Source organism: Myxocyprinus asiaticus, chromosome 5 (genome assembly GCF_019703515.2).
Source record: "Myxocyprinus asiaticus isolate MX2 ecotype Aquarium Trade chromosome 5, UBuf_Myxa_2, whole genome shotgun sequence".
Classification (NCBI taxonomy): domain Eukaryota; kingdom Metazoa; phylum Chordata; class Actinopteri; order Cypriniformes; family Catostomidae; genus Myxocyprinus; species Myxocyprinus asiaticus.
Window position 1 is genome coordinate 47,381,036 of NC_059348.1, and position 144,179 is coordinate 47,525,214.

Here is a 144,179-nt window from a genome sequence, read left to right on the forward strand (position 1 = left end):
GTGTTCCATGAACAACATGACAGTGCTAACATTCTTAGGGCGAGTGAAGGATAACAAAATGTTCTTTTTTGGGTGAACTATACCTTTAAGTTGTAACATTTCTGAAAAAAGTTCTGTATTGATTCTGTGTCAACAAAGCTGTACGATTAATGGTTTGAGAGCAGTAATACAGCAATTTTACTGCAATTAAAGGGGTTTCATGTGTGAAAGTGGCTAATGACTGTTTTATGCTTACTGTAGATCAGAGCACCACGATTCTTCAGTATAAGACTTCAGTCATTGACAAATGTGAGTTTGTGACAGAGCTTCCATCTGATGAACATGTGCGATTCACCACCCGTTATATTGAGCCAGTGATTTTTCAGACGAGTCTGACAAAAAAAAACAGTTGTGAACATGTGATGTTTGAGAACTTCTCTGGAACAAAAACATCAACTCAACTTTTATCAGATGATAATCACACAATCAGAATAGATGAGTTGTTCAGTCCTGACACTGATGGGAAAATACCAAAAACTGTGATTCTCAGTGGTGACTCTGGAAGTGGTAAATCCTTCGCATCACAGAAGATCATGTTGGACTGGGCATCTGGAAAATTTTACTCTGAACACTTTGATGTAGTTTTCCTTCTGAAATGTGAAGAGCTGATGTGTATTTCTGAGGAGGTGAGCTTGATTGAGCTCTTGAGCTGGAGTTGCAGTTTAACATCAGATCAGATCACACAGACACTACAGGAGTCACCAGAGAAAGTGCTCTTCCTCATTGATGGCTTTGAGCATGTATCTCATCCACCCATTAAATTAATGTTACTGCACTCTAATCCATCCAAGAGAGCCCCAATTATGGACACACTTAAGTGCCTGCTGAGGGGATTCATGTTGACTGAGTCATTTCTACTGGTCACCACCAGATCTACACCTGCTGATACAATGAAGAATCTCCTTAAGGTACCACAGCGTTCCACTGAGATCATGGGCTTCTCTGAAAGGGGGGTGGAGGAATACTTCCAGAAGTTCTTTCAGGATGAGCAAGTCTTCAGGAAAGCATATGAGAGTGTGACTGTCAACAAACCCCTCCTGGCTGCCTGCTCTGTCCCTTTGGTTTGTTGGATTGTCTGTCTTTGTCTAAAAAAGCACTTAAAAAACAATGTGATGAAAAATCTACTGACAACTACATCCATATATTTGCGCTTTGCGTTCACTGTACTGGAACATCACTGTACTGGAGCATCACAGAGTCAATCTGTCTTCACCCTGCTGAAGAGTCTGGGCCAGCTGGCTGAGGAAGGGATGGAGAAGCAGCAACTCCTGTTTGATGAGAGGACTGTGTTTGAGACAGGCTTAGATGCTGCTACTAGTGTGTTCTTGTGTAAAGGTAGTTTGAAAGGAAAAGATGAACCAGTGTACAAGTTTATCCATTTCAGCTTTCAGGAGTTCTTCACTGCTCTTTATTATGTCTTACTGGATGAAGGAGAGTCATGGAGGAAAGTCTGTGATTTGTTGACATGGGAAAGCAGAATAGCCACATTTGTCTGGCCATCTTCAATTTTGAAAGGCAGAAGATCAAATCCCAACCCTCCAATTTTGTTGTTCCTCTGTGGTCTCTTTCATAACGAGTTGAGAAGGCCACTCTTTAAAAAGTACAAGTGGACTGTTCCTCAAATCATAAAACGGAAGAAGAGAACAATGAAGAGAAATCTGAAGAAAAGAATCCTTGCAATGGCACAAGAATGTAAAATTGAGTGGATTGTTTTACACTGTCTATATGAGCTCCATGATGAAATGTTTGTGAAGAGGGCTCTGGAAGCAAAGAGGAACATGGATTTCTCTTCTGTTTCCCTGAGGAGCACAGACTGTTGGGTGCTGCTGTACTGCCTTCAATGCTGTCCACACATCAGAGAAGTGAACCTCATATACTGTGATTTAACAGCTGATAAACTGAGAATTCTTCAGCCAGCACTCTGTATGTGTGAGAGTCTGAGGTCTGTATGTTTGCTTTGAGAGAAGCTTGTCCATTAATTCAATACTTAATTAAGCTTTTCTTAAAATACAATGATTCTTTATCTCCCCATTTTACTCTCTCTGTACTTTTACTTGCAAGTGGTTATTATATTTATCATGTTGTGTTTATAGACTGTATGATTTCTCATGATTAGAATTAATAGAACAATTTGTTTATTAATGATTTCTATTTTTGACTTGAGGTTGATGGTGGACCACCTGTCAGAAGTTGGAGATTTGATCGAGGCACTTGGTGAATCAAAAACCTTTAGACAACTGAAGTAATTTTCTCAGCCAATATTATACCTCCATAGATTTAAGAAATATATAACCAGTTATGGCCATTTTTAAGTGATTTAATACTGGTTGATGTATTTTGCCATAAATGTTATAGCTAAGCGGTAGTATTCTGTAGCACTCAGTCAGTATTCTGACTTCTGAGGTTTAGAGTAGTGAAAGTGTGTGTTGGGAGAGATTATGTTTTGTCTTTGTTCTTATTGGTAGAGTTCAGGAGGTTGATTACAGTGATGAGAGTCCCAGATGGTCACTCGATCTGTCAGTCACGCAGGAAGAATTCCTGTAAGAAATTATTACACACACACTGTAATCTGTCTTCTCAAGGTGGCATAATTTGTCACCAAACACAACAGATGCCATTAAATTTGAAGAGCTGGTAGCTCATGTTCCTCTGTGTCTCTGGCTGTTTCAGGTTGTCTGTGAGCCACTCAGGGAAGAATCCATTATTTCCATCGCTCTTAAAAATCAGTCTTGCCTGTCCACACTCAGAGATGTCCAGCATTGACTGGACACTCTTCTTACAGAGACTCGAGGAAGATGAAAAATTTACAGAAGAGTAAGAGAATGAGTTGATATATTTAGTGTTGGGTAGAGTACTTGTACTGAATACAGATGACACGAATACAATTGTACTCAGAAATGTACTCTTAAGATTACACTTTTAGGTAATATAATCTGATTACTTTTGGGTGGGGATGTCCAGATACTGGTATCCTGTGCTCATGTACTGGTACCTGTAAAAATGCTCTGATTCCAAAAAACTATACCATCTGGCATACAAATATCATTACGTAAACATTCAGCCCACAAATTAAAATCACGTTATGTCCTAGTGAGATTATTTAACCACAAAAGCTGTGATTTAATGAGATGAATATAATTTGCATGTAATTCAAATGTGAGCATTTGTGAATGTGTGGAGATGCCGGCTGCTCACACCTTTTAAGGCTTCTCCAAGGCTCATACAGGGAAAACACCGTCATGAGCATTGTGCACTCTGTTTGTAGCAGATGACAGAAACAGAGTGCAAATTCACATTGTAGCACGAGACTCATACTGATTACATACAGGTGCATCTCAATAAATTAGAATGTCGTGGAAAAGTTCATTTATTTCAGTAATTCAACTCAAATTGTGAAACTCGTGTATTAAATAAATTCAGTGCACACAGACTGAAGTAGTTTAAGTCTTTGGTTCTTTTAATTGTGATGATTTTGGCTCACATTTAACAAAAACCCACCAATTCATTATCTCAACAAATTAGAATATGGTGACATGCCAATCAGCTAATCAACTCAAAACACCTGCAAAGGTTTCCTGAGCTTTCAAAATGGTCTCTCAGTTTGGTTCACTAGGCTACACAATCATGGGGAAGACTGCTGATCTGACAGTTGTCCAGAAGACAATCATTGACACCCTTCACAAGGAGGGTAAGCCACAAACATTCATTGCCAAAGAAGCTGGCTGTTCACAGAGTGCTGTATCCAAGCATGTTAACAGAAAGTTGAGTGGAAGGAAAAAGTGTGGAAGAAAAAGATGCACAACCAACCGAGAGAACCGCAGCCTTATGAGGATTGTCAAGCAAAATCGATTCAAGAATCTGGGTGAACTTCACAAGGAATAGATTGAGGCTGGGGTCAAGGCATCAAGAGCCACCACACACAGACGTGTCAAGGAATTTGGCTACAGTTGTCGTATTCCTCTTGTTAAGCCACTCCTGAACCACAGACAACGTCAGAGGCGTCTTACCTGGGCTAAGGAGAAGAAGAACTGGACTGTTGCCCAGTGTTCCAAAGTCCTCTTTTCAGATGAGAGCAAGTTTTGTATTTCATTTGGAAACCAAGGTCCTAGAGTCTGGAGGAAGGGTGGAGAAGCTCATAGCCCAAGTTGCTTGAAGTCCAGTGTTAAGTTTCCACAGTCTGTGATGATTTGGGGTGCAATGTCATCTGCTGGTGTTGGTCCATTGTGTTTTTTGAAAACCAAAGTCACTGCACCCGTTTACCAAGAAATTTTGGAGCACTTCATGCTTCCTTCTGCTGACCAGCTTTTTAAAGATGCTGATTTCATTTTCCAGCAGGATTTGGCACCTGCCCACACTGCCAAAAGCACCAAAAGTTGGTTAAATGACCATGGTGTTGGTGTGCTTGACTGGCCAGCAAACTCACCAGACCTGAACCCCATAGAGAATCTATGGGGTATTGTCAAGAGGAAAATGAGAAACAAGAGACCAAAAAATGCAGATGAGCTGAAGGCCACTGTCAAAGAAACCTGGGCTTCCATACCACCTCAGCAGTGCCACAAACTGATCACCTCCATGCCATGCCGAATTGAGGCAGTAATTAAAGCAAAAGGAGCCCCTACCAAGTATTGAGTGCATATACAGTAAATGAACATACTTTCCAGAAGGCCAACAATTCACTAAAAATGTTTTTTTTATTGGTCTTATGATGTATTCTAATTTTTTGAGATGGTGAATTGGTGGGTTTTTGTTAAATGTGAGCCAAAATCATCACAATTAAAAGAACCAAAGACTTAAACTACTTCAGTCTGTGTGCATTGAATTTATTTAATACACAAGTTTCACAATTTGAGTTGAATTACTGAAATAAATGAACTTTTCCACGACATTCTAATTTATTGAGATGCACCTGTACTTAAATAGCAGCCTTTTGCGGTTTAATAATCACTTTGAGTCACGTACTGACCAGGTTTTCCAGAGTGGGAAGCTGCCGTCAAACGTCAGAGCTCCTTGGTCAAAACAACAGCTTCAAAATAAAAGCTCAGTCAAAATTAAAGGTAATTGTATAGGAAAAAAGTATGATAGAAATATATCACCACTGTAAAGTTATGTAATATTCACTGTAATACTACTACTAATATAATAATAATAAATCAGTAGTAATTGTATTATACTTAAGAAGTATCTATTATCTGTGATACTCTGTTATGCAGCACTTTATTTTACAAAATATAACTCGTGTTGTATTTTAGATTGTGTTGTGAGGTTCTGTATATAAGCACTTAAATTGATCAAAATAATACAATATTATGTTGAAAATGTATTGTTATATTTTCATTTGATTAAAGTTTTAATGAATTCACTTATTTAAACACCATTTTGATGATAAAATTGAAATAAACTGTTGATATGGAGTAAAAAAAAAAAAACATATACCAGACACTGTATGGGCGAGTACCAAAAATTAAGTATAGGCACTCCTTAGTGATCAACCGATAAGGGTTTTTTAATGGCCGATGCCGATATCCAGAAAGCGTGGTGGCCGATAGTCTGATACAATGCTGAGATTCACACAATTCAATAAATAACATCAATATAAAATTGCTATAAAATGAATAAACTCTTACTTAGCACTATATTACCTCAATTTCACACTAAACTTTAACTTATAATACTAAATATAAAATAATATTGTATTTAAAATGGTAGGTAGCAGTTTCTTCTGATTTCTGTTTAGTCATCAAATTTTAGTAATTTATTTGCACATGAAGAAATATATTAGGAAGAAGGAAATAACAGTACACACAGTAGTCCAGCAACCATGGATGACATGTGCGCATTAATAATCGCATTTTCTCAAAACATTCAGAATCAAACCAATTGCACATATAGTGCATAGTGAATATGACATTTACTTATAGCACACGTGAAGCGCTTTTACTTTGAAGTTGCACTCAGGCGCTTGTGCAGATCCAGCGCGAGCAGCAATCTCCTGACCGTTCAAATGGCCTGGATTGCCTGCTTGGATTGTCACGGACTGACCGTCGTGATTTATGAATCAGAGTAACTTTTGATCCTGGTCCTGATGTTTTGATTTTGGCTGATAGAATATGTGCTTCAGAGGAAGATATTAGATGAGCGCTCAACGGGAAGAAAATGCTGGATTTTCATGAGGTTCGTGAATTACATCTGTTTAAATGAGATATCCACATATTTGCAGATGGTATATAATAGAAGTTTTATTGATATTTGCCTTTTTATAATTAGACAAGACAGTTAAAATTTACAGGGAACTGTTGAGGAGAGAGAGGGAGAATGAAACAGACGAGCACTTTAACATTATGAGCTCAAACGCGTCTGCCACGGCTCTAATATGCAGACCCAACATGGACCGTGACTGGTAGTTTGCATGTCTCAGTCACTTCACGTGCTGGCGATTCTCAGCGCACTCAAGAAACAAATTGGCCAAACCGGAAAATGTATCATCCGATACCGATAATTATAAAATTCCAAATATCTGCCAAGTTATCGGCCTCAGCGATATGTTGGTTGACCACTAGTACTCATACTCGTTCTAAAAAAATGGTGTCGGGACATTCCTACTTTTGGGCCTTTGTAAACGAATGTAATCTAATTACAATTACTTGATTTTTTAAATATGATCATGTAATACAGATTACATGTACAGTAGTTATAGTGTCTATAGTGTTACTATTAGTTTTATTTTCTTTTTTTATCGCTGTATTTACAGTGTCTCAGTAGCCCTACAGTTATCCATTGTTTACATGTAACAGTCATATCAACTCTATATCAACTACTTTTTTTTTTTTTTTTTGCAGCTCTTCAGAGTGTGCTGAGCATGTCAGTTTGCTGCTGTCATCCTTTTACCCGGTCAGTCTTAAGTTGAGGCTGAATGTGGTGACTCTGTCTGAGAGCTGGGCTTCTGGGATCATTTCCCTCATTCAAACCTGCACCCGTCTACAGAAACTCCAGTGAGAGGATTTTATTTTATTCATGAAATGTAATTCTCTCATTGTCCTCTGTCATTACAGTATATACAGGATATCAAATGCACGTGAGATAAACAGAACAGATCCAATCTAGCGCAGGCTGACTCGAGTGTGTTTCTGACACCCTTTTTAGGATTAATCATTTGTTTACACTGATTTTGAGTTGGATGCAGTCTGTTGATCAACACTGGCATTTGACATTATCTCTTATCCTTGTTTACTCTCTTTTCCAGCATTGAAGAAGAAAATGGCAGTCATAAAAGTCTCTTCTCATCTCTCAGTGTAGTAGTTTGTGATGGAGACATCAGGTACATTATGCAGCCTTATTTTAATGTTTACATGTGTTGCACATCCACTCAACTCAGCTACATCCACTGTACTCGATACATAAATATTGGAATATTTTACAAATATTATTGGTAAAAATGTATTGGCTAATAAATAGTTGCAGAAATAAATGCTGTGGTTGCTATAATGCTTACATGTAACTTGCATATTTTGTAGGCTGGATTTGAAGCAGAGACAGAATTTTGAGTCACTCTCAAAATTCTCAGTCAATTTTCCACACTCAGCGTTAAGCAGCATTGACTGGAAAGTCCTCCTACAGAGATTCCATAAAGCGACTAGATACAAACAAGAGTAATTAGAATTTCCAGTACAAAAATGTTTAAAAAAAAATGAATGAATGGTCAATTTCTTCTTTTTGGTGATTAGATGTGGTCTGTGTACAGTTGTATTTGTGTGATTCTTACAGTTCCCCAGAGTGTAATGAGCATGTGGATGCTCTGTTTTCATTCTTGCACACTCTGTGTGGTTCAAAGAGAGTGGAACTGATGATCTTTAGTCTGAATAAGAGCTGGGCTGTCAGGATTCTCTCTCTCATCCAGGCCTGGTGTAGTCTACAAGAAATCTGGTGAGACTGATGAATGAAACTCACTGTTTCATTGACTGATAATTCAGCCAATGCTGTTGTTTTGGATCTCTTAGACCCCGTTTACACCTGGTTTTGAGAAGCGCCTCGGGTAATTCGATCACATGTGGTCAAACGTCGCTGTTTACAGCTGATTGTGTAAATGCGTCTCCTGTGACCACTTGTGTTTGGATTTCAACGGGAGGATCTCTATTTTAAGACGACATACAGTACATCAGTCACTATGTCAGTGTGTTACTGCATGACATTAAAGAGCAACAACGTCATAAAAGACAAAGAAAGCATTGAAGAAACCACATGCTGTTTCTCCCAGATGCAGCTGAAATGTAATCTAAGCAGAAATGCAACATTTTGAGCAGAATTCTCAGTTATTTTAGTGGATTACCTGTATATAAGGAGCTTCAGATGTTCATGCTTCTCATCTGAGTTGATATAAACTTAAAAACTCTTGTTTTAGCACAGGGGTTGATTGACAGGTGAGGGGTGGTGCTTCACTGCTGTCCGGGATGCATACAGGATGTTTTGCGTTTACACCTCAAATGCGATGTGGTCGTGTTTTTGACAACATCTGTATGTGGTTTTTGTAATCACCCAAAATACATCTTAATACCAGGTGTAAACAGGGTCTTAGTGACCTGTAATTGGAGAGTATTTTAATGAAAGGGATTTCTCCCAAAAATGAAAATTCTGTTATTATTTACTCGCCCTCAGTGAATGACACTAATCTGTCGTTCCAGACTCATGACTTTCTCCTTTTGTAACACAAAAGAAGTTTTGAAGGATAGTTATTCTGCTCTTTTCCATACAATAAAAGTGTAATAATTTGTGCTGAATGTTTTGTTATAGAAAAAGTGTCTTTGTACAAACCACATTTTGATAGTATGTTGTTTTAATGACTGTACTTGTTGGCATCAATCTAACAGTAATTACACTGTTCGTATTGCAGTGTCTGTGTCATTGGTTTGCTCCTGGAGGAGGGACTCATGTTACTGCAAGAATCACTGACCGATCCACTTTGCACTGTGGTCATTAAAGGGTGTGTTTGTGTGTGTGTGCTCGATAGCTGTACATGTTTCTTTTTTGTCTAATGATAGTTTTAGCAAGCTAATTTCATTTTAACTAGATTTAAACCACAAAATAAATGATTTGCCCGTACAATGGGGATAGAAATTCTGGTGGATAAAAGTTTACCATTTCTGAAAATATATTTTCTATCTTGCCTCTAAATTAGTCAAGTGAATTAGTAAATTAGTCAAATTAGTCAAATCATCAAGTGAATATCATCAAATGGGTATTTGTTAATTTAGTGCCTATATTTTTATTTGTTGTAACAAAAATCTGAATTTTCCTCATATTTTAGGTTAAAGATTAGGTTCCACAAACCAGCTATTTAATAATTATTAAGTAAGGCTATTAGAGTCCCCCATTTTAGTCTCTAACTGACCATTCACAGTCAACATATTAATAATAATAATATGTTTTATTTATATAGCACCTCTCTGAATCTAAAGATTGCTATACAGAGCTTGGAAATATGAACACAAATAACAAGCTAAAATTATATTATAAAAATAATAGAAAGTAAAAGCAGTAAAACAACAAACAGGATAAACATGAAGGAAGAACATAATTTATATAGAGATAAACAGAGTCATAAGGCAAATATGGCAAGATTGCAAAACAGTTAAAACATAAACAGAATAACAAAGAAATACTAATAATAAAAAAAACATGGTTTCCTAATAGAATTATTTCATTTTTGGTGGGTGACAGTATGGACTACACCTACAAAATATTCAGAATTGGATTGGTTATGTATTTTGCATGCATGTTTAATTATTTTGTTTTCTCCATCTTATATAAAGGAGGAGGTGCAGTAAAGCCACTGACCAGTGCACAGAGGAGCACTGGATATGCAGCTGTAATGAGAAAGTGGAGATTTACTTCAAACCGAAAGTTTTGGAAGAGCTGGAAAAGTGAGAATTTTATAATTGTATCCGTTTCTCTTTCATACAGTAATACCTAGATAATACCCATCTACCTTTTTCACTCATATATTTGCATAGAATGCATATCACAAGTGTGTGAACAAACCTGTCATACAGTAATTGAGGGGTCCTGTTCGTGCCTGATTCCCCCACAATAATGGACACAATAACCAATAATATTGCAATAGCCTGTTTCCAATATTTCTTCTTTTTCTGGGACACTTCAAAATTGTTAAGTTTAAGCAATAAAGGGATCCTTGGCTTGACTTAGGCAGTGCAGGACCCCTATAATTTGCACCTTGATTGATATGTGCCTTAACACCTTTAAATACAAGCACCTCAGTTTTTTTCTTTATATCTTTATTCTAGGTTGAACATGTCTGAACCCGAACCTTCTGGAATGAATCTTCACCCGCTCCCAGACTGTCAGTGTTGTGTTCACATAGTTGATTCTGATCAGTGGATCCAGGTTGAGCCGTCAGTCTATAAAGATGGAGTGTCAAAGTTCAGGATCAGCACTCTGCCCGGTCGTTACGAGTGCACCAGGACAAGACTGCGATGGGTTTGTGATTGTGATGTCACCCTTCAGTACCATCCCGTGGACGGATGTGTCGTCACTGCAGATCTTGAGAGGCTGCAGTGTGAGAGAATTGGTCCAGTGATTGATCTCACAGTGATCTCAGGAACACTGGAGGAGGCCCATCTGCCTCATTACGCCTGTTTAGCAAAGTCTGACTTCTCTCTCAGAGATGCTGTGAAGGTCCTCAGCAAAAAAGATGTGGGAGTATCTTTACAATCTGTAGAGCTGACCCGTTTTCATGCCAAAATAGTACAACCATCCTTCTCTCTCACAACTTTAATAATAAATTGGATAATGCAATGGGAAGAACACTGCAATCTTCTTCTTTATATGCGGTGTCAACACCCACTCATTCTGCACGTCTACTTTTTTCCATTGGGTGATACTTGTGCAAAAGAAAAAGTTGAGCTGAATGAACAATCAAGCCTTCAGATCATACATCCCAGACCAGGCAGGCCATTTCGGATGAAAACACCCCACCTTCTTGAGGTTCCTGGTGCATCTGTCCAGCCCACAGAGGGTGTTACATTCAGAAGGGAGATCATCCCTAACTTCTTTAAGGTCTATAAACCTTTGGATGGTGATGTACATATGAATCTTATCAGAGAAGAGGACCAAAAGTCTGTGTGGACTGCAATCATTTATAAAGATGAACTTGCCCAGATAAATCCACGGCAAATCCAAAATGAGCCTCAACTGAACTGCGAAACTGATGAAGCAATGTTTTTTGATAAACACTGGTCAGCTCTCATTGAGAGGGTTAAAAATGTGAAGAGCATTGCAGATAAACTGTTCGAGCAGCGATTAATTCATAATGAACTATACTTTGAACTCATACTTACTAATATAACCAGTCAGGATAGCATGAGAAAGATCTGTTGTGCAGTGCATTCGAGTGGTAAAACTGCAAAAGCTAAATTAATCTCGATTCTTCAGGAAAAAGAGCCCTACCTTTTACAAGAACTGGTGCACTCCAATTCTTCACCATGATCTCAAGGTTATGGCATTGCTATGAAACAGCAGCAGCAGACAAGCCCAAGGATTAGGAGTGCCACTTAAAAATAAATTAATTACTTATTCCTAAATATAATTGTAAATAATCAATTTACAAATGGACCAATAAGTTAATTCTTACACAAAATGTAGTTAAATACTGTATATTAATAAAATAACTTAAGTGCAGCTTTTAAATTGCATTTTAAAAGAGAACTTACAAATTGCTTTTCTTTGTCCATTTGCCAGTTGTGTTAACAATTAAACATTTGAACTTGAGGATTCAACATACATTAAATGGTTACTTTCACTGATTCATTCACTAAATTTTCAACTGAATTTTAAGATGTGCCCCCTTTATGCAATGATTTTATTGTTACCTTTGGATATTTTTATTTTTTTTAAATAATGCAAATTAAATTAATTTAAATAGCCTATAAGTAGTTTTTATTTTCCAGTTAATTAATTGTTACATATGTTCTTCTAGGTATCCATACTGTGCAAGCAATGATACCTTTCAAAAGGTTAATTAAATATATTACAAAGAAATCAAATAGATTATCTTCGAAAAATGGCAAAAGCTGGTGCTTAGTGTTAGAATGAAAAAAAAAATAGGTGTGTGGAATAATTTGGTATTTTACATAATTGTTAAAATAACTTGAACACTACAGGTGATTTGAAGATCAGTTTGATTCACAGTTGATTCTCATCATTTCAGGTTTGACTCTGAAATCTCAATTTTCCATATGGACATCGAAATCCACCCAGTCTGACTTTTTAATGCCATAACCATGCGTTCAGACCAGAGGAGGCGAGAGCATCAATATTCGCTCTGGCTGCCCTGCCATCAATGCTATCAAAGATTCGTGGACACTCTGACGTAGTTGAAATGTTCGTTCGGAATGCTTGGTTTTGTGAACTATATTTAAAGGGGCCGCAAAACATCCAGACATGTCGACCGGTATCTTTTTGCTGACCTATCACAAGTAGCGTATATCCTCATGAAATCTTTTAAATGTGAAAGTAAGAAATTGATCGATGGCAGAAAGTAATTAAATATAAATATAAATAAATATAAATGTTTCCTATAAATAGTGTTGCGCTTATTACCAAATTCTTGTCACTATGGATCATCGAGAGGTTGTTGCATTTGCTGCTGCTCTGGTTTACCTGTGGAGAAGACATCGGAGAACGCTCTGGGTTCACGAGATTCTCCAAGGCCGTCAGCAACTCGGGGAATATCACCGACTGGTGCAGGAGTTGCGGCTGGATGATGGCAGGTTTCAGAGATATTTCAGGCTGGACAGGGAACAGTTTGACAGCCTTCTGTCAAAAGTTGGGCCGCGTATTGCGAGGCAGGACACCAACTATCGCCGCACTATTTGTCCGGCTGAGCGCCTCGTAAGTTGTTAATGGAGAGTTCATTTTTAATGTTTATTTACCGTTTGGTAACATTCTAATGCTGTATTTTTGCTCGTTCTTTTTGCCTAACTAAATTATTAATTATTATTACTACTACCTTTTTGCAGATTCTTGGCCACTGGTGATTCTTACCACACCATAGCTTTCAGTGGCAGCATGGCAGGAATAGTTGGTGAGATCGCCCGGGCCATATGGGACGCCTTGGTGAAGGAGTTCATGCCAGTCCCAACCACTGAGGACTGGCAACACATCGCCAATGACTTCCTCCATTGGTGAAACTTCCCCAACTGCCTTGGGTCCATCAATGGAAAACATGTCATGATCAGGGCCCATGACAACACAGGGTCCCTGTTCTATAACTACAAGGGGACCCACTCCGTTGTGCTGCCGGCAGTGGTAGATGCCCAGTACTGCTTCCAGGTGGTGGATGTGGGCAGCGACGGGAGGACAAGTGATGGCGGTGTGCTGGCTAACTCCACCTTCGAGCCAGGCACTCCGCAACAGGACCCTTGGCCTGCCACAGGATGCTCTGCTGTCAGGTGCAGAGCATTTGGGACCACAGCCACACGTTTTTGTGGCCGATGAGGCCTTTCCGCTCCGTCGAGACCTCATGCAGCCTTTTCCAGGACACAATCTCTCTGGCAGGCACAGAGTTTCAACTACAGGCTGTCACGGCCAAGGCTGATTGTTGAGAATACCTTTGGCATTCTCACAGCTCAGTGGCGTATGAGTCCAGAGGAGTCACTGGGATCAGCCCTGCCAATGTAGACGCCTGTGTGAAGGCTACCTGTGTCCTGCACAACTTCCTGAGGAGGACCGTAAGCACCACCAGAACACCCACACCATCGGCTGGAGACGGAGAAGCTGCTGGCCTACTGGAGGTCACTCAAGTGGGCAGCAACAACTCCACATGGGAGGCCATCCGTGTCCGGAAGACATTTGTTTCCTATTTCTCTGCAGAGGGAGCTGTCCCCTGGCAACCTGTGGCATAAGCCATGGCTTTAAACGGCTAATGAATATGTGACTAAGATTAAAATTTTTCATTTAGTATACAATTTTTAACATCAATGTATTCTTTGCAGTCATTTAAAATAGAATATAATGTATTTGCAAATATTTTATTATATTAATAAAAAAAAATAAGAAAATATAAAATTTTTTGAACATGAGCACAAGGTGCAGCTGACAAGACTGCGAGGGGAAATAACACCCCTCATAGCCTTGTCAGCTGCATCCCGTGACAAAATATTTAGCATTGTGTCTTTGACACACAAACAAATAAATTCTGAACATAAATTATACATCTTTATCACAAAAACTTGAACAGATTTCTTTAAGGAACTTCAATGAACAGTTAGTGTACAAATGTCTGAATGTGTGTGTGTGTGTGTGTGAGAGAGAGAGAGAGAGCGCACAAGGTGCAGATGACAAGACTGCGAGGGAAATACCACTTCTCACAACCTTGTCAGCTGCACCCCGTTACTGTTGTGTGTGTGTCCAGTCTCCTGACATTTTGCCTCATACACTAATCTGTGCATCTGTAATTTTAAGTCCTGCCTTGAGCCAAATGAAAGTGTCCTAAGTCCTCCAGGAGGCTTTTAAAAAATAAACTGTCACTGTCCTCAGGAGGAGCGCTGGGAGGGCTAGCTCTTCTGCTGACAGCCTCCAAAGATGTTAGCAGCCTCTCTTCAAAATGTGTGCTGTGTTGTCTCTTTCATCTGGGCTCTGCCTGTCCCTCAAGTCTCGACTGGCTTGGTGGGCTCGGGCTCTGAATCTGACTCTGACTGACTGACTGTGCATCATCTTCTATTTCCCCTGGGGTCAGAGCTTCCCCAACCCCCGCCACCATATTACTGGAAATTGTTCTGTCTTCCAGAAAGGGGTTGAGGAAGCCCATGACCCCACTGTAGCGCCATGGACGGGCACTGCTTGCCACTGTGCCACTTCTCTTCCTATCGGTCTCCTTCCACTCTTTTCTGTAAGTGTCCCTAAGTGACTTCCACCTTTTTCTGCATTCATCCGCTAGTGAAAACACAATAGAAAACACATATAAACACATCATTTCCACATTTCAAAATAGCTTCTTTACAGGCTATGTCGAAACTAAGCAACATCTGTAAGCTCTTGGCTATGTGTGATGTGCAGCTGTTAAAAAAATTGTGTTGTTAAGACAAACGCTGACGGTATAAATGTGTTCTCGATTGATCAGACAGCACGGTTTTACATGCTATGGCGCCAAAATTAGCATGCAATATATTATATATATAATATTATATAAACCATAATATCCACTTCATCAACTCACCTGGCACACCAACAATTTCAGACACCTTTGTCCACGCATTGTTTTTTATTTATATCCCTGTAAGCAAACAGGGACAGATCGTATATTACGGGAGAACCCGCCACGGCGATAATTAGTTTCTCCTCCATTTTGTCTTCGGAACTATTGTTTGGTGGGAACCAAAGTTTACACTGGTGTGTTCTCTAGACTTCGTTAGAGCGGAGCACTTCTATGTTCCAATAGGTTGCCGCCGAACTTCCTCAAAGCTCTTTACCATAATGTTGCCCGCACTTGAACTTTCCTCTGACGCCCACAACGCTCAAGACGCGCCGGCCACGGACGCGCCGCTTCTCGCCGCCGAGAGACGCTGGCTGCCATAGAAAATGAATGATTTCCTGTCGATTTGACGCTCTCGACGCCTCTGGTCTGAACGCACCATAACTGTAGCTCTGGGGCCGTTTGGCTTCCCCCCTGCTTAAGCTGAAAACATGGGCTATTAATGCTCACATTGTATTTTCTTTGAATTTACATTATGCAACTGTCTGTATCTTCCATAGAAAAAGGAGTCATTTAAAATGAAAGGCAGAACAACTTTTCATTGCAATTTAAGTAAAAAAGTAAATTATTATATTAAGTTATTGGGTTAAATGAGATGGTTGCTTATAAATTAAAGTGACTTTTCATGTTGATCAAGTACACCAGTTTTTATTTTTTTTTTATGTGCTGAAATCTCGTTAAAATTGTTAAAATGAAAACTATTGCAGATTAACTGCTTAAGCAGCAAATAATTTTAAAGGAAACATATTCAGAAATCTCACATCCAAATTCAACCAGTGAGGACAGCATGAGAAACATCTGTATTATATCATAGTGTGTAGAAGTAGTAACTTAATCTCTTTTCTGCAGATTCTTCATATCTCATCTTCATATGCATTCATCTGACTCTAAGTCTTGATCTTTCGATGAATTAATATACTTCCAAATTCAGAGAAATTATGCCAAAAACTGGTGCTCAGGGTTAAAATGTAAGAACTTTTTGTTGTTGTCTTTGGAGACAGATTGCCTCTGTTACAATATAGAAAACTTGGGGGCAGTCATTTTATAAAGCTGACCTGGTCAATAGTTCCTGTACATTAAAAAATGTAAATGGTCAAGACTGGGGAAAGCTCTCACCCCTCACCCCTCAATCCTGGAACCTTTCCACCATTTTTGTTATGTGACCTTATAATACAAAAGGGCCCATTATTAGGCCTACATACAGCTGCCTGTGACTGAGAGTTGTAGAAAATGTAAAACACTGGTCAAAGTACATTTTCTCCATGGCAGGATAAATGAGTTTTGCAGTATGTCATAGCACACATATCCCATTCTAAAAATATACAATACAATATACAATTAGAAATTAGCCATGGATTACTAAATTAAGAATTCATCCCAAAATGGTGATTATGTGAGAGATGTGCCAGTGGCTCAACTAATACATGAGCGTTGCATCCTAATGTAAGAAATACTCTTACTGGCCTTAAGAAAGTTTAGGGCAAGAAAGTGGGAGCAAATTTTTTTCTAAGAATTTGAGGGAGCACTGGGAATAGAGATCCACACTGAAAAGAAAGCTGGCATGAAGAAGCTAATTTAGCCTCACAAAGGTTCCATATTATATAGTACGGAAGTAGACATATTCAGAGTCTCAGCACAGGGTTTCACTTTCGTTTCCTCAGACAGAGAACAACCTCTAACCAAATATGTGGGTAGATGAGCATATAAGGAAATGCTGAAATGGACTAAATTCTGACACGGCAGACTGAATAGTTAAATAAGTCAAATTAAATGGCTGAATAGTCTATCATCGATTTTGTGGGTTTGGCAGGTCTGACATCTACAATAATGAGTGAGCCCAACCTAGAAGAAAAAGAGGAGTGGGAGCCTGGCAAAGGTACATCTAATACAAATTGTTTTACACCGTACCTACAACTGAAATTCAAACTTTACAGGCTGGGCCAATCACGCAGATTTGAAAATCAAATGGAATATAAACTTTTACAGCATTCCGTAAACATAGGGTGACCAGATTTTTAAAATCTCTAACTGGGACACTTGGCTGGGAGGTGAGGGAGGCATTAACGTTTAAAAAAAAAAGAGAGATCATTGCATTTAGTTTTTTATTTAGTAACTGAATTTACACAAATGGTTCTGTTCAAAAGTTTACATTGCCTTGGTTCTTTTGCCTTGCGTTACCCGAACTGGTCAGCGTCATCGCCATGTAGGGTAAAACGGGGCTAAAAGCTCCCCAGGTTAAAGGCTCCTTTGATTTGATTTTCTCCCAAAACACTAAATAGCAATATAAACTACCACAGGACTTTCCTAAACACTTGTTTGTCACTATGAACTGCAAAAATGTTCCTGATCCATGAGATTATTGCATGTAATGTCTAAAGGTTGATTTTGAGACAATTTGATATATTTCATATATTTTTTTAAATATTGCATCTTTATGTAGCTAAAGAATATCCTTTAAATTATAACATTTATTTTGAGACAAAATACTTATTTGTCATTTTAAATTTTGTTCAAGGTGGTTATATATACAGGAATGTTTCACATTTTTTATGTGCATTTTTAAAAATTCCACTTAAGAAAATATTAATTGTTGTGTGTTTCTATTCACTACGTCATGCGTATCATCTTGAGGGAGCCTGCCTTGTCATGATGGAGCAGCTGAATGACCTCCTTGCTTCGGGGAGTTTTATTTGCAGGATTGGAGCTTGTTTTATTTAATACTGCTAGGAGACGCTGCAGAATAAGTGTAATATCTGATATAATGAGGGCTGAAATGGCAGCCTCCACATACCTGGGAGCGCCTGCGTTCAAAACTGTTAACCTAACCATCACCTTAATGCAAAACTCTTGAAAATCCACCTCCTCCTAGCACATTCAATTTTAAGCAAATTTCCATGCAGGATTTCTTATACACAATTTCAATATGTGCACAAAAATAGTTTGATGGAAACCAAGCTAGTGTGTACGACCAGGGTTTGAAATTAACTTTTTGCCTCACCAGTCACCGTAGGCTTGTAGTTTCCAAGGTCAAGCCACTCAGTATTTTTACTAGCCAAAATCCCCGCCTCACAAAAATTGATAAAGGTACTGTACCTGGAACCTGGAACTGCATGCATTTTTTGGACATTATTTTAACAAGAATGATATTAGATTAGCAAGACACAAGCCTAATGAATTAAGTCACCTTTAGAATGTCTGAAGGCAAACATGAACAGGAGTTGGATAGAACAGATCAAATTCTGTTAAAATGAATGGAAGAAATTGGAACGGCGAACAGTCACCAAAAAATACAGCCTCATCACTGCTGCCTTTAAACACAGAGCGCTCCTTTCCTCGGGAGACCGGTCTCTACCAGCTGGCGTCTTCACGGGTCCAGGGGCCGGTTATGCTACACATAAGTTACAACTTAGCCTAGTTGTGGCATAAATGGGCACTAAGTCACAATTTACGCACTATTAAATATTTGAGCGTTGCACCATTAAACTTAGGTAGAACGCAACCCTACTTATAAACTAAATATTTACAGAAGCCTCCGACCAGGAGTAACAGTTGGAATAAAAAAGCAGACTGATATGGAGTGAAGTCGGCGCCACTCGTGCCTCAGACCAATAAAATTGTACTGCTTATTTGAAATAGGTTCTTTTATCGTAAGCTTGACCAACCGTTTTGGAGATTTCAGTCTTTCCCCATTTAAGTAGGTAGGAGCTACACTGTCATGACGCTTGTTTACATAAAAAAAATAAGTACCCAAGAGTGATCCAAAAATGGCCGCCGAGTGGACTGACTTACCTTGAAAAAGAGACTTTGTTGAAAGGATCCAGAAATAAGTTTGGACCATTCTAATTCTTTTATTTTTGATAACATTCTTGAAATGGTCTATATAGATTTTACTAAAAGGTTCTTTGTAGAATTTAAATGGGTCACATGAGTTTTTTGTTCTCCGCCGGTGTCCTGAAAATATATGCTACCTATCAGGATGTGCTACCAACTCTATTTTTGCATAGTTTTAGGGTTTAGAGGGGTAGGGTTAGGGCTTAGGACAGCCCCACACCATATCACACTATCTGATCGTTATGCTGGTAGCACATCCTGATAGGCATTATCTGCCTGACAAGATGTGCTACCTAGGTTTTTAACACATTTCATGCTGTTGTAGTACATACCGACAGGTTCTCCCGTGCCTCCAGACATGTGCTACCCATGTTTTAACTTTACATATGACAGTTTTTACTGCTGGTAGCACATTCTGAGCATGTAGCACTGATTGTCAGAACACCAGACGCCTCGATATCAAGTGAAGCCTGAATTAATCACAAGTTTCACTCTGCACTGTCCCAGAGCTCTGGCGATATTATCTCTGGAGCATGCAGATGTGTGCAGCGGTGATCATTTAAAAAAGGCATAAATACCATTACATTTGCTTCAGCAGCGGTTCCGAGTCGCCCGACATTCATAGAATTTTCTATGCAGAAAAAACCCTGAAAACATCACCCGCCAAAGTGGCTAGTAAGTGTGATGGATTTGATGGATGGGGTGTTAATTTCAAACTCTGAGTACAACCAATAGAAGACTGGGGATCTATCTGGAATCTCTTTAAAAACAGTGATTATTTTTGCCATTACATTTGGTGGTGATAGTGGTGCAGATGGTACACACACCCCTTTATATGAACACTGTTTTTTATATTAGCCACGAAAGTCAGTGACTGTTGTAAGTTTACTGTAGGTCTGAGCACCATGATTGTTCAATATAAGACTTCTGTCATTGACAAATATGAGTGTGTGATGGAGTATACTCTTCCTTCTGATGAACGTGTACCAATGGATGCCCGTTACATTGAACCAGTGATCTTTCAGAGAAGTAAAGAGCAGAATGAGACTTACTTTGATGAACGTTTGAGGTCTTTGCACTTTTATGGAATGAAAATACCACAGCAACTGTTATCAAATCATAAGAATCACACTATCAGAACTGACCAACTGTTCAGTCCTGATTGTCATGGAAATATACCAAAAACTGTGATTCTCTATGGTAACTCTGGATGTGGTAAATCCTTCACATTACAGAAGATCATGTTGGACTGGGCTTCTGGAAAACTTTACTCAGAACACTTTGACATAGTTTTCCTTCTGAAGTATGAAGAGCTGATGTGTATTTCTGAGGAGATGAGCTTGAATGAGCTCTTGAGTTGGAGTAGCAGTTTAACAGCAGATCAGATCTCAGTGCTACTACAGTACTCACCAGAGAAAGTGCTCTTCCTCATTGATGGCTATAATGAGCTTATATCGTATTTCAGTTTAGATGAGTTTACACCTTATTCAGGCATATGTCACATGTCATCACACCAGAGAGCCTCATCTATGGACATTCTAAGGAGCCTGCTGAGGGGACACATGGTGCCTGATTCATTTGTGCTGGTCACCACCAGATCGCCAGATGCTGATGAAAAGAGCAATAGGTCTGAAAGACTGCAGCGTTTCACTGAGATTATGGGTTTCTCTGATAAGGGGGTGGAGGAGTACTTCCAGAAGTTCTTTCAGGATGAGCAAGTATTCAGGAAAGCATATGAGAGTGTGAAACCAAATGAAAGTCTCATGATTTCCTGCTCTGTTCCTTTGCTGTGTTGGATTGTCTGTTTTTGTCTGAAGCACTTAAAAGATGAAGATGATGTGAGAGAGCTGAAGACGACCACCTCCATATATTTGCACTTTGTATCCACTGTACTGGAGCATCACTGCCAGAGTCAGTCTGCCCTCACCCTGCTGAAGAATCTGGGCCAGCTGGCTGAGGAAGGGATGCTGGAACAGAGAGTGCTGTTTAATGAAAGGACTGTGTTTAAGAAAGGCTTAGATGCTGGCTGTAGATTTTTCCTGTGTAAAGAATTTTTGAACAGAAAGGGCTGCAAAGAACAAGTGTTCAAGTTTGTGCATCCCAGCATTCAAGAGTTCTTCATTGCTCTGTATTATGTCTTGCTGGATGATGAAGAAGAGTCCTGCTGGAAAGTCAGTGCATTGATTTACTGGGAAGCCATGGTAGGAACAGTTTACTGGCCATCTCAGATTTTGAGTGGTAAGAGATCACTCGCTCCAGTTCTGCTGTTCTGCTGTGGTTTATCTAATGAGGAGGTGAGCAGCAGCTCACTGTTTAAAAAACACAACTTGGCTGTTCCTCACACTATAAGAAAAAAGCTTGAGTTCAAGATCCTTAAGCTTCTGTATGAAGATAAGCTGTTTGTTCTTCACTGTCTGTATGAGCTTCATAATGAAGGATTTGTGAGGAGAACTCTGGAAGATTGGAGGTCTATGCATTTTTCCTGTATTTCTCTGAGGAGCACAGACTGTTGGGTGCTGCTTTACTGTCTTCAATGCTGTCCACACATCAGAGAAGTGAACCTCATATACTGTGATTTAACAGCTGATAAACTGAGGATTCTTCAGACAGCACTCTGTATGTGTGAGATTCTGAGGTCAGTATGTTTGCTTCGAGAGAAGCTTGTCCATTAATTCAGTACTGAATGAAGCTTTTTTTGCAACACAATTATTCTTCATCTACCAATCTGACTCTCTCTGTACATTTAGTTGTGTTTATCCTATACATAATTTTATGTTCATATTCTGCATGACTTTACATGATCAGCATAAGTATAACAATTTGTTTATTAATCTTTTTTCTTCTTCTTTTATTTTACTTGAGGTTGACGGTGGACCACCTGTCAGAAGTTGTAGGTTTGATCAAGGCGCTTGGTGAATCAAAAACCTTTAGAGAACTAAAGTAATTTTCTTACACAATGTTCTACCGCCATAGAGTTAGGAAATATCTAACCAGCCATTTTTAAAGTGATTGAACACTGGTTGACATATTTTGCCGTAAATGTTACAGCTAAGCAGTAGTATTCTGTAGCACTCAGTATTCTGACTTCAGAGGTTCAGAGTAAAGTGTGTGTTGGGAGAGATTATGTTTTGTGTCTTTGTTCTGATTGGTAGAGTTCAGGAGGATGAATTCAGTGATGAGAGTCCCAGATGGTCACTCGATCTGTCAGTAATAGAGGACAATTTCCTGTAAGAAAGTATTACATACGCACTGTAATATTTCTTATTAAGGTTGCATTTTTATTTTATTTTTTTTTACAGAACACAACAGATGATATACATAGAAAATGTAAAGAGTTTTTGTATGTTCCTCTGTGTGTCTGGCTGTTTCAGGTTGTCTGTGAACCACTCAGGGAAGAATCCATCATTTCCATCGCTCTTAAAAATCAGTCTTACCTGTCCACACTCAGAGATGTCCAGCACTGACTGGACCCTCATCTTACAGAGACTGGGGAAAACAAGAAAATTAACAAAAGAGTAAGAAAATGTGTCATTTATAGTGTTATTCATTATTTTTTTTATGCGTATTAATTTTATTATTGCTGGATGTCACAGTAACCCTACATCTGTCCAGTTGTTACATGGAACAGTTATATATAATGATGCTTTAAACAGCTCTTCAGAGTGTGATGAGCATGTCACTTTGCTGCTGTCATCCTTTCACTCTGTGGGTCTGAAAAAGATTGATCTGAATGTGGTCAGTCTGACTGAGAGCTGGGCTTCTGGGATAATTTCTCTCATCCAAACCTGCTACAGTCTACAAGAACTCAGGTAAGAGTTTTTCCCCCCCCATGAAAATGATTTCTCATTTTTTGTGTCATACCAAATATAGTGATACTGGGGATGTCAAATATGACATATAGAATACAGAACATGATTATATTCTTATTAAAGGCAGACATCCTTGAGCATGTACATTTCTCATACTAGTTACTGCGTTTGCATTTGTCATTTGTTTGCACAAGGGGTGTCATGCACCTGTTTTTTTATGGCACCAGTGGCAGTTCTGGCTCACTTGGTGCTCAAGGTGAAATAAGACAGTAGGGTTGGGAGTCTATTCCCAAAAAAATCGATTCTTTGATTCTGAGGTGTTGGCTTGGAGGCATGGAATCGACTCTGCTCAGGAGAACTGATTTAGCTCAGGGGCTTGACATGATGGGCTGTGTTTATTTCTTGAAATCTAAAAATTCCAGAGAATAATAATTAATAATTTAATGTATTTAGCACCTTTTAACGAATAAGCACAAAGTGCTTCACAAAACACACACATTAAAATCCAACATATTCACATAAAAAACAGACACAGATTCAGCAGATCTAATTTCCCAAGGCAGGCTGATCCAAAATCATGAGGCCTTCATAACAAACACTCTATCACCCTTTATTTGCGTCTGGATCTTGGCACATCCAACAGTTTATGACATGAAGATTTTAGAGGTCTAACTGTTTCTTAAGGTCTAAAAAGTTCCGCTAAATACTTTGGGGCCAACCAATCTAATGCCTTATATGTAATTAATAAAATCTTAAAATCACCATAAAATGAATTGGTAACCAATGCAAAGAAGCTAAAACTGGAGTAATATGATTAAAAGACCTGGTTCATGTCAAAAGTCCAGCTACAGCATTTTGCACTGATTGTAGCTGTGCTAAAGTGCGTTGATTTAATACTGCAAAAAGAGCAGTACAAGACTAAATAAAAGCATGTTTAAGCTTCTCTGTATCCTTGAAACTCAAGACATGTCTCACCTTGGAAATGTTTCACTGATAAAAACAGATTGAACTAACTTCCTGATATGGTATTAAAAATATTAATTAGTATCAATATAGACTCCCAAATTTTTCACCACCTGCTGGATACTTGGGATCACCTGATTAAGTGCCGACTCAAACCGAATTTTCTTTTTTTTAGAATCATGGATGATTATAACAACCTCTGTTTTATCAGTACGATACTGAAGGGAATAACATGCCATCCAGTGTTTTATATCTCCTCACACATTAAGAACATTTAAATTAGTCAGATCATTAGGATTCAACAACAGATACAATTAGCAAATATAGCTACAAGCAGCGATGAAGGGTCCATTTCCACCCGGTGGCTTTCATAAATAATGCAAGGTGGACACATGCATTTGCCATTATTCTAAACAATTTTGAAGCAATTTGGGTAAATATAAGAGGATTATTTTTAAGTCTGTTGTAAGAGCCACACTTCCTGCTGCCAGGTGGCGGCGCTATGACCGTGACTTAAAATAGTCACATCCATGTGAGTAGCCCCCAAGACTAAACATACATCTCAATTTTGATCTAAATCACACATTGCACACAGAAGATAGGAGACACTTCCTGTTTCCCATTTTTCGCCATTAATTTAATGCATCACCATGACAACACCTTTCGATATATCAAAAATCTGTTCACAATTTAGCATCTTCAATGTCTTGGCATTATGTTTTCTAAATATGGTGACAGTCTCATGAATCCCCTAGGAGGAGAATTTAAAAGTTCAGAGACTGCAATATTTAAAAAATCCAAAATGGCCGACTTCCTGTTGGGAACTAATAACTATAGTTATGAAAATTGTCCAGCTTGATGAGAACTATATATGTACCAACTTTGGTGACTGTAGGTGAAAATGGGGGTGCTACAGTGGTCATCTTTCATGCCCAAATTAAAGGGGGCGCACAGAGCATAAACATCATCGATAAATTAATGTTTTCTAAAGCGATACTATCACTTTTGGTGCGAAAAAAATATAAATATTTAAATACTTTTTAACGATAAACAATCGCTTCTGTTGGGCTTCAAGAGAGGGTGGAGTCCAAGTGGTCTCTCGTGTGACATATTCCGTTGTCATGATACAGAAGTAATCTGTCATTCTCCACTCGGTTGAGACATCCAGGACAAGCACACAAACTCTCCATTGTGAGTAAAGAAACAGATAAACACAGATCTAAACCAAAACCAAACAAGATACTGTACAGTGTTCCTTCTACTCACATGAAAACAGCACTGCTCTTCCAGCTGTGACGCACTTGCATCAGTTCTCGTTTGTTTCAAATGCGATTACGTCACACGCACATACCACTGCAGAATGGAAGCATGATATAGAGTTTAGAAAAGTCCTTAAATATTTATCTTTTTCACACCAAAAGTGATCATATCACTTTAGAAAACATTCATTTAACAACTGGTGTCATATCGATGACGTTTATGCTGACTGTCTGTGATTTTTGGAGCTTCAAAAGAGAAATCTCCATTCACTTGCATTTCAAGGACCTACTGAGTTAAGATATTTTTCTATTTTTCTTCAAATGTGTTCTTGTGAAGAAAGAAAGTCACCTGTATACTCACCTGAGCCGACTTTGCATGATGTTAATTGATAAATGAAAACAATTTATGGCATTATTTTTGAAGACATCCTCACTATGCAACATTTTTCCCAAGTGCCCAAAACTTTTGCACAGTACTGTATATACAGGTGCATCTCAATAAATTAGAATGTCGTGGAAAAGTTCATTTATTTCAGTGATTCAACTCAAATTGTGAAACTCGTGTATTAAATAAATTCAATGCACACAGACTGAAGTAGTTTAAGTCTTTGGTTCTTTTAATTGTGATGATTTTGGCTCACATTTAACAAAAACCCACCAATTCACTATCTCAAAAAATTAGAATATGGTGACATGCCAATCAGCTAATCAACTCAAAACACCTGCAAAAGTTTCCTGAGCCTTCAAAATGGTCTCTCAGTTTGGTTCACTAGGCTACACAATCATGGGGAAGACTGCTGATCTGACAGTTGTCCAGAAGACAATCATTGACACCCTTCACAAGGAGGGTAAGCCACAAACATTCATTGCCAAAGAAGCTGGCTGTTCACAGAGTGCTGTATCCAAGCATGTTAACAGAAAGTTGAGTGGAAGGAAGAAGTGTGGAAGAAAAAGATGCACAACCAACCGAGAGAACCGCAGCCTTATGAGGACTGTCAAGCAAAATCGATTCAAGAATTTGGGTGAACTTCACAAGGAATGGACTGAGGCTGGGGTCAAGGCATCAAGAGCCACCACACACAGACGTGTCAAGGAATTTGGCTACAGTTGTCGTATTCCTCTTGTTAAGCCACTCCTGAACCACAGACAACGTCAGAGGCGTCTTACCTGGGCTAAGGAGAAGAAGAACTGGACTGTTGCCCAGTGTTCCAAAGTCCTCTTTTCAGATGAGAGCAAGTTTTGTATTTCATTTGGAAACCAAGGTCCTAGAGTCTGGAGGAAGGGTGGAGAAGCTCATAGCCCAAGTTGCTTGAAGTCCAGTGTTAAGTTTCCACAGTCTGTGATGATTTGGGGTGCAATGTCATCTGCTGGTGTTGGTCCATTGTGTTTTTTGAAAACCAAAGTCACTGCACCCGTTTACCAAGAAATTTTGGAGCACTTCATGCTTCCTTCTGCTGACCAGCTTTTTAAAGATGCTGATTTCATTTTCCAGCAGGATTTGGCACCTGCCCACACTGCCAAAAGCACCAAAAGTTGGTTAAATGACCATGGTGTTGGTGTGCTTGACTGGCCAGCAAACTCACCAGACCTGAACCCCATAGAGAATCTATGGGGTATTGTCAAGAGGAAAATGAGAAACAAGAGACCAAAAAATGCAGATGAGCTGAAGGCCACTGTCAAAGAAACCTGGGCTTCCATACCACCTCAGCAGTGCCACAAACTGATCACCTCCATGCCACGCCGAATTGAGGCAGTAATTAAAGCAAAAAGGAGCCCCTACCAAGTATTGAGTACATATACAGTAAATGAACATACTTTCCAGAAGGCCAACAATTCACTAAAAATATTTTTTTTTTTATTGGTCTTATGATGTATTCTAATTTTTTGAGATAGTGAATTGGTGGGTTTTTGTTAAATGTGAGCCAAAATCATCACAATTAAAAGAACCAAAGACTTAAACTATTTCAGTCTGTGTGCATTGAATTTATTTAATACACGAGTTTCACAATTTTAGTTGAATTACTGAAATAAATGAACTTTTCCATGACATTCTAATTTATTGAGATGCACCTGTGTGTGTATATATATATATACACACACACACACACACTGGCAGCCAAAAGTTTGGAATAATGTACAGATTTCTATCTTATGGAAAGAAATTGGTACTTTTATTCACCAAAGTGGCATTCAGCTGATCACAATGTATAGTCAGGACATTAATAACGTGAAAAATTACTATTACAACTTGAATTATTTTTTCAGAACTTCTTAAACTACTTTAAAGAATCCATGTGCAGCAATGACAGCTTTGCAGATCCTTGGCATTCTAGCTGTCAATTTGTACAGATACTTAGGTCACATTTCACCCCATGCTTCCTGTAGCACTTGCCATAGATGTCGGGCACTTCTCACGCACCTTACAGTCTAGCTGATCCCACAAAATCTCAATGGGGTTGAGATCCGTAACACTCTTTTCCAATTATCTGTTGTCCAATGTCTGTGTTTCTTTGCCCACTCTAACCTTTTCTTTTTGTTTTTCTGTTTCAAAAGTGGCTTTTTCTTTGCAGTTCTTCCCATAAGGCCTGCACCCCTGAGTCTTCTCTTTACTGTTGTACATGAAACTGGTGTTGAGCAGGTAGAATTCAATGAAGCTGTCAGCTGAGGACATATGAGGCGTCTGTTTCTCAAACTAGAGACTCTGATGTACTCATTCTCTTGTTTAGTTGTACATCTGGCCTTCCACATCTCTTTCTGTCCTTGTTAGAGCCAGTTGTCCTTTGTCTTTGAAGACTGTAATTATAATAATTAATACATTTATTTATCACACATATACAGTGAAATTCTCTTTTTCACATATCTCAAATAATCTGGGGTCAGACATGATTCAGCACCCCTGGAGCAGATAGGGTAAAGGGCCTTGCTCAAGGGCTTAGCTGTGGCATCTTGGTGGTGCTGGGGCTTGAACCCCCAACCTTCTGATCAATAACCCAGAGCCTTAACCACTGAGCCATTTTTGACTTAATATTGACCTTAAGACATGCTTACAAAGAATACTGTGGGAACTCAAAAACAAACACAATGTTAAGCTTCAAATAGCTTTCAACTGTGTTTGATATAATGGCAAGTGATTTTCTAGTACCAAATTAGCAATTTAGCATGATTACTCAAGGATAAGGTGTTGGAGTGATGCCTGCTGGAAATGGGGCCTGTCTAGATTAGATCAAAAATGACTTTTTTCAAATAGTGATGGTGTTGTTTTTTACATCAGTAATGTCCTGACTATACTTTGTGATCAGCTGAATTCCACTTTGGTGAATTAAAGTACCAATTTCCTTCGGAAACAACAAAATCTGTATATTATTCCAAACTTTTGGCCACCAGTATATTTTGTCCATAAATTACAAACCTGAACCTGACTAGAACCCGAAGTTATACGAGAATAACTGATGCGAACCTGACCCGATTTGTAGCAGACCTAGCAGAACAGTAGACCTCTAGTTGGTTATAATATTAATAGAAAACATCAAGACGTTTTTTCATTCATACTATCAATCATAAATAACTTAAAGTATGCTTTTTATTGCACTGTTTATTATAAGATTTCACTTTGCCTCCTTTTTTTTCTTAAGAATCGAAAAATCGATTTAGAAACCTAAATTTGGAATAGGAGTTTATTCCAAAATTTGTGGAATTGAACAGCCCTGTTGGACAGGATCAAAAAAAAAAAAAAAAAAGACTTAGTAGTTTGGTGTTAAATGTACTAGTCTAGTGATATGTTTCAGTTGGCATTTGTGTTCAAAGTTGTAACTGACCTTGACTGTCAGTGATCATTCATTTTCGTTTTATGGAAAATAACAGATTTGACATTTTGATAATAACTTTTGTCATCCACAGGAGATAAATCACACAAGTTTGAAGTGACATGTTCTGAGTGGGATGCTGTCTACTAACTGTTTGACATTTTATTTATAATTATACTGTATCTTGTTTATTCTGTTTGCCAGTATCGAGCAGGAAATTGACAAATGTCTCTACTCATCTCTCAGTGTATCAGTTTGCAATGGAGATATCAGGTACATTAGGCCGCCTTACACACACATTTTAGTGTTTTACACATCTACTCTACTCACACAGTGTTTGGAATACATAAAAAATCTGTTTGATAAAGAATCCATCTGCTGATAAAACAACTGATGCATTACATCATTGAATATGTTACCTATATGTTTTTTTAGGCTGGATGTGAGACTCAAACAGATGTTTGAATCTATCTTAAAAATCACTTTCAGTTGTCCACAATCAGCATTAAGCAGCTCTGACTGGAAAATCTTCTTTCATATATTTCACAAAGTGTCTGGACAACATCCAAAGTAATTAAGAATTTCCAGTAACACCAAAACTAATATTTAATACCCAGTTCATTGTTTGGTCATTTTATTTATCTGTTTACTGTTGTGTTTGTGTGGTTCTCACAGTTCTCCAGCGTGTAATGAGCATGTGGACACTTTTTTCTCTTTTCTGCACTCTGTGTGTGGTTTGAAGAGTGTAGAACTGATGATCCTCAGTCTAAATAAGACTTGGGCTCTCAGGATTCTCTCCCTCATACAAGCCTCCAACAGTCTGGAAAAAATCTGGTAATAGAGCAAAAAGAATGGATCTTCACTCTATAAGTTTACCCAGTGAACCAGAAAGTGAGATGGTCAAATCAGATAAAAGAACACAATACTAATATTGAAATAAAGAGATAAAATCATATTAGATCAATAATTGATCAGTATTTCGAGAGCATTTTAATCGATATGCTGCAATTTGCTTGTCATCAGTGGATCAGTATCCCACCTTTCAAAGATGTCTTCTCTGTGCATCCTTGTATCTTTCACCTCTTGGTGTTGAAGTTGCTCAGATTCTCTTTTAAGTTTTCACATTTTGTTTTTTTCAAACCACATTATAGTTTGACAGTTTCTGCTATTCTATGTTTTGTCATAAGAGCAGTATCCTTATTCAAAACACATTTTGATAGTGTGTATTTTGACTATTTACTCATTGGCGTTTGTGTAACATTGCTAAAATTTTGTATTGTAGTGTCAGTGTTACTGGTTTTCTGCTGGAGGAGGGACTCAAGTTACTTCAGGAATCACTGACAGATCCACACTGCACTGTGATCATTGAAGGGTGTGTATAGCTCAGTTGCCGTGCATTTTATTTTATCTAATGATAAATCGTTTTATGAAGCCCCTTTTATTCTGAACTCACTTCAAACCATGAAACTACGGTGACCCAGGGGAGCACAACACAACAAAATTAGCAAAGCAAATAAAAGCTGAAAGCACAACGGAAATAAATCACAATACAACAAACTTAAACTACTGCACAACAAAAGTAAGTCACAGCACAATGGAAAAGCTACAACACAAAAAATGAACCACAACACAACAATATTAAGCCACAACACATCAAAATTAAGCCTTTTCTTTTCTAATAATTTTGTTGTGTTGCAGTTTACTTTCAGTGTTTTGTGGCTTATTTCCATTGTGTTGTGTCTTAATTTTGTTGTGTTTTAGTTTAATTTCATTGTGCTGTGGTTTAATTACATTGTGTTGTGGCTTTTCTGTTGTGTTTTCAGCTTTTATTTGCTTTGTCTATTTTGTTGTGTTGTGCACCTCTTGGCCACTGTAGTTTAGTGGTTTGAAGTCAGTTCAGAATATAAGGGGTTTCATAAAACTTTTTATCATTAGATAAAGTAAAATGCATACCATATAAAAATCATACCATTAGTCAAGCCAATACTGTAGCGGAATGTTCTGAGTCTGACTTACAAATGACTTACTGCATCTTAAGCAAGAAAGAATTTTAATAATTAAAAATTGCACACATCACCTTTTAACTGAAAAATATGCCAAACTTCCATTACTGAAAATATCTAATCACATTTCTGAAATGTTTGTTCATCAAGTGGTTATAGTTATATGATAAGAGCAGTTTGGCTTTGCAAAATTGGTATGAATTATCATTAATTTCCCTAATATGTAGAGCTGCTAGAAAGACCCCATTTATAGTCTCTAACTGACAAGAAGGCTGTCAAATTAAATTTCGAAATTTGAATATTTGTCGAATTGAACTGGTCTGATCTGACCACACTTACTATAGATGCCGTTTGTAAAGCCAAAATTGCTAGAGTAAGACCACATTTGGTAAACAGGTCCCGAATAACCTGTCCATTATTCTAGAAACTCTCCTCAGTCCCACCAGGATTTTGCTGCACTTTTTCCAGATTTTTGCAGCCCAAAATGGCTGAGTTTGCTTTTCTCAAATTTTGCAATGCAATTTGCTGCATCTTTTGGGGGTTGTTTTGCAGTACAAACTCACAAATCATCATTATACACCTCTGTAATTGTGTTAATTACATCGTAAATGGAATTACATGTAAATATTTTAGTACACAATAACTGAATTTGCAGTTAGCAAAGAAAAAAAGAAAAGAAAGAAAGAGAGAGAGAAAAAGAATTACACACAAAAATGCCATACATTTAGGTGAAACCTGTGGGTATTGGAGGACCCTTAATTATATTTGTATTGAAATCTAAGGTTAAAATAGACATGCAGTAAACTAAAAACACAAATGAGTATTCAGTAATTATGCCTGTTGCAATTATTACGTTGTCTGATATATGGCCATATACGAACAAATACATTTAGAGTTCATATATTTGAGCAGTATGTACAAATTTAAATTCCACAAGTGTTTCACAAAAACATGTCATATATGAAAATGGCAATTGTTGTCATATTTTGAAATTTACTGTGCTTATACTGTATGTATATATGTGACCTATTTATATCAGTAAAAAACATTTATTTTCAGCATACAAGAGTTCAGCATATATTGCCATTTTCAGATTCATAGCCTACTGTATTAAGCATTTTACTACACAACTAATGGGGATTTTAAGTGAATGTTAGGGATTCTTTGTATAAATGCGGGTTTTTGTGTTTCATTCGCAGCACTCGGTGAAGATTAAACGCTAGCTGTGATGTATGTGTGCTGTTTGTGGTCCCGCAAAAGTTTTGACAAGGATTTTGATAATGAAATCTAAACGTGGAGGAGACAAGGTGGAGATGCTTAAACTGTTACTATGGAGATTAAACAATGGCAGCTGTGCATTTGGATATGTTGCGACTGCTTCAGGATTTTCAAGCATTTGTTTTGGAGCTGTCAAACATGGAGGAAAGTGATGGGATTCTCTCAGATTTACGTTTTTTTCAGAAAATTTGCAGAAATTATACAAATTGCAAGCTACCACAAATAATGCGGAGATCGCAACAGTCTGGTTCCAGAAGTAAAAATCCCATTCATTTATCCCATAGGTGTAATGATTTTCAATTATTACTTATAAACCTTTAACGACAGACCTATCACGAGCTCTGAGGCTGTGCATCGTTGGTATATGCTTCCGTAGGAGCCATCCGTCTGCGTTATCTTAACTTCATTGTTTAAAAATCGTGTTTGATAGGGGAATTCATTGTAAACAACTACATTACCCATGGTACTGCAGAGAAAGATCCACCAATCAGAGAACCGCATCCAACGAAACCCGTGAAACGTGCCTCGAGCGACCGCATGCTCCCATGATGCACTGTGAATGACGTAATCGAGTCAGTCTCTCTCCACCCTTAAACTGCTTATATATTTGAACAAATAGGAATATTTTGCAATAAACTTAAAATATATGGCTTCTATACTTATAATCAACCATTGTTTTTTATTCATTGACACCATTCGCAATGCTTAATGGGATTGTATTCTGTGCCTCATGAAACACGCCAAGTACACAGCCTTGTACCCAGTGGCGGATTTAGGTATGGGCGACATGGGCAGTTGCCCAGGGTGGCACGAGGTGATGTTGTGATTCACCTCGGAGCTGGTTGGTTTGGTTCGTGGCTCACAACTCTTTTATGAAGGATTTTATTAAAAGTCCATGGAAGAAATGAATGGAGAAAATACTTCCGGAACCCAGACGGCTAAAAAAGTGGGCGGTCACTGTTGCGCTGTATTCCAGTCCTCAAGAACACAAGTACAGAGGATGCAGGAAATTACCCGGCTGTGTAATTGATTTCGAGGATGCAATGGATGGTGACTTGTGGGCAAGAACTCTGTACTATGGTGGCAGACAAAGGACATTTATCATTTTTTGTTTTTCCTCAATAGTTTCCCGCCGTAAGCTCGCGAAAGTCTGATGGCTTGTGCGAGTCGTCACACTCCGTCAACATTTGTTGTTTTTTGAGCATCATTTTACTATAGTAATAAACACATGGAGAGAACAGGTGTTTACAGACTTGATTCTTTTTATGTGTCACTAATCCTGCAAAACCTGGTGTGATAATATTAATGCTGTCACTGTTGTGATGATGCCAGTACTAGTTCTCTCACTGGATTCAAATGTGCTGTGACAGTTAACTGCACAACAAGAAGATCGCAGCACATCTAGCGCAGGTCCATTTTCTCTGTTCTTAGAATTTAGAAACATCCAGTAACTTTTAGTTCATATCATCTTGGACTTATATTGACACATGCGGCATCATTCAAAATCAATAGTTTTCGGTGACAGATGCCAATGTAGAAATTCACTATTCACAATCAGTCGTGATTCATTTAAATCCATGAGTGAAAGTGTCCAATAACTAGACGGTTACTGAGATTGAGCGAGTAGTACTCAGCTGGTCATGTGATTCTTAAATTGCAGACCCCATAAGGGAACAACTGCCCCATGCAGAATAAAACAGCTTTTATAAGGTTACTGATATGACTAGAATCCTCATCTCATGTGAGTGATCGTGATTTTATACATTTGTTTCAAATTACAATTCATTTCTTTAGGAGTTAAACTTTTTTAATGGGGAAAAAATTACTGAGTGCACCTTTAAGTTTTCTTAAATGCATTTAAGGAACAATATGTGAAAATGGTACAGGATTATCCTACTCAAATGCATGTGAAATCAAATAAACAAAAGTTAGATCAGAGGTAATCCAAAAGGAATCAGATTAGAGTACCTAAAAACGGTGATAAGAGATTATGTTACTAATTACAATTTTAGCCATGTTATTCGTAATCCATTACAGTTTCTAAGTAATCTACCCAGCACTGACGATTAATTTCATTTTAAATTGATGTAGCGTCTAAAAAAATGCATCGCTCCTGCATAAGACACCTAAAAATAGCGAGAAGCAGTGCACCGGTCAAAGACGTCCATCTGGTGCATGCTTAGAAAAAGAGGGAAGCATTAGGTAGAGATCTTTGGAGGTTGTCTTTATGTCTTTCCCTCTTGTCAGCATCTCGCTACATAAGCATTAGGTACGTACATACAGCTGTATTTAATGATAAACACTGTGGTCCCGCCAATATTTTGACACTAAGTTTACACAGAACCTTCTTTACATTTTTCCTTAAGATTTGAGGATATGAATTGGCTAATTCTTTTGTCTTTCTCATTTTACATCTTGTGTTTACAGCCAGATATGTTTGTTGTTGTTGTTGCAATAAAGAATAGCTAAAACATGGTGCTGCTTTGTTTATTTTGATATATTTAGTATAATATATATGTATTTCTCAGCCCTGTTGGCAGCCTTAATTCACAACTATATTGGTATATATCTTACAAAAGCATGGTTTACTTTAAGTATCATTACTGATTATTTATTTATTTTTTTTTGGTGGGTGAAAGCAAGAACAACACTATAATCTTGTGTTTTTATTTATTTTGATTTTTTTCCATCTCTATAAAGGAGGAGGTGCAGTAAAACCAATGACCAGTGCACAGAGGAGGACTGGATATGCAGCTGTAATAAGAAAGTTAAGATTGACTTCAAACCAAAAGTTTTGGAAGGGCTGGAAAAGTGAGAACATTTTATAATTTTGTCTGTTTCAATTTGATATATCTATCTACCTGTTTGTACATTAATTGAATACTTCACTGTAATATCCGTGCATGAATTTTAAATAGACCCATTCCACCTGTTCATGCCTATGTTTACTGCAATCACAGTAATTGGCACAGGTATTTTATTGCTATAACTTGCATTCAAAGTTTATTGTCAGGGGCCCACCAAAATTTCGAAGCATTCTGAGGGTCTGAAGGGTTAATAAGGGGTCTTGGGCCCCCATGGGGCCTTCTCTCCCCCATATTTCATACTCTGATTTAGATTTGTATAAAACTTTTTAATGCCGCACTACGGAACTCGAGGCTTTCTAGCGGAATCTGTGGTTGAAACCTAAAATTTTGCAAGGAACATTTTACTTGAGTTGTGTTCTAGCACTGTTCTTCTATGAGGATGAATCTAATAGTTTGAGGTTACCAGCTTTGCTTGTGATTACTCAGAGATATTCACCAGCAGAGCCAGAGTCATTACTTGCTACAGTATTTTCATGTTGGCATTATGCTATTCATTTAAATATTTCTAACCATGATATTACTTGCTTTGAGGAAGATAAACAACACTCGTATTTACATATTTTAATATGATTATTCAAGTGTTTTATCCTCTTAACATTAATGTTTGCATAGTACTACAGTATTAATTTAAGAGGAGAAACTTGTGATATGGCTGATATAAGTTCAGTTGAAGACTTAATTTTTTAAATTACAATCTACAGCCTCAGTGGACAGTGCAAGTGAGCAGTATTACTACAATAGTTGGTCTATGCACTGCACACAAAAGAAAAATAAAACTAAAAACACAATGAGAGAATTCAGTAATTATGGCGATGAAATATACTTTATTAAACATGAAATAGTATGCAGAAATATGCAATATAACAATTAAAAAAGAAACAGTTTCTTAATCATTTCTTTGGAAGTAAAGTTATAACAGAGAAATGGTAATGTAAAACAAAATAATACGTACATTGCTGTGCTGTGAAATTGGTACACTGCAAAACAATTTGAGATGAGCATCAGCATAAATTTAAGGGAAACTACCCATTTTAAATTGTCCACCCTGATTAAACACACTATCTGCTAAAAGGGCAATGGAAAGTGACAACAAATTGTGCATTTTTGTGACTGGGTTTAAAGAAATGAGAAAACAGCACACACACACACTTTGGGAATCTCGAAATTACAGCAATGTAAGAAAAACTCAGAAGTCATGAATATTGGTAAACATGTTCCAGTAACTTCACCAGAAAACGTAGCCTATTTTAAATACATATCGGTAAACAAAATATCCCCCGAGTAATGTTCGATTAATTAAAACATGACGGTCCTTCTTTTTAGAGCTTACGGACAATACTTAAACACTCAAGGACAAATGATGCAAGCCTGTGATTTTCGCCAAATCCGACCAAACAGCTAAAAATAAAAATCATTATTTTAGGCTTACCATAATGAATTGGGGTTAGACGAGGTTTTGAACACAGATTTTTTATGTACTCACTCAATAATGGATTTTTGGTCATTTGGAAATCCTACGTAATGCAGCATTAAACACAAAAATCTCACTTTCTCTTTGTATCTATCTCTGTTATATAGGCTGAAAATCTCTGACTTTGACCTTCCTAGAGTGAATCTTCAACTGCTCCCAGACTGTCAGTGTTGCATTCACATAGTTGATTCTGATCAGTGGGTTCAGGTTGAGCCGTTTGTTTGTAGAGATGAAGGAGTGTCAAAGTTCAGGATCAGCACTCAGCCCGGTCGTTACGAGTGCACCAGGACCAGAATCCGATGGGTTTGTGCTGGTGACGTCACCCTCCAGTACCATGAAGTGGATGGATGTGTCCTCAATACAGAACTGGAGAGGCTGCAGTGTGAGCGAATTGGTCCAGTGATGGATGTCACAGTGATTTCAGGAATACTGGAGGAGGCCCATCTGCCTCATTATGCCTGTTTAGCAGAGTCTGACCACTCTCTCAGAGATGCTGTTAAAGTCCTCAGCAAAAAAGATGAAGGAGTATCTTTACAATCTGTAGAGTTGACCCGTTTTCATGCTAAAATAGTCCAACCATCCTTCTCTCTCACAACTCTAATAATAAATTGGATAACACAATGGGAAGAACACTGCAATCTTCTTCTCTACATGTGTTGCAAAGACCCTCTCATCCTACATGTTTATTTTTTTCCACTGAATGATAATTGTTCAAAAGAAAAAGTTGAGCAGAATGAAAAATCAAGTCATAGGATCAGACATCCCAGACCAGACAAGCCATTTCGGATGAAAACACCTCACCTTCTTGAGGTTCCTGATGCCTCTGTCCATCCCATAGAGGGGATTACATTTAGAAGAGACACTGACCCAAACTTCTTCAAGGTCAAGCAGGATCGAGATGGTGATGTACAAATGACTCTTATTAGAGAGGAGGATCGAATGACTGTGTGGAAAGCGACCATTTGGAAAAATGAAATTGCCCAGATAAATCCAAGGCAAATCCAAAATGAGCCACAACTGAATTGTGAGATCACTGTGTCTACTTTTGTTAAAAAACACTGGTCATCTCTCATTGACAGAGTTAAAAACGTGAAGAGCATTGCAGATAAACTGCATGAGCAGGAAATAATTGATAAGGAGCTATATTTAGAAATCACACAAACTAATTTAACCAGTCGGGATAGCATGAGAGAGATCTGTTCCAAAGTGGATTCAAGTGGTATGGTTGCACAAGCCAAATTCATCTCAGTTCTTCGGGAAATGGAGCCCTATCTTTTAGAAGAACTGGTATGCTCTGATTCTTCACCTTGATCTCTAAGTTATGTTATTACCATAAAAGAGCAGCTGCAGATACGGCTAAAGCCCTGTTTACAGTGCCAGGCTTTCCGGGTCCACAAAAACACATACACACAATTTGCTGTCATATACAACATATGATCTTAGAAAGGATGTTCCATGCTTTATTTTTTAATATTGTCCCTGTACGTGGTCAGAGACATATAATTTGAAATTTGAATATTATTCACCGCAAGGATTAACTTCTCAGACTTGCAGACTATTGACCATATTATCTCACAGGAAACATTTCATGTAATCTCCACAGTCTTCTTCCCCATTGTTAGCCGGCTAGCCACACAAACATTTGTTGCTTGAAACAGGAGACTGAAAACAATGATTTAATAGAAATGTTGTTACTTTGCTATGGAGCACTGGGAGTCCCTCTTAAAAAGTTGAACAAATCAATTATCAATTTATTAATGAAAAAATGTAAATAAATCACTTTACAAATTTATCAATAAATAGGCATATTTAAGATGATTTAATTCATGTTTTCAAAGTAAATTCAACAATTATATTGTCAAATGCCATGAAAGAAGAAACACAATTTTTCACTGTTACAACTCTTTTTGGGCCATATTGTTTTTTTTGTGTGTGTATGTGCTTACACTGTGTTTTGCAAATTGACAATGGATGGAGTCATTTGGCTAGTTAACGCTGATGGAACAAATCTGTGCTTGTGATTGTGCATGGCATTTAAAATGAATAGTTCACCCAAAAATTAAAATTCTCTCATCATTTACTCACCCTTATGGCATTCCAGATGTGTATGACTTTCTTTCATCTGCTGAACTCAAATTAAGATTTTTAGAAGAATATCTCAGCTGTTTTGGTCCATACAATGCAAGTGAATGGGTGCCAACATTTTAAAGCTCCAAAAATCACATAAAAGCATTGTAAATGTAGGGTTTGTTGAACTTAAGTGGCTTACACTTAGGAACAAAAGAAAATCAGAGAGAGAGACATTTTTCCGTAACTGTTTCTTTACTTCACTACTGCACTCTCTTTTCTTCAATACAGTGCTGTGTTTAGTTTTTGTTGTTTTTCTCATCACACATCTCAGCCAGTGAGAACACAGAAAACAAACAATGAAGTAAATGCAGTTCTAAAACAAGAACACAGATTCCACATTTAACAAACTGACTCAAATTTGCAGCAAGTATGAAAGCTGGACTTCATATTAATTTATAGAAATGAACTTATAATAATGAATATATTTCTTTCTTTTTTTTTTACTTTAGTACCTTACATTTCTTCCCCCACCCACTTAAGAAATGTCCTTGTTTCTTTAAAGCTGCTATTAAAGAGTCAAACATTGAAATGTACATGGATTACTGAAAGATGCAAGCTAAACGAGAATCACCTACATCTAGATACCTTTACGTCACAACATAGTCCTTCAAATATATAGGAAGCTTAACTTGACTTCGACCCAGATGCTCAGCTGAACCAGAACTTGGAGCCTGGGTAGAAAGGGGAATAGCAGGCTGCTAGTCCACCTCTGAAGGTACAGGTAATGAAGCCACTGATGTGGGTGGGAGAGTGGAGTTGTCCTTTAACGTTTTTGGAATGGTGCACTTAACATTCTGTGGGGGCATGAAAGGCAGGGAACCTGATAGAGCTGTCATGAATGGGGATGGGTGAAGAAGAGGAGAGCTGGTATCCTGTTGCTTAAGCTCTTTTTTTTGGGGGGGGGGGGGATCTACATGGTATGGTCTCAGTCTATTGTAATGAACAATTTGACATTTGTCTGATTCATCCAACAGGTAATGTATCCTGTAGGTGACGCTCACATCATCCAATGACTCCAAACAGTCCACAATTTCAAATGGGCCTTTCCAGTGAGAAAACAAGGTCTCCACATTGATTTACTGAACTTTAGGCTCTTGTTGTAGTGTCGCTTTTGTTGATGATAAGCATACTCCCTGTTTTGGGTTGCAGTAACAAATACATTCTGAAGTTTATATATCAGCTCAGCAACATAATCTGCCAGTGAAGTTGATGGAGACTGCTGTATACAAAGAGGTAACAGTATGTTAGCTGGAAGTCTAGCTTCTCTACTATGAATAAGGAAAAAGGGAGTAAAGCCAGTTAAAGAGTGAGGGCTGGTATTGTACGCTAAAGCTACCTAGTTGTAATAGTCATCCCATTCCCCTGGTTGTTGCAGCAGGATCTTTGTCAATTGGTCAGTGAGGGTTCTACTGAAATGCTCAGTCATACCATCACATTTGTTTTTTTTAATACTCAGCATTTGACAGGGATGTTTAAAGGGTTACAAAATACTTCTCTTTCAGCTCAAGTCGGCCTCATTACCTTTTTGAAAAATGCAACTCAACTGGGCATGGACAGCTGTGAGAACAATGCCCCTCCCTCCCCTAGTTGGTGGGGCAGAGGAGAAAGAGGGGGATGAGCAATCCGTCATCTGTCAGTTGCCCAAGTCTGCTCTCACTAAATTTCAGGATAAAGTATGACGAATTGTAAGATTTGTATAGCTGGCAAATAAAAAGTCCAAATAAATATGTAGACCGCTGCCCGTTTTATTCCTTTTAAGGATCACAGCACCCTATTTCAGCACAGTTGAGTTCTCACCACATTTTCAAAAGATGCAGCGAGCGGACTGAGGGGAGAAGGAACACAACAACTGTCTGATCCAGTCACTTAGCTTTATTTCACTAATGCAGTTAACAGCATCAAAGATTCTTACAATTGCTCGTAACAGAATGCACAAATAAAGTGTACACTGTTTTGTAAGCTCACAATACAGTACACAGAATTACACTGGTCATCTAATTTAAAGTGCAAATAAATGCAAGGTTAACATTGGGGAAGTTGCAGTGTGAAGCATTTACATGTTTCCATGATCTTGGTATAAATATGGGGGGGGGGGGGGGGGGGTCTATGCCAAAAAAACACACCCCTCCATTCAGTGTTCTTTTGGAAGCTCTGCCCTCGACTTATCATAATCCTTCTTTTTTTAGTTTATATTCTTCTGACCTTTTTCTCTTGGTCTGTTTCTCAGCCATTTGTCCTCCTTGGAGTTTAGAAAGTTAGAATCAGCCAGATTTGCCGTCCCTCTTCTAATGAATTTCCCTCTTGATCTGCCCCCACCCCCCATCCTGTGCACGTGCAAGAACCACCCCCTGTTGCTGATTGGCTGGAGTAGTGTTGTGTAGATCGGTCTGATCCACTTTGTTTCTGTCCCATTTACAGAGGCAGGGCTGTGAACAAATACTAGATTTTTTTCAGCCCACCCACAGAACGGACAGCTAGCAGACTGTAAAGAGATATTTGCAGAATTTGACAAAATGTGTATTGGATTAGAATTACTGAGTGCACCTTTAAGGATGGATGGACGGATGGATCGATCAATAGCGTTTGTGTCTGGGACAATCAATGTAAAACGTGTCTCATACGAGCCCCAGTCAGAGACAGTCCACCTCACCGCATATCTTGCAACACTTACATTAATAAATGTGTGCTGCTGCACAAACATTTAAAAGGTTTTGGCAAAGATTGAAAGCCTGTCTTGTCCCTCTGTCAGCAGCACGGGGGCGGACTTGCGTTGCAGTACCATAAACTCTCCCAATTGACACAGGCGCTTGAGGGTTTGAAGCGCTGATCACTTGGTTTAATGAATAATCATGAGACAGACCGTTCTCATTGGATAAGACCACACAGTCTCATTAATAATGATAAGACACTGTTGATGCGACAATGCACTATAGTTCAGGAACACGTCACATCGTGTGACGTTTACTCAATTTAGATTTTAAACCCGGAAGACAAAAATAGCACAAAAAATCCCTACCATAACCACTTAATGGATACTTTGTCTTCTATCATGTGTAATACAGACATATCTGGTAACTTCTTAGAAAATGTAATTTAGTGTTTTATTACCCTTTAACAAGATCTCAAATTGCCACCTTGACCTGTATGCCTCTGGAAATCCATGTTCTCGAACAAAGTTCTCAAAAAGACACTTGGCCACTGTCAGAGACTTCTGATCCTAAATAGTGTAGAGATTGACATATTTGGAAAAATAGTCCTGGACAACATGAACATACTTGTTTCCTCAACTTGTAACAGGATGTTCAAGAATATCTGCAGCCACCTTTTGACATGGTGCAGCTTCTACATTACAATGAGGCTGTGAGGGATATACTTACCATCTCTTCAATGGCACGAACAGTATACAGTTGTATAAAGCTCCTAGATCATATTTGATTTTCCACAATTCGTGTTGTCTGGAGTTCGTTGTATACGGAATGTTGTTGGACAGATATTTAATCAATGTTTTGTCCGCGGAACAATCCAAAACCACTTTAAACTGCAGTACAGCCCACTGAAGAGAGTGTAAGTCTATCCCTCACAGCCTCATTGTCATTCCCATAAAAAATCAAAGATGGCACTAGCGTGAATAAGGTCTATAGTGGCGCATGGAGTGGTTAACCGAGTGTCAACTATCTGTGCACATCCCTAATTGCAACTGAAGAAATAATTCACTTACATTACACAGTACATGTAAAAGTACTAAGAAAAATAGTCCAACCATCCTTTTCTTCAAACATAGTGGTAAAGGGGGAAAAAAGAAAGAAAGATAATGAGCACTTACTTCTTCTTTGAGTAAATGATGAGAGAATTTTCAATTTTTGGGTGAATTATCCCTTTGAGAAATCATCCTAAAGTGCTCATTTGGTACTCAATAATTTTTTTTTATTAGAAGACACCACACATTCTTGAAGTTCCTAATGCTCCTGTCCATCCCATAGAGGGGATAACATTCAGAAGAAATACTGACCCAAACTTCTTCAAGGTTGTGCAACATCAGGATGCTGATCTACATAGGATTCTTATTAGAGAGAAGGATAATACAACTATGTGGAAAGTAACACTTTGGAAAAAAGAAATTGCCCATATTACTGCAGTGTAAAATTAGCCAACTAATTAGCTAACAACTAACAACCAACACAGATAAAGCTCTTTTTTTTATGAACATTGGTCAGCTTTTGTTAAAAGGGTTAAATTTGTAAACAGAAACATCTTAAGCAACACATAATTGATTAGAAGGAATATTCAAAAATTACAAATTATTTGACTAGTCAGGATAGCATGTGAGAGATCTGTACTATACAGTCCGTTCAGGTGGCATAACTGTGAAAGCTGTATTCATAGCAATCCTTCAAGAAGAGCAGCCCTACATTTTAGAGGATCTGGGTAGAATTGCCTCTTAGAATGGGAATTGGATCAAAAGAAATGGATTAATAATGATATATAAAACATCTACTAAAAAATCCTTGTGTTCCTTGAGCTACCAAAATGTTGCAGTGTGTGCAGTTTGCTTACCTGTCTCCAGTTGCTTTATAGATATAGCATTTTGTGTAAATGAAATGTTGCGATATAGGAACAAATGTTCTTAAACAGTTTTATAACTATATTTTTGCTGGTGGTACTCTGATTTTAAACCGTTCTCACAGTTTTCAGCATGGGACTGAAAATATAAAGAGATATAAGAAAATGTATGCTTGATAAGAGGATATAGTGAAATATCAATTATTTCCATTTACGGAGTGTCTATTTGCACCCCGGTGTAAATAGCATCTGCCACACAACAAACCAAACAATAAGTGTCGCTGTAGTGGCATGGGGTGTAAAGTCATGTGTTAATATGTACTGTTGACCTAGCGCCTGCAGTTTGAATCCGTGTTTTGCCCCACTCTTTTTCCCATCACTAATATATAATATAGAATGGGGTTGCTCATGACGTCATAACAGTGAAGCCACTGCGCCACCATATTGCTATGCCCAAACATTTCAATGCCCCATTGTCTTAATAGGAAATCATCTAATTTCAGCGAGTAAACACTAGTCATTCAATCACCAATTTTATATCTGAAATCTGCATGTACATCCCTACAATGCAAACGTCCTACACATGTAATTATTTATTTATTTAAAATCCGGAATTTTTCCTTTTTCTTGATAGCCCGAGCGAGTTATCTATATCAAACAGTATCCACCTCTAACAAACTTAATCAGCGAACAGATCAGCTGAATGGAAAAAAGTTCACTGAAACTCAAATACACACAGACATGTTCAGACTTATTTATTGTGAACATCAAAGTGTTTTTTCTGAGTTATTTGTTTTATTTGTCTTTTTCCCGCGGTCACTTGAATAAAAGCGTGCTCTCTCTCCCTCTATCACACATGCAGAGAGGGAGACATGCAAAGTAAAGTTGGTTAAAATTAAACTGATATGCTAGGTTTAAATTAGGGTGACCATATTCTGGTTTTCCAAAAAGAGGACACCTTTTATATATATATATATAAAATAGGGTTCAAAACAGTGTTACTATGAATGCAAACTTTAATACAGTGAAAAAGACACTCTATTAGCATAACATAAATATATATAAATAAATACAAATTTCCAACATTCTTTTGAATGTCCATGTACTAAAATAAAATATTTGATGCCATGCGTGTACCTTCATTTACTATTACTATTATTTTGAATAGCCATGGAAAATGAAGCAACGTGATAACAATTTTACCTGATCGCAAAAGTGGTCCGTTAATTTACCTGATGAACTTTCACCTTTTGCTGACCCTTTATGCTTCGCAGAGCTAATGTGTGCTTCTAAATCACTTGCACCTTTATTAGCAACTGACACATAAGTGCCAGATTTACATGTCATACATTCTGCTTCCCAAGGATCTCAACCTGGACTAAAACATGGGAATTTTTTGTGCAACTCTTCTTTAAATTTGCACTTTCGTTTGGGCATTGTTTCCACTCAGCTGTCATTTGCTGCTACTGTCAAGCAACTGTTTGATGCCGAACACAACAGCGCTTCACGCGTTCGCGGAGAGATTGACAGGCAGGAATTTGGCCAATAGTTGCTGCAAGCCTCTTATAATCGACCAATTGGTGTGCGAGAAGGCGGGACTTACAAAGAGGGGTTAAAGCAATGCAAATATGCACGCACACAATGAATTATTAGACCAGATGCACATCATAATGCAACTAAAGCCGAATCCCAGACATTTTAGCAAATTTAGAATTCCCGGCCGGACCCTTTTTTAAGGTCCGAAAAAGAGGACATGTCCGGGAAAAGAGGACGTATGGTCACCCTAGTTTAAATGGAAAACAATCATGTATTTATGTTATGTATCCATGTATGACTAGAGCGCTTCAATATAAAAACAATCAAATCCCGGGCATTTAAGGCGATTTAGAAATCCCGGTCTGACTATTTTAAAGTCCCTTTCGGGGGTAAGGACATATTTCCACCCTAAACAAGTAGATATTACAGCTTGTCCTACTTACATTACAACTTGTGGACAGTTTTCCCGCTTCCCTGATTGTTGTGCTGCACTGATAGACTGAACATGGGGCAGGTGAATGCTCTAACATCGCGATCCGCATATATCTTCTCCCCCATTACGAATATTATCCATAAAGAGCTAATTAAACATTAAACATGATTGTCACTAGAGGGCGACATGCAACTGTCATAATCGCAGGTCAGAGACGGTGAAACGGTGGTGTTTTTACCTGTCAGTCTTTGATGCTCTTTGAAAGTTTGGGCATACCAAGATGGCCGCTCGAACACTTCCGGTGGCTTCACCTCCTGCTGGCAATTTACCAGTGCATTAGCAGTTCTATATACACCAATCAGCCACAACATTAAAACCACCTGCCTAATATTGTGTAGGTCTCCCTCGTGCCGCCAAAACAGCGCCAACCCGCATCTCAGAATAGCATTCTAAAATGCTATTCTTCTCACCACAATTGTACAGAGTGGTTATCTGAGTTACCGTAGACCAGGGACATGCCGTCGCAGGGAAAGCAGTGTTTACCTAACAGAAGGGTGAAAAGAAAAATGACACTATGAAATGTTTAAATATAATTGTTAATATAAACTACTGTTTTTGTTCAAATTCATCATCTTTCATCACAACTGAGCAGCACAGACAGTTATTAATTTATTCACTTTGGTGCCACCCTCAGGTATAAGCACTTTATGTTATGCTTTCTCTGATTCCATTGTTTACCACCCTTTCATTCAACACTGTACATTCATTCAAACTGAATCACACCCGCTACTACAAATGGCCAAGGTAAGCATGCTTACCAAAATGAGTAAACCAATCAGAAGCTCCTTCCTTCAGTCAAGCTATCTTATAGGCTATATTTTAGTTTTTTCTCAACACGTTCAAGTTCACGTAACTATTGCGTTATTAAGCGCTAAAATGGATATCTGCAGTGTAAGTATCAACGACCTACGTGGATTTGGCAAAGTGTATTTAAATTAAAAATCGAGAAAGAGAGGGTTTCGAAACATCAACAAGCAGGCGACTTTTACAAAGTGACAGAGATGTTCATTCGCAAAGAAAGACACGTGGATTCTGTGTTCAAGTAAAGGTAAGTTAATATATTTATAAAAAATCTGTGTTATTGATACTAGATCATAGATACTAGGTCATTGTTTCTGGTTAGCCTGAGGCTATGAAGTGATGATCTGGAAATCATATCCTTCTTGTGTGTGATGAGGAGGAGGGCGTGGCCAGGCCGTGATGGAGCACAGCCGGCGCTAAATCAGCTGATCAGCAGGAGGGCGAGATAAAGGGCAGCCGGAGATGCCGGTTTGAGAGAGAGAGAGAGAGACGCACGCAGCCGCGTTACATATGTGTCTGTGTACATTTGTTTTAAGTTGAGTTTCTCATTAAAACTTTGTTTACTATTCAGCTGGTTCCACCTCCTTCTCCTCCTTCTCCGCTGTAACAGAGTCCTCACCGCTGCCATCCACCAGGGGAGAAGCCACGGCCATCAGCCTGGGGACTTGCTCCATTTTGGCACAAAATGTCTCATAATCTGTGATTGTTGCTGAGTTGTGATGTAGCACTCAGTAATTCTATTAACAAAGCCTCCGAAAAGGCCGGCTGGCTACATCAAATAGAGCGGCTTTTCCCACGTCATGCATTTCAGTGTGGGTCAGCCAGGTGTGACCATCCAAAAACACCAGGTTGCTCATTTACTTGCCAATGGCCTGTGCAGTGATTTTCGTGGCTCGCAGTGATAAATCCGTAGCGATGCGGAGCTCTGAGAACATCTCTGGATCGTAGCCTTGCTCATCCATTTGTTTGAGGAGCTTAGCTTGGAAAACTTGGAGCACCATCATCGAGTGGAGTGCTGAACCAGTTTGGCCTGCCGATGAGTATGCTCTTCCAGCCAGTACGGACTTTAGTCAACACGGTTTAGAAAGAAGAATGGGGCGTGAGTTCCACGCCCTGCTACTCGCTGGGCAGAAATATGCCACTACTCCCTCTTTCGGGGGGGGGGAAGTTGGGCATAATCATTTTCTTCCCCATAATCCACATTGGAGAGGATGTGATCACTGCGCGGGCAAGCTGAATAGGGCACGAACCAGGATTTTGACAGTTCGTTATGAACTTCAGGGAAGAACAGGGCAGATCTACGGGACGCAGTCGCTTGACACCGTCCGGACTGCAGGAACCATTCATCAAGGCAAGATTGTGTAGGTTCCTCTGAAGGAGACCACTCCATATCGAGCTCTTCGACCGCCCTTGAAAGGAAGCGAAGCATCTCCTTGTCAGTGGCGTGTACATGCTCCTCGCCCTCGGTGGGGGGAGAGGCGGTAGCATCATCCACTGACCACACGCCTGATGCAGCGAGAGACATGACATTGTCATCATTCCCAGCGTCAGAACTACCGAACGAGACAAGGCTGTGTGCTCCTGTGGAGGGCTGGAGCTTGTCACGCACATAATGCATCGGCATAGATGCATTGCAAGGAGATTGAGGGGCTCATGGGACATGTGCCGGCATGAGGTCCTCATCAAATTCATCCTGCTCGACCTCGTGATATATGTTCAATTATAATGAACTTTAATGGAAAAAGTTAATTCAATAATTAAGATACTGATGAGAGAAATATCAGTTAATAAGTCCTACTGTCGTAGCCTTATAGACAGTGCTGGGCAGTAATGGATTACATGTAATCTGGATTACGTAATCAGAGTACAAAAATCAAGTGCTTGTAATTGGATTAAATTACATTTTAAAATACTCGTAATCTGATTACAGTTACTTTTTTATAGATTACATGGTTACATATTGACAAGGCAATGGCAGTAAATTGTTAATAATTGATAATAATTATAATCATATTTATTTTTCACACATTATACATTTGCACATATACAGTGAAATTCTTTTTTAATAGCCTAATGTATTGATCGTCCAAATCATTCTTTTTATTCACTCATTTTATGATGGTTAATGTTGATTTTATGATCATTAATATTTATGATGTTACTAGTGTTTTATGCATTAAAAAAAATGTCTCTGTGTTTTGAGTTATAAACTTTGGCCATGCACTATCATTGCTGTTAGATTTAATGTTTATTTCGTTCAAGTAATTTTTAATGCATTTTCTTTAAATGTCATGAGCTCTTTTTGTGAGGCTTTTTTGTGTGTTAGTAAAAGAATGGAACACATTTTCTTCCTTTTTGTACTTTTATGTTAAAAGGATTATCCTCAAATGCATGTGACATAAAATAAAATTTGGTTGAAAGTAATCCAAAAGTAATCAGATTAGATTACCCCAAAAATGTAATCTACAAGATTACATTACTGCTTGCATTTTTTGTCATGTAATTTGTAATCAGTACCTGATTACAATTCACAAGTAATCCACCCAGCACTGCTTATAGATTACGGTTTACAGATTTTATTGTTGTTAATTTCAGTAAATGCACATCTACCTCCCAATCTGATTATGCAGTATTAATATTGATAACTGCATTTGCAATTCAATTCAATTAGAGGAATTGTTTACGTTTTTAAATTGTCGTACTGAAACTATTTTATTTGGAGATTTTAACATAAATTGGGTAGACAAATGTAGTAAGCAAAAATTTAAATCAATTACAGCCAAACATAAATTCAACCAGTTAATAAAAGTTCCAACAAGGATAACAAAAACAAGTAAAACTTTTATTGATCTTGCATTTACAAATTAACCTGAAAGTGTAATAAAAATATATAATCTGCTGACAGGTTTGTCCGATCATAACATGATCTTGGTTGTTAGAAAATTGACAAAGAAACGTTTGCAGAGTAATTTTCGTCAAACTTTTAAACGAGAGTAGTAGGCATCCCCAACAGTAAAATTACAACATTTGAAAATGATATAAAAAATATTAATTGGAATGATGCATTACAAATTGGTGACCCAGACAAAAACTGTGAAATTGTGATGAGAACCATTGAAAAAATTATTCAAAAGTATACACAACCATTAAAATGAAGACAAAATAGTGCATCCTTACTATGGCTAAATAGAGTAATGAAAAAGAGAGATCTTGCTTTGAAAAAGTCTTTGCTTACAAAAACACAGACAGGTATTCTAAGCTTTAAACTGTTAAGAAATAAAGTAGTTAGTGAAATGAGAAAGGCAAAAATTGCATATTTTGAGCAATTGATTGCAGAATCAGGAGGAAATAGCTCATCTCTTTGGAAGTGCATTAACAAACTTTCTAAACGAGAAGGTATACAAAGAAAACCATTGTTGGAGCTGCACATAAATGGAAGACTTAGTACTGATAGCACTGAAATTGCTAATTCATTTAATAGATATTTTATCCAGTCTGTGGAAGAACTTGCTATATGTTTTGAACCTGTACAATTACCTCAATATGCAATAAAAGACATACCCTCATCCTTTTATATCTCTGAGGTGGATGAAGATAAGATACTCCAAATTATTAATCAATTGAATCACTCAAGGGTTAAGGATCTATTTGGAATGGATAATGCATTTGTAAAAAAAACATTGTGCTTGTTTGATAAAGCCCTTGGTAAATTTGATAAATTTATCTATTAGAGAAAGTAAATTCCCCTCAAATTGGAAAACTTCTATTATAACCCCAATTTTTAAGGCAGGATCAGTTGATGAGGTTCAGAATTATAGACCAATTTCTATACTCCCTGCAGTTTCTAAAATTCTGGAAAAGTTGGTAGCTGAACAACTTATCAACTATCTAGAAAAAAAATGATCTACTTCACTCTAAACAGTTTGGTTTTAGGCCTAAGTATTCAACAGAAATGGCAAACTGCTTTCTCACAGAATTTATAAAAGGAGCTTTAGATAATGGTAATGTGGTAGACGCAGTATTTTTAGACCTCAAAAAGGCATTTGATACTGTGAATCATGAAATACTCCTGCATAAATTAAATCTGTTTAGTTTCTCACAGCAGGCAATAAATTGGTTTAGATCATATTTAGAACCTCGAGATCAGTGTGTTAAAATAAATAACTCAAGATCATCTTTACAAAACAATGAGATGGGTCTCCCTCAAGGGTCAATTTTAGGTCCACTGTTGTTTTCCTTATATGTCAATTATTTACCAAATTGTTGTACGGAAACTAAATGTCAGTTATATGCAGATGACACAGTCATTCATGTATCAGCACAGACTCCACGCTTAGCTGCAGATATATTAGCAAATGAAATGACTGGCGTGTCACAGTGGCTGCAAAACAACTCTTTGACCTTGAATTGTTCAAAAACTGTCTCAATGTGTTTTTCAATTAGAAGGAAGGAAATTAATGGTTTTATAATTAAGATCAATCAAAAGGCAATAGAGACAGTTAATGATTTTAAATATTTAGGTGTTATTTTAGATTCTCAATTTAAATTTGATATGCATGTAAAGAGGCTATGTTGAACAATCAGAACAAACCTTAACTGTTTTTATATGATTAGACCATATATATCCCTAAAAGCAGCTAAGTTATACATGCATGCAATAGTCTTCTCACATTTATCTTATTGTGTAACTGTCCGGAGTCAGGTTTCTCAACTGACCATCAAACCTGTTAGATCTCTATATAAACGAATACTAAAAAATTTGGACAAGAAACCAATTAGATGGCTTCATTGTAATATTTTACAAAAATATAGTTTGCTTAGTTTTGAAAATGCTATAAATTTGTCTCTCATTAAAATGGTTTTTAAATGTGGAACATCCTACCAGCTGAACTGAAAATGCAGAGTTGAACATTTTTCAAAGAAATCTAAAAAAGTGGTACAAACTAAAGCAGGTTTGTGAACACTGCTGGTCGTGCACAGTCTCAGCTTTCTTTTATTATTGTTATATTTCTTTAACTTTTTGCTTAGATTTTGAGTGATTATTGTTTTATTGTTGTTAAAAAAAAAGCCTAACCAGTGACTGGGTCTGTAAATTAGCCTTTGGCTAGAAGCCTGTATGTGGAGCATCAGCTGCTTGAAATTGTAGCAATGTTTCTGCATTGTCCCTGTTAAACTAATAAATAAATAAAAATATCACTATATACAACATCGTCAACCCCCACACCCCTCCGCTTTCTTTTAAAAATCTTCATTTGTATTCTGCAGAAGAAAGAGAGTCATAAACATCTGGGATGGTATGAGAGTAAATGATGAGACTCAAGAGAATTTAAATTTTTGGGTGAACTATCTTTTTAACGTCATCAGTATAGCTCTGATCTCAAGAAAAAACAACAGGTTCCCCACTCTTTGTCATGGCTGAAGATCTGGACTGCCTAAAAACCTGTATGTTTAAGCAGTGTTGTGGAGCTGGAGAATTAATGATGATATCACCCAATACATCAGCTTTGGAGAAAAACATTTTTGTAAAGGAGATTCTCATAAATGTTCATTACTAAAGTTAAATAGTCTGTTAAATTGTAAATATCTGAATCTCAAAATGCATTCAAAATATTTTCTTGTCTGATAAGAACATTGAATAAAGTAAGCATTGTCTCATAACTTTTTTCTATACAGGTTTTATTTCTATAGTCATGTCCTAAATTCATTTATGTTGTATTGTCTAGTTTGACAGTGTAGGTACATTTCTAGTTTAACCACTTCCTTGTAACCTTAATTCTGTTATTTTACAAAAATACAGTGCTGTCTCTTTAACTACACATCTCGTACTAAATGAACGGTAAAAAGTGATAATACAAATTTTAAATAAATACAAACAAACAAACCTGCAGTCTTGTATCAAAAGATACATTTGAGTGATTCATTGCAATAATCATACAAAAAGCTAAACATCCTCAACTAAAAAATCCTTAACTTCAAATGTACAAAGAGCTTAAATCTGATTAAAAAGTTAAAATGTTATTTACAGAAAATAGATTTTTTACCCCCTAGAATCACTCATTATTGCTGTACATGAAATGGCATTAAAGGATAATTGTCCATAATCATTGAGCACACAAAACACAGTTATGACTGATGCTATGACTTTACCATCTTTGTGTTTATATCAGCATGAGATTTGTAATGCTTGTGCACGTCATTGAGTTCAGAAGTGTATATATATATATATATATATATATATATATATATATATGAGTTCAACGGCAGGAGGGCAGTGTGACTCTCTGCTCGTCCATCCTCTTGGCCTGTGAACGCATGATGAGACTGAAGAAGTCTTCATCTGGGACGGTGGGACCACGGGAGGAGGGAAGAGGAGGGGCACACCTCTGATCATCCAGCCGAGACCCCTGACAGGACAAAACAACAGAACAAAACATCTTCATGTTTCATTCTGGCCCAGAAACTTCAAATAAATACAACCTATCCTACCATAAATGCTGTTTTTATGTAAAATAATAAATATTAGCGAGGAAACTGAAAGAGCAAATTCAAAATGCTTTTAAAGAAGTCAGTTCACTCGGTGCCAGCTATTTTCTATGTTTATGTTTAAAAATAGACAACAATGGTACAATCTCTTCAAGCTCAATTTAAACGAGGTCTTCCATTCATTTTTGTACAGGAAGCCAGTCTCCTTGTCCTGTCTCTGGTTAATTAGTGTCAACTTGTCTTTCACCTGACACTTGACGAGAATGTCGAAGAACTGGTCATCAGGCTCAGTGGCGTCCGTGCTGGCCATAATCTGACTTAAAATCATCTGTCTGCTGTTAGTGTTACTGTGTTCAGTCAGGGTGCACAGGCCGGGCAGACTGTTTCCTGTTCCTGCCCTCTGTTCATCCAGCCTCCTGCCCTGAGCACTTGCCAACAGTCTGAGAAATGGCTCCTGACCTGGAGTCGCAGCAGACTCTGAGAACGCTGGAAAGAGTGAAATGTTAAAGGGATAGTTCACTCAGAAATGTAAATTCTGTCATAATTTAATCACCCTCATGTTGTTATAAACCCATATGACTTTCTTCAAATGGAACACTTAAGGAGATGTTAGGCAGAATGACATCTTCAGTCACCATTCACTTTCATTGAATGAAAAAAAAAAAAAAAAAAAAAAAAGAGGCAATGAACGTGAATGGTACTGCCTTCTCTTTTTTTGTTCCATAAAAGAAAGTCATATGGGTTTGTACATATTCAATGAACAGAAGAATAGTGGCTAACATTTCCTGATAGATCTGGGCGGGGTGGTTGGTGGGGAGGAGGAGCTAGAATTGACAGACTGATGGCTCTTCCCATCCTGTATGGCACACCGCTGGTCATCCATCCTGTTGCTCTGGAAACGACTTAGCAGATCAAAAAAGCCCTCATCTCCTAACATGTCTGTATTCCCATGCTGCGAACACGAGGTTCAAAAGGTTAAAGGTTAATTATTACAAACACATTACACCCATTATAATGCTGAAAATATAAACAAAATAATAATAATAATAAAATATATACACACACAAGTCATATAATATCTGTTCCTTATTGAGGGTGAAAAAATTATATAAATATATAAAATTTGAAAATATAAATCTGAAAATTAACCATGCTGTTGTTTTGTGTTTGAGTTGTTGTTTCTGTGTGTGGATTACTTTGTTCTGAGGAGTTTCTCGTGTGTTGCTAGTATCCTGCAGGATTTTACTGGAGCTGCTCTGCAGTTTGTGTTTCTTTCCTCGGAAACGATTGACAAAGGAGAGTTTGGAGGATGATTTAGCCAGTGTGGATTTGGACTGCTTGAAGAGGATATCACTGTTCCACTTCTGACCCTGCAGGATAGGGATTAAATGACTCCTTATGAATCCCGATGCTCTGATTTAAGAACATGCACTTTTGCTTCATTGCCTCAAAAGGTGGTGATGATCTTTTAGAAATTCCAGTACTTTCCCCCCCAAGAATTTCCAGGCCTTTTTTATTATTGAAAACAGATTTTTACATATAAATTCCATCCAGGAACCATTTGATACATATTATTCTTTTTGACCCAAATGGTGATTCAAAACAAGAAAATTAAAAAGAGATAGTTCTATGACTTAAGAATTTAAATCAATTTCCATGACTTTAAGGACCGAAAAAAAAAACAAAACCAAAAAAAAAAAAAAAAAAAAAAAATCACAATTTTAAAATTCCCTGATATTTCCAAGTTTTCCATGACTGTGGAAACCCTGACTTTGCTTCGTTCCAAAAACCTAGCAAGCTACCTATTTAGGCAATATTTTGGGGTACATTCTTTTTTATAATAGACAGTAAACTGTGAGGCAGCTCACTAAGTTTTGGAACAGAGCTTTATAGGTGCTGTAATGGAAAGGTATGCAAAAAATGTACCTACTCCCTGAAAGATATTAATGAAATAAGTGTCCTGAGATATCTCACTGGTCTCTATGACAGCTCTACACTCTGTGAACAACAAACAAATATGTGTCCGTGGGCCTCTGATGCTTTCTGCCTGTCAATCATATTGCGTGTTCTCAGTGTTGTAGTTGAAGCGGATCAATGAGGATTAATGCCATTTTAAGATTTATAATATTTGTCTGTTGTGGGCGCTACTGTGCTACTGCTGTATTTGACAGCCATGGTACCACACAATGCTGCTCTACTGCCTGGTTTAGGTCTCAACCTTGTCTCTGGAAGGCGGGATTTTGGAAAGAAGGGGTGTGGTTAATTCAATGGCTCAGTTTCCTGAAAATTCCAGAACACTAAAATCGCTTACAGCACTTTAAAGAAAGTCCACCTAAAAATGAAAATGATCTCATCATTTACACACCCTCACACCATGCCAAGAAGATTTTATAAGAATATCCACTCTGTAGGTCCATACATTGAAAGAGAATGTTGACCAAAAATTTGAAGCTCCAAAAAGCACATAAGGGCAGCATAAAAGTAACCCAGAAGACTCCAGCGGTTTAATCCATGTCTTCTGAAGCAATCTAATCGGTTTTGGGTGATCACAGACCAAAATATAACTCCTTTTCACTCTACACCTTGCCACTGCAGTCTCCAGGAACAATCATGATTTCAAGCTCGATTACACTTCCTAGAGTTTGACTCATGCGCTGGATGGCGCTTAAAATCATGATTACCAAGTTATATTTTGATTGGAGTTATATTTTGGCCTGTTCTCATCCAAAATTGAATGGATTGCTTCAGAAGACATGGATTTAACCACTGGAATCATATTGATTACTTTTATGCAGCCTTCATATGCTTTTTGGAGCTTCAAAGTTTTGGACAACATTCACTTGCATTGTATGGACCAACAGAGCAGACATATTCTTCTAAAAATCTCTGTTTGTTTTCTGCAGAAGAAAGAAAGTCATACACATCTGGGATCGCATGAGGGTGAGTAAATGATAGAATTTTCATTTTTGGGTGAGCTATTCCTCAAAAAAATATAGCTTGTCAATCAGATAAATGCATGCACTCATTTGATAAAAAAGTAAATAAAACACAGGCAGGAGCTCAAAATCTGTGTTCACACTCACGTTGATCTTGTCTGGTGTAAGTTTTAGCAACTCCAGATTCTCCATACTGTGCCGTCGACTCATCCTGGGTCTGGCACCTGAAAATCAACAAACTCTAATTTGATACTGATACAACCAATCCATTGAAAAGCTTAACAAACAAAAAGAAAGGCCACACACAGTCCCCCAACACTTTATTCTTGTGATTAACTCTCTAGAAGAGCCTGAGATATCAAGGCATGATGGCTGAAAGGTGTTAGTGCTGTAAAACAGTGTGTCCTGTACCGTGCAGGTTGTAGTCAATCTCTTTGTTCTCAGATAGAACCGAATTGTTTGTGCTGTAACTGAGGCCGAGCACCATCTGAAGATCTGAGACGTTCATGCGAGCAGTTAGCTCACCGCTCCGATCTCCAGTCTGAATACAAGATGTTTCAAGGCAAATATTAGGACACTTAAGTTATTTTTACAAAGAATTTAGAGCAGGCTTAAAACAAAAATACTTAATTCACAAAGTAACAAAGGTACAAGGTGCTTCCAAGTGTCTAATGAATGTGTTAATCTGTCGGTGGTCATACCTCTTTTGAGATTTCCAAGTGTTTCTCAGCAAAGTGCATTGCCTGGTCATGATTCCCTAATGCTGTATGTGCGTTTCCTAAACTCCAACAGGCCCTGCCTTCACCAATCCTACAGTAAACATAAACTCCACAAATTGATTTGCAATTACTATGCCTAATTTTTTGTGTGTAGTCATACATAAAAGTACTACTAGTAGTAGTTGTGATAGACTGATATATAGGCCTGGCAGATTAATTAGACAATATCTGGCCATTTTGAGATTATCAACATCGACAACTGTGCCTGATTGGCCATTTCATATTATCTTATTTGATTTTATTAAATTGAATTTGATATACATCTGCAATATATTGGCCATCAGCCACCCTGCTCTCTAAATTTCTGTATCAGACATTAATAAAACCATATCGGTCAACCACTAACTACTACTACATGATTCCCTGTGACAGCACACCTGTCATTGAGATCCTGAGCGATAATGAGATGTTTGAGATGGTAGTCGATGGCCCTCTCATAGTCCTGCAGCAGTGTGTATGTGTTACCAAGACTGTAGCAGGCCTGAGCCTCCACCGCCAGATCCTTAAGCTGCCGTGCCAACTGCAGAGCTTTCCTGCACTCGTAATACAACACAACCATTGTCAAAGCTCTCCCTGAACCAGAACATAGTCACTGTCAGAGCTCTCCAAGAATCAGATAATAACAAATACTGGTTGATGAAGAAAAGACATTTAGATTTGAGTAAAATGTAAATAACTAGCATTTAAGTGCCCATTCGAGGTAGGTGCCCTGTTTTATGTCTGACAGGCTGACAAGGCTTTAACCCTCTGCTCCACTCACCTACACTTATGAGCCTATAAAGTGGATTTCTTTGGAATAACTGTGCTTCTGAATATAAGTGCAGTCAGAAGATTAATGGTTGCTAAATATTACTAATACAGTTGAACTTTGGTGTTGCCAATAATACTGTTGATTATTAACTAATTACTAACATTACTAAGAATGAGTTTCCAAGCACATAAACAGGTGGTCACCTGTAATGTTCCGCAGCCTTCTCGAACTCCCCAAGGAATATGCAGGTGTTTCCAAGATTGCAGTAGGCTCTCCTTTCTGCTGAGCGGTCACCGAACTCTTTAGCAATAAGCAGACGCTGGAAGTCAAATTGTTCACTGTCAGTGATCTATCAGGTTTAGCTGTGTTTTACAGCTTTACACCCTTATCTACACTGTTAACTACTGCATTTGTTTCATGATACAGAACACTCACCTGTTCGTGGGAGGCCGCTGCATCCCGGAAGTTTCCTAGCAGGTAGTATGTGTTGCCCAGGTTCCCATAGGTTCTTCCCTGTGCTGCTCTGTCTCCAAGCTCTTTCACAATATACAAGTTTGCCCTGAGCAATTGAAATTGCAATCATACATTGTAACCTCAATTATTCATTTGGGATCTCAGATATTATGACTCTGTAGGCAAAAGATATTTACACACAAGCCCACACATGTGTTGGTGACACACTCACTCATAGTATTCAGCAGCTTTTCTAAGTGCTGTCATAACTTCCTCAGGGAAGTCACCAGGCTCTGCTCCACTCCAGCAGATGCTCTTCCCTTTAGCGTGGTATACATTTCCAAAATTATAAAGTGCTCGGGCCTGCCCCACCTTTAGGTAAAAAAACAGTTAAACAACTTAAAAAGAAAAAAAAAAAAGAAGAAGAAGAAACAACAGAGAACACCACTTTCCACATTAACCCTAGAGTCCCTTACAATCTTCAAGATTCTTCATAATGACATATTGCACAACCATTAACACATTTACCATGTCTACATATCTCTTGTAGCTTGTTTTTTTTATAACTTCCGTCACCGTCTCATCAGGATGATTCGCTTATGTTGTAGTATTTCGCATTTGTAAATCGCTAAGGATTAGGGATGGGTACGAGTACTCGGGCACTCAGATGTGGCAGCAATGATCGATCGTGAAAACGATTATCGAAGGTGATCAAGCATGATGTGACTTTTCACTTAATTCAAAATTCAGTGACAATTACCTGACAACTGAACACAAACGTATCAAAGAGGGAGCTTTTTTTTAATTTTGAGATTGACCACGTTGTAATTTTGAGGGGTACACTGATTGTCAGAGGTGTCTCATAGCAACCAAACTGATATACGATGCTGCAATGCTATCATTACGATTATCAAAAGAGAGTGTAATCAACCGTGTTTTGAACACCTGTCTCTGCAAAACGTTTGCTAAACACATTTTATTATCATTTAATGTGAGATCTTTGACTCATTAATGGATATTATTTAATAAAAGTGAATGTTTGTCACTGATTGTAAACCTCCCTGTCCTGGGTGCCGAAAAGTTAGAAGTCCAACATAAAGTGTCATTCCGTTGCACTTTCCACAGCTGAAAGGTGGAAATTACAAATCTCCGAGTTGAATGGAACGCTTCATGAATCAAAACAGCAACAACAATATGGAGCATTGTGGCTTTCCCCACAGGAGAGAACACTTGGTCAAAACATGCACACACACACACACACACACCAGGCATATGGCAGTGGACCCAACTCATATACAGCAGGCGAATGTTTCAACGGCCAAACAGAACGCAGCTAAATGGAACAGAATACAGCATCTTCAAAACTTAACTTCAACTTAACACGCATATTAAAAACACGATGGTTATGGCGTCTCCTGTTAAGCCAACCACAATTTAAAAATAGACGGTTCAGACAATCACTAAAAAAACTGGTGCGTGCTTACTAAGATTACTACAGCAACCTGAAGGAAGAACAGACAGACATGCGTTGTGCACATTCTTTCATTGAGTTGGGCAGGGAATCTTCACATAATGACAAAATATGATGCAATATATTTTGATTATGCAATCTTTTGTACATTTTGAAACTGATTATTTGATAAAAGCCTATAATAATGAATAGAGGATACACTGGAACAACAAGACACAATGCAGCAACCAAATACGTTTGTCAGACATGTTATTATATATACAGTTATATACATGTCATTGCCCCTCGAGTACTCGACGAGTAATTAGTCAGAGTACTCGAGTAGACAAAATGGCCAAAATGCCCATCCCTACTAAGGATAAAAGCATCTGCTAAATGAATATATATACATTCGGTTTCAGAGGGCAGTTTCAAGACTGAAGCAACAACAGATTGATGGAAGAACCCAATCAGGATGAACAGGCCTTGGATGGGGAATGACTCCCAAACTGTGGTCAGCAGCCTCTAAAAAACAGAGCAAAGCGATGGCAGTGACAGAAGTTTCTAGGATGGAAGAGGAAGGGTTTATGATTAGCCAGCCAGCAGCAGCAAGGGTGCTGGACAGTATGGGAGGGTACATCTGATAAGAGTTTTAGGATGGGCTGACCTGTGGAAGATACCCCAGGCCAGGCTAAATTTTCTAATAAGATCCACCAATGATAATCTTCCAAGCCATGATAATTTGTCTCTGTGGTATGGCAAAGAGGAGACTTGTCCCCTCTGTGAGGCCCCAAGAGCAAATCTGCAGCATTTGTTGGCTGGGTGCAAGACTGCCTTGGCACAAGGATGGTACAAGTGACGGCATGATCAGGTCCTGAAAAAGCTGGCGGCGATCCTAAAGGTGTGTAGAGAAAAGGCAAACAAAGGCCACCATGCTCCTCAAAGGAAGGTCATTGAGTTTGTTAAAAAAGCGAGGCAAGGCACTGCACAAAGGGAAGCAAGATCAATCCTGGTGCCTGGAAGCGATTAGTCAATGGTCAACGACCTTGGCCAGCAGCTGAAATTTCCTTCTGAGGACACCACTACCTCCTTGAGGTGTTATGGTCGGTGTCAGCTAGAAAAGCCATAATGATTGAGCTTACTGTCCTATGTGAAGAGGGACTGGAGGGAGTCTATGAGAAGAAGAAGCTAAAATATGCTGATCTGGCTGCCGAGTGCAGGGAAAATGGATGTAGGGCTGCCACTTACCCTGTGGAGGTCAGGTTTCAAGGATTTATGGGAAGATCAATGCAGCATCTATTGAAAGATTTTTTTGAAGCCAGACTGATGTCTGTCGAGTAGGTTATTCTGTCACCGAAAAGCAGACAACTGGTAGAATAAGACCCTCTCAAGAGTTTTAGACAGGAAGGGCAAAACTTAGCATAGTGGCTGGCTCCTTGTCAGTGTCCTTGCTTGGTGGACTCACGGAGGTAGACTGGTAGGTCTTTACGATATACATAGGTCTTCACACAAAGAGGGCTGCACACAAGGGCTGCCGCTTCCGCTAAAGTTCTCTCACTACTAATTGCTGTACAACTGAATCCAGCCCACAAATTAGCAACTCAAAGTCAAAAAGTGTCAAAAGCCTGTAGGCCTACCCAAGATTTTGTTTTATTATTATTTATTCGGTCTCAGACATTTGGCTCATTGGACGCTTCCACCTGAAAGAGCCACTCCCTGGCTTTGTATTGAACAGGAAGTTCTTGCCCCTATTTTGCCATTGCAAAGCCTTTCTATCAATCTAACCGGAAAAGTTAAACTACTCCCTGTTATCTCGCATTTGCACTCGGTAAGGACAAAAGTGTCCAGAGTGTTTAATTCGGATATTTATTTAAATGTTGCCTCGAGCTTATGGCTGAACCCTAAACTACATTTCAATAAGTCCCTTTTCTGCTAGTCAGAGTGGATTGTGAGGGGTGTTAGTACACTCGGTGGCCTATATGAGAGTAGTGTGTTGAGATCCTTTGAAAATTTGGTTCAACATTTTGGGATCAACAGATCTCAGTTTTTTAGATATCTACAGCTGCGCCACTTGCTCTGTACTATTTTTGGAAATAGCATTCACTCCCTTAAAGTGGCAGATACTATGAGAGTGGTGATTACTGCTTTTGGAAAAGGTCATGAGGCATCAGTGTATTACTCCCTGTTGATTCAGAGTCTGGGGAATGGAACCTCGACCACTCTCAAGAGATTATGGGAGAAAGATTTAAACTTGGAATTGGAGGAGGGGGAGTGGACTGGAATTCTGAGGAACGTCAAGACTGCATCTAGAGACGCAAGAGTGCACCTTATGCAATTCAAGCTCTTACATCGGTTCTATTGGACCCCCTCTAGATTGTATAGGCTTGGTCTTAAAGGCACACCCACCTGCTGGTGATGGCAATCAGAGGATTGAGACATAACCCATGTCTTTTGGGGGTGTGTTGAGATTCAGGAGTTTTGGCTGAAGGTTCAGATTCTGGTGTGCGATATATTAGGTACATGGGTATCATTTTGCCCCAGGCTCTGTATTTTGGGTGATGGGGCAGTCATTGACATTGAAAATAGACATATTAAGAGTTGGGTTGTAACCAGTGTCATGATCACCAGACAGATCATCCTAAGGGGCTGGAGGTCAGCAGGAGCACCCTCCGAGTGGTGCTCGGAGAAGGAAAGGGTGGTGGCCTTTGAGGAGGGGTCATTTAGAAGAATGGGGAAATACAACGGGTTCGGGGAGAAATGGGGAGGGTATATATCATTTATGGATGGGTGATTATTTTAATTATATATATATATATATATTTTTTTTTTTTGTGTGTGTGTCTGTGTGTCTATATAATGTGTGACCACTGGGATGTTGTTGGGGTGAGGGTGGGGTTGGGGATTGGGAGGGGGAGGGGTAATAGTTGGGGTTAAGACTGATTCTGTGTTTATATGTTTTGTTTTTCGGTGTTCATTTATGAAAATCAATAAAAATTGTTAATCTGAAAAAGTGTCAAACACCTGAAACTTAATTATCAGTGAAGTGCAGCACAATCTCCTGGCTAACAAAAACTACTAGTCCAGTGTCACTGCAAAAAACACAGCAAACAAACAAACTACAGTTGTTGTTCCCCTCTGACAGACCAAATGCTTGTTCTTAATTGTCAATGAAGCGCAGCACAATCTCCTGGCTAACAACAACTACTAGTCCAGTGTCACAGCTAAAAAACAAACTACAGTTGTTGTTCCTCTCTGACAGACCAAATGCTTGTTCTTAAGGAGGAAGGTCTTGATGGGGATGCAATAACTAAAAGCAACTGAAAGGATCCATCGTCCAACTCCGGGTCCTGACTTCCCTGACCGCTGCCCCACCACCAGGAGATGTTCAGGGATTAATGGGGTGAAACATCTGTGATTGGTGGCTCCTGGCTAATGACTGAAGGCACTGATGGAGGTACGGCAGGCAATAATGCCCAGCAGGTTTAGACAGCTACCTGCGCATCTGACGATTGATTACGTTATGTAAATATCTACTGCAGGGTTCGGCAATGTTTTTAACATGAAGTGCCATTTTTTATTTTCCTGGTCAATGGCTATTTTGTTTTTTGCACCTGCCTTCCAATCTACATCTTGATGTAATCCTTCCTCATGATCACGCAGCGTGTTTTCATCAGCTGAATGGGAGGCTAAACACTACTAAAGTGTGATGAGACTCGCGCTGCGGGTGCAAGCCATTTGTGCATCACAAGCCAATCAACTATTTAGCCGTTTTCGGTGAATCGCACCTGCAAAATCCTAAAACTTTTCCAGGTTTAATTAATATTTTGAATAGACTTGAAAAATCCCCACGATGTGGGTTTATGTTTTCTGTTTTAATCGTTTAATGTAATTTTGAGTGTGACCATGGTTTAAGGAGGGTGTACCTGTATGCTGGGTTGGAAATCTCAAGGATTAATAGTGGTGTTTTCCTTATTACATCACGTGTTGTTCTGAAAGCAAAAAGAAACAAATGAAACACGGAACGTAGGCTGTCATCTGTGCAGCCTGTCTGAAGCAAAGCAGGCGCATTTACTCGTGCAATTAACCAAAAGTGAAATGCTGCTGGCTCGTGATGCGTGAATGGCTTGCATACACTGCATGAGTCTGTTGGGTATACTGCAGTCTCGTCACATTTTAACTTTTTGTTTAGCTTCCCATTCAGCTCATGAAAACATGCTGCGTGATCATGAGGAAAGATTACATCAAGATTTGGATATGCAGGTAGATTGGAATGCAGGTGCAGAATTTATATAAATAAAACAGTCTACTCCTCTCTCACCGTTGCTGGCGTGCCAGTGATTACCCCATGCCATAGGTTGCCGACCCGATCTTCTGTATACATCCACTCACCTTGTCGCCCAGTTCCTTGGCAATATCTAAATGCCTCTGACAGCAGACCACAGCTTCATCAAAGCGTCCCAAAACCTTAAACGTGTTCCCCAAGTTACCGCTGGCTTTGGCCTCACCAAGCCTATCCCCTGTGGTCCTGAGAAAACAATTCAGCACCCAGTACTGATAATAATATTCAATATATATATCATCAAATTCTTATCAATATTTATTGTTAAAAAGACAACAGAAAAAACACTGCATTGGGATTTAAAGTGTTTAGTTTGGAGTTCGGTGGAGGCTACATTTGTCAAGAACAATTTATAATCAATGTGCGAGTTTGAATACCTAGTTAAAGTGAGATCATGGTGGTGGAACTCCAGAGCTTTGCTGTAGTCATGCAGGTGGAAGTAGGCATTACCCAGTTGACTGTAGATGGCACTCAGAACCTGCAGGTCTTCTGTACCAACCTGCATAGCGGCCTCGAAGAAAGAAACTCCAGCGCTGTAATCCCCCACCTTACACAGCCGCTCCCCCTCCAGAGCCAGGTCCAAACAGGATGCCTCCATCCTGCAGGGGGCAGAATAAACACTTTTACATCAATCAATCAATCAAATCAATCAAGTTGATTCCTTTAGCCTTTTCTATTGCAGTAGAATTAGCCAGTTTACAAAGCACCAATAAAATGTTAAAATTAGTCTAACCCATTCACAGCCCAACTCTTATGACAATCTAGACAATCTGGTGTCATCGTTTGTGCTGGGCAATTCATAATTACGCAAATAACACTTCAGCCCAATACTTTGCTTTCCCAAACAATCCTCAAAAAGTGAATCAATTAAACATTAATAAATGTTAACATACTTTTTGACACTATTTCATGTGAATATGTTTTAGGGTTTACTTCATGATTGTCACTTGTGTGTGACAGTGCACGTCATAGAGCAGCTGGATGGATAATCGTCATGCTAGTAAACAAACACATTGTAAACCCCTTTAAAACCCATTACAGCTTCAGTAAAATTAAAAATACAATAGTAAAACGGTAAAACTGCTTAAAGGATCCAATACAAAAATCAGAGAACAATCAATCCTGCACTTCATAATTTCTGTGGGCTAAGAAACAGACTAAGAATTTTCAGAATAACTAGCTCTACGAAATAACTAGCCAATTACACTTTGTAGAGGCCCTACCTGGTACCTCTCTGCCTCACACAAGCAAAGCAAACAGGACATTTGAAAGGCATCTAAAGGGCTTCCGTTGTCTCCTTAAAAAGTCCTGTGATGGGGCTGTAATATCCCAAACCAACTGTCCCAAACAAACATACATCACGATGAGGGAACTCTCTGCCAATCAACCAAATTCTTCATCAGCAATTATACCACGAAACAATGTGAACAAATACAATGACTTTAAAAAGAATATTCTACAAAGCAGTTTCCCATCTGACAACGTCACATTGGATGTCTTTGAGGGCAGAGGTTGATGATGGCTTTGGCAAAACCTGTCATGCTCAGCACTTGCATGGCTAATCTGATTGTGTTTCTGCTTTCCACGGTCATGTGTGATTAACAGTCCCACTGAGAGGGACACTACAGTAATTAGGCCTCGCTGTGTTTGTTGCTGGAGGCATATTACAGAAACATCCTAACTTTGGAATCCTATATTATTTGCTTTGACACCATGGCAATTTCAGTTAGGATCTCATTTAGGAAAAAAGCTTTAACAGAACAACATTTTCTAAGTGCATTATTTTAACTACAGTTAGGATTTGCTTCTGTAATATGAATTTGTGAAAAATCCTAACTGATCAGTTCTTAAGTTAAGACTTAAGATAGGACATTTTCTGTAATATGCCCCCTGATGTCATAAAGCTCTTCAATTCCAGCAGCACTCATTTCATCATGTGACTGATTGGTAGACTACATGGTTCAGAGTTAAGCATCTTTATTTAGATTAGAAGCAGAATTAACTTGCATAAAAGAAAAATCAAAAGTTCACTTTTTGTGACCCCAAACAATACTTTTGAAAGGGATGAGAACGATTAATGATTCAGCTTAACAATTACATAAACCATTATTTTTGCACTTTTGAGCAATTTGTATTGCATTTACTGCCCTCAGCAGGCTGTTGCCAAATGATGAGATCATTTCAGCAAAGCAGATATAACAAATCAGAAATAAATTTAATACAATTCTTGTTAAAAGCAACAACAAAGACTTTATAGAGGCATAAATGCAATCAAATAATTTATCCTAATTATATATTAAATACAAATTCTAAACAAACAAAAAATGTGGTAACATTTAATTGGCCTATTTCATTCTTTAACTACACTGCCATGAACAACAACAGGTCATTGCTTGCACGTCAGTAAGATTCATTCAGGTGTTTTTGATTCAATAACCAGCCCATAAGAGTCATTTGATCAGGAATTGGACTACACTCACAGCGCTGTATGTTTCATGCTGTAGATTCAAAAGAACTAGCTCATTAGAGGTAATAATTCAAGAAGGTGTATTTTAGTGAGGCGCGCCTTCCACATCTGTGTAAAATTGCACATTCTGGAAATGAAACGTTATGAACATTAAACATTTCCTGTGTTTAAAAAATAAAATTGGCAACATTTCTGAACAAGAACGTGTTCTAAATTTCCAACCCTACTTTGGAAATAATCTCATACTCTCATACAAAATCTCATATTCCCATTTTGGGTGAGGATAGCTCTAAAAATCTATATAAAAAAAATCTAATCTAAAATAAAAGGCCTATATGGTTTAAATTGAAAAAGTTCCTTGGTGGCCTAATCAGACTAATGCAGATAGTTTAAAATAAAGGTCACGATATACAGTATCCTGTAGTGTAGACTATGCTCTTGGCGCTTACCTGAATTAAAACAGACCTGATCATCACTGTATAACATATTCAGTCTGAGTGACAGATGTTTGCCACGGAAAAAGAAAAAATAGAAAAAGATGAAAGAAGCCCCAGCACACAGGCTGACCAACAGACAAAAGACAACTATCATAAATGATTCAGAGTTATTAAATACTGAGTAAATTGACATAAGCACACCTGTCTGCTTCTCTACGGAACACCTGCTTTCTCATTCAAGAATAAAAGTGTAATTTAGTATATTCATACTGCTTTAGAAAATAATAATAATAATAAAAAAATAAAAATAAAAACTTTCAGTTGGTTTAGTGAACGTTTTTTTCTCTTAAATTGTATGCACTGACTAGAAGTCTACGTTTATCCTTGAAAGCCATTGCCAGTTATTCAAGTAAATTAGAGAACAAACAAGATTTGCAGCCTGCCAGACTAGGCTTAATATACATCAATAAACAAAAAAGTAGAAGAGGAAGTGAAAAATAAATTAGTTTTTGGACCGTCTTTAATAATGCTTCAACATAAATTTTGGAATTAATCTTGCAATTTCTCCAAAGCACTAAAAAAAGTACAATATTAGCTGCATGCCTCAAAGGCGATTAAGGTTGAATGCCTACCTGTAGTGGACATGAAAGAATCGGTCCTCATTCTGCATGCTAACCACTGTACTGCTCGCAGCCATTGAAGAGCATTATCAAGAGCTGATCCAAGCCAAATCCAGAAAGTAATCCATCAAACAAGAAAAATTAAATGAATCCCAGGAAGGAGTTCAAAAAAGCAGAACTTTCACTATGCAAGTTTTCACAAGCACTTCTGAAGTCTCTCTACTGTTTTCCTCTGGTGGAGTCCAGTGTGAGCACAACAGTAGGGCTTCTCCACAATATTATTATAGTCACAGGCACTGGCTTTCCTCAGCAGTGGATTTGGGAAGTGTGTGTTTGTGTGTGTGCATTGTGTGTTTTGTCCAGGACACTCTTCCGGAGCTCTCTGTGAATAGAACACAAGATGTCGAGTGTGAAGCCTCATTCTGAACGTAATGCCATGGCAACACCCACTAAGCAGCAGATACATGCAAGGGAGGCAAAATTCAGAGAGTGTGTCAGTGTTAGCTTTGAAAGGGGGCCCAAATATGAGAGAGAGAGCAAGAGCGATCAGCTCATAAACACAGCTGATTGTCTGCAATGCATGCAGGCCAGAAAGCATGTGTCTAAGTGCAGAAAGAAATCTTAGTCAAGTCTTTTGCCCCTGCCTTCACTCCCTGACTGTTCACCCCTCTCTTACACAACCATACAGACTTAAAGTATAAAAGAACAAGTACATTTTCAGTGATCTTCTCGTATCCGTATGACTGGTCAGGGAACAACTTGGACAAATGCAGCCCATCGCCCATAATGCATTTCATTTATGTTCTTGCCATTTTCCTTTACGGCTCTTCAGCAGTATGGCAAGAGTAGCACTCGACTACTGATTTGACTTTCGTCTGTTAATCTATGACAGGCATATTCCAAAACAAGGTTCAAAAACGTCCTATAACAACTCTAATGACGAGTGTAGGTTACTTTCAAACATATTACAGCTCAGTGACGTGGAAAGCAGATTTGTCATAGCTGAACTAATCCACGAATAAGATAATCAGATTGAGGAGATACAAAGCCATGTTGACTGAAACATTTACATTTTTATTTCAGAAACGTATGGAGACTTTTTGGGTAACTATCACTCATGCAAGTAATGCCTTTTTTGTAGATCACTTTGGTAAGAAATTTACCAAAAACTTATTTTCAAATGTAAGCAGTGTTATTTGTATACATTTATCTATATTTAATTCAAGCTAACTCAACTCAATGGGTTGTGCATTCATAACCCATTTTATTCCATATGTGCCATATTTCCGAGTCAAACTGGATATTCAAAGACTGGATTAGTCTTTTCAGAGGCGAACCATATTCTTCAGAAGACAATTTTTTTTAATGCACCAATGAATCATTCACAATAAGACCAGGAAAATATATAAAGTAGATGGATTCATTGTGACGAAAGCACACATGTACACACGAGAACTGAAGCGATACAACTGGAAGTTCAGCTCGGTTTATTTACAACAGAACACTGTTCACAAGCCTAATTGGTTTTGCTTTCATTTGAACATGCCAGCGTGCTTATGTCACACGAGAGACTGCGTCTACTCTGTCCTCTCATGAGCGCATATTGTAGAGCGACCGGAAGTAAACAATTATAGTGAAAAGGACTTAAATATTGATCTGTTTCTCACCCAAAGCAAACTGTTTTTTGTGCATATAACATGCATTACACAGACATCTTTGACCGTTGTCATGTTTATCGCACCGCTTTTAAAAGACGCTGTCAGTTACAATTTAGCAAAAGAGACTCTGTTAGGCTTCATTCAGCTGCTCTGCGTCTTGCTGCTCTTGCGCCCACCTGCACGATTTTTAATTGTTGGTGTATGTAAACAAGAACTAGCTGGACATCTTTGATCGATTTGATATGTTTCTTGTTATCTGTGCCTCAGTGCACCAATGTGTGTGTGCCATGTTTCCCTATGCTATGGACTGTGTATGCGCAGCTAATATCAGCGTGGATTGCTTGTGAACTAGTCGTAATATGATTCAAGCGAAAATGACCAATTATTACTAAACTGTGACAGATTTGTTGCAAAAAAACTTTACTGACATTAACAGTGGACCTCAGGGAAGATAATAGAATTATATTAAAAAAATAGCATGATTTGAATTCATGACCCCTTTAAGTATTTTGATATTTAAATGTTTTTTTCGTCATTCTACCCCGTTTTTAAAGCCTTAGACGAAATAACATGTCTCCATTTTATTATGATTCCAAGTTAAATATGAATAAATGACTTTTTACAGAATGACAATTTGTATGACAATTAATCATCAAAATAGCTAATTATAATCGCAATTATTTGTTTAACAATTAATCGTCAGCCAAATTTTATAATCGTGACAGCCCTAATTTATGTTAAATTAAACAGCACACAGCTGTAGTATTTTGGATTCCAACTGCCCCATTTAAAATGTAAAGGGATCGTTCACCAAAAAATATAATTCTCTCATTATTTACTCACCTTCATGTTGTCCCAGGTGTGTATGACTTTCTTTCTTCACCAGAACACATTTGAAGAAAAATAGAAATATTTATTAGTTCAGAACGTCCTTAAAATGCAAGTGAATGGTGAAATCTTTCGAATGTCCAAAAATCACAGACAGTCAGCATAAACGTCATCGATACGACTCCAGCTGTTAAATTAATGACTTCTAATGCGACACGATTGCTTTTGGTTTGAAAAAAGATAATATTTAAGTACTTTTTAACTATAATCCAACACTTCAGGAGAGGGTGAAGTCCAAGTGGTCTCTCGTGTGACGTATTTGCGTTGCCAAAGTAATCTCAAGTTCTCCACTCGGTTGAGACATCCAGGATGAGCACACAAACACACCATTGTGAGTAAAGAAACGGATATAGCAGATCTAAACCAAAACCAACCACTGTAAAGCGTTCCTGCTTTTCATCAGCGCTGCTCTTCTGGCTGTGATGCACGTGCGTCAGTTCTCACATGTTTGTCAAATGCCAATGCAATTACGTCACACGTGCATACCGCTGCAGAAGGGAAGTATGATTTAGAGTTAAAAAAAAAAGTACTTAAGTATTTTTCTTTTTTGCACCAAAAGTGATTGTGTCACTTTAGAAGACATTCATTTAATAGTTGGTGTCGTATGGATTAAGTTTATGCTGACTGTCTGTGATTTTTGGAGCTTCAAAAGAGAAATCGTCATTCACTTACATTTTAAGGACCTACTGAGCTAAGATATTTTTCTATTTTTCTTCAAATGTGTTCTCGTGAAGAAAGAAAGTCATACACACCTGGGATAACAAGAGGGTGAGTAAATAATGAGAGAAATTTAATTTTTGGATGAACTATCCCTTTAAGGGTGTGTTCACACTTGGCAGGTTCGGTTCAATTAAAACGAACTCTGGTGTGATCGCTCTGTTAGTGCGATTCATTTGAACAAGTGTGAACGCTGCCATCCAAACCTTGGTGCGCACCAAACAAGCGGACCGAGACCACTTGAATAGTGGGTCTTGGTCCGCTTCCAAACGAACTCTGGTGCGGTTCGATTGATATATGAACGCAGCATGGACCGAAGACATCTAAACGGACCAATAACAGGAAGTAATTTGCCTAATACTGACCTCAAGCATACCTGGTTCTTCTCATCATAGGAGCTATGTTGCCCTTTACAGTTCTGTACAGGCGTCGGAACCGCCGTCAGCCATCCTTGCAGCATATCTTCGTTTGTGTGTGCAACGGAGTTATTCCTGGCACTGTTTTGACTCCTTTACACATTTTATTAGCTCTTCGTTTGTTCTCAGCTGGTAAAAATACCACCATATATACATATATAAATCCAACGAGCACATTTCGCCCAACAGCCAGCATTGCTTTGGATGTTCAGCAAGTTCCGTCGCAAAATATACGTCATCAAAGCTGTCCAATCAGGTTGTGATCTTTAGGTTCGGTGTTAAAAATGCCACTGTGAATGCTAAGTGAACCAGGACTAAATGTATCATTTTCATTTTTGGTCTGGACCAAGAGAACCAAGAGAACCGAACTACAAGTGTGAACACTGATGAAAAAGAGGAACACATTCAATTGTCAGGGCTGATACACAAAATGTGTGCTAAAACATGTACCAACATTTGTGCCAAAAACCTTTATATATATTGAGCTGTCTATTCCATTACAGAGAACAAAGAGAACTCAAAAACAGAGAGCCAGTTACAAAACTGGTTTGTGTGTCATCATCTCAACAGAAAAACAGCTGTGTGCTTCTCAAGGCAGCTCAGAGGCAGGTTAACTTGACAAGATGAGACATGAATAGAGGTAAGAGAAGAGACAGATGCAAAGTCAAGTCATCAACACAACCTCCATGACACACAGTAAATGACTGTCACTTGACAGCTGAAATTGAAGAACTCCCTTTTTATAGACCTCCTTAAGCTTGGAATACAAAGCAAACACAAAGTGGCCTTAGTAAGCAATTACTAAACATTTGCCAGATTCAGCAAAGAGTTTTTCAGTATACTGTGTCAAAAGGGCATGTAGGTTGCGCATAAAGTTCTGAAATGTGAAAGTGTTTTCAAAATATATCATAACAGATAGACAGACATACAGACAGATAGATAGATAGATCGACAGATAGATAGATAGATAGGATAATTAAAAGCAAAATAAGGTTGATGGAAATAATATCGTAAGACTATGTAAAAAGCTGATATTCTGGAAAAACAGCTATGAAAACACCAGCCAATGTCACTCAAACATGTCAGTCCTAATAGAAAAGCAGTATAATGACACACCAGTGTCACACACCCAAAGCAAACAGAAAAAATAAAGCCCAGGTTTAAGCAAGAAATATTTATACTACTGAGGGTATAAAGTATCCATGATTTATAATAATAATAATAATAATAATAAAAACACCAACCTGAAATGTGTAATACTGACTTCTGGACAAACCTAAACAAAATCAGATGAAAAGCACAAACATTACAATTCAACATATCTGATCAAATAAACAAAACACCACTTACTGTATTTCATCATCACTTCTAGGGTACAGAAGATAAATTATTTTTTAAATGTATTAAACTACAGAAACAGAACATCCCCCTGTCTGTCACTGAAAGCACTTCTCATGTCAGGACCAACGCCGTAAGCCTTTTATAATTTCACATAACCATATTATCTTAATTACCAAGTATTACCAAGTATTCCGCGCTAGCTGAAGTGTTATGTAATATTTTTGCAGTTTATTGTTTATTTTGTTGTGCTAGCCGATTAGCGCGTGCAGCTACTGGTCTCTTAACGGCCGTTATGGGCCAAACTTCACTCATACTCATACTCACTCAAACTCCTCCGAATTTCCACCGACCCAACTCTCGGCTCCGTCTTTTACAACAAACAGGGAAAATGATAACAATTAAATCCGAGCAATTGATAAAAATTGGAAAATGTATATATTTTTCCGTTTAAATCGATATGTTCTGACACCGGTGCGGTTAGTGAGAAAACTTCAAAACTAAGATGCAGATAGAAGAGGCGTGTCTGATGCGTTGCTGACTCGACCAGCCAATCAGAGCATAGAATTCAAATATAACCACACCCCTTTAGGAATAACCAATGAAATTTGAATGTTCAATCGCTATAGTGTGAGGATAAAACGTTCACGTACTTCTTTGTTTTAATAAAGAACGCCTTATAGTTTGTTGTTTGTTTTTTATTTGACATTGAATCTATCAAGTAAAGCTGTGAGGATCGCTGTGGAAAGCCTCTAGTTATTTTAACTCTTCAAATGAATGAACAGTTTAACAGTAAGAGAAAGATTGATTGGAAGTTGATCTGAAGGTTTCACATTCTCATAGCAGCCACCTGTTTTTATTTTATAGCTCCATGGTTTCAACCCACCCCCTCACCTGTGCGCACGCATGAAGCACCTGCCCAAGAGCTTCAGCATCAGATACGGCATGTATTATTTAAATGCTGAAGATGATCTTGCGCCACTGGCTTGAGAAACAAAAAAGAGCCTTCACTGCACCTTTTCAATGCGCTGTTATATCATCCATTCATTTATGTGGACTGGAGCACATTTCGGACCCATAGAAACTGAGGAAACAAGCATAAAAAAGTAAGAGCAACGTGAGTTTTCTTGTTGTTATTTATTTATTTTATTTTAATCGTCAGGTGAATTCAAAATTCAATTCAAAATGTAAAAAAAAAAAAAAAAAAATGAATGTCAAAATAAAAAAACAAAGTTCTTGCGCTTAAAGTTGAACAAAACGCGGGTGTCTCATATGTTGAAGTTAAAATAAAACTGCAAATGAACAGCTTATTCTTGCAAAACAGTACACAAATGTGCCTGTATTTGTAACAGTTTCCACAATCTAATTGTGTGTTCGTGTTGCTAAGACATGAGTAGAGACGCGCGGGCCAAGCGCACGAGCGCACAGAACGGGTTTGATGGAGCGTCTGTTGGAGACGCAGAGGATGTGGACGGTGAAGATGACGCTCACAGTAGACCTCCATCGGTACTGTGGGAAAAACATATCGAGCAGAGTATATTTGTGGATATTAGTGATGACGACAGCCTGCATTTCAGTGACCTGCAGGGCGCCTTCACTGTCCACCTGTCACAAGGCTCTGGGACACCTGAGAGCCTACACCTTACTGGTAAGATCCTCCAATATCTGTATTAAAGTTTTTGTCTTCTCCTTCTCTTCTCCCTCTTCCTACACTTTCACCTTCTTGGCTTCTTCCAGTAACAAAAATGTACCAAAAAGTGCCATTGTACTACCATATGGTGCAGTAGTACCATATTTTTTTTTGACCATGTTACAGGCTGCGCTGGTCAAGCATCTGTCATTTATATTCACTCAACTCATACAGTCTTTTAAACCACAGAATAAATTTATTTTATATACATAAATCAAACTCGTCGCCAAAGTACTACGATAAAATTGTACAGCTCTTATACGCACAGTCAATACATCAAACACGATCTTCCTCCAACGTGTGCTGCCATTTGTTTACTTTAGTGGCGGTTGTCATTCATCAAACAAACAGCTTCTCAAAGAGTCTTTTCAAGCACATAATATGTTTATTTTATGTAACAAACAGCCAAATTGTCACCAAAGTACCACAGTAACAGTTCACAGCTTGTATATGCATAGCCATCATATCTAAACCTGATCTTCCCATGCACGCAGCCACGTCTGCTGATTAGGTGCAGATGCGGGACATTCACACAAACAGCACCTGATGCTGATCGAGTGCGATTATCCATGCACACAGCCAAGTCTGTTTACATTAGTGCTTGTCACACACACGTGGCTATTCTTATGAGGACTCTCCATAGACATAATGATTTTTATATTGTATGAACTATAGATTATATCCCCTAACCCTACCCCTAAACCTAACCCTCACAAAAAAACATTCTGCATTTTTACATTTTCAAAAAAACATAGTTTAGTATGATTTTTAAGCGATTTGAATAATGGGGACACTAGAAATGTCCTAATAAATCACATTTATAGCATAATACCCTTGTAATTACCAGTTTGTTACCTAAAAAAAAAGTCCTCGTAAACCATCCAAACCCGCCCACACACACAATGTCTGAGATGTCAAACAGTGCATAGGCAAACCGCACTGCTGGTATTATTTGTTCATTTGTTTTTTACAGCAATAAAAACGAAATAAATAAAACAAAAACAGTACAGCAGACATAACCCATTTGTTTACATGTTTACTATATTATATACAGTTTTTTTATAACAAAAAATAAAAAATAAAAATCATAAAAAAATACTCCTCTACACTCTGCCCCCTCTACCGGCTATGCAGTGTCACATGCAAAAATAACTCACTCCAGGGGGCACTGCAGAGGAATTTAGACCCTACTCATGAAAAGGTTAATCAGCTCCAACCACTTAACATGATACTCCATTTAAACCATATGCAAATTCAGTTTTGTCCATGCCCCAGAAATGTATGCATTAAACATACAAAAAAGGACAATGTATTAAACACAGTATCAAATGTAAAATTGCTCTGTGAGGTGAATATCGGTCAAATTAAAACATTTTCAAACTTAAAGACGCTAAACATACAGTAAGCAAAAGAGGAACGGTCATTTTGTCTTATCTACAGATAATGCAGGGCCATCAGAGTCATATGAAACTGAAGACGGTTCATCAGAGACTGCTGAGTCAGTCAGCAGAGACTGTGTAGAGCATTCAAACACCAAAAACAGGAAGGAAAACTTAATGAAGCCAGTCAATAGAAAACATGAGGATGATGCTGTCAACACCAGTGATGAAGAACATGAGGAGCTCCCATTTGATGGTGCACACACCAACAACAAAACATGCCATGATGGCCATGAAACAAATTTAAAATCATCTCCATCATGTGAAATGGTTTGTATGACACCTGGCCAGGCCTTTAGTTTGCTTGACAAGTTGCCAAATACCAATGTTGAAGAGACAGAGGTTTTCCCATCTAATCTCGCCTATTCTCCTTCTGAAGACAAGGGCAAATGCCATTCTACCAATCATAAAGCAATAGAGAATGTGGCTCATCCCTTGGCCACATCCATCCAAGCTACAGCCCACATCTCTGACTTCCTGCTCAGACACTTCTCCCAGGAAGAGCTCCTTAACTCAAGCAGGATCATTGAAGCGGAGACCCTGCCTGAAGTCTCTCTGATGGACAGCATTGATGAAACCGTACTGAGTAGAGCTTGTGCTTCACAGATCAGCTCAGGAGAAAGGGAGAAGATTCAGGACATTAAGGAGGAACCTGATGTCAATACTGTTGAAAGTCATGAACTGCTTGAACTTACACTTCCAGAAAGGGGTATGCAAGATGCAGCAAGCCACTGCAGCAATAGAAATGTCTCAAATGAGTCAAGCTCATCTAAGGAGTCTGGAAGGACCTGCATTGATGATACAACCTCAAATCCAGGAGATGACGAAGAGGAGGAGTGTCCTAGGCAGAACTGCAGTGCTAGCTCTCTAGATCTGTCTACAGCAGTTACACAGAAGCATAAGATCTCCTTCAGCAGGACCAGATCCTTTGGTGAGCTGAAATACGGGCAGGGACAGGTGCATTACCCCCTACCTGACTTTTCTAAAGTGGCATCTAAAGTCAAAATACCTAAAGCTAATGGAACCGTTAAGCCTATCAGCCAGTCACCAGCAATGGCCCGAACACAGTCATCCCCTGGAATACTGGGTAAATCCACCACCTCTTGTAAAGCCACAGTTGATGTCATCAGCAGGGTTTTAGAAGACTCCATCATGCCATCTGAGAGGCACAATGTGTTCACAGATAAAGAAGAACAAGCTGGACTAGCACATCAATTACAGGTAACTCTATATTTGTTAGACACACATAAGTAAATGTGCAATACAAAAAAGAGAGGTATGCAAATTTGTGATACTTTGGTTCATTTACAGGCTGAGTATGACAGATTACTCGCAAAATACACAGAAGCTGAAAACCTTATTGGTCAGGTAAGACTAAAAAAGTCAAATTGGTGGATCGTCCATGTTGCCATATTTTATGAATGCCTGAAACTTTACTTTTATTTGTAGAAGTTAAACAAGCCTTATAAGAATTAAAATTTTGCAAAAAGTAAATGTGAAGACCTTTAAGATTTTGCATTATTTCCATTACAATTAAGCCCCTCCCCCTATTGTCAGTAGCTTACTGTAATGCAAAGAAAGGTACTGTAATGCAAATACAATTGTAATTAATTGTAAAAAAAAAAAAAAAAAAAAAAAAAAAACATTTCTCCAACAGCAGATTCATGCTTCAAGCGAGCCTTCTGTGTCCATCAACTGGAATGAGACAACTAACAACAACGACACCAAACTGACAGGAAAGAGCCCACAAGCACCAGCTGCAGGCAAGAAGCCATTATGTTTCTCTTTCCGGCTCAAGTACTGTTCTACAATGGCAGCAGGAAAACGCTGGAAAGGAAACCTGAGCTGGTTTCTGGATTTTCAATGTCAGGTGGTTTTACACATGGTTAAAGGAATAGTTCACACAAAAGGAAAATTTACTCATCATCTTCTCACACTTATGACATCCCAGATGTGTATGACTTTCTTTCTTCTGCAGAACACAAATTTTAAGAAGAATGTCTAAGCTCTTGGTTCATGCAATGCAAGTGAATAGGTACCAAAACTTAAAAGTTCCAAAAACACTGTCACCATAAAAGTAATCTGTATGACTCCAGTGGTTAAATCCATATCTCCAGAAGCAATATGATAAGTGTGGGTGAGAAACATATTGATATTTAAGTCCTTTTTTCACGATCAATCTCCACTTTCACACTCTTCTTCTTTGTGCATATCGCCACCTACTGGGCAGGGAGGAGAATTTATAGTAAAAAAAGGACTTAGATAATGATCTGTTTCTCACCCGCACCTATCCATCTTATTTTACAAGTCAAATAATTTTCATTTGTATAGCTTTTTTTTTTTTTCTTTTTTTTTTTTATTGTTTTGTTTACAACACATTGTTTCAAAGCAGCTTTACAGAAAATCATGCTTTAACAGAAAATTAAACTGTAATATCTATAACTGAGTCTTGGAGTCATCATTGTGCAGTTTGATAAAAATATGATTGTAAATTGTGTATAAAAAATAAATAATTAAGTAAATAAGTAAATAAGAATTGTATTTGGAACCCCAGTGAGCAAGCCGAAGGCGACTGTGGCAAGGAACACAAATCTCCATAAGATGCTGGTTAATGGAGAAAAATAACCTTGGGAGAAACCAGGGCAGTTAGGGGCCAGTTCCCCTCTGGCTAAACAGCATGAATATAATGCCAATATTAGTTTTTGTGTGCAGTGCAAGTCATGGTTTAAAATTAGTAAAATAAGTGTTAAGGGCCAGTGTTTAAACAAAGATTTTGTTCAAACTGTAAGATTCATGACTAATGTCTTTGAAGTTCATCCTGGATTAACTGCAGAATTTCACATAGATGCATTGTCCTTTGTTAGTTGGCTGATGAAGGCTTTTGTTGGCAGTTAATTGATAGTCTATGTATTCCATTTTAAGAGTGTAGTCCATCCTTAAACCAAGGTTTAACAGTTCAACTGGCAGGTTATTTCAGTGATCCTGATCGTAATGAACGTGATGGAATATAGCGTAATAGAAGGTATCTTATTTACTGCGGCGCTAGACCATTCAGAGCTTTGTACGTAGTTAACAGAATTTTAAAATTAATACGAAATTTAACAGGTAGCCAATGTAATGATGATAAAATGGGGCTAATATGATCATATTTCTTGGTTCTAGTCAGCACTCTGGCTGCTGCATTTTGAACCAATTGAAGTTTATTTATTGGTTAAGTTCTTTGCTGTAGAAGACAACGTAACAGTACATCCACCGAGAGTCATATTATATTTTATCGGCTTATTTTTTGAGTTTTTTGGTATAATAATTAGTACCTCTGTTTTGTTGGAATTGAGTAGAAGTATTTCTGGCCATCTAATCTTTGATTTCATTGATACATTCTGCTAATTTGGAGAATTGTGAAATTTAGCAGCACTGTGAAATGCAACGTAAGCAAGAGGCTGCATTTCCGGCAAATATGACAGAGTTCTGCTGTCACTGACCGCAATGTAAATAACTAGAAGGATAATAAGACCAGAATTTAGTGATATGGGCTTATAAACTATCACACAACCACAGGATGTACAGCAGAATAATATGCCAATGTCAGATAATTTTCTAACATCAGCATTTATAGTAAAAGTGTAAGTAGATCTTTCACTTGTTGCTTTGTGTTGTATTGAAGAGACAATAATAAAAATCTGCTTCTTACTTTACAGAGAGCGTGACAATGGCGTGTTTCTTGTCGCCATAAACCTCCATTCATATTTTTATCTGCGAAACCTCCGATGATGCCTTTATTTATTTATTTCCAAATGCAATGTTTCATAAGCCATGCTGACGGTAAAGAAAGTGGGAATGTTCTTTGACAAGAAATGAGAGAATAATGCATTAATATTTTGCCAAAGTGAAACAAGTTGCAGTTTTGGTGCAAAGAAAGTTGAAGCAGCATCTTCCCAGCGGCTCTCTGCTCTTTCCTGGTTGTGGAAAGTTTGCGGTAGGTGTTGCAGACGGAGTTGAGCATTTCAGTGCCTGATCCCTAATTCATTCTGCCTGTGCTACAGCGTGTGATAAAATGGTTGCAAAATGCGATAAATGTAAAACTATATAACATTGCTTCTAAAGATGTGGATTTAACCACTGGAGTCTTATGGATTACTTTTATGCTGCCTTTATGTGCTTTTTGGAGCTTAAAAAGTTTGGTATTCATTCACTTGCATTGCGAGGACCTACAGAGCTGAAATATTCTTCTAAAAATCTTTGTTTGTGTTCAGCAGAAAAAGAAAGTCATGAGGGTGAGTAAATGATGAGAGAATTGTAATTTTTGGGTGAACTATTCCTTTAAGACCCCATAAGAGAGACAAATTTGAAGCTGTGAACCATGTGGTAACAGAAAACACAAATATTTACATTTTCTGCTGTTATAATTAGTGTTTAGGTAGCTTATTATGCAGTACACATAGAAAAAAAAAAATTACAAATAGGAATCAGGGTGATGCCACTTATTTATTTTATCTAATACCAAGTACTATCATGGCCAAAATCGCAGATATCAATGCCAATACAAGTACCTCTATTAAATTTTTTTTTTTTCGTAGGATAAAACAGGTCATTTTGACTATTTAACATTAAATTTAAGAGCAATAATTTGTTTTTTACAGACCTGAACTGCAAATTATCAGACATCTATTTTTTGTTTATCATTAATTAACAACAGAATGTTTTAAATCTTTTAACAGATTTTAATTTAAATGCATTTACAGTATAACAAACTGTTGTGACTGAGTCCTGCTTGTGTCTTTCACCATTTCTTCATGTTTTAAGAAAAATAGAGAAATAGATCCAATCATATGAAAATTTTTCATTTAGTTCAGTTTTTGTCAGGTTAAAACTCACGAAACAATAGTTTTCATGGTAAATAATTAATAAAATCACTAGTTTAGTTAAAATGTTAGAATCTATATTTTCAGGTGAGTATTGATCCTCTGGATAAAACATATTTATAATGTGTTATTGTATTACACATTAAAGTAATGGAAACGCCTTAAACAGCATTCCTTTTTCAGGGTTTAAGTTAGCATAAACTAATCAACACAGGTAGATTTTTTTCAATTGCTCTGATTTTGCGTTTCATGTAGACACCTTCACTAGCGATCTTACTGGCTTATCCAAACTATGCAACTGTTGTGCACAGAAATAAGCAGAGAATAATCCCATGATTTCAAATGTCATCTAAACATCTGCATTCCCACCATCGAGCCAATAGCCCCACAGTGTTGCCCTAAAACCCGCCCTTAATATGCCCTGGTGCCAACGGCACACACCCAGGCCATTTCATGAGCAAGAGGTAAGCTGAGCTGTATAAAACTATGGAGACTAGCTAGCCCTTGAAAAGAGTATGGTGGAGACAGAAGCTACAATTTTTTTTCTTTGCTTGGTGGAAAGCAAGACCTGACTCAGCTTAACTCCACCTTTACATTGACCCCGCCTCAATCCACAGTTGATCTTCCTTGGCCCATTGGTAATTGGTAGGATAAAGGCGCTTGGCCGTTGGCCCCGAGGAGGCACGATGAAGCCCCGGAAGTGACATTGGGAACGCAACTGGCTCTGGGATGCACTAGTATACCCTCATTTGGCCCAGCAGTGGAAACACGGCTTTTGTCACAAGCACTGAACCCAAGCCTTTGAAAGAAGTGATTATGTATAAATTGTGTTTAGACAACTGCACTGTTCCCTGTGTCTTCATGCCTGTGCTTTGTGTACAGTAAGTCCAAGTGAGGAGCAGTTCAGTCAGATGCAGAACTCTTTACCTGTGCAGACTGAACCACAGAGCCCAACAGATGGCGAGAGACTGACCTCTGAGCTCAGAGACATCATCAGCTCATTTATGCAGAAGGTACATACAAAGTTGGTACACTGCAAGTTGGCAGAATCAAGACCAGTCACTACTTTTTGCTTACATCAGTTTTTTACCTGTTATGTTTTTCTTTAACATCCGCTTTATGTTTCAGCAGATTTAGTTGTTGCAGAACCATTTAGATGCATCTGTTATTCCTTTTTTGAGCAGGTGGATGATTTCAAAACACATGTGAGCACCATGTCAATGAATGTGGAAGAGCAACAAATGGTAGCTATTTGTGTCATGGATTTATCATGAATTTCTCTTGATAAAACTTTTTGTCAGTGTATTTTCATCATGTATGTTGAATTTTTCTGCAGGTGCTGAAAAGCATGATGGAAGCTCAAGATCAGCTGGAGAGAAATTACCTCACAAAGAGGGAGGAGCATCGGGCTTTGGAGATGCAGAACTACATGGGTCTAGCCAGAAATACAGGAGAGTTTGACCCAGACAGGTAAGCATCTCACTGGGCTTGAATACATTACTACTAGCTGACACATCCTGATCTCCAGATATTACATCACATCCAAATGGGGAAAACAGTGAGTGGACCCATTTTATATTAGGTGTCTTTAACTACTATGTACTTAAGCATTTACTACAATGTACTTATTATGTACATTTGTGTTGTTGCATTGTACTTACATTTAAAGTACCTGCATTTAATTACATCTGTAGTTACACTGTTAACCTTACACCTAACTATAAACCTAACCCCATTCTTACCCTAAACCCTAACCCCTACTCCCTATCCCTAACCCTACCCCTACTCAAATGTGAATCTTGAGAGAATTTTGCAGAACATCATGTAGTTACACAATAAATGCATCGTTTTATATTTATTTTAATGTTAGTACATAGTAATGATATAATATAAAGTGGGACACATTGAGCTGTTGCATTTTAATGTAATATATAGATTATATTCCATTGTAATTTTTGTTTTGTTTTTTGGTCATGGATGTTTTTGATGTGATGGCTCTTTTTATACTCAGAAAAACCATGACCTTAGATGAACTTAAATGTTTCCCTTTACAAATATAAAATTTAAAGGCTTTAAAATCTGTCAAATCACAATAAAGGAACAGTCATGGGTCACAGGGCAAGGGCGGACTGGCCATAGGGAGAACCGGGACTTTTCCCGGTGGGCCGACCGTGAAACGAGTCCGAACGGGCGGACGATAAGCTGAAACGGGCCGCTGCGTTATGCCGAACGGGCTGCGACTGGCTGAAGAGGGTCGCAAAACAGCGCCGCGATATGCAGAAAAGGACAGTGGCACCCTCCACCCCCTACTCAACAACTTTTGGGCCAGAGACAAGAGCCCCCAGCCCCCCCCCCCCCCCCCCCCACTCAACAACTTTTGGGCTGGTTTCTATGTAAAATCCAGGGCCGATTTCTCTTCCCAGTCCACCCCTGTCACAGGGTCCTGCAGGTGTCATTTCAGATTTCAAAGGATGTGACATGTCTTCACCTTTGTGTTTAAGGGATGTGGAGGGGCAGATTTTCAGGATTGGCATGCAGCTGGAGGACATAAAAGAACAGATCGACAAAAACATCTGCTATCTTTTCTATCCTCCTCCATTAACCTCCACTCCCTCTCCTTCACCTTGTAAGGATATCCTTTTTTCATCTTCCCATCCATTGCTGCATGAGGTAACACACGCACAATAACCCATGAACACAAGTTTTATGTAATCACAGGTCTTTGGGTGACAATAAAGTGAAACATTTAAGGGTGTTTTAATAGATTAGGTAACAAGACCTCTTGTGCGAATACATTTGCATATTTAATTGAAAAATTATAATGGGAATGCTAACACATATGTAGGTTACACATGGTTCTCTACAGGTATTAAAGACCTCATTTGAATTAACATGATTAAATAAATATGTTCCTGTTGCCTTATTTGTTGAAATGCCTTTACAATATTCAGTAACCCCTCACATGTTCACACACTCTCTCCACTTTAGTATTTCCTCTCTCTTACTCACTAACATTCTCTCGCCACATTTCTACTCCTTCACACCCTTTTTTCATTCATTCGCTTATTCATATACAAGCAGAGTAACAGGGTGAGTTTATACAATTCCTGCTTAAATATACACTGTGGAGGATTTTTAGTTTAATTTTCCATTAGAAATTAACAAAATACCATTTACGTGAAAGTAAAAATCCATGATAAAAACTGCGTTCTTGCATTACCCCAAGTCACTAGCAAAGCTGATGAAAAAAACAAAATGCAATGTTCCTCCGCAAGTAACTTGCAATTGTATGTTTCAACCACAGATGTCCATAAAGAGGCCATAATTCCGTACTGTACCTTTAAACAAATTTTTTTTTTTTTTTTTTTTTTTTTTGGCTGTTCTTTTCAGAGTCTGAAATTATTCATGTTATGTCCCCCACGTGGACATCCAGTGAAGCTGATATTGTTGTTTGTCACATATCCGTTTGCATGCTATGTAACGTGAGAGGTGAATGGCCATGGCAATTAGTGTGTGGTAGATTTTGTGTGTACTGGCATTGAATGAAAAGTATGTGTCATGTTGCAGGAGTCAGTCATCTGCATCTCTGCAGTTGGACAAAACATGGAAGAGAACTATATTGAGGAGGATTTTGAAGCAGCCTATGAAGAAAACAAAGCAGAAAGCAGCTTCCATCTACAGTACAGCCACATTTTATTATTTTTGTGCCTCTTTTTGCCAATCCAACACCCATAGACATCCAAACCACATGGTCTCATTTCATGGTGAAACACATTCCATTCTGGAGTATAATAAAGATTAAATTCCATTTTATTTGGATGTGCTAAGAAAGTACCAAGCTTTGCTTTTCTAATATGTGCAGGATTTGTAGTCCTTATTATCGGTCATTTTTGATCAGGTTTGCTAAGGTTGGTTTTCACTATATACTGTATGTTTTTTAGCTTTTTAAAGCTATCCATATAGTGACTGGATTGGTCAACTTTAAGGGATCGTTCACCCCAAAAATTTCATTCTTTTATCATCTACTCTAACCAGACATGATTTTCTTCTGGGGAACACAAACAGAGATATTTGGGAGAATGTCCAAGATGCTCTTTTTCACACAATGAAAGTCCATGGTGACCAATGGCTGCCAAGCTCCAAAAAGCACAAAAATGGCCACATAACTCCGCTAGATAACTTCTTTGGTGTTAAAAAAAAAAAAAAGAAAAAAGAAAAAAAAAAAGAAATAAAAACAAAAAACAAAAACAAAAAAAAAAAACAATTGAGGTTAATGCGATATGATAAAATAGTTTTAAAGGGATAGTTCACCCAAAAATTAAATTTAACTCATAATTTACTCACCCTCATTCCATCCCAGATGTGTATGACTTTCTTCTGCAGAACACAAATTATGATTTTTAGAAGAATATTTCAGCTCTGTAGGTCCATACAATGCATGTGAATGGGTGGCAAAATTGTGACTCTCCAAAAAGCACATAAAAGCATCATAAAAGTAATCCATATGACTCCAATGTTTTAATCCATATTTTCAGAAGTGATATAATATGTGTGGGTGAGAAATAGATCAATATTTAAATACATTTTTGTTTTAAATACTTTTCCCTTCCCAGTAGAGGGCAATATGCATGAGTAATTTGAATCACCAAAAACACAAGTAGAAGAATGTGAAAGTGATCTGTTTCTCACCCATACCTATAACATTGCTTAAGACACTGATTTAACCACTGGAGCTTAAAAATTTTGGCACCCATTCACTTGCATTGTATGGTCCAAAAGAGATGAGAAATTCTTCTAAAAATCTTCATTTGAGTTCAGCAGATGAAAGAAAGTCATACACATCTGGGATGGAATGAGAATGGCATGAGTAAATGATGAAAGAATTTTCATTTTTGGGTGAACTATTCCTTTAATGTTTGGGTCAAACATCCATTGAACTCAAAAACCAGGTCCTGGTTTAGTTCTTCTCAGAATGGTCACTGATGTGGGTTGTAAGAGGAGAGAGCGTATCATGATAGTTAGTACACATGGTTGATCAGGTTACAGGCAGATAGGAGGGACATGGGAATATCACTTTCATTACGGAAACACTTATTCCCCTCCGTTTGTTTTTCTGTCCCTTCCTCTGCCCTCCTGAGGTATTCCACCCTTTCCACTGAAACACCTGGCACTGCCAATGAGGACAAGCAGGGCCGATTGACGCTAACAGGAGAGGAACAGCACCAACAGTCAAACTCAACTTCATTAAAGCAGCAGTTGACACATGATAGGTCAGTATTTACTGATGGATTTAAGTTCTTTCCACTGCATGCACTGTAGTGTGGTAGTGGTACAGTATATTCATATGCAGCATGTTAAAATGTAAAAAAAACACTGACAAAACAAGTGTCGTACTGTATTTTACAAGCAATATTGACAGATCAAAAGTTGGTGATTAGAAACAGCTTTCAGATATTATTATTTTATTTTTTTAGACTTTTAACAACTTTTGAGAGTTATTGCTCTCTGGCCTTGCATTATTTTGTGATGAAGATACAGTATATTCAGTGATTTCTGTTGCATGCTCAGGCTATGTTAGTGCTGTACTAACAGTACCAAAAAGTATCATTTTATGACCAGTGTTGGGCAAGTTACTCAAAAATAGTAATTCACTACAAATTATTAATTACTTGTACTTCTTAAATCACATGACGTAATCACATTACTACATTACATTTAAGTTACTTTTTTAAGCAGTTGCCTAATAAGCTGACAAAGAGATCTGTCAGGTAAACGCATGAAATGGCTTTCCTTTATCGGTGAACGGTCATAAACCACTTAAGGATAAACAATCGACATAGGTTGATTTTTGCCCATTACCCTGATTTCGCATTGCATGTACACACCTTTCCTGCCGTTCTTAATGGCTTATCCAATGTATACAAGCGCATACCTCTTCACGGTTTGTTGTCAAATGCAGAGAATAACTTGATTACTTCAAATCTCATGTAAACATGGTTTTCTTGCTTTTCTGATGTTTTTAATAAGATGATTTTTGGGATTTAACAGCGTATTGGTGTGCATGAAAACAGGTTCAGTGACTCATTAGGGATTACACGCCCTTCACAGAAACACAAACAGATTTACATATTAACATAATTCGTGCTTTAAATGTACTCTACATAAATAGTATTATTTTAGAAATTTGTGTTACCCAAGTAATGTGCTTTATTGAAAGTCAGTCAAAAGTAATTTACTTAATCTGTTTACAAGAATTTAAAATGTAATGTGCAACACTACGTTTTTTACTTAAAAGTAATCAGATTACATCCAACACTATTTATGACAATGTTTTTGTTGACATGGTAACATGGTAATGTAATGGTTTTTGGACAATACCATGGTATTCTCTAAAGTACCTGAGTACCACGTAAATACCAAAGTATATAAATATGGTAATCATATCAGATTATACACTAAAGTACCATTGTATTACCATCTGATACCATTACTGCACCATGGTACCACCACAGTACTTTTATGAAGGGGTAATGTTAAGACTTTTTTTTTTTTTTTTTGCTGTCAACTCTCTGTCAGGTATGAGGACAATATCAGACCTAGTGAAGTCTCCTTTTCTTCTATAAGAGTTCATTACATAAGACCATCTGCTGAGAACTCTCCTCAGCCAATCACGGACACAAAACAGGTAACAAACTCACTGGTACAGATTAAAAACTTTAAAAAACATAACATTCCAGATAGCAAAGATCAAAGATTCAACACTGAATAATTACTGAACTTTGACATGATAACACTGTTTTTGTTAGAGTTTTTTTTTTTCTGGCACATTTGTGGGCTGTTCCAGAATGACAGAAATGATTTGTTTGAAAAAAGTTTTGTTTGTTGCTTCAGAGATTTTTGAGTCCAGAGACTGACAGTGGATTTGGCAGCTCTGACCTGAGCCGGCCAAACACCGGACTCACCGAAACACTACTTAATCCTTTGAGGTAAAAACACGCATACATGCACAATCCTTCAAAGCTGAAAAGTACACACACTTTCACACATAAACCAATTCAGAGAAGCTCAAATACACACATACACACACTCACTGTCAGAGAGAATGGAACATGTGGCTGGTTTCTCAAATGGCCCCTAACACACAGTGGCTTCATTGTGATGGAGCTTCATTCCATGGGACACATTCCATGTGAGATTGTGATGGCAATTATTCAGCATAGCGATGACAGACTATATGAGTAAATACATCACAGAATGAAAACTGCGTAAAATGTAGGTCTGAGGCTTTGTTTGTTTGAGTCCAGTATATTAACTTATGGCTTAAATTAGGGGAGTCAAACTCATTTTGGGTCGCGGGCCTGAGTGGACCAAGCGACATTGCTTGGGGGAAGAAGTTTATATTTATAAATGATATATACTGTGTATGCATATATATATATATATATATATTAGGGATGTGCGGAATGACTAATTTCACTGACGTTTAAACAAAACTTTTCGAGTCGACTAGTCTAAAAAGAAACCAACCTTCAGAAAAAAGTAAAAAAAAATTGTGTTTATGTGACCCATTTCAAATACTTAATCTATTCCAAATCCAATGCTAAATTCCACTGAAAAGGGGCATTTATCTGCGACGTGCTCACCTGCATTATCATCATTGTACATTAAATATATAACATGACATGCATTCACCTGTAGTGAATACAGGTTTATTTATTGAAAACAATTGAATGAATAGTGCAGGACGAGGACCCAAATAGCCTATTCTAAACGGAAAGTTTCTTAACATATTAAAACAGGACATTATTGAAAATAATTAACAGGTAGGCTAAGCCAAATCTATGAGAGAGAAAAAAAGTGCCGAAAAGTAGCTCGTATTTCATGACGTGCAGTCGTGCATAGCCATTGATCTAATATGACAGCGGTTCGGTAAAGAACGTTAACCAATAAAATACTTTTTTTTAAAAAAAAGTAGCTATAGGATAGAAAAAAATAGGCCTGTGATGTAGTTTACAATAAACCTAATGTATTCTAAACATGACGTGCACATAGAATAAAAGATAGTTTAACCCATTAAGCAGTCGGCACCTCGTTGAAAATAGCCTTCTTAATCAGAAGATTAAAAAAATGGTATTCCAACCTAAAACAGTAATTTTCTAGGCTACTTACTCAAAAGCATACATTTTTTGATGAGCAAAATTAACACGTCAACATGGTCCGGTGAAAGATGGGACTTGACTCACCTGAGGTGGCTATCCTGCACTTGAGAAAGCCAGATTGCCGGGGAATTAATTTATAAGCACACATAGATTTAAAGAAGACTCAAATGTGAAAACATCCGTGTTTCCGGGTAGAAGGAAAGGAGGAGGTGAGAACCGGCTTAACAATATAAATAATATTTTAATAATGGACTTAAACCAAAAGACACAAACACACACAGGTGTCGGACAGCTGTCCATAACTCTCTCTCTGTCGCGCTGCCGTCTCCAGTCGGCCCTTATCACTCTCGGGCTAATCAGCCCAATTAGGGGCTGGGTGTGCAGAATCATGACCTGGCCCTGCCCTCCGCCCTGCCGCAATCCGACTTTCAAGCCATCCGCTTCCTGTCCCACCACGAAGTGATTTCATAGCTTCTTAACTTTGCTGAGTTTGCTTGTCTAGCGAGAGGACATTTTCCTGTGCACACCGCGAGTAGGGTTGCTCCGATACCAAAATTTTGGCTTCGGTATGATACCAGCCCTGGTACCTCGGTATCGATACTAAATCGATACTATAATCAACAAATAAAAAGCCTCAGATTTTTTATGAAAATACACAGAAAATGACTTGATTAAAAGAACTGCATAGAGTCTCACAGATACAAATTATGCGTTTTCCGTTTTAATTTTTCTGGATTCCATGTTAACTGTTTTAATTAAAGGTCATGATCAAATGGTGTTTAATCAAATAACAATATGATATACAGTATATATATATATATATATATATATATATATATATATATATATATATATATATATATATATATATATTTTTTTTTTTTTTTTTTTTTTTTTTTACCAAAAAATTGCAATTTATTTTTGGTAAAATAAAATGCTGCACAACAGCACAGTATTTATGAAAACATTAATGAAACAAAATCTGATTACCTGTGGCACAAGGCTGTTATGGCTGAATCACAACATGCTGATAAAACACTTGCATTTGTGATATTGTGTACAGATAATAATAATAATAATAATAATAATAATATTAAAACAATCATTTAATATTATATAATTGGTATTATAATTATTATTTCTACTTTTTGAATATTACATTTTTATACAGTAGTTAAATTTTTCTGTCTTCAATTTCACGCATCCATTTGAATAGAGCTTTCATATTTAGCGGGACTTTTATTTTGACAGACCTTTGAGTTCTTCTTGTTTTTCGCGTTAGTTATATCAAGCTTCCCATTAGTGCTGGGATAATCCTATTGCGACTCTTGAGCTGAAATCTCCGAGCTGCACCGCCGGAGTTCATTTAAGTGTTAACAGCCGTTTATCCTATAAACACACTGCATGAAAATTAAGAACCAGTAGCATGTGTTGAGTTTGTATGCGCATGCGTGCGCCTGTGTGTGCGTGCGCGTGTGTGTGTGCGCGTGTGCGTGTGCGTGTGTGTGTGAAGCAGATGAACAGAGCGGCACCTCGTTCATTATGTAGCATGCAGTGCATGTGACTGTACATTATTTAATTAAATTACATCCTTCTGCTGTTTAATGATCATATTTGGCCATATCCAGAAGTTTTTTATTTTATTTTCAATTTGTCATAGATTTCATCTCAAAACTATCACATCTCATATCGTTTTGCTAATGACAGCATACTGTAATATGGTACCTAAATTAGCAACAAGATGATATTGTACTATTTTAATTTTTTTGGTATTGTGAAACTGCTCCAGATATCCTCTATTTTCAATAATATTTTTATTATTAATTATATTTAAAATGTGTAACATTAGTATGACAGTAATTTAAGTGCAGCCTCTACAAAAATATAAAGCCAAACGTAAATGTGTAAAAATGTTGAACAGTTTAATGAGGAAAAATATTAACCGACTAGCAGCATCAGAACCGTTTAGTCGATTAGTTTCGCACATCCCTAATATATATATATATATATATATATATATATATATGCTTAGAATTTGTTGTGAAATTCGCTCACTCTTTGGCAGGAGGTTTAGCCTCAATAAACCATCTGACACCAAACATAAACGCAGAGGAACTGAAACCTGCTTAAAATTAATAATAGTTCAATGGGACTGAAACAATGCAACAGTTAATGTTCTAATCTAATCTAATATTTATCCTTGGATCTGTCCATGTTGTCATTATTTATGTGAAAGAAACTTCACTGTGGGAACGTGGCCATGGAACTTGTGTCACCCTCAGACATGTGGGGCATTCGCTGATCCGCGTCGTGTGACTCTGCAAGCGCTGAATGTCCTACGTAATTAAAAGAAATTCCACTGATCATGCAAGCTATAACCAGGGTTGGGGAGTAACAGAATACATGTAACGGGATTACATATTTAAAATACAAAATATAAGTAACTGTATTCCACTACAGTTACAATTTAAATCAGTGGTAATTAGAATACAGTTACATTCACAAAGTATTTTGATTACTGAAGAGATTACTTTGCATTTTATTGTCATTTGTTTCATTTAATATTGAGTCCTTTCAGATGGAAAACATTTATACATATAAATGATGCGATCCAAAGTGCATTTGAACAGCGGTGAAACACTTTCTTATGATGTGTTACATTCATACGAGCAGACAGAGAAGTAAGTTTGAAGTAAGTTTGGAGCACAAGAAATAGAAATAAAGCTTGTGTAAATTGTGAACTTTACACTAAGCTAAAATGCTGTTTCTAGCCATTTTACATGCACGTTACCAGGCACAATCATATTTTGTTATCAAGAAAATTCACGTTAGATCATAATTTCTTTTTGTTCTAGTAAGACCTTTGATATTAGGTCAAAAATCTTATTCTTGATAATAATTTTTGTATTGTTTTCCTGTAAAAATATCTAAAAATCTTTAAAACAAGATCAATTTGATTTATCTTGTTTTAGAAACAGCACTGCATAAGATATTTAGGTTATTCAGAGAATGTATTTTAACATGTGTATTTTGTCTTACTGTACTGGCAGAGTTTTTATAGTCAAAACAAGTGAAAAAATCTACCAGTGCTGAAGAAGTAATCCAAAGTATTTAGATTACGTTACTGACCTTGAGTAATCTAACCGAATACATTACAAATTACATTTTACAGCATGTATTCTGTAATCTGTAGTGGAATACATTTCAAAAGTAACCCTCCCAACCCTGGCTATAACATAGCTACATGCAACACTTCAAATTTAAATGTTAATCTTTTCAGCTGTTGCTAATAAAATAATATTATAACTTACCCAAGTTACAGGCTAAATTAACGTGAATGTTTTCAAACATTACTTATTTATTTTTTCCGCAAATCATCCCGCAGGCCTGTGATGACTCCTTCGCGTCCGGATCCGGCCCGCGGGCCGTATGTTTGACACCCCTGGCTTAAATGATCCTTTAATGAATTATTTAACTTTAAGCCATCCCAGATGTTTATGACTTTCCTTCTTCATCAGAACCGAAGTGAAGATTTTTATAAGCAGATTTCAACTCAGTTTGTCCATACAATGCATGTAAATGGATGCCATCAGGCTACTGGCTGTTTGACGGACCAAAAGGCATATTTGGGCAGCATAAAAGTAATCCACACGACTCCAGTCGATCAGTTAATGTCTTCTGAAGCAAATCGCTAGGTTTGTGTAAAAACTAAATTGATAATTAAAACTTATTAACTTTAAAATATTGCTTCCTGCCAGCAGTCGACGCATCAATGACATAAGTGCAATGGCGCGTTCACGCAAGAAGTCGGAAGCATGTGCTTTGTATACAACAGAGGAACAAACGTCACACGAGAATTAGGTCATTACAAACAGAAATAGGCTACAGTGCTGGGCGGAAGCAATGATTTAAAGTTAAAAAAGTTTTCATTATCAATTTGTTTTGATAATATATCGATTTGCTACAGAAGACATTAATTGATCGACTGGAGTCGTGTGGATTACATTTATGCTGCCTAAATATGCCTTTTGGACCGTTTAAAAGCCAGCAGACTGATGGAATCCATTTACATGCATTGTATGGACAAACTGAGCAGAAATCTGCTTATAAAAACCTTTATAGATTTTTTCATAATCTATGATGATTATATCTTTATATGATTGGGAGATCATGATGGCGCCGCAGATGGCTGCCTCGGTGTGGAACGCTCCTATTGTTTTGTTGTTTTTGTTTGTTTGTCCGTCCTGTGTTTAGTAATCTTTTTCCAGTCAGTTTTACCAGAGACGAACTGCTGAACATTCGACAGCTTATACCAGACAGTCTTTTCCCGGTTTTTGAATATTCAGACATTTTGCTGGACATTTTAGTTGGAGGCGCGGCCTTGTTGTTCAGGAGACGCAGGCGAGGGAGACGAGCCGGTGCGCTGATCAAACTCCGTCGGTGTGGCTTTCGAACAGCCTTGCCGAGCATTCATCTTGCGAATCTCCGCTCTCTTCCTAACAAAACGGACGAACTACATCTCCTCACCCGCACAAACATGGACTTTTCAACCTCTGCTGTCTTGTGCTTCACAGAAACCTGGCTGAGTGAAGCCATTCCGGACAGCGCATTACGTCTGCTGGGCTTCCAGCTGTTCAGAGCGGATCGCATCATGGAGTTAAAGGGGAAAACGAGAGGTGGTGGAACATACTTTTATATCAGTGAAAGTTGGTGTACAGATGTAACAATGTTAAAGAGGATGTGCTGTCCTAATTTGGAAGTGCTCTTTATTAACTGTAAGCCTTTCTACTCACCGTGGGATTTTTCCTCGTTTATTCTGGTGAGTGTGTATATCGCGCCAAACGCATGTTTGAACACAGCGCTGCAACAGCTGGCTGATCAAATCACAGACACGGAACAACAATACCCGGACTCAGTTATTATTATTCTTGGGGATTTTAACAAAGCAAATCTCACACGTGAACAAATCTCCAGTGACAGGAACACACTGGATCATTGTTACACAACAATAAAGGATGCAGGATGCCCAAATGGTGTCTCACCAGCGTGTCTTCGATCCTGTGTGAACCAGCTGGCCCCCATCTTCACACAGGTCTTCAATAGATCACTGGAGCAGTGTGAAGTCCCATGCTGCTTCAAACGCTCAATCATTATTTCTGTCCCAAAGAAACCAAAAATCACAGGACTTAATTGCTACAGACCTGTTGCCCTGACGTCTGTGGTCATGAAATCATTTGAGAGACTGGTGTTGGCCCACCTGAAGAACATCACTGGACCCTTTCTAGATCCCCTTCAATTTGCTTATCGCGCAAACAAGTCTGTGGATGATGCAGTCAACATGGGATTGCATCTTATCCTGCAACATCTGGACAGACCAGGGACATATGCAAGGATCCTTTTTGTGGACTTCAGTTCAGCTTTCAACACCATCATCCCAGCTATAATACTCCAGAATAAATTACACCAACTCTCTGTTCCCATGTCTATCTGTCAGTGGATTACCAGCTTTCTGACGGACAGGCAGCAGCTTGTGAGACAGGGAAAACTCACTTCCAGCACCTGTACAATCAGCACTGGTGCCCCCCAGGGATGTGTGCTCTCCCCACTACTCTTCTCCCTCTACACCAATGACTGCATCGCCAAGGACCCCTCTGTCAAGCTCCTGAAGTTTGCAGATGACACCACTGTCATCGGCCTCATCCGAGATGACGATGAGTCTGCATACAGAAGGGAGGTTGAACAGCTGGCTGTCTGGTGCATTCAAAACAACCTTGAGCTGAACACGCTCAAAACGGTGGAGATGATTGTGGACTTTAGGAGGAACACCCCAACACTTACCCCCCTCACCATTCTAAACAGCACTGTGGCAGCAGTGGAGTCATTCAGGTTCCTGGGCACTACCATCTCACAAGACCTGAAGTGGGAGACACACATTGACTCCATTGTGAAAAAGGCCCAGCAGAGGTTGTTCTTCCTTTGCCAGTTGAGGAAGTTCAACCTGCCACAGGCACTGCTGATACAGTTCTACTCAGCAGACATTGAGTCTGTCCTCTGCACTTCAATAACTGTCTGGTTTGGTTCAGCTACGAAATCAGACATCAGAAGACTACAAAGGACAGTTCGGACTGCTGAGAGGATTACTGGTTACCCCTTGCACCCCCTACAAGAACTATACACTTCCAGAGTGAGGAAAAAGGCTGCAAAAATCACTCTGGACCCCACTCACCCAGCCCATTACCTTTTTGAACTGTTGCTTTCTGGCCGACACTTTAGCGCGGCTCAGTGGTTAAGGTTCTGGGTTACTGATCAGAAGGTCAGGGGTTCAAGCCCAGTACCACCAAGATGCCACTGTTGGGCTCTTGAGCAAGGCCCTTGACCCTATCTGCTCCAGGGTGCCATAACATGGCTGACCCTGCACTCTAACCCCAGCTTATCTGGGATATGTGAAAAGAAAAAAGAATTTCACTGTATATGTGCAAATGTATAATATGTGATAAATTAAAAAAAATTTATTAAATTAACTATGTGCTTTTTTATATTAATCCAACACATCCAGCCTCTTCTGCCATTTCATTCCTCTGAAGAAAAAAAACAAAAAAAACATTTGCACTGTACATAACAAATTTGCATTTGCACTGTACATAACAGATAACAGATTTGTATTAGATTGCACTACGTATGTGTATGTGTGTATGTATGTATGTATGTGTGTGTCTGTGAGTGTATGTACTTATGTGTATAACTATTTTTTTGTTTTTATTATTATCTGTGTCTTGCTGCTGTTTTTGTATGATTTTTGTATTGTTGTACACTGGAAGCTCCTGTCACCAAGACAAATTCCTTGCATGTGTAAGCATACTTGGCAATAAAGCTCATTCTGATTCTGATTCTGATTCACTTCGGTTCTTGTGAAGAAGAAAAGTCTTACACATCTGGGATGGCTTAAAGGTACTAACCCTTTAACTAATGCAGTGAGTTCAGGGCAGGACTGCCTGTTTGGCTGAACAAATGAGACAAAAGTCATGGCAAAAAGGGCAGTAGATGCTTTTGGGAAACTTGCATTTTTGCTATTCTCATTCATGCTGCTTGTGTTGCACAAATTACACACTTAACCTTTACTGTAACTATCTATATCCATTCAGTTCATAAGCTTTTTATTTTAAATGAAAAATGTTCTACAGGATAAACTGACATTTCAGCAAAACCTTTACCATTTTTTTTTATCTGACCCCCTCTCTTCAGTTCCACACTGTCCAATGATTTCATCAGCGTGGCCAGTATGAGCGGTTCAGACAGTGCAGCCTCTCACTCCAACACAACAACCATATCTATGGCGATACAACCTGTGCAGCCCACAGTGAATATGGAATACAAACAGCTGGACACAACAGCTGTAGACACGAAAATCAACTACATTACCCAGAATGCACCAGTACGAGTTCCAAAGCAGGAAGATGCAACAGCATTGGTCAGAGGTACAGATAAAATTTTTTTTAGAATTTATGCTTACATGCACATATACTGTAGATGCCATCATAACCCTAATTTGTAAATTCCTCCATTTGTTCACTTGTTATATACACTTTTACAACATGTTTGTAATTTGCAATAGACTGTAATGTGCACCTACCTCACAATGCAACACAGAGATACACAGAGTCCCTGTAGGTGGCGCCATTCCCATTCATGACCACAGAAGAGGGAACGTTCATCTTGGGAAGAGCCATTATGCAAATGAGAAACCTGTTAGAGACACACACTCGCCTTCACATTGTTCATGTCACAAGTAAGTGTACAAAATCAGTTGATTGGTAACTGTAAATTGTGAAATGTTAGAAACAACAGGGTTATTTTTTAGGTTGGCCTGCTCATCACATTTTGCTACCGTTCTGTTCTCAGTAGTGAGGTTATCCTGGCATTGCAATATGAGGTATCTCGCCTCAAGAGGGCGCTGGAGGAGAGCCTTGGTCACCTCCCTCATATGAGCAAGAGGACTGATTACCTGAATGCCAGGTATCCTTCGGAGAGGAAGCACAGAACGCAGGCCCGTGGCCAAAACAGAGCTGGCTCCAGCAGGTACATCAGGGTCTAAAGAGGTCAAAGAATTGACCCTATCCTATAACGTCTATAGAAACTACTATAGAATCTTTGCTATGTACTATAGAAACTATATTTCCTGAGAATGCACATGCAAAGCTAATGTATATTCTCACTTTACCATCAGACGTGTGAAAACAGATGCAAGCCTTCAGAGGACTGAGGACTGGATCTCTTCTGATATGGAGCAAAGTAAGAGCAAACGTGACAGCCTCACAAACTGGTTCGCACTTCAGTGATGGCTGTGATAACTGTTGTTTAAATTAGTACTGGTGTTGTTAAAATTGTTTTTACAATGTACAATTTTAGTGAAGTTAAATGAAGTAAAGGAGAGTGAAGTGAAGTATAGTGAAGGAAAGAGAAAGAAATTAAAGTAAAAAGAAGTGCAGTGAAGTGAAGTAAAAAACGAAGTGCAAAAAATCCGAAGTGAAATGCATCAAAGTAAAGAAGAAAAATAAAGTGAAGTGAAATAAAGTGGAGTGCAGTAAAGTGAAGTAAATAAAGATATTTAAAGTGAAGTGCATTGAAGTGCAGCAAACTGAAGTGAAGTGAATTAAAGTGGAGTCAATTAATATTAAATGCAGAAAACTCATTTGAAGTTAAAGTGAAGTGATGTGAAACAAAATGAAGAAGTAAAATAAAGTGAAGAGAATTAAAGTAAAATGCAAAGTGAAGTAAAATAAAGTGATTAGAATGAGAATAAAGTGAATTAAGGTGAAGTGAAGTGCAGCAAAGTGAAGTTAATTGAAGTCAATTAAAAATGAAGTGCAGAAAACCGAATTGAATTAAACTAATGTAAAGTGCTGCGAAATAAAGAAGTAAAATAAAGAGAAGTGAATTAAAGTGAAGTGCAGCAAAGTTAGAAAAAAAAAAATAAAGTGACTTAAATTAATATTTAACAATAAAATAATCAAAAGTATAGCCACAAGATGTAAAGAATATGTGTTAACATGATTTTAGTGTGATAAAATCACTTGCTAACCTTTTTTTGTAAAGTTATAGCCCATTTTACAACTTCATTGCCATGACGATGTCAGCAAACCCTAAAACCCTGAAAGGTCTGTAAAAAATTACAATTGAAACAAATTTACAACTCAAATAATACATGAGTTGTAACAAATGAATGAATGTAAGTGCTTTTACAAAATTATAAGCTTCACATTTCTGTCTTTAATCCCTTTTTAGAAATTGGCCCCATTCACTTCCATTGAAGGTGTCTCACTATAACCTCGATTTTTTTTTTTTTTTTTTTTTTTTTTTAAGAAATGGAGGGACTATTCTAAAATATTTTGCCATAAATACTGTCGACTGAGCTTAACTTGTATTAAACCTGGAATATTCCTTTAAAGTCAAGTTAATTGAAGTGCAGAAAACTGAAGTGAATTAAAGTGAAATGCGGAAAGGTAAAATAAAGTGATTTAAAGTTTTTGCAGCAGACTGAAGTGAACTGATGTAAAGCTCAGTGAAATTAAATGAAGTTCTGCAAATGAAGTATAACAGTATTAAGTTAAGAGAAGTCAATTATAATGAAGTGAACAGTGCAGAAAAAGTGCAGAAAACTAAAGTGAAGGGAATTAAAGTGATGTGCAGTGAAGTGAAGTAAGATAAAGTTAAGAAAAGTGAATTAATGTGAACTGAATTAAAGTGAAATGTATTTGTGTGCCATCAGTCACAGGTGGTGAAGATTCAGATCAAACAATGAGTTTCCAGAGGGCTTTCAGTCCACCTCACCAACAAATACGCATCCACTTCAGAAGTCTCTCTGACAAGAGGTCACGTGACTCCAGATCCTCATCCAAGGGTAGGGTGACTACACTTTTAAGCTAAACAGTATTTTTGCCCTAGTCCATCATGTAGCTAGATAAAGTTTTCAAAAGTTCTTCCCTTTTTGATCACAGGCTTGGTAGGGAGCTTCCCTCTGGAAACATCTCAGATCAGTCAATCTGGCAGCCATCGGAGAGCCAGTGTTGGGCCAGCCATCCACAGTGGCAACGCCAACACAGGGGCAAGCTACAAAAGTGCCAGCTCAAGCCCAGAAAGTAAGGAATCAGCTCTGATACCCAGAAATGCCCCAAGAATGTGTTGTTGTTATACTGGTCAATAATTTTTTGTCATGCTAATGTGGTTATAAAAGCATTTTATGCTTGTGGTGAGGAAAAGCCCACTTGAGAAATTATGTCTTTTGTTGTTCCAGTGGGAGACTTGGGGAATGTCTTCTTGAAAAGCACAAAGCAACCCCTTTCTCTTGCTGCTCAACCTTGCCATAAACCTCTCCTCCAGGTCAACTATGGATCTTCTTCTAGTCTACCTGCTGGGTAAGCAATGAATCAAACCACTAAATACACACCCATTATTTAATCATTACATGTCAAGCATGCTTTTTAAGCATGCATCTTTTCGAATCACTTTGACCCAAGAAACACATTTTGAGCTTTATGCACTTTAGTAAAAAGGAAATCATTTAAATGATTATATCTTGACAATAGTTTGGGGTATGGAGTAGAAATGTAATTATATAGAAAATAACGCAGAGACTTAATAAAGCATAAAACTCAAAATGTGTCAGAGTGACTGAAAATGATGGAACAGGTCACTTATTATCTCAAGTATACCCCAAATACCCCTTTGATCTGTCAAGGTGAAGATATTGTAACATATCAATAAACTGACCACTGATTTCCATTCACGCACACTCAGATTGTTTGGCATTATTTATGACATTGAGGTCTCTCTTGTGATGGGTATTTTCTCAGGTTCAAAGTGCGGGATATGGAGTCAGAACCCTCTGTGTCTAGTAGAAGGCGCTCTACCCAGTCTGACTCAGCACTGCTTCCCAGTAACGTCTTCTTTCAACGTGCATCACCGCGGACAAGTCGAAGGAAACACCGCACTAGCAGGGTCAGTATTGACTCATACAACTAACATCCAGATGGACCCTTTAAGAATTTCTGGGTTTGGAAGGTGAAAGTAAAGTATTGTGGGGTAAACTTATATAGCTGTGATTGGAAGATGACAGCAAATATTATCTTTGCGGTCCCATTTGTTCCAACAGCAAAAGAAAAAATCAGCTATTAATTTTGAATGACTTTCCAAAAGAGAAACAAATTGTGAGAAAGAAGAAGAGGATATGGCCAGATACATTATAGTTCTAATATTATAAATTTTTTGAATATAGTTTGATATCCTCTTGTGTTCCATGCTTATTAGGAGGAATCGATACATAAGACATTGGACAAGGCCTTGCAAGCAGCTCTTTTAATGAAGCAGACCACAGACAGGATGGCAGATGCTCTTTCTGCTGACCTGGCCAAAACTGAGCTGCATAGGAAGTTGCATGGCCTACATCCTCTGAGCAGCAGGACGGGCAGCTAACCATTCTGACTTTCTCCAGGCACCTGCGATTCTTAAAGGGATAGTTCACCCAAAAATGAAAATTCTGTCATTATTTATAGCACTCAACCTCAGGTTGTTCCAATGTCTTTCTTTCTTCTGCAGAACACAAAAGAAAATCACTTCATGAATGTCTCGTTGGCTGAAATCTGTACAGTGGCAGTACACAGTGCCTTAACTTTAATGCTTAATAAAGCACCCAAAATTGTCATAGAAGTAGTCCATGCGACTCATGCCTCATATACCAAGTCTTTGAATGGCACATTTGAATGATGAACAGACTGTAATTTAAGTAATTATTCGCTCTTAAATCATTGATAAAATATATAAAAAGTGGTGTAATTTTATATATAGCTGCTATGTTGATAACATCAAACCTCTTCTGTTCTTGAACGTCTCGTGACCAAACGTTATGACGCTGTCGCAAGAAACAATTTTCCAAAAAAAAAAATTGTTTAAAAGTACAAATATTCTTCAACATTTGCGCATACACCTTTGTATATAATTATTGTTTCACTTATGTTTTATTAGCACATAAATAAGAACTCTATATACAATATTTCAAGGTAGTGTGATGCAACTATAATTGACCCTTCGCTAAGCCCTGCCTTAAAAGTGCTTCTGATCAATCGTGTCTTAGCAATTGTTGACCTGCCACCATTACTCTGACAAGCTATTTTCCAATGACAGCATATGGAAGTAATGTGTGTTTGAGTACTTTTAAGTGGGATTTTATCAAAATAATCAAAACAGTTTAACTGTGTATTTTTATTGTAAACAGTGTATCTTATTTTGTGTATATTGGATACTGTATAATGTATATTATTAGGTGTATATTGTGTTGTGTAAACAAGATGTGTAAATTGTGTTATGTGTAAATTAGATGTTTATTGTAGTTTATCATGACTGCTATGTTGCTTGGAACTGCACCCAAGACTTTCACCCACTGTTGCACTTGTGTATATGGTTGAGTGACAATAAAGGGATTTGATTTGCTCCAAGGCCAATTAAAGCTAATAACTGAACATTAAAGTGATAGTTCCCCCAAACAATTCTCATTATTTACTCACCCTCATGATATCCCAGGTGTGTATGACTTTCTTTCTTAACCAGAGCACATTTGAAGAAAAATTGAAAAATATCTTAGCTCAGTAGGTCCTTAAAATGCAAGTGAATGGAGATGTCTCATTTAAAGCTCCAAAAATCACAGACAGTCAGCATAAACTTCATCCAGTTATACCAGCTGTTAAATTAATGTCTTCTAAAGCATCACAATCACTTTAGGTGCAAAAAAAGATCAATATTTAAGTACTTTTGAACTATAATCCAATTATAATCCAAAGCTTCATGAGAGTGTGGAGTCCAAGCGATCTCTCGTGTGACATATTTGCGTTGCCATGATACTGACATGATCTCATGTTTTCCACTCGGTTGAGACATCCAGGATGAGCACACAAATGCATCATTGTGAGTAAAGAAACAGATAAATACAGATCTAAACCAAAACCAACAAAGCTTCAGTACAGTGTTCCTCCTTCTCACTTGTAAACAGTGCCGCTCTTTCGGCTGTGACGCACTTGCGTCAGTTCTCGCATGTTTAAAATGCCATTGCGATTATGTCACATGCACATACTGCTGCAGTAAGGAAACATAATTAAGAGCAGGGGTGCTCAACGGGGGTGGTACCGCCCCCCCCCAGGGGGTGTTCAAAGGATGCCAGAGGGCGCTGAGAGCAAATTATTAGAAAGGGGGGCATTAGGTTACAAATGGGGGCATGTATCAGTCATAATAATCAAATCTATTGTCAGGTTCCGCTTTGCATTAAAATGTTTATCTAGACTTGGAGTATATCAGTTGGTTCTCAGTTATATGGGTTGGTATGCATTTGTACCACGGTTCATCCGATTTTTAAGTCTAGCGACACATCTGATGTATCTGGTTTAGCAGTGTCAAATACACAGGCGGAGGCACAACCTTGGCTAATGCATCTGTATGGATCTGTAGATGGATACGGCTCAATGGACAGAGCAGCGCCAGCGCAAAGCTCTTAAAGCTCTAGCACTTAAACTCACAGCTTTGTGAGAATCAGTGAGAAGTGGAAACCATTTGAAGTCGGCACAGAATTCTACATCACCACCCTTGAATTTACTATAGTAACACTAACTGTACATTAGGCAGAAATAGACTGATAATAAATATTATCATATCACTACTTCAGCGGCTTGGGTAAGGGAATGAAGTAGAGGGCCGTTCATCAAAAAAAGGTTGAGTGCCACTGATTTAGAGTTAAAAAAAAGTACTTTTATTTATCTTTTTCACACCAAAACAATCGTGTTGCTTTAGAGGACATTCATTTAACAGCTGGTGTTGTATGGATGAATTTTATACTGACTGACAGTGATTTGTGGAGCTTCAAAAGAGAAATCGCCATTCACTTGCATTTTAAGGACCTACTGAGCTAAGATATTTTTCTTCAGATGTGTTCTGGTGAAGAAAGAAAGACGTACACATCTGGGATATCAGGAGGGTGACTAAATAATGAGAGAATTTTCATTTTTGGGTGAACTACCCCTTTAATTCATTTATGTATTGATTCAAGTCATAGTAAAAGCGATTGTAAATAAAGTTTACAGCATCAAACTGAGTGTTATGAGACGTTATAAACAGCTCTGTTCACTTATGCTAATGTTATTAAAAGTGTAATCGCTATTAAGTGAAGTTTTTCTCTTTTCAAGTGACTGTAATAATCGTTTGCCTGGACTGTGATTCATAGTCTCCACAGTTTTAAATCAAAATCACAGAGTAATTACTGTGTAATTTAACCATTTATTTCACAAAACACTTCAGATAAATATGCATTACAATGTCTCTCTTCATACCAGCCCACGTAAAAAAAAAAAAAGTTATACATTCCGTTTATGAGAATATTTTACCAAAAACCGCGTCGTTCACGACAATCTCCCATTCATTCAAATGGGGAGTTCTGCAGAGCTTGTCAGAGCAGAGCGAGCAACCATAACCAAGGGGGTGGAGCTTACAAGGAAGGGAAGAATTGCTTTATTATCTGAATTATCTGCAGTGTAGCATTTTGTAAAATATATTTTTCCTTCCTGGATTTGGCTACTGTGGTCAATTTTGCATATAACGTCATGCTATATTTAAGGAGAAGGTGGCTTTTTTTTAATTAAAAGTTAATAACATATTTTTAGTGTTAAGTTCCCAGAAACCCCCTCAGTTTCTTTCACTCTTTTTTGCTTTCAGTGGAATGTATCATTTGAAACTTTAACAGCATCATTCACTGGCAATCCCAGACAAAACCACTACCGATCAGGTTTCTGTCAATATTTCTTGTGCAAGTATGTGTGTGTGTCTGTCAAGCTTCTGGTCATTGCTGTATTTTGATAGTGTTTTTTGATAGCTTGTGTTCTCTTAGTGTAGAATATTATATTTCGTTATTTCCTCCTCAAGCACAACCTAAACTGTAAGCAGCATTGTGGGGCTGGCACAAAAAAAAGAAAATTACACACTATGTTTCCTAAACAAACACAAGCACACATTTGTTACTTAATATAAATTATAACTCTCTGAATGCATTGAAATGATGAAGTTTCGAATCACTGAATGTATAGGGCAGAGATGCCCAAACCAGGGCCCATGATGACCTTTGATTTGGCCAAGAGGAAAAACAATAAAAAAAATTAAGTAAATTATGTGACACTTAAATAGGACGGTCTAGCAAAGTCATTGACCAAGGTCTCAACTTGCAATGTGCACCTGGCTTTTTACTGCTTTCATGAACCTCAACAAACCTGATATTTGGAGGCTTAGAGATCTTTGGAAGAAAGAGTCAAATAAACATTTAACACTCCAATGCATGACATCTATAGAATGGAGACAACAGCACAGGTGAATTGTGTCTTGTATAATGTGTAACCTGTTTCAACGTCTCACTGGGGGAGTTACTGCAAGCCATCTCCTTTAGCAGTCTCAGTGTAAAATACAGTAACTTTAGAGACACTTAAAATGAAAGGGCCATATGAACATATCAGGTGTCCTTCTCTCATGACTTTCATGAATATGCTCCCTCTCTGATGCTCGGTACTCTTTTCAAAATCAGACAAAGCTTAGACAAATGGCAACTATCAATGACCCAGATGCATGTGATTTATTATGTGGGATTGTGAGTAAACTGCTCCCAGTCCCTGTCCACAAACATGAAATAGATACACTAAATCCTTTCTTTTCTTGTTTCTTGTCCTTTTGGACACTTTTGATGCAATGCATTTGTTTTTAAAACGTATGTTTTGCCATCCTTTTTCATTGTGATGAGTTTAGGAGAAAATGCAGGTATTAAAAACTATTTTATTATTATTATTATTATTATTATTATTATATCCAGAATTAATTATTATTATTATTTAATGTAATACAGTCTGCACCACGTTTGTTTCCTGATCACCCTGTCTGGATTTATTTTGTAATAATGACCTTCTAACCCTACACTATCCCTTATTTATTTAACCGTTGACCTAAAACACATTATGACACACTTTCATCTATTTGCTCTGAACAGTTTAATTTGGTTCTCCTTCTGTATTCTGGGTACCCAGTCTGGGCACACAATGTTCACAGCATCTTGATACTGTGGCTGCCCTGCCTAAATCTCATAATCAGATCTGACATATGAGTACTAACCTGCGCCAACCCAGCTAGTGTGTCTTTTCTCTAGCTTCTGACCTTTTCCAAAGTGGTCACAAGGTCTACATATATCTCAGCAACTAGGCCTTTAAGGTTTTAAATCAAAAGTCTAATATCAGAAATACTTGGTTTCTCTATGGTTTTGACTGTTGGTTTTTAGGGGCGCCTAAAATGTTTCTCATAGTTACCTCTCAAAAAGTTGCCTTTTGTTTCAATTGATTGATTGTTCGTTCTCTGTGTTCTAATGTATCCCGGTACTGTTTTACTGAGTGAGAAACCACTCCAAATGAATTAGCAAATCGATTCTGACCATTTTACTTTCCCGTTTGGCCAATTCACTAAAAAGAAGAATCAGGCATCGCTAGTTCTGATTCTAAGCAGCCTACAAAAGTAGGTGACACACATCATGATTGCGGAAATATAGATCTTAGGCATCCAGCTGTCCCATATTTTGGTCAAAATTAAGACGTCCCGTACAGGACACCAATTGTCCTGTATGTAGGCATACCTAAAGAAGATGTAAGCTGTCAAAACATGTGAATTTGTGTTGTTATATTAATGGCCTAAGGGATTTTCGGCTGTTCATCATTTAAATGAAATTTCCCAAGCACTGGCCATAGTAAAACTGCCAAGACTGTTTTGGCATTATTTATGACAAATAAGGTGTGTTGATGGCTGTATAGCATAACACCCGTGAGCTGGAGCAACCTAATCCAACACTTATTTGTTGTGCTATACAACTTGAATTGATGCTTTGGTCAAACTGCTGTGATCAAATGGTATCGTAAGAGCACCAAAATTCCTGCATGCCCCCCAGCGGAGAAATTAAGCCCTGTAAGATATACAGTTGTTTAATTTACACTGAAACTTCTGGGTTCTGTATTTCCATGGGTCATTTGGCTAGATGGAATTTATGACACTGATATTACACAGCGTTTTTTTGAAAATGCTGCAATACTTGTTCCCATAGGAACAAAAAAATCAAAAATTCAATCTCTTTAATATCTAAACTGTTTCTCATAGACAGCAATAAGCCTAAAGGAGAGTAAATGGAGGCTGATGTGTTTTTTCTTTGTTTAAATATCTTTCTCGTATCCCAGCTTAATATGCAAAGTTAACCAGAAGTGGAATTTAAAAAGTGCAGGTACTCACCTTGTTAGTATTAAACTCAATATTTTGGTGAATAAATGATTCTCTGAGACTATGCTTTTGTTCACAACATATGTTTATTAAAAGTGATTGGTGGGCTGCATCAAATCACCCACTGACTTACATTAAAGAAATTACATCATGTCAGGAGACTCTGAGAAGTGGTGGTATACGCACGAAAATCTGCCATTACTCTGTAGACTAAATTATAGATGTGCAGGTACGGCGTACTCGTGAGTACCTGCTCACTTCAAGCACTGACCATGAGACACATACAGGTTAACTCAAAAAATTCTTATGAAATTCTTCCAATGCCAAATTATCCAGACTATGCAATGTTCAATAATTTTACAGCTCTATAGGCTTACTTTATGTCAACAATTGTCTCATTTGCGAGTCGACTGTTTTTATTTATCCTAACAAACATTTTAGGAGGAACATCTATCTAAACCAGGGGTTTTTAAACTTTTTAATGGAAAGGACCCTCAATTATGATGTTTCCCATGCGAGAGACCCCCTCCCTAAAATGTACAGGCAGCTACAGTATACATTTTTATGTAAACCGACCCACTTTTACTTTGAGGAAAAATAGTGATTTTAAGACCATGTTGTTTCCGATATTAAATAATTAACCACCCTTTTGGGTTGTCAAACAAGTGTGTAATATGATACAAATGCCTCTATGGGCTATTTAAAATTGTGTGAGTGAAGAGAATGTTTGATTCTCTGTATAATTGACAACAATAAGTAGAACAATAGTGAACAGCCCAGTCTCTGTGTCTGTCCTCAAGTGTATTGATGCATATCTCTGCTGTCCTTCAGCACTGATAGGTTCACTTTCCCTCTCAGCCAGAGGGAGGGGGCACACGTGAACACTCAGTACTACCAGAACAATAAAATACTTGTTGGATGGAGATAAGAAAAAAAAAAAAAAGGGAAAACAGAACTTAAACCTCAGTCACTACCACGCAGTTATAGATAGTCAAATCCACCGGATAGAGTGCCCTCAAGGCAGCCGATCATCAACACATTCAAGGCATGGAGTCTAAATATTTACATCTGTTCAGTTTTCTCTTATTGATTATCACTGTTTCAGAGGTAAGAACAAATAATCTACTCTCTGTTTGCATACAATTCAAAATAAGTTAGTTAACAGCTGCATAGCCTACTTTGTGGAAGAGTTAAAAAGTGCATTGGCATTCAAGAAAAAACAATTAATCAGAGTTATGTACTTTAAAAACAGCTGAATTATAGCACAGGACAAAAGTTCTTTTTAGTTATACGATTGTCATGTGTTGCAGTTGTAACCTACTTTGTACACAGTGTCATTCCGGATTGGAAGAGAAATATCTCTAGATATAAAATCTGTGCTGAGTGATGCTCAAATTAGCTTCCTTTGCCACTAATGGCACATAATACCATATGACAGAGTAATAGGCGTTCCTGAAATAAGGACGAATGGATACTTTTTGACCTCATGTATATTTCTTTTAAAATTATTTGTCTTTACAGATATGTGCAGCACAAAACGGTACGAAATCTGAAATATTTATTATCTTTGCCATCCTGCAGTGTAATGCGTATCTAAATACTACTGAATAATAACAGTATTATTGTTTATTAGCTATTCTCTCTCCTTGTCTTGGCAGACATCACTTTATCAGTGTTTACCGTCACTTCTAAAAGTATGACGGTGCGCTGGAGTGGACATACTGGCGCAAGCTCGTACAAAATCACAGCGACCCCGAAAAACTCGCCCGAACCGTCTGTGTTCGCACAGTTCAGCGGCAGCACGGTGATGGGTTCTGTTAACTCTCTGTCACCGAACACCGTGTACAGGATGCGGGTCGAGGCCATGGACAACGCGGTGAATGTGCTCAGCAGCGCCGAAACGGAGGAGACAACAGGTGAAATGACCTCAAAGCACAAGTTGGCAAAACATGATAAAAGAAAACTTAACCAGGATGCTTTTCTGCTATTTAAAGGGACATTTCACCCCAAAATTAAAATTCTGTTAGCATTTACTAACCCGTATACAGTATTGTTCAAAACCTTATGACTTTCTTTCTTCAGAGGAAAACAGCAGTATGTTCATCTCGGTCACTATTCACTTTCATTGCATCTTTTTTTTTTTCATACAATGAAAGTGAACGTTGACTGAGGCTGTCAACTCCTTTTGTGTTCAACAGAAGAAAGAAAGTCACATGGGTTTGGAACAACATGTGAGTAAATGACAGAATTTTAATTTTTGGGTGAACTATTCCTTTAAAGGAGGTAACTTTAAAAACATGCCTGTTTTAGACAATCTACTAATAATTAAAATAATTTAATAAATATTTTAATAATGGTCTTGTTTTATTTATTTATTTACCTCCTAATTAACTTCCCACTTGTGCATTAAGCTCTAGTAGTAGTATTATTCAAATATTGATATTGCTTAGTTATTGTTTTTATTTTTTCTGATATATTAAGCACTTTGAGCTGCTTTTGATGCTTTGCAAATAAATCATTATTTATCTTTATATTAATATGATTTTTAATTTGTATATAATTTGTATAATTCTAATAATATTGAAATATTTTTGTAAATAAATATAAACAGATTTATTTGATTTATAATGTGTTTTTGTAAAATGTCCTATCAGCACCGGAGGTTCCCTTCATAGAGCAGGCTTACTCGAAACACAGTGACAGCATCACAGTGGAGTTCGGCCAAGTGTATGGTGCCACCGGCTACATCCTCCGGGCGGAGAATGAGGACGGATTCTTTTCTGAAACTGTGGTGGCATCTTCCCCCGGGACAGTGATCAACTTGCAGCCCTACACCCAATACACCCTAAGCGTGATGTCTGTCAACAGCGGGGGCAGGAGTCAACCCTCACTCCCACTGAGTGCTAAGACAGGTAAACTGACTACAGACTCTAATTAAAACATCTCACCAGCTTACATGATTCAACCTGATATTAACATGCCTTTAAGGAATTTATACATAGGCTAATTTATATTTTATATATATATATAAAAATAAAAAAAAACTGTGGTCTGTTGGTCTTAGCTAGTTTAACCAGTCTCCCAGTCTGACTAATTTTAGTTGGTCAACCAAATGGTCTCCCAGACTGACCAACTGACAAATGCCCAAAACCCCTCTAAATCCATTTTACCAGGCCAGTCTAATCAAAGGAAACCATGGAAACCAGCTTGGTGGCCAACTAAGACTAGCAAACCAGGCTTGTTTAGTATGTTTTTTTGTTTGTTTTTTTGTCTCAGCAGGAAAAATGCAATGAAATAGAACTAGTTTGAGGGGTTATACAGATATGTCTAGCTTCTGTAGTATATCCGAATGGCTCATATTAAAGCAAATGTTGAAAACTGGCATACATTAGGCTTATGTTACAATTGAAAGTTTCAGGCAACCTAAAAACAACTTTTTACACCCACCCTGACTTAAATTTGATTACGTAAAGTGTCATCTTCCATGACTTTACATTATAAGGCTTACATAACAAAAACAAGTATGCCTTATGACTTTCCACTCAAAACTTCAAGACATTTTAATATTAAGTTTATTAGCTAAAGAAGATCAAACACTGTAAATTTGAAAGAAAACGGGGCCCTGTTTTCTGTTTAGGTGACAATGAGTTGGTATTCAAAACCTGTAGCGATAATGCAGTATTGTTCAGTCAAGCTATTGTGCATGTGGGTACCTCAGGCTCTAGCAACTATTGATGGTAACTGAATCTTTTGCTGGACTTTAGAACCAAAACTGAATAAAAATATAAACCATGAGAACTAGGCTATCGCCTCTCCCCAAGGAATGGCTTGACGTAACATAAGAGGGACAGATCTGATTAAGTTTAATATATAACAACAAAACTCTCATTCTATCCCATTTCACCCTGTAAGCATGCTGCAGGTTACATCTGTGTCCTATGTCTGTCCCTGTCAGACATTTTTACATGCAATAATTGTATATCTAATTGTTTTATGCCCAAATATAAGCATTGATACAGCTCAAATGAACTAATTCGATTCTAGTCTCTTTGTTCCTAATTGATTTAATTGATGGGGAAAGGCTGAGCAGGGATGGAGCTTCTTTCAGGTGTAATGATCGAAACTCGCAACAAGGGGCAGTAATTGTTTACAGTCTTATCATTCACTCTGCTGATGCTAATGTGGTGTTTTGTTCTCTTACCATTCCTTCTGTCCAAAAGCGACATGCCCATTGATTTTGGAGCATAGTGGATTTTGAATGTAACTTTTGTATCTCTGATTTTCATGCACAATGGAGGCATTCCCTGTTCGTCAGCTGACGGAAGTGACGTTTCAAATGCTCATGATGCATTGCCCTAGCTTTAGCACGTTAGTCAAACTCAGTCAAAGCAAGGTCTTTCTAGCAAGTCAGTCCACTGTCGGCCATCTTTCGAATGCTCTCGGGAGGCTATTTCCAGTCATGACAGTGCAGCTCCTATCTTCTAGAATGGGGAAAGACCGAAATCTCAAAAACGACTGGTCAAGATTATGATCAAAGAGCATATTTAAAATCAGCAGTAAAATCTGACAACACTGGAATCATAAATTGTGCTTCTTTACCTCGTGCATGCGTGTTCTCGGGTTGATTGACAGGCAATGTCTGTATCTAAAAGGTGATTGGCTCTTTTACCAGTAAGGCGGGAATTCCTTTCCTTTCTCCGTTGACCATTGGGTGCTTAGAGCTGCTTGGCTGGGCATTCCAATTTCTCCCATTCATTTTAATAGAAGTGGCCCATCTCTGCTAGTCTCTGACTCAGTTCAACACTTATATCTCAAACAACGTACATATTCACACAGCCTAGGGTGATGGTAAAGCATTCAACTCACATTAAAGCATTCAACTCACATTTGAAAGGTGCTGTCTTTGCAGAAGTTTGCTAGTTTCCACATTCTCCATTATTTAAAGTTGGTTTGTCAGACCAGCATCAGTCAGGTAGCTCCGTCCCTTCCGTTACGTACGGCAAGCCATGAGCACTGTGTGCATGAAGTGTCCAACATTCCAAACTCCGTTTTGATGGTTTAAGAAGTGCATCATCCTGGTACTCGTAGTGCACTTCTTTTTGTTGCATTTTTAGTATTAACATACAACTCTCACTACTTACTCTGCAAAATGGCATAGAATAGTGCAGGAGTGTGCGATTTGGGATGCACCTCTACTCTTTTTCGTACAACAAAAAATGCATGGTGATCAGATGGAATTTTGCTTGTCCTTAGTAATAATACAGAATATATTTGATAGATCAGGTCCCCATGAACCCAAGCCCCCTTGCATGCTAAATGAAAACTATAACAACTGTACTTGCAATTACATACTGTATAGCACAACTAAATTGTCAAAAAGTGTTTTTACTTTTACTGCTTCAGTCTGTTTTGAATAACAAAATCTCTATTACTACCTCTTTATTTCTCTCACTCTCTCTCTCTCAGTTGTTCTTTCCTGATCTTTCTATCTCCCTTTCACTTTATCTTTCATTCTCTTGCTCCTGCCATCTCTGTCAATAAATAATTTTTGTCTTTCCTTCACTCTGTCTCTCTCCCTTTCTCTCTGCAGTGATGGTGGCCCCAGAGCTGAGTTCCTTCTCTCCCAGTAGTGACACCATCGTGGTAAGCTGGAATCCAGTGGACCATGCAGTGTTGTACACTCTGTGTGTGATCATGGAGGGATCAGATACTCGGGTCAAACTCAACACGTCTCAGACCAACATAACGTTTGATGCCCTTGAGCCTGGTACCACTTACTGCATCAAGGGCAATGCCTGGGATCCCGATGGTAACCAAGGAGATGACATCACCATCTACCAAATCACACGTAAGGATTACTCAACCTTTGCCTAGATTACAACTCTACAACTCTGGGATGCTTTTCTGGGATGCTAAAATTTTTTTTATTGGACACTTCTTGGCTGCTTTTTCTTCACTATCTGGTCTAACTCATCCATTTATGTTTAATCAAAATGTTAGTTTTGTAAAGAAATGTATATGTTGGCACAGTTAATATTTTTCTACAAAACTAATTTTAAGCATTTAAGCATACAGTAAGTCTTTAGATCAAAAGGTTTTTAAGGTCATGAAAAACTTCAGTCTGTCCAAACTTTTGGTGAGAAATCAACAAATATGATTCATAAATTTAGCTTTAAGTAAAAAATACATACTTTCCATTAGCTAGGTACTTTTTTCAAAGTTAGTTTCATACTATAGAATCACTGTAGAATTTATATTATATAATGCATCTTTTCCTTTTCTTTTCTTTTCCTCTCTCTCTCTGCCCCTCTCTCTTTAGGACCCCCTGTCCCCAGGGAGGTGCAGGTACTGTTGACACCGGGTCGCTCTATTGGTCTGGAGGTTTATTGGCAGTTGGTCCATGGTGCCGATTCGTACTTTGCTGTGAGCTCAACTGGTCAGAACTGCAGCTCCTCAGATGGCTTCTGCATCATCAGTCCCCACAGCTGCAGTCAGAACAACACCATCACCGTCACAGCATCGAACCAAGCTGGGCCCAGTGACCCGTCAACCCCAGAGGACTTTCTCACTTGTATATATTACACATACATGCACACACAAATGTACAAATGTTCACATTAATGAAGTTTGTTTTCATGTTCTGTGTATTGTTTTCAGTCCCTTGTCCTCCTGAGCTGGTGTGGGTTGAGGAGCCGAGCGCAGGGAACTGTTCCGTCATCTGGTCTGAGGTTTTGTGGGTGGATTACTACATTGCCTACATGAAAAGAGATGATGGTTTAGAAGAACACTGCAACACCACTGGCACGGCTTGCAATTACGAATGCACATGTGGATACACATACCTTACAACTGTATTCGCTTACAACCAGGCCGGGTCAAGCCCACCGGGTCAAATAGTCAACTATACAACAAGTATGTATTACACACACTCTAAAAAAAAAAAAAAAAAAAACACACACACAGGTCTACCAGGGCACATACCAAACTACTGTAGCCCCCAAATTTATTTGGATATTTAAAGGGATAGTTCACCCAAAAATCTAATTCTTTCATCATTTATTCACCCTCGCTTTGTTCTAAACACATATGACTTTCCTTCTTTCATGGAACCCAAAAGGAGATATTTGGCAGAATGTTAGCCTCAGTCAACATTCACTTTCATTGCATCTTTTTCCATACAATGAAAGTGAATGGTAACTAATGATGTCATTCTGCCTAATATCACCGTCTATGTTCCACAGAACAATTACATTTATTTGTGTTTAGAAACAACATGAGGGTGAGTAAATGAAATTTTTCATTTTTTGGTGAACGTTCTCTTTGAGTCTCATTTGAAAATGTGTGTATCGCTTTGCAAAATATAACAAAATATCAAATAAAGTAGCATTACACCATTTTTTTTTTTTTTTTTTTTTTGATTTACGAATTTCAATTTATATCAAAATTCCATCCATTTAAATTGAGTACTCTATAACAACAACAAAAAAACCTAAATATTTCATATTTTTTTAATTTAATTTTGTAAAAAAAAATACACAATTCAATTTGATGGCATTTTTTTATGAAATTGAAATGCGTAAATCTTAAAAATAGGCTAAAATAATTAAGTGTAGCAGTATTTTAAAGAAATACAGCACAAACACATGGAAAAAAAAAAAAAAAAAAAAAGATGTTTGTTATCACAAATAAACTTTCTGGTTGTCAAACTTTGTGGAACATGTCCATAGTTAATGTGATGAACTACACCATTGGTTAGTTCTGAGTAAAAGTCTATCATCATTTCTTTGCAGATGCCACTTGGTTTGATATTTTGTTATCTAATGCAGTGACATTCCTGTGAGTGTGATTTAAGTGTCCAAAAGTATCCTTATACTTTTTAGGTCCACTGTACTGTATGTACAACCCTGAACTAACGTAAACTAAAATTCAATAAGATACAAAATTTTACCTCTCTCTCATGTTCCCTCTTGCTATATCTAATTTTCCTCTCTCTCTCTCTCTATCTATTCCCAGTCCCATGCTGTCCAGAGGATGTGTCCGTGTCCCTGATATCCACAGAGACGTTAGAGATCTCGTGGTCAGCGGTTCGAGGAGCTGAGTTATATGAAACGATTGCTGCAGATGGGACTGAACTGATCCACTGCAATGACACGGCCCCAGTGTGTGCGCTCTCTGATCTCACCTGTGACAGCCTATACAGTGTAGTGGTGCGGCCATGCAGTGAAATACAAGGATGCAATTACACCTGCAGACCACACACACGCCGGACAGGTACGCAAACACACACATATACTGTACGCTCATTTGCACCCAAGCCCAAGTGTACAGAGATTCTCTGCTCTTTGCAGATGCTGGACAACTGTGTCCCGTAATTATATAAAATGACTTTTTTATTTTTTGCCTTTTACTGCTGTCGGTGGTGCCTTTTTCTCGTGATATCAAATCATTTCAATTTATATTTCTTAGTAGGAAAACAATTTCACTATACACAGAAAAGCACATTATAGTACACAAATAAAACAAATAACCATTCATTCTTATGTAGGCTGTATATGGTAATACAAGACAACGTGTTAAGTTAAAGTGAACATTACTACACTTATATACAATGCTTAACATTTTATTGCGGATTATGTATGTATTTGTTTATTAATTAGAGTACTTATAAAGTATAAAAAATTTTTTATAGTAGCCTAATGAAAGGAACATTAATGACTCCTATTAATTTAAATACATATTGGACACCATGGTTCTTAGTAGTGTACTGTACACCATGCCAGCAAGAAACTTACCCTGATATACATTTTGTAAGTTCATGTGGGACTGTAATTACATCAGTATTTATTTATTTATTTTTATGGAAAAATATATTTTTCTTACACATTTTAAATATGTACTGTATAAAAATTTACATATATGAATTTTAGAGACTGGGTGCATGTTTTATTGATTTACAGTTGTGCTCAAAATTTGCATACCCTGGCAGAAATTGTGAAATTTTGGCATTGATTTTGAAAACGTTTACATACTCTTGAATGTTTGGCCTTGTTACAGCCACACAAGGTGACACACACAGGTTTAAATGGTAATTAAAGGTTAATTTCCCACACCTGTGGCTTTTTAAATTGCAATTAGTGTCTGTGTATAAATAGTTTATGAGTTTGTTAGCTCTCACATGGATGCACTGAGCTGGCTAGATACTGAGCCATGGGGGGAAGAAAAGAACTGTGAAAAGACCTGCGTAACAAGGTAATGGAACTTTATAAAGATGGAAATGGATATAAAAAGATATCCAAAGCCTTGAAAATGCCAGTCAGTACTGTTCAATCACTTATTAAGAAATGGAAAATTCGGGGATCTCTTGATACCAAGCCAAGGTCAGGTAGATCAAGAAAGATTTCATCCACAACTGCCAGAAGAATTGCTTGGCATACTGCAACCTCAGGAGAAATACAGGCTGCTCTGGAAAAAGACGGTGTGGTTGTTTCAAGGAGCACAATACGACAATACTTGAACAAAAATGAGCTGCATGGTCGAGTTGCCAGAAAGAAGCCTTTACTGCACCAATGCCACAAAAAGCCCGGTTACAATATGCCCGACAACACCTTGACATGCCTCACAGCTTCTGGCACACTGTAATTTGGAGTGAAGAGTCCAAAATAGAGCTTTATGGTCACAACCATAAGCGCTATGTTTGGAGAGGGGTCAACAAGTCCTACAGTGAAAAAAATACCATCCCCACTGTGAAGCATTGTGGTGGCTTACTGATGTTTTGGGGGTGTGTGAGCTCTAAAGGCACGGGTAATCTTGTGAAAATTGATGGCAAGATGAATGCAGCATGTTATCAGAAAATACTGGCAGACAATTTGCATTCTTCTGCATGAAAGCTGCGCATGGGACACTCTTGGTCTTTCCAGCACGACAATGACCCTAAGCACAAAGCCAAGTTGACCCTCCAGTGGTTACAGCAGAAAAAGGTGAAGGTTCTGGAGTGGCCATCACAGTCTCCTGACCTTAATATCATCGAGCCACTCTGGGGAGATCTCAAACGTGCGGTTTATGCAAGACGACCAAAGACTTTGCATGACATGGAGGCATTTTGCCAAGATGAATGGGCAGCTATACCACCTGCAAGAATTTGGGGCCTCATAGACAACTATTACAAAAGACTGCACACTGTCATTGATGCTAAAGGGGGCAATACACAATATTAAGAACTAAGGGTATGCAGACTTTTGAACAGGGGTCATTTCATTTTTTTCATTGTTGCCATGATTTGTTTTATGATTGTGCCATTCTGTTATAACCTACAGCTGAATATGAATACCATAAGAAATAAAAGAAATGTGTTTTGCCTGCTCACTCGTGTTTTCTTTAAAAATGGTACATATATTACCAATTCTCCAAGGGTATGCAAACTTTTGAGCACAACTATATTTATTTATTTATTTGGGGGGGGGTGTCATAAATTCCCAGTATGCCCACCTCTTCAGACACTACTACACCACTGCACTAGTGTTATACAATGTGTGAGTTTTTTTTTTTTTTTTTTGGACATACACTATGGTAATACCATGGTATTTCCTTTATATTAAAGTTTTGCAATTTTTTGAAGTACCTTGAAGTATCGTGTGAATACAATGGCATATGACTATGGTAATCCTTTAGTAGTATGTTCAGGGCTGTAATGTGGTAACAATTCTAGGGGCCCACAGGTCCAGGGGGGCCCACAAAAATTTTTAAACTGTATTTTTCAATATGAAATGGGTCCAGAGCTATATACAGTACAGTAAGGGGTCCCACAATTACTTGCTATGACCCTGAGCATGCTATATATATAAAAGTACCATTTTATTACCATCTTACCATCTGATACCATCACTGTACTATGGTACCACCACAGTACTTTCTTGTAAAGGGACTGTCTTTGCCTAGAGCACAAATTGGCTCTTTACACTTACTCAAATGCACCATGATATTACCATGTTTTTTTTTGGACATGATACCATGGCAATACCATGTTTTTTTTTAACATGTATCAAAGTAATAGCAGGGTATTCCTAAAATGAATAGTTCACCCAAAAATCATTTATCATGCCATCCCACAAGTTTATGACTTTCCTTATTCTGCTGAACACAAATAAAAAATTTTAGAAGAATATTTCAGCTCTGTAGGTCCATACAATGCAAGTGAAAGTACCTTGTAAATACCATGGCATATGCATATAATAATCCTTCAGTACCATGCTATATATCAAAAGTACCATGGTATTACCATCTGATGCCATCACTATACTTGAAAACTATTGGATGTATTTAGATCAGCAGACATTACTTTTGTTTCTTAGTCCCTTTTTAATGAAGGTTTGCTTATTTATAGACCATTTCTCTCTCTTTCAGCTCCCTGTACCCCTGAGATACTGAACGTGACTCAAGTGAGCTCTTCAATAGTGCAGGTTTTCTGGACAGCTGCAAAAACCCAGACTAACTACAGCGTGATCGCCACAGGTCACACCGACTTGCTTTCTTGCTCATCCAGTGGCACTTCTTGTTACATCAGCAATGTGCCCTGTGGATCCACATATGAGATCAGCGCCTACGCCATCACAGAGGCAGGACAGAGCCTGCCCAGCTATACCATTCCCCTGGAAACAGGTACAGTACTGAACGTGGTATACAGATGGAGATGTTGAAGAAATAATTCACCCAAAAATGAAAATTGTGTCATTTACTAATCCTCATGTTGTCCCAAACCCATATGGCTTTCTTTCTGCTGTGGAACGCAAAAGGAGACATTTTGTGGTTGCTCTTTTCTATGCAATTCTAATGAATGGGGACTAAAGCTTTTAAACTTCAAAAATGTTGCAAAAGAACCACAGACGTATCATAAAGGATGTCAAGATGTTCAGTGAATAATGACTTAAATTTTGGTCTTTTTCTATCACAAAGCAATAGTATGACTTCAGAAGACCTGTAATAGAACACACGAGTCATATGGACTAGTTTTATGATACTTTTTCAATGCTTTTGCATTCTTTTTGAAGCTTGAAACCTCCAGTCCCCATTCATTGTATTTGCATGGAAAAGAACAACCACAATGCAGATCACACAGGTTTGGAATGACATGATGGAGAGTAAACAACAGAATTTACATTTTTGTTTTGTGAACTATTTCTTTTAACAGATGTTTATAGCTGAAAATTGCCAATGTAAAAATGTCCTTCAACATTTATGGAGTGTATACTGTGGTAACCCATTTCTCTTTAGGACCCTGTTGTCCTGACACTCTAACAGTGGAACAGGTGACCCAAGCCATGACGAATGTGACTTGGTCACACGCTCCGGGGGCACGGTCCTATGTCACCTCCCTGACATCACTCAAAGGTCACGCCAAATGCCACACCATGGACACCCACTGCCTTATGGGATGCATCACATGTGGCACCAACTACAGTGTGTCCCTGGAGGCCATCAGCATCACTGGCCACAAAACACTGTGCAATTACCATGGTTTCTCCTCAAGTGAGTTTAGAATGATCCTTCTAATGCTGTCTCGACGGATTAAACGTATGCATCATCATTCAACTAGATTATTGGTAAATGCTCTTTTTTTTCAACTTCTGGATCATTAATTGTTGGGGAAATCCCTTGGCCTTAAGGATACAATCACGATGGAGATCTTAGCTCATGGGTCACACTTCCTATACAATGGTCCCAAAAAGTATTTGGACACTTAAGTCACACTTAATACTGAATAGAAATCATTGCATTAATAGCATAATAACAAACTTAATAACATAATATCAAAATTTACTTTTCTTTGCTATTTAAGCAATGACAAGTTCACACCTGTCCTTGCAGAGTAAACGCAGCTGTATTTCATCACATTAACTACGGACATGTTTCATGCCATGTTTGTCTTAATTTTAAGTACTTTATATCCTGTCTGTTGTTTATAATGTGACACTTAAACTTCATTTTGTGAGATATTTTGCTTGAAAAGTGAGATTAGACTTTATTTAGGTTATTAGGCTAGTTTTTATTTCAAATAAGTGCCACTGGTGTGATATTTTTCATACATTTTTAAGCATGGCTTAAAGGGATAGTTCACCCAAAAATGAAAATGATCTCATCATTTACACACCTTCATGCCGTCCCAGATGTGTATGACTTTCTTTCTTCTGCAGAACACAAATTATGATTTTTAGAAGAATATTTCAGCTCTGTAGGCCCATAAATGCAAGTGAATGGGTGCCAAAATTTTGACACTCTAAAAAGCATATACAAGCATTATAAAAGTAATCCATACAACTCCAGTGTTTTAATCCATATCTTCGGAAGTGATATGATAGGAGTGGGTGAGAAACAGATCAATATTTAAGTCCTTTTTGCTAGAAATTCTTCTTCCAGACCAGTAGGGGGCGATATTCATGAAGAATGTGAATCGCCAAAAACACAAGAAGAAGAATGTGAAAGTTAAAGTGGAGATTGACTGTGCAGGAGAACTTATAGTAAAAAAGGACTTACATTTTGATCTGTTTCTCACCCACACCTATCATGTCACTTCTGAAGAGATTGATTTAACCACTGGAGTCTTATGGGTTACTTGAATGCTGACTTATGTGATTTTTGGGAAATTTTGGCACCTATTCACTTGCATTGTATGGACCAAAAGAGCTGAGAAATTCTCCTAAAAATCTCCAATTGAGTTCAGCAGATGAAAGAAAGTCATGCACATCTCGGATAAGTAAATGATGAGAGAATTTTCATTTTTGGGTGAACTATTCCTTTCAGTGTCCAAATACTTTTTTGGGCCCTCTGTATATTAATTATGATTAACAATATCCTAACAACCTGATTTCTTCACATTTTCTGATCTCATTCTTTTTATCTTTAACGTCTCCCAGGCGCGTGTTGTCCATCCAGTGTGAAACTATACCGGATGGAAAACAGCACACTGCGGGTGTACTGGCGCTCTTCCCCTGGCCTGTATAACTACACTGCTGACCTGTACGGTACCAGATCCAACTATACCTGCAATGCGGCACAAGGGTCCAATGCATGTGACGTGTCTGAGATACTGTGTGGGGAAGTGTACACTGTCGTGGTCGCTCCCTTAATACAGGATGGTTCGAAAGTCACATTCTGCCCTAGAAGACTCTACTCAGGTAAAAGATTATATTGGTGTTTTGAGGAGGGGAATTGTTTTTAATTAACAAAATATCAGAATTAGAATTACAGGCAGTAGTTAAAGATTTGTGTTGATAACAGAATATATTAAAAAGAGATACTTCACCCAAAAAATGAAATTTCATTTATTCATCCTCATGTTGTTTCAAACCTGTATGCCTTCTTTTTTCTTCTGTGGAACACAAAAGGGGATGTTGGGCAGTATGTTAGTCTCAGTCACCATATACGTTCATTGCATTTTTTTTTCCATACTACTACAAGTAAGTGAATGGTGACTGAGGCTGTCATTCTGCTTTACATATTTTTTTTTTTTAAAACAAGTTTGTTAGTACATCTACCGGTTATGCTAAATTTTTACACATTTTAGTGTCATTAAGGATAATAAAGGGGAGACACTGTGCTGTTACTTCAAGATTTCTATTAAATTCTATTCTTTTTTTAATAATTATTTGGACTGACTTATATTTCCTTGTCTTGTCAGTTGCCTGTTCCGGAAACACTGTGGGAATGGGTATGTATTGTCAGTTAAACAGCTGTATCTGAAACTTTGTATTTTTAATGCAGTTATAATACATTTAATAATTTGTTAATTTATATTAAACTCTCTTAAGCATATGTTCTCCATGAATTACCATTGTTACATAACTCTTTTTTTCTGTATATCTGCAGTGATCTATCGAGGGCGGAGGAGTGTGGACTAGAACCCTAATGTGAGTGTTTTCCTATAAAATACAACTGAATATTTACATCTACATCTACGTCATAACTAAACACACACACACACACACACACACACACACACACCGAGTCTCACGGGACGGGTTTACGCTGTAATTTACCTGTGCTCGGGAGCAGGGCATCAGAAAATGGAGCCTTTTGTGTCCACTGTAAGATAAACCATAACATGTGGATATTTTAAAATGGCTTATTGTTGTACAGTCTGTGATAATAAATTCTGACATGTGCACTCTTGGGAATCAAAAGGCGTATCTTAGTCAGAACGCATGACAGATAAAGTGACAGATGTTTTTACATTTATGAACGTGACACAACAGGTTTAATAGACTAACTGATGTTTTTGAAAAAGAAACAGAAGAAACTGATGGACACTAGATATAAGTCTTAAATGTCTTACCAAGTTTGGCTGCAGCTAAAACATGAGACACAGATATTAGAAGTGAACTTTTATGTTTTTATCTCTAAGTGAAATAGATAAAAACTCAAGTTTACCAAACTGTTTGGGTTATGTAGGTTATTACAGAGCAATAACATAGTAACTAATCTGTTAAGATTCTCTATATTGTTATCATTCCATGGGTATCAAACCCCTTGATTTTGGTATTGCTAACACCATGCTCAACTAGCTGAGCTATGGGAATATCATAACTGGCTAACCTCTCTGAATGCAAAATGAGAACTTGAGAACAAACACTTGTTGAATGATTGCTGTTGGGTCCAAAATAGTTGGCACATGCATTTGACTTTCTGACATCAGAAAACATGTGAAACTATTTTGGAACAAGATATTTTTATATATTAGTTTTCATAGATAGTCTTTTTATTTTTAAGACTGGGATAACACACTTTTATAATGATACGTCATTATAGCAACCTCCAAACTTCACATTTGGTCTGTATTTTAAATGTCAATCTGGTGCTGCATTCAACTCATTTCAGAGGATTTCAGTAGTTTACCCAATGCTATAAAATTAAAAGAATTGAAAATGAAATAATTATTTACTTATTGTTTTCTCATTTCATTTTTATTTTGTTTGCTGTGGAACACAAAGGGAGATGTAAGAATGTCAGAGTTGAAAAATGAGAAAAGCAACATAAAAATTATCATAAAAGTAATCCTCTCTTCATGTGCTGTATTTTGGATCGTCCTATGCAGTTTGAGTAATTTGAGGAACAGATCCAAATTTAAACCATTTAAGCAGCCTCTCATTTAAATGTAAAAAAATTGCCACCTCAACAAGTGTTACAACAGCTGCGCATCAGTGTCGTCAAATGCCATCAGTTCTCGCGTGGATGTACATTTTGGAATGAGATGTAACTGCCTTTATGGAAAGGAAGATTTTCAGCAAATAAAACCTTCATTTTCACTCTGTTTCTCACACGGCATGATCAAAGTTACATGTTTTTTATTGTTTATAAGTGGTTAGGTTTTGGGGTGGGGTTGGGTTAGACAGAAGATCTCAATATGATGGAAAGTAATTAAACTGATATGTTTATAATTATAATAAAAAAAATTTGCTGTTAAACAACAATAAATCCGAAGATTGCTGAGCTTATGATGGAATCCTCTGAAATAAAGAGAGAACGGAATGACAAAGAAAAAAGTTGCTATGGAAACGCCTTCATCATGAGACAGCCCTGACTGGGGAGTCATTTTTAAAAGATCAAGAAATATATAATTTTTCATGATATAGCACCTTTAATTTAGTTTTATTTGACTAATTTAACTCGGTAAACTCTGTTGCATTTTTGGACTGCCACTTGCAATTTTTCACACTCAAATTTAAAAGCTCACCATTCATACACAATGTGGACTAAATTAAAAAAATTTAATTAAAAAATACAATAAAACTCCAAGTATTCATAAATAATATTGTATGTGTTAATATTCTTATGATAAACAGAATTTTTTTTCTTTTGTCCCAACTTTGTAAGCATGTAATTCTGGTTCTGTTCTCATTTTGAAAAGTCATATTTTGTTTTACTAGATGGCAGCAAGCACTAAAAAAATTTTTTTTCTCTATCACATTCCATCACAATATACAGATCTGAAATACAGGTGGCGCTCTAATGCATTTTAGCCTAATTTTCAGTTTATGCACCACCCTCATCGTTTCATTGAATATCTTGATTGGACTAGAAGCTCAATCTAGGTGTCATTAGAAAGCTGTTCAAAATTTCATCATCAATCCTATTTTTATGATGATTTGTTTAGCATGCTTTTCCTGCTGGATGGCATATTTTGTTCTGGACATTTAAGATATAACATTGGATTATTCTGCCATCAAGCTAACAGACAAGTAAAAAATGGCTCATTTTTTAGACAACTGCCTAAGGTAAAAGCAGATATTAAGTTTTTAGCTATTTGAGGCTTACAGCAGCAATAAACAATGCATAAAAGAGATGTATGCACTTGATGACTGACAGAAATCATAAATAATTTTGTGATTATTTTGAATCAAAACTGTACAGTCAGATTCCTGAGAATGAGAGCTTTCATTTGATATACAGTGGATATAAAATCTACACACCCCTGTTAAAACAGCAGGTTTTTGTGATGTAAAAATTTTTAAACAAAGAATTTTTGCACCTTTAATGTAAAAATTACAACCTATGCAATGCCACTGAAAACTAAAGTGAAACATTTCAGAGAAAAAATAAATAAATATAAAAAACTTAGAAAAACCTAACTGCATAAGTGTGCACATCCCTGAACTAATACTTAGTTGAAGCACCCTTTGATTTTATTACAGCACTCAGTCTGTTTGGATAAGAGTCTATTAGCCTGGCACATCTTGACTTGGGAATATTTTCCCACTCCTCTTTGCAAAAATGTTCCAGATCTGTCAAATTGCGAGGGCATCTCCTGTGTACGGCCCTCTTCAAGTCCCCCCACAGATTTTCTATAGGATTCAGGTCTGGGCTCTGGCTGGGCCATAGCAAAACATTAATCTTTTTTTTTTTTTGCTGAAGCCATTCTTTTGTTGATTTGGATGTGTGCTTTGGATCATTGTCATGCTGAAAGATGAAAGATCTCTTCATTTTTAGCTTTCTAGCAGATGCCAGAAGGTTCTGTGCCAAAATTGACTGGTACTTGGAGCTATTCATGATTCCCTCCACCTTCACTAAAGCCCCAGTTCCAGCTGAAGAAAAGCAGTCCCAAAGCATGATGCTGCCACCACCATGCTTCAATGTGGGTATGGTGTTCTTTTGCTGATGTGCTGTGTTGTTTTTGCGCCAAACATACCTTTTACAATTTGGGGCAAAAAGTTCAATCTTGGTCTCATCAGACCATAACACATTTTTCCACATAGTTTTGGGAGATTGGATATAGGTTTTTGCCAGGCTTGGATGTTTTTTTTTTTTTTTTTCGTCAGAAAAGGCTTGGGCTTGCCACCCTGCCCCATAGCCCAGACAGATGAAGAATACGGGAGATAGTTGTCACATGTAGGGAGCAACAATACTTGCCAGAAAGAGATGCAGCTCCTTTAATGTTGCTGTAGGCCTCTTGACAGCCTTCCTGAGCAGTTTTCTCTTTGTCTTCTCATCAATTTTGGAGGGACGTCCTGTTCTTGATAATGTCACTGTTGTGCCATACTTTCTCCACTTGTTGATGACTGTCTTCACTGTGTTCCATGGTATTTCTAATGCCTTGAAAAATTTTTGTAGCCCTCACCTGAGGGATACCTTTCAACAATGAGATCCCTTTGATGCTTTGTAAGCTCTTTGTGGTCCATGGCCCTTGTAGTAGCATGCAACCAAAAAGCTGTCAGAAAAATACTTCAAGAACAGCTGAGATTTATTTGGAGTTAATCAGAGTCACTTCTGGTGAAGACAGCTATTTCACATGAGCTTGATGATTGGTTGAACACAGCCACATACCCAATTATAAAAGGGTGTGAACACTTATGCAGTTAAGGTTTTTTTTCTTTCGTTTTTTTCTCTGAAATGTGTCACTTTGGTTTTCAGTGGCATTCCATAGGCTGTAATTTTTACATTAAACATGCAAAAAGTCTGATATTATTTATCTTTGTTTAATTTTTTACATCACAAAAACCTGCTGTTTTAACAGGGGTGTGTATACTTTTTCTATCCACTGCATGACTTGTCCATTTAAGTGCCATGTGAAAGACTTTTATATTCAAATTCATATTTTTACCCTGTTACCTCTAGTAATCTTTATATGTTGTTATAATTTATACATTTTAAAGTCTTGATTACAGTCATGTCAGATTTATGCTGTGTTCCAGACGAAGTCGGAGGTGGGAATAACAGAGTTGAAATTTCCCACTTCCGATCTTAATGCGTTTCAGTCAATCACACATCACGGTCACATGTACAGTACACATGTCAAATGCACAGTCCTCCAGATGTTTACTAGATGGCTATCTAGCTATTTCACGAGCAAAATGGGTGAAAACATACTGTAGGCATTGATTGAAACACAAACAATTCTTCTTTATATCCTCTTGTATAGTTATTGCAAACTGCATGTTCACACATTTCGTGCAGTGAAAATACTTAAAGTTTGTTTTAACATTTCACAAAACCCAATTCCATGTAATGCTCATTGGTTGCCGCCATCTTGAAAAATGACGGCAAATGACACTTCTCGCTGAGGTCGGGATTGATCGATCTACCTCGACTTCACAGGTCGGATGTCCGACTTCGAGGGGCATTCCAGTCAATATTTTAAGTAGACGTGGGAAAATTAAGAATAAGATCATCGCAGAAGACTTGCATAGTGTAATGGAAGGTAAAATAGTGTGAGAAAAAATTACAATGTTGTGGGATCCATTATTTAAAGTGAACAACACTAAAAGAAGTGAACAGCACTTAAGACATATGGCCAATTTATTTGAGTATGGGATTAAAGTTGGACTGCCCCAAATGTCTCAGTCTAATGTCTTTTTTGCTCTGTTAAAGGACACAGCTGAAAGAATATGGAACATCAACTGACACAGGAGGACATTCACTACTCAACATGAAGACCCATCTTGCCCCATATTCTGTTTGCCAGAAATAGCAATAATGATTCGCTCAATGAAAATTGTATATTTTAAAAAATGATACAAAAATATACATATATTTTTAATCATATTGTTAACACTTTAAAATGTGTCATGTTTTTTTTTTTTTTGTATTTACATATACACTTTCTTTTTTGGGGGATGTTTTGATTTTATACTATCATTTTCTATTATTCATTGCATGCCATCAGTACCAAAGTTTTATATGTCCAGAAAAGTCAGTAAGGTTTGTTTGTTCAATGAAGTTATGTGACATATTCTGAATGATTGATACTACAAGTTTAAAAGTTCTATGCAAAATTATATAATGATTCCAACAACACTAAGTATTTGTAGAAATTCCTCTAAGCAGAAAGCCTCCAAAGAACTGAACCAGTCTCATGTACATGGTGGACCTCTACTAAAGAAGGTTACAGAGAAATTCGAACAGCACAAGTTTCAGGATTCACCCCAGGTCATACATGTCCTTTGGATGATACATTGCATTGAATCTGCCTAATGTGTTTGTTCACTGATGGCCTAAAGTCTAAACAGGCTGCTAAATACAATAGTAGTGTCTAGCACTCTGAATAAACAATCTAAAGCATGAAGTATTGAGAAGTTTGTGATAATGTTTTTTTTTTTATTATTATTATTTTTTTTTATTTTTATTTTTTTTAATTAAATAGTAAAAAACCCAATTTAGAAGATCTAATTTTCAAGATTAAAGAAAATATGGAAAAGGAAAAAAGATTTAGTGAGAAGAAAAAAACAACAAAATGAAAACAGAAAAAGAAGAGAATATTTGTATTATTTTCTCCAAGATCTCATGTTATTGTTTGGTTCTGTTTTCTTGATGAGAAACCAGAGTTAAACTATGATGCAAATGTTTTTTACATACTAGGAAAGTAGTGCCTCTAACTTCTTAGAATACTTGTTTTCTTTTAAAGGTGGTTTGCATTACATGGTATGAATTGAAGGGGCAGGTCTAATTTCTCTCCCATGTTTTCTTCATTGTGAGCTCAGTGAAAGGGCTAGACCAACACACATATCCCAAAGACATTTTAAATAGACTGAATTATTCTGAAATGGCATGGTGCCCATTATCTGATATTTGCACCTCTTTTAATATTTAGTCAACAGAGGTGAAGGTCAAAATTCAAGGGCTCACCCAATATAATATTGAAATATTATATTCAATAATATTTGCATATTGCAGACATTAAATAGTTAATTGTCTAGTATATAACATGAAATATATGCTGTGCTCATACCTCTAGCAAAGACCAATGCACTGATTTCTCCCAGCATTCTCCTTGAAGTTCTAAATGAATTACATAACAATATATTGCAGTTGTTACAGGCTGATTTGGCAAAAATATTAAGAATATTGATTTTTTTTTATTTTATTTTTTTTTTTATGTTTTGCCATAAACTGTTCTATTCTTTTTTGTCTTGCCAGTAAATAATGGAGAAACTTTAACATAGAAGTACCATAATAGCACATTTATTTATTAATATGAATTTTGAAAATGAAATCCAGATTGGACAAAAGTAATTTAGTCTTTGTATGGTTGGATCATTGATTCAATTGATTCATCACTGAAGCTCAAAAAGTAATATAACATGAGTGAAATGCATTCATGATAAGACTAGTGGATTATTGCAGGCTAGTGGCAAAACATAATATTTTATTCTTAAACAATGAACTGAACGCATTAACACTGAATGATCTACATTTTAAAATGCTCAACATCTAGATTTTGCCAATTTCAGATTGTAGATGAATTGTGTGTTAATCTGGCTAGGGCACCTCTCCAGTGTTAACCACTGTTAACCCCATTATCCATCAGACTGATCATGTGTATAATGAGCAATAAGAAACATTGCTCACTTGTTTTGAAATATTAGATTTTTACACATTATTTTCTGTAGCAGCAGGGAGGTCAAACAGTTGCCGCAGAAAATACAGTTGGCGCAGATTCTCCATCTGACACCATACCTTGAAGACACTGCATCAAACAAAAAAGAAACACGGGACAAACGGTCATATGGAAATATAGAGAGAATAAGAGCCAAGAAAAAGACAAGTGTGGGAGGAGAGAGGAAGGAGATGAGATAGGCCTGTGTGGGAAGAGAGAGACCAGAAAGTGAGGTGTGTTATAAACACAGAGTTCCTATCTGTGAGTTATCATCTCATAAAAATAACTACATGTAATGGTACCCAGCTGGTATGTGCTGTGCAGAGTGTGTAAACCTCACTCCCCTAGCCTAGAGGTGCACTAGCGACTGACGCTAGGGGCTGTAGCCTTTTGCCTCCTCATTAGCGTCCGCCTCCCACGCTGGAGATGCCGTTTCAAATCCCTCTCAGAGCGGGTCGAGCAGGACTGGTTACATACACAAAAGAGGATTTCATATTCTCTTACATAATGCTTAGTTTACATATTGGAAAAAAGTATATTTTTAATGTATCATATAGTAATGGATCTCTAAGGAAATGTTATGAAATAAGTCAAGATGAATCCTTTAAATATAACAATTATTGAAGCACAAGAGGCGGATGATTTAAGGTATCATTCATGTCTGTAGCACAAACGATGCAGGGCATTAGGATAAGGGTTTGTTTAACCAGTGTTTCACAGTCCTGGTCCTGGAGTACCCCAACACTTCACATTTTGGATGTCTCCTTGAGTTAACACACCTGAACTCATCAGCTTTTTTGTAGAGTTCCTCCCTAAAAAGGTACTGCAGGAAGGATATGCTATTCAAACCAAATGAAAGGGAACAACTGAATTTCTTCATGAAGGGCCCTTCCAAAAGGCTGTTAGCAAAGGGTACATAGGATGGTCAATTAGAGGAAGTCATTTTGTTGTTTATGAACATGTGATACTGGGTGGCGTTTTCTTGATTCATTTTTAAAACTGAGGTAATTTACATGAGATGTTATCTGGGATTTAAAGGAATGTTCCGGGTTCAATACAAGTTAAGCTCAATTGATAGCAAACATGACAATGTTGATTACCACAAAAATGTATTTTGACTTGCCCCACATTTTCTTTAAAAAAAGCAGATATCTGGGTTACAGTGAGACACTTACATTGGAAGTGAAACTTTACATTTTACTTCGCCTCGAACAAATTTGTTCTCACCTGCTTTCTTTGGAAAGAATTTTGAGGAGTTGTTTCCCCTTACTTTGTTTCTTTTTCTTCTCCTCCCCCTCTTTTCTTTTCTGGTATCCCGATTGTTGTTTGGACCTTGTACGTGTTGCGACTCGAAAAATCACCACACTCAGATGACTGCTTCTCTCCGCTCTCCCTGAATGGCAATTGCCGTTTGACATCGTTCCTAGACAACCAATCAAATGCAAATTGCAAATATGTTGTGCACGTAGGAGGCGTGTACACAGATGTGTGCCTGAGCTTAACAAACAGAGTATACGTGCAATTCCGCAATTGTGAAATAATAATAGTCATAATAATTACAGGATCTTCGAAGGCCCCTCACATGCCAGGGGCCTATGCACTCAGTCACCCTTTTCTCCCCACTTACGATGCCCCAGAATAGGCTTTCCTTGCCATCATGCCATGATGACATCTCTGATTAATTTTCACAAAATTAGAACAAAAATCTGCTTGTTTATTATGAAAGGCTCGTAACATGCTGATTAATTAAGCTAAATTTAGATGGAATAAACTTTATGATCTAAAGGGGCCACGTTAAACCTGGCTTAGCTGAACCATCTGAATCACATATCAGACAGAAGATAGAAGATAGTTTCACTTTGCTTAATTTTGTTTTCTGCAGTGTGTTTAAGCGAAAGATGCCAGTATTTGTAGCGGTTTCTCCACTACTGTTGTTAAAATAACCACACCTGCAACCTGTAGGTGTCACAGTCTGTCTCCATCATCTTCAGTTTTTCCCCCGGACTTCATTTCCCATAGTGCACTGCCCTCATCACTTCCATCTGTTTCTTAGTATCCTCACCAATATTCCATTCCCTCATTAGATCCTTTCCTATAAATATCCTCTAGTTTTACCCACTCCTTTGTCAGTGCTTGAAGAGTTTCATTGAGTTAACGAAGAGTTTCGTTGTGTTTATGAAGCGTTGTTAGTTTGTAATGTATATCTTTATAGTTTGTTCCACTCCAGCGATTGTTATTAAAGGATTTAAAGTATTTACTCCTGCATCTCTTCCTCTTCCACTCCAAGAACCCAACATTACAGTGGGCTACTTACAGTAAATAAGGCTTTGTGTGGCGGCTCATGTCTATAGCGGGGAGACAGGCAACGCACACAGAGTGGGAATAAAGCGCATAGCGCTGGACATGCTTTATTCCTGCTCTTGAGAGAAATATTTCTCTCTAGCTCTGAACGATATTTATTCCCACTTCGTGCACATCTACACATGTGCTTACACAATCACTTAGCCAGGTGTCAGATAACTAGCACAAAGATTCAGAGCTCGGTCAGGATTTAATTGCCCTTTGGTTCGGATGCGGACCGGAGTTCGCCTATTGAGTACCCCTCCCCTAAATCCTAAAATGACTGTAAAAACGATGATTTAAACAACTGAAGGAGGGACGAGTCATAATTAATTTTTGTGGTATTCAACATTTAGCCACAAATGCAGTCGATTGAGCTTAACTTGTATTTAACCCTGAATATTCAAATGTGACATGAAAAATTAAATTTCTGAACCAACCGTCTTTTTCTGGTGCTTCAATGACACTTGACTCATGTGGAAACGTTTGGCGCTCCTTTATGGACATTTCACTTGGAATCTGGAGCCACTTGTGCCCTTATGTTCAAAAACACTTCCTGCTTCGGCCACTAGGGGCAGTGGTCCGAATTTCGGTAAGCACAGACAAAGTTTAGCTGAAAAACTTTCAACCTATCATAGTCAAATTCACAGTGAGATCAGTCTGGAGACAGCATGATCACACAGGAAGTCAGCATGTTGTTTCCGCCTTCCAGATTAACAACTTTTGCCACTGGGGGCAGTGTTCTGAATTTTGGTAAACAGTCCAATTTTAGCTAAATTAAAATCAACCTACTGTTTCCGATTTCACTGTGAGATCAGTCTGCTGGAGAAACAGACAACGAGTAAGTGTTTATTATATGCTCACTTTCAAATTGAATTTGACCCCGAATTGGCTGTTTTAAATATGGTAGACATCTAAAACATGGTTTTAGTCCTACGGGATTTTGAAACACTTGTTTAAACCAGATTACTTGAAATTTTAATGGACTCTATAAAGGTATATCTTATGTCCTGCTCTGTATGCACAAATCATTTCCTGATCTCACATGACAATTGCTGCAAAAGACTAAAGCTTGTCTATATTGTAATGTAACAATAACATTGTGTACAGAGGCACTGATATCACAGAGTGATACCTGCGTTCCCTTGGGAGCCCTTTAGTATGTGGCAAAGCTAAAGAGCATGAGTCAGACTTGTGATACAGTATGTTTTACGTAAGTGATCCAGTGGCTCTGACAGATCAAATGTACCACAATCGTGTGCCATACAATAACCCTGACTATTCATCCCATAAGAAAGAAAAATCACAAATGAGATTTGTGTTCCTGTAGATCAAGTAGTAGACTATGGCTCTGCCAATGTCAAGATTCTGAGTTCAATTCCCAAGGAACACATGTACTGATAAAAATGTATACCTTGAATACATTTTATGTTGCTCTTTTTTTTTCTTCTTTTACTTAACAGCAAAAATATTAAATGGAGAGCAAATGGAGACTTTTGCTCATGCCTTCTGCTTTTGCTTATAGTGTCCTATACAGTTTTAGAGGAGATCTCAACAATATCTCACACTGTGCCCAGATACCAGAGTCTGCAATTGAAAGTCAGATTTTTCAATACAAACTCAAACAATTTTTATCAAATTCTTACAACTACAACTTATCTGAGCTATGCTACATATGCACTTTAATTTTAAAGCTATTTCTTTTAAATGTCAACAACTGTCTCATTTATTTATATTTTTATTTCTCTAATAAAGGATTTTTTTATTTTTTATTTTTTATTTTTAACGAGACACCTATCAGACAACGCTGATGCAACATAAACAGTTTCCTGAACTATCACAGAGTAACATCTGAGAAATAAAATTGTCCTCTCGCTTGCTCAAACGGAAAAAGAAAGTTTCAAGGTTGTAGTTTTTCCAAAGTGAAATGTTTTATTTACCTGCATCAAAAGTTAAATCGTTGTGTATTTTCAACATATAAGATTTAGCTTAACCTTTCATTATATTCATGGAAGTGTATTTCCCATTTCAGTCTGAATCAAGTTCCTTCTCTGATATGATTCAGTGGTTGGAATCTGGGAGTTTCACAGAACACCTAAGAGAAAGTAAAAGACAAAGCCTAAAGCTCAGCGTTTGCGTACAGTCGAATTGTCACCTTTCAAAGTGTATTTCAATTGACTGTGTGTGCATACACAGGCGGTTGGTGCTTGCATGCTATGACTGCTATTAAATACTGGACTGGACACATAAAGATGTCTTTATAGTCCTTCAGTTTCAAGTTTTAAAACTGCAGGTATCTCCTGACCTCCTCACCCACGCACTCTTAACGTGCACATCCACTGTTGTTGTTTCCACCTTCGTCTCCTGTTGTTTAGCGGCGATTACATCTTCTAGTGCCTATCACGGCTCAACTGTGAGTATTGCCACCTTGTGGACCCACTAATTAGTGCAAATACTTCCAGACGCATGCGCTTCCAGATGCATGCTTATCAGATTACGCACAGTTAGAAAAATTGGGCAGCATGCATTCAGGTGCTTACACACAAGAGTTAGCACTGCATCAGGGAACAGTGAATGCATTGATTTCAATGGGGATGGTGCGTCAGCAGTTCGGAGAGGGAAAATGCAAGTGTTTCCGATAGTGAAGCTCCATCATGCGATCAAAAGTTGAGAACATTTCAAGTCACCATGAATTCAAAATTGGCAATTTTCTTTTCTTTTTTTTTTTGCTGATGTATGTCATGGCCAAGGGCTGGGCAATAAAGCTAACCAATAGCCAAAATTCACGTTTGTGTTGCGAGGACAAGTGGCTGGAGTTTATTTTTTTTTTTTTTTTGTGCATCCAGAGATTTCTTGGGATGTACAGTTCGAGTAAGTGTTCTTTATTCGTTATCTTTTGGTATATTGTGATTCAACAAATGGATGTATTGTTTTTTTACTCGGTTGTTTCTCATTCATCTGTATTGGCACAACAGCTCCCGTCTCATCATAAGCAAAGGCCGTGATGTGCATTTGTGGGCTGGTTATGTTGTAACTTTGACAGTTAGGTAATTTGGTTCTTAAAATTTTGAAAAGCTGGCTGGTATTGAGGTCGCTTCTCAAGTTTTCCCAGTAAGTGACTCTGATATGAGCAGCACGGTGGAAAGGGTTGTGCGTGTGTGTGAGACTGTGTGTGGCTGTAAACTAAAGCCTATTGGCTATTTTTAAAAATGGGACGAGTTGTTTGACATGTCCCGCCCCCATTTACTGTAGGGAAGACGTCAAAACAGCTAATTGTATAGCACTCGTCAAGGCACTTCAGTGCGACTTTCAACTTTTGCTACAACGCACTCTGTGTAGGCATCTGTTGACCAATGGGAATCTCAGAATGGCGGGAGAGAGAGAGCCTGGAGAAGAGTTTCAGTGTTTACTGGTACATTGCAAAAAATATATATTTTAAATTGTCATCTCAATCCGTGACTGCCTCTACCCTGTTTGGTACCACCTTCCAAACAGAACTTTCGCAGTCCCATGCATCAAGCGCTCCATCAGAGCTTTTCCTAGTGTGTAAGCTACTCATGTAACTATACCTATATTTTTGCAAAATAATTTTTACGTGACTTGTTGTACGAATCGTGGCAGTTTCCTGGTGAAATGACCACTAGAGGCGCTATAACAGCAACAACTTACATACTCTTTCACACACATCACGAGTAAAAGAACAGATTATCAGTTCATAAACACTTACTTTTCACCCTGTTCCTCACACAGTGCTATCTTATGACATCTAAACTATTTTACTTTAGCATGTGACATTTTAAAGTTTCCATTACATAACTACATTTACAATCTGTTAGAGCATGATCAAATTGCGTGGTAGTACAACTGATAGAGTATTGCACCTGTGATGCAGAGGACGGGGGTACAAATCCTAAAGAGTCTACATGTGAGCCAAAAGTGTCATAGAAGCAGCACAAAAAGATGTGGTTGCTATAGCAGTTGGGTTTTATATTGAGTATATGATCTTTGTGACTTCAGTCCATTGTTATTTACTTTAGCCATGATTAAGCTCATTAACCAGCTACCAAAACAGAAATGCACATTTATGCTTTTAAAATCCTCCATGATGCCTTGCCTTAGATTTCCATTGTAAGTGCACTACTATCAGGGTTGGGAGGGTTACTTTTGAAATGTATTCCACTACAGATTACAGAATACATGCTGTAAAATGTCATTTGTAACGTATTCCGTTAGATTACTCAAGGTCAGTAACGTATTCTAAATACTTTGGATTACTTCTTCAGCACAAGTAGATTTTTTCACTTGTTTTGACTATAAAAGCTCTGCCAGTACAGTAAGACAAAATACACATGTTAAAAAAAACCTAAATATCTTATCCAGTGTTGTTTCTAAAACAAGATGAATCAAATTGATCTTGTTTTAAGGATTTTTAGATATTTTTACAGGAAAACAATACAAAAATTATTATCAAGAATACAATTTTTGCCCTAATATCAAAGGTCTTACTAGAAAAATAGAAATTATGATCCGACGTGAATTTTCTTGATAAAAAAATATGATCGTGCCTGGGAACATGTGCATGTAAAATGGCTAGAAACAGCATTTTAGCTTAGTGTAAATCTGACAATTTACACATGGTTTATTTCTATTTCTTCTGCTCCAAACTTACTTCAAACTTACTTCTCTATCTGCTCGTATGAATGTAACGCATCATAAGGAAAGAGTTTCACCGCTGCTCAAATGCTCTTTGGATCGCATCATTTATACGTAGAAATGTTTTCCATCTGAAAGGATTACATATTAAATGAAACAAATGACAATAAAATGCAAAGTAATCTCTTCAGTAATCAAAATACTTTTTGAATGTAACTGTATTCTAATTACCACTGATTTAAATTGTAACTGTACTGGAGTACAGTTACTTATATGTTGTATTTTAAATACGTAATCCCATTACATGTATTCCGTTACTCCCCAACACTGACTACTATAAACATGATTTGTGCTTGGTTTACATAATTCAACTGAAAAAAAAAAAAAAACATCAACATCCCAACAACAGGATAAACAATAACCAATCCTAAACTTGTTCATTTAACCAACATATCCCAACAATTCAATGAGTCATGATTAAAACAGGAATCAGTTGAATTGAACCGATTCAGTTGGATTTCAACTGAGTTTGGTGTAATCCATTTTCATTTACTTAAAAGAGAACTTTGTCAAAATAACAACGCATTCACTAATCTGATATCACTAGTACAGAAGACAATACTTAACCAGGATTAAGGCAAAATACGTTTTTGATATTATAAGTAATCCAATCTTTCTTTAAGTGTACACCAGAACGCTTCAGGCAGGCCTGTGTTGGTACAAAGAAGAGAATTTCACCCTCTCCATTAATCTAATCCTGTTTTCCCGAAACCAAATGACTTCAACATATCCTATATCATTTCCCACTCAAAAATAATCCAACACACCAATGTGTACTGCATTTAAATGCACAGTATTTTTCAAATAAGGAATTAGTCAACTATAAGACTGATTGTCTTATCAGTCTTATAAGATAACATTGATAGTTTTAAAGTTAGTAGTTTTAATGAGTCAAACAATGACCCAAACCCACCCCTTACCCATTACCAAACACACAAAACACAAATATAATGTGTTCCACCCAAAGGCATCCACCTGTCGTCATTTTGGATGCACTGATTGGTTCTCGCAGAGCAGGTATACTTATACAGTAGCACAAAAGATTTCAGATTTAATTTAGTTATGGCAAGTGTATGTACCTAACACACCTGTTTTGCACCTTACACGTCAAATCAAACATGCGTCTTCCAGGGACACTGTGGTTTTTTGTAACACTGTTTTCACTGACACAGGTATGTATTAATCTGTCAAAATAAACAAAATGATTTTATAATGATTTATGTTTACTTTATGTTTTAAGTCATTAACCATGCATTATCTGTGTCATATATTTGCTATGCTTTAAGGTAAAGAAAGTAACTGCAAGTAAGTATTTATTTATTTTACTATTAAATAGCAGGTTAAAGTACATAATATAATATACAGTATTGTAGTATTAAATATATTAGTAGTATTTGCCATTAAGTACTTACTGTAGTTCAATTCATCTACAATAATTTATAGAAATTTATAGAACAGATCTTTTTTTCTTTTTCTTTTTCTTTTTTCGTTTTACAAAAAATATATTAATGTAACTCATAAAATATAAAAATTGATGGAAAAATGTTTGTGTTTTCCAGACTGTGACATCACATCAATATCATCACCTGGTGCATCATCTCTCCTTGTAAAATGGACCAGTTTTCCAGGAGCAACAAGCTATGTTCTGGATGTTAGAGTGGTGAATTCAACCAGCATTGCACCAGTTTTGGCTACCATCTCTCCGTCCAGTACAGAGAAACTGGTCCAAGGCTTAAGACCAGGACAAATTTATCAAGTGACTTTCAAAGTGTTTAATTTCTATTATGTGACATGTGTTAGTTCACAGATAGCAAAGACAGGTAAGTTATTGAGCCCCACATATCTTGATACGTTCTTAGACTCTTGGATGGAATAGTTCACCCTCATGTCATTCCAGACTCGTATGACTTTCTTTCTTCTGTGGAACACAAAATGAGAACTGAACTCGTTAGTCTTTTCAGTGCCATTACAATGAATGAGGACTGGAGTGTTCAAGATTTTTTTTTTTAAATATGCAAAAGCAACACAAAAACAAAAAATAAAAAAAAATAAACATTGAATGCTCCAGTCTCCATTCATTGTTATTGCATGGAAAGACTAACGAGTATAGTTCTCATTTTGTGTTCTACAGAAGAAAGAAAGTCATACGTGACTTTAAAAGTCACACTTTTAAAGGAATGTTACAATTAAAAGAAAAAAGGTGAAAAACCATGGTTACATTAATACAATTACATTGGAAGTCAATGGGGCCAGTCGATAAATTTAACAGAGTGACTATCTGCACTAGGTGTAAATAGCATCTTCCACATAGAGCGGCTGTTTGCACTCCAATAGTCTGGTGGAAATAGAGGAATTAAAGATAAACTGCACCAATAGTGTTTCTGCAGTAGCGTGGGGTGTAAGGACAGGGTGGATGCGCTTTTTTTTCTCATGTGGATGACCCGGGTTCAATTCTGCCTTTTATTCCACTTTTTCCCATTTTGTGTCTTATCTCCACTTTTAATATTTGCTTTAATACTACTTTAGGGCTGTCAATTTAACATGTTAATTTTGTGCAATTAATTATATGAAAAATAATGTGTAAAAAAAAAAAATTAATGCAATTTATAATAATCTCGACTGTACGTACTTCCGTAATAAGGAATACACCATCAGAACAATTCAAGCTTGATATCACACCTTGATGCAGTAGGGGGCAGTCAGCGCTCCAGCTGTACAGGCAAAACGCATTGTCAAACCAACGAGCAGGTAGCATACAGCCACCCACACAAACGCTTTTGTGCTCAAAGACAGAAACAAAGGTTTCAAAGTATTTTACTTGACATATCATCCTAAAAATACAGCACTTATGACTAGAGGTGCTGAAAAGTAGTGAGACGCGACACAACAAAAGTGAGATGCTCCTGATGCATGAGTACATATACCAACAATTACAACATGTTATTGTATGTTCAATGATACGGCAATAAAACAAATAATGTTTTAACTTTAAAGCCACTTTTTGTATTGTCTAAATGCTTTACTTGTCTGTTGCCACAATACATAGTTTATGTACATGATGTAATGTCATTTGAATTATCTGATTAATTACATTTACTTATTTAATTACATTTATAATTATTTTTGTTATTAAATTCTAAATTACCTTAATTAGTGGGGCCTTTCTCAGTAAATATTTATATGCAATTAATTGCAATTAATTCGACACCATGGTGTTACTAAAGTAATATAGCCAATATAGTGTTTAATTTTGTGGTTACAATGATTTTATTACAAAATATCATGGTGATACTATGGTTACTGCAGTAAAACAGTGGTTAATTTTTGTAAGGGAAGGTTAAGGTTGGGTTTAGGGGTAGGGGTTGTTGTGGAGTGTCTGTGGGACTCTACATAAACACAATAAAAATGCTGCGGTGATGCCCTATACTGTATGTTAGTATTTAATTAGGCGTGCAAATAGCATCTAACACTGTTTGCACTTAGCAACCAAAAGCATCTTCTTTGCACTATTTACACTTAGCGTAAATAGCGTCTATCACTATTTACACTCAATGCCAAATAGCCTCTGCCTAAACGTAAAGTACATTTCATTTTAAAAGTATAGCCACAAGATGTAAACATTATACATGTCCACATGATTTTAGTGTGATAAAATCGCTTACAGGGTTACCTTCAATGCATCATCATGGCAACGAATTTGTAATCTTGGATATAACTTTAAACTAATAAGGTTAGAAAGCAATTTTATCATATTAAAATCATGTCAACACTTATAATGTTTAACTCTTGTGGCCAAACTTTTGAAAGAGTGTGTATTTTAAAGACCGTGGACTGGCCCCATTCACTCACATTGTCAGTGCCCTCCTGTAACCATGATTTTTTGCTTTTATTTTTTTTTCATATAAACAAGGGAAGAGTCGAAAATATTTTTATTGCAACCAACATTATGCCACAAATCCTGTTGACTGAGCTTAACTTGTACTGAACATTCCTTTAAAAACGTCCCTTCCTATGTTCCATGGAAGACAGAAAGTCATACAGGTTTGAAACGAAATTTGAAATTTGTACATTTAAAAAAGTAAACAATAATAGAATATCCCTTTTTGGGTGCACTATTCCTTCAAGTCAGCGGTCTATTGCATGAAGTTAACATAATAACTTCTGTTTTTAGGACATCATTTAATAATTTTGTTATGTGATTTCCTATCTCATTTTTCATGCAGTTCCTGCCACCTCAAAAATAACATTTTCAAAAGCAATATCAAGCACCTCCATCACGTTTGTGTGGTCCAGTGCAACTGGAGCCGATAATTACATTTTGGTTGTGGATGGAACATTCCACAATGAGCATCATAACCTCACATTCACCACGCTAAATGGACAGATGGACAACCTCCAGCCATCCATGGCATACAATTGTTATGTTTATTCCTCTAATGCTGCAGGACTTGGTGCAAAGAGCCTTGTTAAAACCATTAGAACTTGTAAGTCTATCTTACTCTTTTCAATTTGTTTTTATGATAATGTGCTTTTTTCACAAGTTACACTTCGAATCGACACAGCGATCATTAGCATAACATCTAACTTTTTGTTCTCCAGTGGTGCAGCCACCTGGTGGTGTGAATGTGACAGGGTTAAGCCAGAGCACAGCTCGCGTAACCTGGTTGAGTGTCCCCGGCGTCCTGCTCTACCAAGTGATAGTAACTAATAACAAGCCTGGACTTGCCCCTGTTAATAGGAATACCTCCAGTACTTTTTTGGATATCACAAACCTGGAGCCATGTTCAACATACACAATGGGGGTTTCATCCATCAGCACGTTCCTGGAACCGGGAGAGCCATCAAACGTCACCTACACAACCTCCAGTGAGTCACACCAAAAATAAAGCAGGCCATTTCAGAGAAAACCTTTCAATGAAGTCATAAAGATAGATTGATTTTTGTTAGATTCAAGCAATCCTGCTTTAAACAACCAAATGTGGTTATAGCTGGTCTCCAGCCTGGTCTAGTTGGTCTGTTTTGATGGGTTTAGGGACATTTTTAGCTGGTGAGGCTGGGAGACCAGCTGACTGACCGATCAGCTAAACCAGCTAGCTTTAGACTGAGAGACCAGCTAGGCCATCTTAAACAAGCTAGGACCAAAAAAACAACCTTTGGCTGAATTAAGAAGGCGGTCTAAAATGGTCTTTTTCCACAAGCTTGCCTAATTTGTCTGGATTTACAGAACTCTAAATATGTAAATTCTTGTTTCTTTTAGGCATTCCAAAAGTTTCTTCAATCTCGGTGGAGTACAGCTGCATTATTGCTATGGCATGGGTAAGCTGGAAAGCGGTATTTGGTGCCACATCGTACACTGTGGTAGCTGCAGATGATAGCGGCATGTCACTTACCTGCACATCCACTGACACCACCTGCCAAATCTCCAGCCTGTCCTGTGGAGAGCGATACAATGTACGGATTACAGCCATTGCTGACTGCCAAAGCACCTCCGACACCAGCTACACCTTTGAGACAGGTAAGGATAGTTACTCTCTCAAAGGTACAGATGGTATGGCTCTGATTTCGATTCCAATGAACAATGCTGGTTCCTTAAAGGGGTAGTTCACCCAAAACTGAAAATCCTCTCATTATTTACCCACTCTCATGCTATCCCAGATGTGTATGACTTCCTTTCTCCTGCAGAACACAAACAAAGATTTTTAGGAGAATATCTCAGCTCTGTAGGACCACACAATACAAATGAATTGTGAACAAAACTTTGAAGCTCCAAAAACACATAAAGGCAACATTAAAGTAATCCATTAAACTCCAGTGTTTTAATCCATGTATTCTTAAGCGATCTAATCGATTTTGGGTGAGAACAGACCAAAATATAACTCCTTTTTCACTGTACTTGCACTGTAAAAAATTGCCAGGATTTTACAAGCTTTAACAGTAATTTCTTACAATAAAATACTGCTTTCAGAATTTTATTGTAAAGTCAATGCAGACTGCCATTTTCTGTTATAACTGAACAAATTGCTGTAAAAAAAGAAATAACAATTTCACACTGCATTGTGGGATAAATGTGTTTCATTTGAAGTCACTATTATAGTGTTTAGTGCTCCCTTTGGATGGGAACTTTGACCTATTTAAAGTTAGTAAATTTCCTCCTTGCTGATACAATTGTGCTTTAAGAACATTATTTATTGCACTTTGCTGCAGGGAGAAAATTAGTTCAATTTAGAGATTGACTAAGTCTGATCAAAATGAATAGTCTACACTATATGGGGTATTTGTAAGAAAAAAATTGCTGTAATCAAACAATGAGGTAGTGTTGCTTGCAGTGCCATGCTGTGATATTGATCTGTTATTGCACTTAAACTTTTAGTAGAGTTGGCATCCAGGTACGCACAGATATCAACTCCCAGGATACAAAACTCAACAATGGTGACAATTAACAAATATTGTAGGTTAAACAATATACATTTGGTAATTGTGATTCTACAATACAGCACTGCTACATTACAGTAATATCATGGCCCTGTTCACTGCGAAGTCACTGTTGTCTTGTAATTATATTAAAACATAGAAATACTACTGTAAAGTATACTCTGAAAGTCATGAAATTATTAGCCAGGAATTTACTGTAAACTCAGGAAACCCAGGAATTACTGCTATTTACATGTTCTCCATAATTTATAGAGACCGAGAATGTAAGGAACTTTGTATGGTGTCAGGTGGCTTACCAAATTGTAAAAAAAAATATACCTGAATCTGTCTTAGCCCTCAAGTTAGTATATCTGTCTTAGCCCTCAAGTTAGTAAATCTGTCTTAGCCCTCAAGTTAGTAAATCTGTCTTAGCCCTCAAGTTAGTAAATCTATCTGCCTTCTCTAAGGTTGCCTTTCTCTTGGTCTTTTTATTGTATATCTGTTCTCACTCTCTTTCTCTTAATAGCTCCCTCTTTCTCTTTCTGTTTTTCACAATGGCTCAAAGGCTTAAAGGAATAGTTCACCCAAACATTCTTTCATTACTTATTCATCCTCATGTTGTTCCGAACCCAAATGAGTTTCTATCTTTGGTGAATCACAAAAGGAAATGTTATGCAGAATGTTTATGATGCTCTTTTCCATGCAATGAATGCGAATAGGGGTGCTCTTTAACTCCAGAAATGACAAAAAGCACCATAAATTAGTTCATATGACTTGTGCGCTATATTCAAAGTTTTCTGAAGCAATACAATAACTTTATGGAAGGAACAGGTCAAAATTTCAGTCATTGTTCAATCTTAAACTCTTGCCTTCCACTACAGCTTCCAAATCTCAGTTGTTTGTGTATATTGTTGAGCAAAGACACATTAAAGGGTGGGATGTGTTGTGCTTAGCAAAAGTCATTTGGACTACTTTGAATTTGACTTTTAAAGGAATATTCCGGGCTCAATAAGTAATCAATATTATACCACAAATGCTGTCGATTGAGCTTAACTTGTATTGATCATGGAATATTTTTTTATATATATATTTTTTTATGAAGCTTGACATTACTCACTATGAACTATAATTGTATGTACAAGAGGAGCATATGCATTCTTCAAAATTTCTCCTTTTGTGCTTCACGCAACAGTAAACGGGTCTGGAAACGACAAAACAGTGAGTAAATTCAGAGACCCAACCATAGAGATTGACAGTAAAAAAAAAATGTTTTTATCCTTGATCATATTTTTAGGAAGCCACTGATTACAAACATCTTAATTTTTTTGTATATTTCGTTTTGAGCTGACTATTGAATGAATGTTACATTTATATAGCGCTTTTCTGATACTATTCTCAAAACGCTTTACACAGTGAACAGGGGACTCTCCTCATCCACAACCAGTGTGCAGCATCCACCTGGATGATGCAACAGCAGCCAAAGTGCACCAGTACACTCCCCACACATCAGCTATCAGTGGAGAGGAGAGAGTAGAGTGATACAGCCAATTAATGGTTGGGGATTATTAGGGGGCCATGATCAAGAAGGGCCAGTGGGGGGAATTTGGCCAGGACACCAGGGTTACATCCCTACTCTTTACAATATGTGCCCTGGTATTTTTAATGACCACAGAGAGTTAGGACCTTGGTTTAATGTCTCATTTGAAGGACAGTGCCTTTTTACAGTATAGTGTACCCATCACTATACTGGGGCATTAGGACCCACACAGACCACAGGGTGAGCATCCCCTGCCTGCTGGCCCCTCTAACATCTCTTCCAGCAGCAACCTTAGTTTTCCCCAGGAGGTCTCCCATCCAGGTACTGACCAGGCTCAACCCTGCTTAGCTTCAGTGGATAAACAGGTGAGAGCTGTAGGGTGATATGGCTGCCAGTTAATGTGTGACATTATCAAGCTGTGACATCCAGTATGCAATTTGTTCCCGACCAAAACTGTTGTTACGATACAGATCAGCTATTGAGTGTCAGCTACTGCTATGTGTAGTTTTTACCATTTTTAATAAAAAATAGCCAGGTATACAGATTGCTGTAAACAAATGTTTCAGTTCTTCTATGCTTGGTCTCTCTGAGGGTTAAACAAAATCTGTATCTCAATTGTAGAAGTGGATACTTTTTTAGCACATTACTAAACTTCTTTCTTTCCATGTGTTTCTTTTCGATCCATTCTATTCCCCTTTCTCTCAAACAAACACACAGCACCCTGCCCACCTAAAGACCCGCGTGTGTACCTTGAGTGTTCCAGTAACGTGATCTTGTTCTCGTGGGCTTCCACCAACAACACGGCTTACTACATCGCCATGGCTGTGGACTCAGACGTCGAAACGAGGGAGTGCGTCACTGTGGACACTTCTTGTTACTTCATCAACACAGGCTGTGGAAAAAGATACAGCTTCACTGTTAGCTCGGTCTTCTCTGGGGGACAAAACTGCGACAGTGGGCAGACAGATTCTGTGGTTATCAGGACAGGTGTGTTTTAAACCAACAGTCAAAGCAGCACAATGTTGAGGGCCAAGTTACAAAAAAATGGATAGGAGTGGAAAAATAAGCAAAAATCACTGAATTAGCCCCTTTATTCAATAGCACATGCTCTCTCCAAAACCTTGCCCTCTGAAGACATTCAGTCAACCTGATATCAGCAAAACTGAATGCACAAAATGATTGATAGGCAGAAAGCACCTCAAAGTTTTTTGATTGGCTAAAACAATGCTGCTTGGGATGGGAATGGTTAGAAATTTAACCATTCTGGTTCTGATTCCACTTAACGATTCTGGTTCCTTAATGATTCTTTAAGTAATTTTGAGGAAGAATGGACAATGTTTGTAAAACAATTTAAATGCATTTTCATTTTGATCAATACAATAAATACATCCAGAAAGAGATTAAGAAACAAGTCTTTATTTGACATTTATTGCTGTTCATTTTTAATTTATAATCTTGTCCCACTCTCTCACATTACTGCTCATAGCCCCATGTTTGCCTCAGAACATCCATACAGCTGTGGACTGTAGCATTGGCACTGCCCTCACTAGCTGGGATGCGGCCGAAGGAGCCCTGACCTACACTGTGGAGGCCCACGGTAACCAAAGAGATTTCTACAACTGCTCATCTCACAACACAAGTTGCACACTAACAGGTCTGGACTGTGGAGACAGCTTGAGTGTGTGGATTGCTGCTAGTGATGATACCTGTATGACTGATCATGTGCTTGGAGAGGTGGTAGATACAGGTGAGTGTGTGTACATGAAAATTACAGAAAAAAAAACATGCTTTTACCATGTTTTCTTTGTGTACTGTGGTAACACCATGGCTTTAGGGACATGCACCATGATAATACCATGGCATTATTTGAAGTACTTTGGAGTACGATTTAAATACTATGGGAAATGAATATGGTAGTCATACAGTACCATGGTGGTATACATCATCATGTACTGTGCCGCAGATGGCTGCCTCGGTGTGGAGCTCTTCAGTTCTTTTGTTGTTTGT

General features: G+C 37.7%; 6 protein-coding genes and 1 long non-coding RNA gene across 11 annotated transcripts in view; 5 read left to right on the forward strand and 2 right to left on the reverse strand.

Moving 5' to 3' along the window:
• Positions 1-12,630, forward strand: part of LOC127440354 (NACHT, LRR and PYD domains-containing protein 1 homolog) — a 24,255-nt gene extending 11,625 nt beyond the window's left edge. For 2 of the 3 annotated variants that reach the window (XM_051696896.1, XM_051696897.1), the window contains 11 exons: positions 241-1,981; positions 2,204-2,281; positions 2,505-2,579; positions 2,710-2,853; positions 6,876-7,028; positions 7,280-7,354; positions 7,551-7,685; positions 7,801-7,959; positions 8,924-9,013; positions 9,843-9,953; positions 10,335-12,630. In XM_051696896.1, coding sequence (XP_051552856.1) covers positions 241-1,981; positions 2,204-2,281; positions 2,505-2,579; positions 2,710-2,853; positions 6,876-7,028; positions 7,280-7,354; positions 7,551-7,685; positions 7,801-7,959; positions 8,924-9,013; positions 9,843-9,953; positions 10,335-11,535 — 3,962 coding nt within the window. In that variant the 3' untranslated portion in view covers positions 11,536-12,630. The remainder of the gene's footprint in view (positions 1-240; positions 1,982-2,203; positions 2,282-2,504; positions 2,580-2,709; positions 2,854-6,875; positions 7,029-7,279; positions 7,355-7,550; positions 7,686-7,800; positions 7,960-8,923; positions 9,014-9,842; positions 9,954-10,334) is intronic. The other variant, XM_051696898.1, reaches the window with a different exon arrangement.
• A 1,432-nt stretch (positions 12,631-14,062) lies between these two features.
• LOC127440357 (uncharacterized) lies at positions 14,063-16,143 on the reverse strand. The gene is made up of 2 exons (XR_007897120.1): positions 15,266-16,143; positions 14,063-14,982 (listed from the first exon to the last, which is right to left on the reverse strand). It is a non-coding gene; the product is annotated as an uncharacterized LOC127440357 (long non-coding RNA).
• Positions 16,144-16,636: 493 nt separating this feature from the next.
• LOC127441122 (NACHT, LRR and PYD domains-containing protein 1 homolog) lies at positions 16,637-39,186 on the forward strand. Its single transcript, XM_051698334.1, has 12 exons — positions 16,637-17,177; positions 20,027-21,767; positions 21,995-22,072; positions 22,285-22,359; positions 22,504-22,647; positions 22,786-22,941; positions 29,171-29,239; positions 29,402-29,536; positions 29,642-29,800; positions 30,249-30,338; positions 34,948-35,058; positions 36,693-39,186. The coding sequence occupies exons 1-12, from the start codon at positions 17,129-17,131 to the stop codon at positions 37,894-37,896; spliced, it is 4,011 nt and encodes a 1,336-aa protein (XP_051554294.1). The 5' UTR covers positions 16,637-17,128; the 3' UTR covers positions 37,897-39,186.
• Positions 39,187-52,298: 13,112 nt separating this feature from the next.
• Positions 52,299-72,342, reverse strand: gpsm2 (G protein signaling modulator 2). 3 transcript variants are annotated; one of them, XM_051698274.1, is made up of 16 exons: positions 72,165-72,342; positions 71,744-71,775; positions 66,833-67,202; positions 63,674-63,895; positions 63,347-63,482; positions 57,740-57,879; positions 57,490-57,613; positions 57,258-57,373; positions 56,681-56,836; positions 56,226-56,334; positions 55,936-56,065; positions 55,672-55,748; positions 53,785-53,958; positions 53,369-53,540; positions 52,836-53,074; positions 52,299-52,509 (listed from the first exon to the last, which is right to left on the reverse strand). In XM_051698274.1, the coding sequence occupies exons 3-16, from the start codon at positions 66,895-66,897 to the stop codon at positions 52,360-52,362; spliced, it is 2,010 nt and encodes a 669-aa protein (XP_051554234.1). In that variant the 5' UTR covers positions 66,898-67,202; positions 71,744-71,775; positions 72,165-72,342; the 3' UTR covers positions 52,299-52,359. The 3 variants fall into 3 exon arrangements, with proteins under 3 accessions (XP_051554234.1, XP_051554236.1, XP_051554235.1); XM_051698276.1 differs by lacking the exon at positions 66,833-67,202; XM_051698275.1 differs by lacking the exons at positions 66,833-67,202; positions 71,744-71,775; positions 72,165-72,342 and adding an exon at positions 64,520-64,766.
• Positions 72,343-72,889: 547 nt separating this feature from the next.
• On the forward strand, positions 72,890-99,966 carry LOC127441216 (uncharacterized). Its single transcript, XM_051698391.1, has 21 exons — positions 72,890-72,943; positions 73,225-73,485; positions 74,968-76,187; positions 76,278-76,389; positions 80,711-80,841; positions 81,013-81,072; positions 81,165-81,298; positions 82,330-82,498; positions 83,396-83,508; positions 84,967-85,098; positions 86,405-86,513; positions 86,720-86,814; positions 95,230-95,462; positions 95,635-95,773; positions 95,890-96,063; positions 96,212-96,276; positions 97,754-97,885; positions 97,983-98,123; positions 98,279-98,399; positions 98,838-98,982; positions 99,292-99,966. Exons 2-21 carry the CDS (start codon positions 73,227-73,229, stop codon positions 99,454-99,456), a joined length of 3,849 nt encoding a protein of 1,282 aa, XP_051554351.1. The 5' UTR covers positions 72,890-72,943; positions 73,225-73,226; the 3' UTR covers positions 99,457-99,966.
• A 6,336-nt stretch (positions 99,967-106,302) lies between these two features.
• LOC127441094 (fibronectin type III domain-containing protein 7-like) lies at positions 106,303-125,863 on the forward strand. The gene is made up of 14 exons (XM_051698273.1): positions 106,303-106,419; positions 106,834-106,852; positions 106,971-107,228; positions 107,967-108,224; positions 110,903-111,160; positions 111,632-111,883; positions 111,970-112,224; positions 113,326-113,583; positions 116,713-116,967; positions 117,580-117,834; positions 119,220-119,480; positions 119,984-120,013; positions 120,172-120,212; positions 125,167-125,863. Exons 1-13 carry the CDS (start codon positions 106,360-106,362, stop codon positions 120,201-120,203), a joined length of 2,451 nt encoding a protein of 816 aa, XP_051554233.1. The 5' UTR covers positions 106,303-106,359; the 3' UTR covers positions 120,204-120,212; positions 125,167-125,863.
• Positions 125,864-139,020: 13,157 nt separating this feature from the next.
• Positions 139,021-144,179, forward strand: part of LOC127441217 (fibronectin-like) — a 42,168-nt gene continuing 37,009 nt past the window's right edge. The window contains exons 1-4 of the mRNA XM_051698392.1: positions 139,021-139,090; positions 139,482-139,739; positions 142,890-143,159; positions 143,659-143,919. Of these exons, the coding sequence (XP_051554352.1) occupies positions 139,021-139,090; positions 139,482-139,739; positions 142,890-143,159; positions 143,659-143,919 (859 nt within the window). The remainder of the gene's footprint in view (positions 139,091-139,481; positions 139,740-142,889; positions 143,160-143,658; positions 143,920-144,179) is intronic.

Coding starts and splice junctions, on each gene's coding strand:
- LOC127441122 (XM_051698334.1), top strand. CDS start 17,129: ATGAGTGAGCCCAACCTAGAAGAAAAAGAGGAGTGGGAGCCTGGCAAA. Junction 21,768..21,994: donor TGTATGTGTGAGATTCTGAG/GTCAGTATGTTT, acceptor ATTTTACTTGAG/GTTGACGGTGGACCACCTGT. Junction 29,240..29,401: donor GTTTGCAATGGAGATATCAG/GTACATTAGGCC, acceptor ATGTTTTTTTAG/GCTGGATGTGAGACTCAAAC.
- gpsm2 (XM_051698274.1), bottom strand. CDS start 66,897: ATGGCTGCGAGCAGTACAGTGGTTAGCATGCAGAATGAGGACCGATTC. Junction 63,483..63,673: donor CATGATCTCACTTTAACTAG/GTATTCAAACTC, acceptor TTGTTTTCTCAG/GACCACAGGGGATAGGCTTG. Junction 53,541..53,784: donor GAGAAACTCCTCAGAACAAA/GTAATCCACACA, acceptor TCGTGTTCGCAG/CATGGGAATACAGACATGTT.
- LOC127441216 (XM_051698391.1), top strand. CDS start 73,227: ATGAGTAGAGACGCGCGGGCCAAGCGCACGAGCGCACAGAACGGGTTT. Junction 80,842..81,012: donor TCAGCTCATTTATGCAGAAG/GTACATACAAAG, acceptor TTTTTTGAGCAG/GTGGATGATTTCAAAACACA. Junction 95,463..95,634: donor TGCAACAGCATTGGTCAGAG/GTACAGATAAAA, acceptor AATGCAACACAG/AGATACACAGAGTCCCTGTA.
- LOC127441094 (XM_051698273.1), top strand. CDS start 106,360: ATGGAGTCTAAATATTTACATCTGTTCAGTTTTCTCTTATTGATTATC. Junction 113,584..116,712: donor ACCACACACACGCCGGACAG/GTACGCAAACAC, acceptor TCTCTCTTTCAG/CTCCCTGTACCCCTGAGATA. Junction 119,481..119,983: donor CCCTAGAAGACTCTACTCAG/GTAAAAGATTAT, acceptor TTGTCTTGTCAG/TTGCCTGTTCCGGAAACACT.